Here is a 144,179-nt window from a genome sequence, read left to right on the forward strand (position 1 = left end):
TGCATTTTTGAACCTCTGGTGTAAGATAAACAATGTATGGCTCTGAAAGTTTTGTATCTCCCCCATTCCATGTAATCTTTTCCAGGCACTGCCTATTCTGCTCAGTATAACCCATGTAATGCACCCAAGACGGCTGTCTCAGCTTGTACCTTCATGGGTAGAATGAATAATCCTTGGTATTGTTGACTGAAAATTGCTGCCTCACCTCTGTAATCTGTTTATAGTCTCTGTAGTTTTCTGCAAGGCTATATGTTCATGGTTTCTGTAAAACCACCTTGAGTCCAATTAGGAAAAAGTGGATAATGTTGGCTGATTTTTGGGAGTATCTCAGTTTGCCATCATGGGTTAGTATTTTATGATTAAGTATGAGAACTAAAAGAAGTGATAGGTGATTTTCAGGCATGCCTTTGTTACAACAAACATTTTTGTTGGACAATATGATGTAATTTGGAGATTGTATAACAGTAGGGAAAAAAAAGGCTCACAGGGATGCACAGACAACCTACAGAGAGAAGAAACTTCTGTAGAGAAGACATCCTAAAAAGTACAATAGTAAAGCCTAAAATATAAATACATTAAGGATAATTATCTAAATAGATCACGTACTGATAAAACTGTCAGCATGTTGGTGCATGCACATTGGCCCTAGAGCCAAATCTTATTTAATAAATAGAAAATATCTACCCACCCCCCCCTTTAATAAATAATAAATTATTACACTAGCCCTCTGAAAGGTTTAAAATCCACAATTAATGAAGAGGATCTGTACATGTTGTTGATAGTCAATCATAAGGATAAAATGGCGCGTCGAATCCGACATGCTATCACGCTATCAATGTGATTTGAAGCATTGTAACTGTGTTTGCTTTAAAACTTTAAACATGATTGTAGCATAAGGTTTAACGTTCTATAGCAGACATTGTTTCATTGCTTTACATCACATTACTACTGTGCTAGCATGCTGAGTTCCACACCCTCAATAACCACATTGTCAGCATTATGATTATAGTCAATATATACAGATCCCTTCATTAACCACACTTTCATCTTACTGCATCCAGAGGCTACACCCACAAGGTTCAGAACAACAATTCCACTTCTTAAGGTGCGTATCCACTACACAAGAGTGGAAGGACTGTACAATTACAGCATTGTAATCGTGCAATCGCTCATCATTCAGTGTGGGTACATTATCCATGGCACAGGATGATATGTCGGTCAGTGCAGGCACCCTCCCTCATCCCCGAACATGCACAATCTGTCTATAGACAGGTTGGCATGCATGTTCAGACGATGACAACTGCAAACAACCAGCGGGAACGCACATCGCTGGTCGTTCCCGGCATATTCACTGCACGATTAATGAAAGATAACGTAATCGGTAATTTTTCTCGTGTAGTGGATATGCGCTGTTACCCTGCATTCCCTTTACAATCTGTCACACAACATCACTATATGAATGTTATACCCCTTTTACACCAGAGCAAAAACCTGGGTTTTTGCTGGGTCTACCCAGGTCGCAGCTCAGTGTAAAAGGGTCCCTGAAAAATAACCCGGGTCAAGTGACCCTGCAATCCAACCCAGGTAGCTACCAGGGTTGGACCCAGGTAATGGTGCAGTGTAAACGGTGCAACCCAGGTTATCTGACCTGATTCATGCCTAAAATGAGCGGATTGGTGGTTGTCGAGCAGTCACCTCCCACTTTTTATGACCTCACAGGTTTAGCAGGGCAGACCTGAGTTCAGTGTGAACAGGGCTGACCTGGGAGTAATCCAGATCGAAGGTGCAGTGTAAATAGGTTTGACCTGGGTCTGACCAAGGTTGGAACCATGTCCAAAAACCCAGGTCGGACCTGGGTTTCTGGTGGAAAAGAGGTATAACATAAATGAAGATGTAAGGGTAGTAGGCTTTTCTGTGTGTATATACTCTTGTGCATAAGGACTGTATAAACAAGGTTTGTAAAGCAGAAAATGATATACTGGCCAACTGCACCAAAGTCTTTCATGTCCAGTCAGTCCTACACCCGATATCTCAGAAATGTATACATGGGAATATCCATCTATACACATACTAAATATCACACAGATTTTGGCGCAGTTGATCCTGCTTATCATGTATTTCTATATGTGGAACTAACATTCCTTGTTTCTATACAGAATATAGCTTGGAGTTTTCATGGTCTATATTGTGAGTGCAGAGTTTCTATGATATGTTTAAATAACGTAATTACAGCACTCTTGCACCCCCAACATAATAGTGAATTAATGTATGTGCATTTATTAGACAAATGTAATGCTGGGTACACATTAAACAATGTGTACCCAGCGCAATGTGGGTCCCGGCCTCAGCAAGCAGGGAACGACGGCGGAGACCATGCTGAATTTGGCAGTATGGTCCCCACTGACTTTATTGTCTGACGGGCGATGTCGCCGATGAGGTGCGGGAGCACGCATAGTGCACATATAGTCTAGTGTGTACCCAGCTTTAGACATCACTGGACCCAACTAAAAGGTACAAGTCACAATTTATATTTATATGACACAATTTACATCACAATGGATGTGATTTGGGCAATTTATTAACAATTATTGAGAGGTGCAGCATTAATAGAAGATAGTTGTGATTTTTCTTACACTGTGTATTCTATGTTTGCTTATTAGAGCTGCACTACCAACTACTGAGTGGGAGTTAGGACCAATCACCAGTATATTAATTATACAGTTAGTGATTGGTCCTTCCGCTCATGCCCCTCCAGTCCTCCTATGGTACATGCAGACATATTCCTCACAAGCCAGGTTCCAGCTAGGTGGAAGAGCAGGTTAGTACATTGCAGTAGGGGGTAGTGTTGCTTTATAGAACACACATTACTTAACATACCATTAATGTACATATTTTAAACAGATGAAAATAATGTATGAGTACTACATTCCACAATTTCCCATTTGCCGGACAGTCTGGAATATAACATTTCAGAAAAACAACAGTGGTATTTATATGCAGAATTAAATATACAACATAATTACACAGTATCAATGCTGGTGATTTCAGGATAAGTAAATGTGGAAGCCTTTAATTACCACTAGGTGATCCACGCTATTTTAGGGGCAGAACAAAATTAAAATAAGACTGCTGCAAAGTAGAAAATGGAAATAAAAGGGAATAGTAAACATTTGTACTTTTTTTTTTTTACAATTTTGGCAACATACAAGATTTAGGATAGGAGCGGCTTTAATTACAAAAGCATAGCAAGTGCTACAGTTTCAATCCTGTATTGTGGCACATGCTCAGCTGTACCAGATTTGCTCACAAAACTAGACCCACTATCTCAGGCCTGGCCAATCTGTGGCTCTCCAGCTGTTGTGAAAAAGTCCCATTACACCGTCCCACTGATCAGCTGGTAAAGCATGCTGAGACTTCACAATAGCTGTAGAGCCGTAGGTTGAGGAGGCCTGCACTATATGATCAATGGACAGTATGGGTCCACACAGGGCTGGCGCAACCCACTCAGCAGAGCCTGCACTGCAGTGATGCGCTCTCCCTGCAGGTGCTGTGGAGTCCTTTTGTTGCTGCTGCCGTCTGCGCCAGTCAAACTGCAGAGAATGTCAACTGTGCCTGAGTGACTCTTCATTCACACACACTCCTCCTGGCCAGGCATCCCCTCTCTGCTCCTCTCTGCTGTGCTGAGCCTTACCAGCTGTTGAATGACAGGCAGGCCCGGGACCATGTTAATCATGAGTAGCAGCTCCTTACCACCACCACCGCTCCTCCTTCCACCCCAAGCAACTGCACCTGTGACTCAGAGATGACAGCCAGGCAGCGGGCTGAGCCTGCCTGGCTGCTGAGCGGCTCCTCCATCTGCGGGCGGCACCGCCGCTCCCACGGCTGGGTCCCACCTTCCTCCATTCTAATGCTGCATGGCTACGCCTGACCTGCTTCTGAGCCTGTGCTGTCACATTGACAGGCAGACAGCAGGATGATACTGAGCTATTCACTGGCAACACTGCCATTCTTGTTCCCCTGCCGGCTCGACCCCAGAGTCTCCTCTCCTCCCCACCTGACCTGGCTGTCTGAATGAAGGCAGTCTCCCGTGCCGCCCTCTCCCTCTCTCCCCTCTGCTCCATTTCTTCCTCTTGTCCCTCTCCTCACATAACAGGTCTGGCTGGACACCATTTCATTCCCCACCTAAGAGGAGCATCAAGAAATTGAGTGGAGTGGAGAAGACAGAAGCAAACAGTTGCAGAAAAAAGGTGTTTTTTTTTTTTTTTTCAATGTTTGTAATATATCTATTTAATAAGGTAATATTTAATTAAGTAAAATTATTTATGGTTATAGAAAATGGTAGAGGGTGGGAGGTGGGGTATGTATGTGTATTAATATAATATATTTAATATTTGAAATGAAATATACAGTGTATATTTCATTAAAAAAAATATATATATTCTTTATTAGGGATGCAGCCATAATCCCGACCACGTGGATTCCGGCGGACAGAATGCAGACACCGGAATCCCAACACTTATCAGAATACTCTCATTGGCTGCTGCACCCATGGAGGGAGCCGGGCTGGAGCTCACTCATGAGCTCCGCCTTCTGGCTCTCGCAGTTGGTGATGGGAGAGCTGTCATGACGTCTTTCCCATAGTACAGAGCGGGCCGGGAGGACGGAGGAGCGGGGATTCAGGTAAGTTTTTATTTTTCATGTCTTTGTCCTATATATGTAAGGGGCACTGCATTGGGAGGGACCACTACTGGGGCTCTATTCATTATTTGGCGGTCACTGTTACGCTCTGCATTATCTGGTGGTCACTGCAATGTTCCCTGTAATATCTGGTGGTCACTGCAATGTTCCCTGTAATATCTGGCGGTCACTGCAATGTTCCCTGTAATATCTGGTGGTCACTGCAATGTTCCCTACATTATCTGACGGTCACTTTATTAAAAATGCTACTTTATTTGCTGCAAAATGCTAAATGGTTTCTGCCATGTTGGTAAATAGAATAATAATGTAGCTGTCATTATGTTATATTTTGTATGTTACTGATACAAATGTTCCTAGTGTTTGTGTTGTCCCACCAGGCGCAGAGTCGGTGGAGGTTATATTCTTATAGAAGATCCAAATGGAGACTATCCCCCATTACCGATTTGTAAACTCTGTTACGGCTAATGGAAGAAGCCTCCTAAGTGAAGGGTGTAAGTGGAGGTCTGTGAGCCCCAGTAAATCTCTGTTAGACTGACCACCAAACACCCTGCTCCCACATTCTTATTACCAATGTTACCTAATTGTCCTCCTGTATTGCTGTGACGCATTTATTCTAAGTATTTTTATTTGGTAATCTAGACACAATGAGCAACAAACATGTAAATGGTAGTAAAGACTACAATATGGTAATAGAATTAGATCACATGACAAAGCACATGTCACATGATTTGCCTAAATTCTGCCCTAGGATGAAGCCCCATTGACATCTGAGCCCTCTTTGCAGCTGGGGGCCTGGTTTCATATCAGTACTACTGTGATATGTGTACAAGGGGCACTACTGTGTATTGTAAGGTGAATAAGGAACACTACTATGTGGTGTAATGTGAATTGGGTACTCTGTGCATTGTAATGTGAATAAGATTGAGCTTCTGGGCGTAATTGGGGGTCCTTATGTGTTGTCAAGCCCTTTACTTGTGAGATCACACCTTTTTGGGGCACACTGTTCCTTTATAGAATATGGGTGGGAAAGCACAAATTTATAGTTTGCAGGGTGGCACGGAACACCTTAGCAGTGGCCCTGGGACAACAACTGTAAGGAGCGGTTACTTTTAAGTAAATCTCACCCCTTCCTATTGAACCCCTGCAGTGCTTATGATGAGTCCAACTTGTCCTTAGCAGTGAAGGGGTTATACACGATGAAATAAGCCAATTAAGTGGTATATGTTAAGTATTGTAAAAATACTAGTACAGTGTATTAGAACAACATTATCTATACTGCTGTCATCATAACTCAGATTACCATGACCTTTTGAGGAACAGATCCATATCTTACCTCTTTGTCTGATATTGCCCAGTTGTTTTATAACCTTTCTGTTCCAAAATTGTAAAGTGGAATATTTTGGTGCTATACGAGTAAATGTTAATAAATAATCTATTGGCTTTATATGCGACAGTACAAACTATATAACCGCAAAACACAGGACACCTCTACATACTTTATTTAATCTTTGGCATCTACTGTTCACCAAAGTTGTGTTTTAATTAAATGAGAGATGCATAAAAAGGAACAGCTGGTGTTTAAAAAAATAAAACACCAAAAACATTGCACTTCATTTGCTTAAAAAATTCTGCTCACTGACTATACACAAAACAGGGAAACAGCCACATCTAGCTTTCTATTGCCTTTTTTAGTTTCTTTTTTGTTTTTTCTTGTGCTGCAGATTTGCCTGCCTTAAACTTAGCCTCTGCATTAGGTTTGGTTTTCTTGTTTACAGGTGCTCCTGCTGAACTCTCCTGTGCTGCACCTTCCTGCTGCCCAGACTTTCTCTTGTTTTTCTTCCTCTTTTTCTTAGTTTTGTTAGCTGGTTGCTGCCCCTCTGAATGCTCCACCTTGTCATCTGTACCACTCTGCTTGTGCTCCTCGGCAGTTCCAGCCTTCTTCCTGTTCTTACGTTTCTTGCTCTCTGGCAAAAAGCCTTTCTTTTTCTTTGACACGTTATCGATCTTGGGTGCATCATCAATTACTGCTTTTGTCTTTTCTTTTTTTGGACGTCTAGGACAAAAAAAAATAATTTAAAAATACTGTAGGTTTTTTTTTTTTTTTTTCGCGGCTGCCACCATTATTTAGCCCAACATAATGCGCTATGCAAAAGATCTATGGATAGGGTGATATCAATTAGGAAGAGAGGAGAACTCAGAAAGATCAGAGGAGAGCTGCTGTTAGGACCGGCCTATAGTTATGAAGAATTAGATCACAACCTAAGTAGATGACTATATTTGTTGACTTGCGCGATCTGGTGCTTTTTTCACACACGATGAACATACGATCTGACGTACAATCACTCGCCCCTATATGACTGGCCGTGATATGACTGATCATGTGCCTCACCAAAAACATGCGATCATAATAGATTTAAATGATGCCACTCAGACACACGATGCATCACATGCGCAAAAAACAGGATTTTGGTACTTACCGATAAATCCCTTTCTCCGATTCCACAGGGGACACTGGAGCTCAAAAACAGTGGGGTATAGACGGTGGTAGAGTAGAGCCTGGCACTTTAAATAATTAAGAAGTGTGACTGGCTCCTCCCCCTCTATGCCCCATCAGCCCCAGTTTAAGAAACTGAGCCCGAGAGGAGACGGAGGACAACAGGAAAAAGAGAAGGAGAAGACCACAGAACGGACAAAACCGGCTGAATGAGAATAGAAGAACCCACTGCAGGGAACACATGCAGTCACACAACCATATAATGAGCCAATAAAACGGCAGGAACACAGCACTGGGCGGGCGTCCAGTGTCCCCTGTGGAATCGGAGAAAGGGATTTATCGGTAAGTACCAAAATCCTGTTTTCTCCTTCATCCACTAGGGGCAACTGGAGCTCAAGACAGTGGGGACGTCCCAAAGCCAACCTCCTGGGTGGGAAGTGCTGAGAACTTGCCGTAACCCGCGGCCAACTGTAACAGGGACCGCCAAGAACCTTAGGCCCAATTGAAAGGCAAGAGCTGTATCTAGTGGACAACAAAGATTAGAATCGTCAGAACACCGTAATCACAGCTGAAAACAAACCGACCCAGACCCTTGGGAGCAGTCAGTGCCAACATGAGTCCATGGGAAAAGGGGCGGTAATCCAAGAATAAAACTCCACAAAACTGTAGTAGAGTTTAAAACAGGAAGGTGCAACAGTCGCACACTGTAGAATACCAGCACTGCTGAACATAAATTATATCGATATATGTAGAATTATACAGATAACTGATGCAGATCCCGTCCACAAACTTCTTTAACAAAGAGTATATCTGAAGGCCAGAGGCATATATCGAACTGTCGTCCAGGACCAGTCCTGAGGTCTAACTAATTAGGTGGATTTCAACCAGCGGAAGGGCTAAAACGTAGAAGTCACCAACCAGTGGAGATTCCACTGGCAAGTGGCAGGGATGGCATCGAGAAGATTGAGACAACAATTCTTTACAGAGGGTCAGACAACAGGACAACAGAGGGATAAACAGGAACAGAGGGATAAAACCGCAACTGGAACCCTTTCATGTATTCAGGCGAAGACCAGCTTCCCCTTCACCTGGAAAAAAAACAAAACAATCAACCTCCGCCAACAGCGGAAGAGAAAACCACAAATGGACGACTTCCAACGTAATGGAAGCGTGTAGACAGTAGCAGCTTCTGGCCCGTAATAGTATGAAAACAACTGGGATACCTTAGCTGCTGAAAATCATGGATGCAACAGCCACCCCGGGAAAGCGAGACACCAAATAGGGAAGCATCCTATATAGTGAAGTACCTGTCAGTGTAATAAAAGTATCAACAGATACTTAACAGAAAAAACGAAACAAGGCCTCTTGTGTATAATATTTCTGTTATAGGAACAGGACCTGTGACTGACGTACGTAATGTAAACCTGTGCACAAGCCTGAAAATACACTGCAACCCAGAAAATAGCATATCACTAATCTCTATGCTGGATGGACCCACACACCAAGAAGGCTCTAAGGTGTAGAGCCAACTAACGTGAACAGGTACCATAAAGGGGCAAATGTCTGCCAGGACAGCAGCTAGGGTGCAGAAGGGAGGATAACTGATGTGTAATGTCAGGTTGCAGTATCAGGAGCCTCTTCCGGAGGATTAGGGGGTGAGCCTGCTCACCTGTGAGTGACCAGAAGCCCTCTGGATGCTACGTAGAATGTCACTGACCTTTTCCATTTCACAACAACCCATCCGGTATAAAGAGTAACATCGGTGGTCAAAGACCCAATGCTCTATAGCTTGGACTTCAGTCTGGAGATATTGTCGTAGAAAATACTGTAGAAACTAGCAGAATTGTTAGTGGAGACATGTAGGTCATACAACAGGACTACATTCAATGACTTTATCTGAGAGTGTTCCATTAGAGATGTGTATTCATATAGAAAATGCACATATATCCCAAACAACCTGCTAGTGTAAGTATCATTACATTAACACTTATAATGGGGAAGTGCATATAGCCAAAGAGGCAGAATCACCAGATAGCGTAAGATATTAACTAAGACCCTCTGCATGTATACATAGAATTTCCATGGATCCCCACAAGTGACCCTTGACATTGAAAGTGGTCACATACCAATATAAAATACAATACTTATATTGCTGAGTAGGAACCTCTTGGTGGATATTTAGACTGCGACAAGTCAATATTATGGAGTACCTGAATATACTGTATATACACTGAGAAGATACACAAATATAGAATGTTAGTTATCCCAATTAAAGAAGGAAAGGATATACTTTTATTCATAACCCCAATTAGGGCTGTAAGCAGGTTTTCCCAAATATTATAAATTTGCATATGAAGAGTGGGATACACAGCCTTACATACAGACATATACATAGTTGCATGAGAAGTCAATCTCTGAGAAGAGTCAGCATGTCTTATAAGTACCAGGCGCAGACCAAGTGCGCCACTAGAGATACTTACTGCAGTTTTAAATAATAATAGGCCCCTTGCAGAGAGGCGCTGCAATATTGCAGAGCGCTAGATACAGCGGCTTATGTGCCAAGTATTAACGGATGGGGACAGAACTACACTATTGTCCAAGGATGCTAGGCGATAGCCCAGACCTAAGAGTCATGAACAGCCTGAGCTGGACCTAGACATGAGTGCCCCAGGAGCACCTATGTATAACTTTATATACATGTGTGGACATACAAGACCACCACATGTATGTGGTACTTGTAGTGGTGTTGGGGAATTGTGTCTGTCACAATGTAAGCTGCAGAATATAACTATTCCATAGAGCCACCTAATCTATTGTACTCTGGACATAAAACCCAGCTTACAAATTAGTTTACATGCTGCCGAAGCTTGTACACAAGATATATATATATGATCTTATGCATAGCCTACAGCTCCTGGAATACCAGGTGGCTTCCTCTCCGAGGATTAACCAGGTCTGACCCCGACATACACACATACATATGTAATGCAGAAGTGTGTAACCTAATCCACACACTAATTTGTACTATCCCTTAAAGTGAGCTATGTATACAGCTTAGTAGTAGAAAATGGCGGACTGTTACGAGTACTCTCCTTGGGAAAAAACACCCCCAGCCCCTTCAGAAAATATCAGCTTAGGGAGCTGTGCTTCAGTGAAATAAATGTGCAAGTGGGGCGCACTGCACAACACTCTGTTCTTCCGAGATAAGAAAATGGGCTTGTTCCTGGTGAGTCCGTATGCTACCTGTTTACTGACAGAGCCCTCATATTAAACTAGAAAACTGTGCTGTGGGTAATGCTGCAGCGCAAGACCCCAACCCACTCTGGTTATAGGAGAAGTCAGTTAGCACAACGCTAGAGATGTGGGTGTCCCAGCATTTAATTCTGGGCAACAGGGATGGCCAGCACATTTGGGGAGCTCTCATTGCCGAGTAGGGTAGATCCGGGAGTACCGTCACAATTATTGTATGTGCTGCCAAAGCGAGCACATAAGATATAATTACCTACACATAGATATGCGTACTCCCAATACAATTTACTCCCAAGGTAAATTGAAATTATCGGAAGTTAACTCCGTATCTGGATATTTATTTTGAGATATGGATTATTGGCACAACTGCACTAAAAACAAAACCAGTGCAGGCCAGAGCGACCAGCTCTGTATAGCAGGTCACTAATATGCTATGGAAGAGATGTAACCCTAACCCAGCTAACCTCCTTCCAACGCTGGAGGCATTAAGTTATGGAAGAGTATAAAACCCCTTCCGTTGCCGTACCTGGAAGTGACGTGAGTGAGGGCGGAAGTGGAGGTTTCTGCCCACACTTTCCAGGAAATAAAGACGGCCCCTTGCGGGCTCGCTCCGCACGCCACGCTGCAGGCACGGTGGCTCGCCACAAGATTATATTGCCCATTTCGATGGTAGGGAATGACGTTGGACACTGGCTGATGACGTCATCATACAGAAACGGAAGGGATCTCTCTCATTCCATTTAGGAAGTAGTTATCAGCTAGAGGGAAGTCAGCGAGCCCTACACTGCTCGCTGACTCCAATAGTGGGTGTGCATTATCTGTCAACCTTGCGCTAAGCTGTGTACTGTATTACTTAATGTAGGAGACAGAACACCAGACACACATAATGCTAACTTGCCCCGCCTAACGAAAGCTCAGCGCTCACAAGCAGGGCGCAACAGGTCCGCTGGGGACTAAGGAGGATCCGCTACAGCTAACATCCTTCCCGACTACACAGCTGGGAAATTACGGCTAATGTGCCTGAGCGCGCACCCGCACGCCTGCGGACTGGGCGCTATGGTGAGGAACCCCGCCGGATTCCGTGAGGGGTTATGCTGGAAAAAGCCCCCAAGCTTAGTGCAAAGACAGCAGGAGGCCACCGAGGGAAAATTGCCTGGGCCCGCCGTTGAGCTCCGCCCCCATCGCCACATTAGTGGCGGTAAACCTCTGGGGGGGGGCACACTGAAAATCACCCCCCACATGCTTACAGGGGACGGGGACTCTCCTAGCGCGATGTAGGTGCTGCCTGACATGACCCCCGACGCGCCACTGCTGTGCAGTAGGGCTGGGAGGGGAGATTGCATTTCCATCCCTCATTAATTAGGACGGGGAAACTGCCAGGGAGGACGCCTGGGTGGGGGAGTGGGATTGTAAGAGCGAACGCCGGTGCTTCCTTCATACAAGCACCGGCGCAGCAACCCACAGCCGACAGCGCTGTGAATAACAGCCGCGCTCTCATGCGGCTCTAAGCATAAGCCGGCGCTGGTGCTTCGCTCATACAAGCACCAGCGCGGCAACGAGCAGCCGCGCTGAGCGGCTTCTTGTGCCCAGCCCCGTTATGTACTTATAAAATAGCGGGGCTTATGGTAGTAGCGGGACGTGGCATTCTCCCTCCCTGCATAGAGGAGGGAGGAGCAGGCTTTCTCAGTGACAGCCACGGCAGCATCGCGCTATCACCAACGCTGCCCTCTGTATAACACACACTGTAGAGGGGCCCGCGCGGTATCCATCCCCTCATGAAATAGGAGGGGGAACAGTGGCTAGGGATAAGCCCGAGACCCGGACGCTGACTGCAGAGTGCAGCAGCCGGTCTCATCAGCAGCTCCGACACTGCCAGGTTTACTGGCAGGGGGAAGGAGGCTGTATAACAGCCGCTCTGCACGCGCTGTCCCTGAGCCCAGCGTTTTGACCCACCACTCCAGCTAGTCAGGAGTGGTGGGATATACTTACGAACTGCTGCGGCCGGGTTGCTGGGCTGGGGGGCAAATGAGGAAACCCGGACACGAACCGGTTTCAGTTGTGGCGGGTCCTCATGGAGTCCGATGACTCTGTTTAAGGTCCCCCCTCAGGGTCACCGGACACAGGCTGCAGTAGCCGTGTGGTGCCCTCCTGGCGGCTCCCACGTAGCAGGCAGACTGCCACAGTAAGCAGTCTGCCTGTCCTCACGTGTAAATATAAATTTAAAATAAACAAAATACTAAAGGGCTGGAGACAGCCCACAGTGCTACCGACTCTCTCGGGCACAATTTCTAAACTGGGGCTGATGGGGCATAGAGGGGGAGGAGCCAGTCACACTTCTTAATTATTTAAAGTGCCAGGCTCTACTCTACCACCGTCTATACCCCACTGTCTTGAGCTCCAGTGTCCCCTAGTGGATGAAGGAGAAACACAGCACGATCTGAATACGATCACGACGGATAATATGGGCTGCTTGTCTGATCATAAGATACGATAGTACAGCGGCAGGAGCACGCATAGGATCATATTCCTACTGAAATACTACACGATTTTCACACAATTCATCGTACGACGAGTCTAAAATCGTGTATTCGGCCTGAAATCGCACTAGTGTATGGCCAGCATAACAGAACTTGCACGCTCCTGTCTGAAAGCCTACACTCAACATAACCCCTCATACCAGTCTTATACAGTAGGTCTTTCCATGTATTTCACAAATAGCAATATTAACCATTTGACTGGAATGGTCACATCATTTGCGACCATGCCAGGCTGTGCGTTACCTGGCATGGTCGCAAACGATGCAGCCTGTCAGATGTACAGTGGGCGGCTGACAGAAGATAATCTTCCAGCAGCTGCTAATAGCAGCGGGACCGCCCGGCCCCTCTGCATTGCTGCACCCTCCCCCAGTGTATGCAGATCACTGCTGATATGTCAGCACGGCAGGTCCTTCCCACCCAGTGGCTGAGAGGAGCAGCCGCTTAGGAAATTTAAATTAACCACCCTTCAGCCCCCCCAGTGTGTACCTGACAGCTGCTCAGAGGAGCAGCTGCTGGGGAAATCAAAGTCACGATGTTCGCAGTGTTATTACAACTGATAATCTGATATATCGATGACCGATATAGTAAAATTTGATGTTCATGTTAAGCATTTAAAAAAAAAAATAAAAAAAAAATTATATATATATATATATATACACACATACACACACAGTACTGTGCAAAAGTTTTAGGCAGGTGTGGAAAAGATGGTGCAAAGTAAGAATGCTTTAAAAACAATAGAAGTGTTAATAGTTTATTTTTATCAGTTAACAAAATGCAAAGTGAATAAACACTTTGCCTTCTAAACAGCATCAATTCTTCTAGGTACACTTGCACACAGTTTAAGGAAATCGGCAGGGAGGTTGTTACAAACATCTTGGAGAACTAATGACAGATCTTCTGTGGATGTAGGCTTGCTCATATCCTTCTGTCTCTTCATGTAATCCCAGACAAACTCAATGATGATGAGATCAGGGCTCTGTGGCGGTCATATCACCACTTCCAGGACTCATTGTTCTTCTTTATGCTGAAGATAGTTCTTAATGACATTGTCTGTATGTTTAGGGTTGTTGTCCTGCTGCAGAATAAATTTGGTGCCAATCAGACACCTCACTGATGGATAAGTACCTGCCTGTATTTCTCAGCTTTGAGGACACCATTAATCCTGACCAAATCCCCAACTCCATTTGTTGAAATGCAGCCCAAACTTGCAAGGTACCTCCACCATGCTCACTGTTGCCTGCAGATACTCATTATTGTACCACTCTCCAGCCCTTCGGCGAACAATATGCCTTTTGTTACAGACCAATATTTAAAATTTTGACACATTAGTTCCAGAGCACCTACTGCCATTTTTCTGCACCCTAGGTTTATATGTTTTTTTGCATAGTTGAGTCGCTTGGCCTTGTTTCCACGTCAAAAGGTATGGCTTTTTGCCCGCAATCCATGAAAACCACTTCTGACAAGACTTCTCTGAACAGTAGATGGGTGTACCTGGGTCCCTCTGGTTTCTGTTAGCTCTGAGCTGATGGCATTGCTGATCATCTTCCGATTTCAAAGGTAAGCAAGATGTGTCTATCATCTGATGCACTAAGTTTCCTTGACCGACTATTACGCCTGCGGTCCTCAATGTTGCCAGTTTCTTTGTGCTTCTTCGAAATGGTCTTCCATACCTCACCTTTGTAGCATAGTTTGGCTGTTCCTCACCTAGTTTTAAGCCTCCTACACAGCGGTTTCTATTTCAGTTAATGACTGTTTCAACTTACATATGAAAGTGATGATCATTATCACCTGTTTGGTATGATTGGTTACTCATAAACCTGACTATAATCCTACAAAATCCCTGACTTTGTGCAAGTGTACCTAGAAGAATTGATATTGTTTTGGGTGGTCATGCCATATATTGATTTGATTTAGATTTGTCTTCTATTCATTCACTTTGCATTTCGTTAATTGATAAAAATAAACTATTAACACTTCTATTTTTGAAAGCATTCTTACCTTGCAGCATTTTTTCCACACCTGCCTAAAACTTTTGCACAGTACTATATATATATATATATATATATATATATATATATATATATATATATATTATTTTTTTTTTATAATAAAATCGTGCTGGATAAGTACAGTATTAACAGATGTTCTTTACCGAATTCAATTATAAAAAAAACATGACAAATTCAGAGTGGTTTTTGGGGAAAAAACTTATAGTTATTTGGTTAAAGCATGCACAAAATGTACTTACATAAATCCTAGTAACTTCATCACGTTCCAGTACATGTCTTCCAGACGCGACTTCCCAAATCCCTCTTTTTGATGCAGCGTCTGGAGAGGATGCAGCACTGTGAGGCTAATATCCAGTTTCTGCAATATAAACACAAAAAAACCTGAGCAAAACACTGAAAAACCCGGCTTATGTCTGAAAGGGTTCGACCTGGGAATTTCCCGGGTCTGAGGTGTAGTGTGAAAGGGAATCTGTGAGCAAAATCCCGGGTTGAAAATCCCTGGTCTGTGCAGCCAAATTCCTGGGTTTTATGTCTGAAAGGGGTATCAGTTTAGTAAAGACAGTACTGTAGAGTATAAAGAAAAGAATTCACTCTGCAACATAAACTGGTATACACCAAGTATAAAAAGATTGCTTTGTGGTGGTAATCAGTGGTGACTCCAGAGGTGGGGCTGCAGCGCAATCCAAAATTCAAACAGCGGAACCACACAGGCTACTCTATTTGACTTTTGCACTGCACTGCAGCCCCAGCTCTGGAGCCTTCACTGGTGTTAATTATAAACAGACACAGAGGGGAATATTCAATCAGCCGTGGGACTTTCCACAGTCTTTAGTGCCTTGGTTTAGTTCTGGGTTCTTAACCTGGGAGCTAAAATCCTGCAGCTAATTGAATATGCCCCAGAAAATATATTGTACATGTGCTATAGTCTCAAAGTGTATTTCAAATGTAAAATACATTTTAATAAGTGCCTCTTTTTATCTTTCTATTACCTATAGTTCCTTCGCTAACAGCCGTCACACTAGGGCAGAGGTTCCCAAACTCTGCCATTACTGTCCACGTTTCAAGGATATCCATGATTAAACGTAGGTGACTTAATTAGTACCTCAGTCAATTTGGTTTAACCATCTGGACTCAAGCAAGGATATCCTTAGAACCCTGCACTGTAATAGTGGAGTTTGGGAACCTCTGCACTAGGGGAAAATGGAGAAGTGGATAAGTGGTATAGTTGCGCATAGCATCCAGTCAGCTACCTATCATTTTATACAATGTATTTGATAAATGGTACATCGTAACAGATTGGTTGCTAACTTATCTACTTGTTCCCTTATTCATGGTTTACGCTGCTTGATACATCTCCCTGCAAATACTAGATCTATCCCCAGAGAACCTGTAGCTGAGAGCCAATCCATTAGTCTGTACACACCGAGAGGCAGAGGCCAACCAAGCATATTGCGACAATAGTATATTTATATGCATATTCACATACGTAATCTGAAGCTTCGTGCCAGCCACCAGAGGAGGATGGCCAGGTGTGACGCGAATCAAAGCCGTACTTGAGGTTACAAGACAGGACCCAGACACTTTTTCAAAGAATCAGCTCCTGCACTTGTTCAAAACCGCTCTACACACTCAGCTCTACTCCAGCCTCATGCTGCTATTATTACAATGGCCTTTCATGCCTAACCCAGTCAGAGTAAGATTTCCCAAAAGTGTTTCGACGCAAATAGACACAGATAGGAGGCTGAACAGGCTCCCAAAGGTTATGCTAATTATGCAGGGATAGTTTTATTCTCCTACTTCAGTAGCAAACACCTGCAGGACCGCTCATCACCTGATGCTATGGCTCCAATTTCCAGATGGCTTAAGAAAGTATTTTTTTACAAAAGCAATGCTTTCTGATAGCCAGGATGTTAGTCAACTCTGCTTAAGGCTTGGTCAGTGAATGCCATTTCTATGAAACCACTGGTTTTCCTTTCTTGTACTGGGAAATCTTTCTTGGTCCACAGTTAGTAAATGCTTTCTCTCAGCAAAGTCCTCTGAGACAAGCACAGCTAGGAGAACAGGTACAAAACCTGCTAAGTCATTCACAGTTTCCAGACTTTTGGAAGCACTACTGGGTGGACAGCTGTCTTTTGTCTGTGCCTCCCAAAAAGCATTCTGTAAAGTTTGAGGAACTTTCTACCTTTTGCTTCAATTATCAGAAGCCCAAGGACCTAAACAGCAGGCTTTAACTACAGTCTCCATTTGATTCCCAGTTAGTAGTTGAACCACTACATTAGTAGTGATTTAGGGGTATATTTACTAAAGTGAGAGTTTTAGAAGTGGAGATGTTGCCCATACTACTACTTAACATTTAACTAGCACCTTCTAGAAGAAACTAAAATCTGATTGGTTGCTATGGGCAACATCTCCACTTCTAAAACTCTCACTTTAGTAAATTTACCCCCTGGTCTCAATGTTTTTTTTAATGCCAAAAGAAAAATGGAGCTTTGCAACAGGGGGGATTTCATGGGTTCCACAGATAATCTGGAATCCTATCTGCACATCCCAATATAAGTAGAGAAACCATTCTACACTTCTTGATTGAGATAGCCACTTCTAAATTTACCTGAAAGTCTCTCTACATCTGAAATGACCAGACTAGACCAAAGTATTGGGGATTTTCCCTAGAGACTGTGCTTATGTTATTACTAGCTGGGATACCCGGCGTTGCACAAGTTGAAGAATGGTCTTTGAAGTATGTATGCAGCCTTCATTTTTTACATTGTCCTCACCTATAACCCCATTCCATTGATCCTGAAAAGGGCCCCACTGTTTGCCAACTTGGTTTTAGCCCTGAAAAGGACCCATCTATCCATTTATAGAGAGTATTTAGACACTGTTACCTTACCTCAACACTGAGGAATAAACAATGTTTGTTTTTTCCATGAGGAGCCAGAATGAAAAGGCTGTTGGAAGCTCCCACTCTTGAAAATGCCACAAACAACTGCCCATGGGAAAAGCAAATACCTGCTACCTTCAAAGATTGACCTTGAGCCTTACTGATGGTCATTGCAAAAGAGTCGGATTGAAAACTGAATTCAAATGGCATGTCTGTTGGTATGAGTGTGATGCGAGGAATGAACACATCCTCTCCTGTAGCACATCCTGTTATGATAGTGGCTTCAATGACATGGGCTTTGACAGTTTTTATGCAAAGTGTTGTACCACTGCAAAGCTTTGGAGAATCCTGGTTTCTGACCAGCATGATTGGTGCACTGACCTTCAGAAATAATTTGTGTAGAGGCATCCCCGGTGATTCCTGGCAGTTAAGATAATGTACAGACCATGGCGTATGAAAATGTGATTGGAGGAAATGTGTAACTGAGTGCAGATGCATTGTGATAGTTGATCCTCCGACTCACTGCTCTTCTGTTGGAGCTCTACCTGCTCCTCAATTTCTTCCCCAGTATTTATAGAAGCTACAGATCAGCACTGCTTTCTCTCTTTGAAAAACCATGTTCCCCTTAATACACCAAGTCCTATGCTTTACTGTGTTCATGAGATCTACCATGAGCAACTTTAGTCCCAACCATAACACAATGCAATTATTAAAATGCTCCACAAACAACTCAAACACAACTAATGTCATGACAAGGCTTTTTAATTTTTTTCTCTGCTTAATACATACCTGTTGGTTTATGATTTTAATTAAGAAGTTCAGTAGCTCAAAGCACTTTATTACTTTTTCTTGGTCAACTTTCACTTTAATATCACCCATGCTTTGCAGTGTCTGCAAATAATGTACAAATTCATTGTTAGATTGTGAAATTATTGCATCTATATAAACATAAAATATATTGTATGAAATGGTGTACAACCAATCAAGTTTAATAACCAGATTTGAATGACTTCCCAATTATACAAAATCACCTCTTAATACAGTTGTTATTTGGTTACAATTGGTGCAGTGCCAAAAATCTTATACCAGAGTTTTTATCAGTTAGAAAGAGAATTCTACCCAAAAGTGAAAAACTCAGACTGGAAAATTAAGAGTTATGGTAAGAACTTACCCTTGTTAACGCTATTTCTTCAAAGTCCATAGGGTTCACAGGGATTACCCCGTCTTATCCCGGCAAGGGTGAAATGCCGGGCGTCTAGATGTAGACGCCCGCATTTCCCCGACGCCGGGAGACCGGCATCACGAACGTAGTGATGCCGGGCGCCGCGAGCGGACAGCCGCGCGGGGGGGGGGGTTAGGTTTAGGGCTCCCGGGGGAGACTTAGGGTTAGGCACCCCCCCGGGAGGGTGAGTTAGGCTAGGGAGTGGGAGGGTTAGGCACCCCCGGGGTGGACTTAGGGTTAGGCAGCCCCCCCGGGGGACTTAGGATTAGGCAGCGGGGAAGGGGGTGGTTAGGGTTAGGCACTTGGGGGGGAAGTTAGGGTTAGGCACCCCTAAGGAGGGTTAGGTTAGTGGATACTTACCTATCCACGATCGGGATTTCCAGCACTGTCGGGCTTCCGCTGCGTCGCACTCTGCTCCTGTCGGGCTGCCGCTGACGGGAATCGAACCGCCAGCCATGCGGCCGGCGGTATATCATACCCATTCCTTACCATGGGATGTAGTTGGTTGGAGTGAGCCGTGCACCAGACATTTAAAGCTTTAGCTCTCAGGATGCATCGGCCCTCCTCCATAGATACCCTGCCTCCAGCTACAGGCAGCCAGTTTTGTAAACAAGCCCAAGGCAGGAGTAAGAGAGAGGAGAAGAAAGAACATTACTCTCAAGAAACACACTCACAAAAGATGAGGTAATCAGTGACCGAGAAAAAAATACACAATGAAGCCAGGTGCGTCAGGGTGGGCGCCCTGAGGACCCTATGAACTTCGGAGAAAGAGTTAACAAGGGTAAGTTCTTACCATAACTCTTAATTTCTTTTTTCAGGATCCATAGAGAGTCCACAGGGATTACCATGGGGACGTCCTAAAGCAGTTTCTCCTAAGTGTAGGGATGCTTCTGAGCAGAAAGGAGAATCCTGTGCCCAAAGGAAGCATCCTGAGAGGCAAAAGTGTCAAAGGCAAAAAAACCTAAGGAAAGTGTGGACAGAACCACCCACTCTTCAATCAAAATGAAAACCCTGGGATACCACTTATCGAAGGTAACCAATCCAGGTACTGAGGACAGCTCTGTTCTAGATAAGAAATGAAAAAGCAAGCACCCAGAAAACCCTAAAACCGTAAGGACATAACCTCTGGGCGAGCACCCTTAAAAATAAGAGTGCTAAGCTCTGTGACAGATGCAGGGTGAGGAAGGCTTCCTCACACCAAGCATCATCCTGACCACAGAGCTAGAGAAACTTTTGGCTCTTAAGAGGGATAACTCAAGAGCCACGCCGTCAGACAGACGAGGAAGATACAAGTGCAGACAAGGACCCTGTGCTAACAGGTCTGGCCGTAGAGGACGTGGAAAAGGAGAGTCTATGGAGAGACTCCGTAGATCGGTGAATCAGTGGCGCCTGGGCCAGGCTGGAGTTATCAGCATCACTGTGCCACCTTCCTGCTTGAATTTCTGGAGAACCCTTGGGGGGAGGGAAGTCGGAAGAAAAAGGTTTACAAGATTGAAATTCCATCACACTACCAGAGCAACCACGAAAGCTTCAGAGGGGTCTCTGGTCCTGGACCCATACTTGGGAACCTTGTGGTTGCGATGTGAGGCCATGAGGTCTAAATCTGGTAGGTCCCATTTGTCCACTAGGAGGTGAAAGACATCCGGGTGAAGAGCCGACTCCTCTGCATGTACATCCTGACTGCTTAGGAAGTCTGCTTCCCAGATGAAGACTCCGGGGATGAATACTGCAGAGATTGCCGGGAGATAACGTTCGGCCCACATTAGGATGTGTGCTACCTCCTGCATTGCTGCCAGACTTCGCGTGCCTCCCTGATGGTTGAGGTAGGCAACTGTGGTCGCATTATCAGACTGGATTATGACCGGCCTGCCCTGGAGAAGGTGTTGTGCCAAAGTGAGCGCTCTGTACACAGCTTGAAGCTCCAGGATGTTTATAGGCAGGTGACTTTCCTGAGTTGTCCATCTTCCCTGAAAGGTATGATGACCTGTCACTTCGCCCCATCCGCGAAGGCTGGCATCTGTAGTGAGAAGTTCCCAATTTGGAACCCAGAAGGGGGCGACCCACGTCCAGATGGGTTGTCTGTAGCCTCCATGAGAGAGAAAGTCAAACCTCCAAAGAGAGGAGGATCGTCTGGGACCAGATCAGATGATACTGTCCGTTCCACCGAGAGAGAATCAATTGTTGAAGGGGCCTGGAGTGAACTGTGTATATTCCACCATATCAAAAGGTGGATACCATGGACCCCAGGACCTGCATTGCTGAGTGAATGGATACTCTTCGATTGCAGAGCAATTTGCGCACACGCAATTGCAGTATCGAAATCTTATCTGCTGGCAGAATGATCCTTTGTAACCGAGAATCTAGGAGGGAGGACTTTTTCCAATTGAGCCAGCCGTGTGCCTGCAGACAGGCAATGGTCAGTTGGAGATGGTGTTGTAAAACAGCCTGTGACTGTGCCAAAATTAAGAGGTCTATGTATGGCAGGATTCTGACTACCCGATGCCTCAGGTAGGCCGTCATAACTGCCATTATCTTAATAAAGACCAGAGGGACCGTTGACAGACCAAATGGCAGTGCCTGAAACTAGTAATGTCTCCGCAGAACAGCAAACAATAGAAATCGTTGGTGGGATGGCATAATAGGCACATGCAGATATGCATCCTGAATGTCCAGGGAAACCATAAAATCCCCATTGCCAGAACAATAGCTCGTAAAGTTTCCATGCGGATAAACCTGTTGAGGGGTTTGAGATTCAGAATAGGCTGATGAGACCTATTCGGCTTCTGAATCAAAAAGTGAGTGGAATAGAAACCAGTTCCTCGAAGATCCGAAGGAACAGGTATTACCACACCTGAACTCAGCAGGGAGTGAATGGCTTCCTCGAAGGCCTGGGCCTTGATGGGGTCTGATGGAAGACCTGTACAAAAAAATTGCTGGGGAGGACGTCTCCAGAAAGAGAGCGTATCCACAAGAAACCACTTCCTTGACCCAGGCGTCTGTGGTTGTCTGATACCATGAGTCGGCGAACCGCAGAGTCTGCCTCCCACCCTGGGATCCCCCAGGAAGAGGCACGTCCCATCAGGCGGATGGTTTGTCGTCAGATGTAGGAGCTGGACGTCTGGTCGCCAAAGGATGGTTAGATCTAGACTTGTTGGTCTTTTCTAAAGCAGGCTGCCTTGCAAATTACCTTGGGGGCGAAAGGCCTGAAAAGAAGACCTATTAGGCTTAGGAGTAGCTGCTGACAGCAAAAAAGAAGATTTTGAGGCTGCCAGAGTAGCCACCATCTTTTCCAACTCTGCGCCAAACAGTACGTTGCCAGAGAAAGGCAAGGATGCAAGGGTTTTCTTAAATTCCGAGTCCACTGTCCAGAATCGTAGCCAAAGGACTCTGCGGGTGACTACAGAGGTCGCAGAAGCTTTAGAAGCAAAGAGTCCAGTATCCAACCCAGCTTCTTCCAAATAAGAGACCGCCTCCCGAATATGGGAGATGTAGGCCAGTTGCTCCCTGGTAGAATCTGATGACATGCTGTCTTCCAGTGAATTCGTCCATCCTTCAATAGCCCAGCCGGCCTAGTAATAGCGCCAGAAATGAGTAAATAGACTTAAGACAAGTCTCTAGTTTTCTATCTGTAGCATCCTTAAGGGAGGATGCGGATGGTATAGGTAACGTAGAGCTCTTAACTTAACATGCCACATGAGAATCCACCATAGGAGGGACTTCCCATTTTGTACACTCACCAAGTGGGAGAGGGTAAAAAGACAAAAGTCTTTTTGGAATCTGGAACAGTTTGTTAGGAATATTCCATCCTTCTCCCATAAGCTCAGTGAGCTGTTCTGATTGAGGGAACTCAGCCTTAACCACCATTTGTCGTTTAAACACCGGGGCTTTAGGCTTAGGAGCGGGTTCCTCATCCTCTATATTCAAGATTGATTTAACCGCCCTTACTAGAGAAGGAACATCCACTATCGAATGATGGCCCTCCCCACCCGAGGGTGACTCTGGATGAGAGCCCTGTGCATCATCTGCCTCAGATGATGTGTCAATTTGAAAGCTGGGCAGACTGAAATAATACAGGCCTATGTGCTTTGGTGGCTAATGGTCTGTCTCCCTGTAACAGATTTTGCTGAAAGGCGGCAGACGTATGCAGCATATCCTGAGCTGGGTGGGCATAAGCATCCATCCAGGATGGATGTAAGGGGGGGTGTCAACCTAGCAGGGTGTAACTGCTATGGGTACCCCACAGTGGGGAGAAGCATGGGAGCTGATAAGCGATCCACTAACTTCATCATAATGAGTGCAAAGGAGGACACCCAAGGTGGCTCCTGCAGCGGTACTAGTAAGGTAAGTTGGAGAGGAGGTACATGACAATTAGCACACCGACTATCCTGCACAATATCCTGAGAGGACAAGCCTGCTGAACAAGTTAAAGTAAATGTGAAGTACAAATGAACCCCTACATACCTGGTAGTGATGGGTTAAGAAGAGCAGCAGGGATAGATATAACCGATAGAAAGTTAAAGGCAGGATATCACCACAGCAGAGCTAGCACAAGTCACATACAATGCATATAAATACAAATATAAATATACTTGCAATGGGCACTGAATCAACTACTCAAGCAACACTAGGCTGGTAGGATTTGAGTGCTGTATAACCTGGCTCAACGGAGAGAGGACCCGATCTATTGAGACCTACAACTTCAGAAAAGCCCTGATTAAAGGCACCTGAGTGTCTCATTAGGGAGGAGGGTGTAGGAGGAGCAGCTCAGATGTGGGAAGACTCAGCTGAGAAACCACACTCTGAGCTGCGGGAGGGGCTGTCAGGGGAGAGCTTACTTCCCCACTGCTGTATTAACCCCCAGGTCTACTGGCTTAAGAAAGGCCCCAGATACCAGATTTTTACTGCCCTGGTAGTGTAGTGGGGGAGCGGACGCACCAGTCGCCCCACAACAGCGCCCTCCGGCTGGTCTCCACAGCCAGAGGTAAAGACTGCATAGCAATGGAATCGCCCTACCTGACACCCCCGTTATCCAGCTGCAGCCCAGGAAGCACTAGCCAAGCTTCGCTGGTGCCCACCGTAATCATTGGACCGCTCACCGGTGTTGCAGCACTGGCGGGGGTAGGAGGAGCAGTCATGCAGGTGTCCATTAGGACGCTCAGCGTGACTTGCTCAGAAACAAAGTCAAAACTTTACAACATAAAATAAAAGCACCAAATAAAAAGACTGGCTGCCTGTGGCTGGGGGCAGGATATATGGAGGAGGGCCGGTGCATCTTGGGAGCTAAAGCTTTAACTGTTTAGTGCACGGCTCACTCCAACCAACTACAGTCCATGGTAATCCCTGTGGACCCCTAAGGATCCTGAAGAAGAAATTACAAGTAACCCAATGACCAAAGGTTACGTGCCTGGGGTTTGACACTGCTGGAGTAAGGAGAACAATTACCGAAGCATAACATGGGACCACAGATCAGTTACCCTTTGGGGCCATGTTTCACTTTAATGATTCTGAAATTATTTTCGGTCAACAATCTTTACTCGGTCATAAAAAGGATACCATGAATATTGCCTGCTTGGGCTTAGTATGATAATGCGAAATTACATGTTATTCATGGGTACCATGTTACTGACGAGTGTAAAGTCGTGCTGTATTGGACTGTTCAACATCCTACTTGCCTAGTAGGTCACTACTTCACATGTATAATGAGCTCTAATCAAATGTAGGAAATCATTTTGCAATCCACTCATGGACCCAAGAACCAATCCCACACTGCACAGAGGGAGCCCTTCAAATTCCCTGTTAAACCAGGAGGCAGAGTGATTCTATAAAAAAAAACTAAAAGGACTTAGATTCCCCTACATAACCATCATGGGGAAGGCAGAATTGTTTTGCTGGTTTCATTTCTGCTTATTATGACTGAGCTCACTCCCTGCTCTATCTTCTCCCCATGCAGCATCCTCACTTCCCGTGAGGGGAATAACAAAGCAGATTGTCACTGGGAATATAATGCGAATTGTGTTATATGCCAGATTTGCTTCTCCTGTCTGGCTCCCATGCCTAACCTGGTCAGAAATCCCAACCATTTTATTACCATCATTTTTAAATAGAAAACTGTATTTGACTTTAATACACAAAATGAGGGGAGGAAGAGATACAAAAAGTAAAATGAAATCAAAGGGAAAAGGGGCTTAACATGATTTAAGACAATGTAGGGACAGCCAGGAGGTCTAACTAAAAATAGGAGTTATGGTATGACATACCTTTGTTAACGCCTTTTCTCCGAGGTCCATGGGGTCCACAGCCATCACATTGGGGTTTATGGATTCATCCAGGCACCAAACAGTTAAGCCAAGCTCTCAGCTCCCAGGATGCACTAGGTCCTCCCCCATATACCCCGCCCCTGGTCACAGGGCGTCAGTTTGTCACAAAGCCCACCAAGAGAAGGCAAAAAAGAGGAAAGGAAGGAAGGACATATGTTCTCTAGACATTCTCTCACAATGAGGGAAACACTTAAGAGATACAACAAAACAACCCATTAACACTAGGTGCGTTAGGGTGGGTGTCCTGTGGACCCCATGGACCTCGAAGAAAAGGAGTTAACAAAGGTATGTCATACCATAACTCCTATTTTCTTCTTCGGGGTCCATGGGGTCCACAGCCATCTCATTGGGGATATACCCAAGCAGTACCCCTAAGGGCGGGAACGCTCCTGTGTCTCGGAAGAAAGGAGGATCCTGCGCCCAAAGGAGGCATCCTGAGAGGCAAAGGTGTCAAATGCATAATATTTTATAAAGGTGTGGACAGACGACCACGTGGCTGCCTTACACAATTGTTCCGCAGACGCGCCCCAGCGGGCTGCCCATGAAGGACCCACAGACCGTGTAGAGTGTGCCCTGATCGAGTCTGGCACCCTACGACCCACCTGAGTATATGCCTGTGATATGGTCATACGAAGCCATCTTGCTAAAGTCTGCTTATTGGCTGGCCATCCCCGCTTATGGCAGCCATAAAGAACAAAAAGAGAATCAGACTTCCTCAACTTGCTGGTGCGCTCCACGTAAATACGTAAAGCATGCACAACATCCAGGGAAGCCTCACCTAAGGACAGCCCTGACACATGAAAAGCTGGGACCACAATGTCTTCGTTTATATGAAATCGTGATACCACCTTAGGGAGATATCCTGCTCGGGTCCGCAGCACCGCTCTATCCTGGTGGAAAACTAGAAAAGGAGAGCGAACTGACAAGGCTGCCAGGTCGGACACCCTACGAGCAGAAGCAATGGCCAAAAGAAAAATTGTTTTTGCTGTTAACCATTTGAGACTACCGACTCCAAAGGCTCAAAGGGGGAAGCCTGTAAAGCTTTAAGAACTAAAGACAGGTCCCATGGTGCTACCGGAGGAACAAACGGAGGCTGCACCCTCAAAACTCCCTGAAAAAAGGTTTTTACATCAGGCAACGAAGCAACCCTACCCTGGAACCAAACTCCAAGCGCAGAGCCTGCACTCTTAGGGAGGCCAGACGAAGACCCCGCTCTAACCCTGACTGGAAAAAAGAGAGTACTCGGGAAATCCTAAACACACTAGGATCATATTTTCTCACTTTACACCACTGAAAAAAAGCACGCCAAACCCTATAGTAAACCTGGGCCGAAGGCGGCTTTCGTGCCCTCATCATGGTCTTTATTACTGGCTCTGACAACCCTTTGGCTCTTAACACGGAGGCCTCAAGAGCCATGCCGCCAAAGCTAACCGAGGGAGATCCGGATACCAGCAGGGACCCTATAGCAGCAGATCTCGCCTGAGAGGAAGTGGCCAAGGTGTGTCCACTGAGAGGTTTTGTAGATCGGTAAACCAATGGCACCTGGGCCAAGCAGGGGCCATCAATATCACCATGGCATCTTCTTGTTTGAGTTTTCTAACCACCCTGGGAAGAAGAGCTAGAGGCGGAAAAAGATACGCCAGCCCGAACTTCCACCTTACTGACAACGCATCCGTGAAGTCTGCACGTGGGTCCCTGGTCCTGGACCCGTACCTGGGGACCTTGTGGTTGCGATTTGAGGCCATAAGGTCTATCTCTGGAAGACCCCATCTGTCCACCAAGACCAGGAATACCTGCGGGAGAAGAGCCCACTCCCCCGCGTCTATGTCCTGCCGACTTAGAAAGTCTGCCTCCACATATTGTACCCCTGGTACAAAAACTGCCGTTATCGCAGGAAGATGACGTTCTGCCCATACTAGGATCCTTGACACTTCTGCCATGGCTCCCCGACTTCGGGTGCCTCCCTGCCGATTTAAGTAAGCTGTGGTAACATTGTCGGACTGTACTTGCACCGGCTTGCCGTGCACAAGATCCTGGGCTTGTACCAATGCCCTGAAAACTGCCCTCAGTTCCAGTACATTTATGGATAGACAACTTTCTGCCCTTGTCCATCTTCCCTGGCAGACATGCAGGCCTAACACTGCTCCCCAACCCCGAAGACTGGCATCGGTGGAGAGGAGAGTCCAATCCGATATCCAAAACGGCCGACCCTGGTTGAGGTGGTCCATCTGTAGCCACCAGGACAGGGACAACCTGACCTCTGGGGAGAGGTAGATCTTCTGAGATTTTATCGACCGATAATCCCTGTTCCAGCGTGAGAGAACCCACCGTTGCAACGGCCGAGAGAGTGGAATTGTGCATATTGCACCATGCTGAAGGTGGATACCATTGACCACAGCACTCGCATGGCCGCATGCACTGATACTTGCCTGTTGTGTAAAAGATTGCGTATGCGCCCCTGTAGGACCGCAATCTTCTCTTCTGGTAAATACAATCTCTGCTTTACAGAGTCCAGTCGTGCTCCTAAGTGCACCAACTGTTGTGCTGGTTGAAGGAAGGATTTCTTCCAGTTCACAATCCAACCGTGCCTCTGCAAATAAGAGATTGATGCATCTCGAGATGCCTCATCAACTCCTGCGGAGACTGCCCTAGCAGAAGGAGATCGTCTAAGTAAGGCATGATTTTTGTAAAAACCCGGGGGGCTGTGGACAGGCCGAACGGTAATGCCTGAAACTGAAAATGGTCCTGCCCTACTGCAAACCGCAGAAAGCGTTGATGGGATACCACAATGGGCACATGTAAATAAGCGTCTTGAATATCGAGGGATAAGATGAAGTCCCCTGGTTCCAAGGCTAATACTACTGACTTCTGGGTCTCCATATGAAACCTGGGTACCCGTATGAATGTATTGAGGTCCCTTAAATTTAGAATTGGTCGGAAAGACCCATTTGGCTTCCGAACCAGAAACATTTTGGAATAAAACCCCTTTTGAACCTGTTCCTGTGGCACTCGGACAATCACCACTGTCTTCAACAGGGAGTGAACAGCTTGCTGTATAGCCAACGCTTTCACCGACCCCACAGGCAGGGGTACGGAAAAGACCTTTGGGGCGGACTTCTCCAAAACGTTAGGGCATAACCCTGGGAAACTATTTCCCGAACCCAGGCATCTGTTGTTGTGAGACGCCAGACATTCGAAAACCGAAGAAGTCGGCCTCCTCCCCTGGGATCCCCCAGGGGGAGGCCCGTCCCATCAAGCCACGGGGTTTATCCTGTGGCTTGGAACCCGGGCATTTGGTTTGCCAGGGCTTTTTAGGTGACGGCTTTCTACAAACGCCTGCTCTACCAAAAAGCTGCCCTCTGACCTTCCCCTGAGGCCGAAAGGTACGAAAAGAAGAAGACCTTCGTCTAGACCCTGATGCTGAGGGTAACCCTGCAGCCTTAGAGGCTGCCACCGAGGCTACAATTTTGTCCCGAGCCGAAAAGGACTCCACCTGTGAAGGGTAGAGACTCTAAAGGCCCTCTTAGACCCTGAATCAGCCTTCCAATCTCTTAACCATAATGCTCTACGAGCAACTACAGAGGCTGCTGAAGCTCTGGCGGACATTATTCCTGCATCTAGAGCTGCCTCTCCAAGGTAAGAAGAAGCCTCCTTCACTGTTCTTTGGACAACTCAGGCAAGGACTCGGCAAAAGCCTTCATCCATTCTTCTATGGCTCTAGCCACCCAGGCTGTAGCCATTGCCGGCCGGGTAGCTGCCCCATAGATTGAAAAAATCGTCTTAAGGCAACCCTCCAGCCTCTTATCAGTAGGATGTTTAAGGGAACAGGCTGAAGGTACTGGTAAAGTGGAAGACTTCATTAAATGTACCACATGCGTATCCACTAATGGTGGAACCTCCCATTTAGAACACCGCTGAGAAGAAAACGGATATAAAGCCGAAATCTTTTTAGCCACATGGAACCTCTTGTCTGGAGCCTTCCAAGCTTCGCCCAAAAGTTCCGATAAATGCTCTGACCCGGGAAACTCCGCTTTGACCACCCTCTGGTGCTTAAACACCGGAGCCTTCTTATGTATAGGCTCTGCCTCATCGATATTCAAAACCGCTTTGACTGCCCTAATTAAGAATGGGACATCAGCCACTGGGAAAAGATCCCCCTCTTCTGTGGAGAGAGATCCCTGAGAGGATACTTCATCCTCCTCAGAAGACAAATCAGAATCTGTGTCCTGACTTACCTGTATAGCCAAACGCCTTCTAGCTTTTGGCCGTACAGGTTTGGCTATCTGAGGCGGCTGCTGAAAAGTCAAAGACGACGAAGGGCCTGCTTGCCCATGCGCATACACATCCATCCAAGATGGCAACATAGGAGGCATAAATACAGCTGGCTGCAATTGCTGCTGAACTTTCATCCCTGAAGCAGCTGGAACTGCCAATCTTTCGGCCACCTGGGCCAAAGCAGCCCAAGGGGGTTCCTGACCCGATGGCGGCAAATTTGATTGCTGTGGAGACTCTCTAAAACAGCGAACACATAAGCCATTTTGCACAAAGTCCTGAGAGGACAAACCTGCCTTACAGGCTACACATGATATCAAAAGAGGGGCCTCAGCCACCTGCCTTTCAGAATCTTTTGACATATTTTAAAGTCTAAATTCTATATATATATGTGACCCCACCCCACACACCGGCTGCAGGGAAAGAAACAGTAATGAAATGTAAGCAATACATACACACAGTTTCACAGGTCACAAACAATGCATATATACTTAGCAGAGTCTATGCAATTTGTTTAGGCTCCCATGCACTATAATTAGCAAAGCCTAGTAGCATATATGGAGCTTCTGTATAAATGATCCCAAAGGAGAAGTATACAGGGAGACTGACCCAATGCTTCCTGAGCAACAGCCATAGAGAGCACTGTGTGGTGTCTGTAGCTTACTCAAATAGGAAGCTGGGTGGAGCAACCCAAAAGTGGGACCTCAGGAGGGCCGTAGTTCGGGTTGGGGGAGGGGCCGCCGGGGAAGCATACCTCCCCTATGCTGCATGGACCACCCGGCAACTGACATGGCCCCTGCCATACTTCCCCCCGGCTGCCAGACTTTACATCCCGGTGGTCCTGTGAAACCAGACCCAGGTAGACTGGCTGCCCACACAGCAGTCCCCCGGCCAGTCTCTATGCCGGAGGACGGACCGCTCGTGACCGTGGCGTCAGCGGCCGCCCACGGTCCTACTCACCTGCATCCCCGTCCCGGTCCAGAGTCTAAGCCCCTGCCGAAAGCACTAGCCGAGACTAGCGCTGCAGCGCCGGCGGGGGTAGATGAAGCAGGGACCCGTGCGTCTATTGACGCGTGGTTCCACCAGGGAACACGAGCCGCGTGCTTTAAAGTAAATAATAAAAAAAAAAACTTGGTCTTTGGGACTGCTCCAGTAGTCCCACTGTTAGTGTGGTGCCTTCTTGCACCAAACAGAACAACTGACGCCCTGTGACCAGGGGCGGGTTATATGGGGGAGGACCTAGTGCATTCTGGGAGCTGAGAGCTTGGATTAACTGTTTGGTGCCTGGATGAATCCATAAACCCCAATGTGATGGCTGTGGACCTCATGGACCCCGAAGAAGAAATAAACAATATGGGTCTTAGGCTGGGTACACACAGACGACTGGCAATCATGCCAATATCCAGGGACACCCTGGACATCACGATTGCCACTATATGCTACAGCTATTAATGAACGATAGAACTAAAACTTGTTCCGACCTTCATTAACATACATTAGGTCGCTTGAGAAATAGTCAGGTTTGAGCAGTACGTCAAACCTGATGTTGTTAGTGACCGTGTGCAACCGCATAATGAGCGTATACACTGAGCAATGTAGACGATTTGTCGTTGAAAAACAGCAAATTGGCCGGACATTGCTCCAGTGTGTACGCAGCATTACAATATATATCATAAGAACATTAAACTGGAGCCCAAGATTCGGTTAAGGCATTCAGGTAAGAAGGAGAGGAGGAGGGGGGGCAATGGGTTCAAAGTGTCGTACTGAGTGTTTCTTAAGCTGGGTACACACTTACGACGTATCTAATGATTGCATACACACTTACAAGTCGTTTGTCTGATGTGTCTGTGCTGACATAAGAACTGGACGGACATTTAAATTTGCCCAAACAGTTGAGATGTCAGAGACACCGGGATCCTTCAGCAAGTGTATGAGTGGTCGGTGGGTCACTCGTACACACGGCCAGACATGCCTGCAATATATATCGGCATCAACTGTGCTGCAGGGCAGATGCGATTTCTAATCGTTGATAAATCGTCTGTACACACCCGCCATTGCACTACAGATATATCGCCCGGACAATGGCATAAAACAGCTGGATTTCCATCAGGCAGAGAAGTAAACTTTAACCTAGTTACCATAATGCTGTTTGTAATCATCATTGTGTCCCTGAGGTTCAGCCTTCCCACCACTCTGCCAGACCTTTCCAATCTATATGTGCATCCCCCCACTACCCTTATCCAAAGTGAAGCCTTGCCCCCTGTAGCCTTTTTATTTAACAGATTGAGGATGCCACAGTAAGGAGCAGATGGGATGGATGCAGGATACTTGGCTCACAAAATTAAGACATGAATGTAAGCATAAAGACGCAAGGAAAGAAAACCCTAAGACGGTATATAAACCGAAGAAATAAGGAAAAGTTGTATGTAGATATCATTAATAAATTCATTTATTGTCAAGATAATAAATATATTCGGGGTCTAAATAGAATAGTATAAATGACAAAAGCATAGTTGTTTGCAATCACTTGAAACTTGTTTAAAGCATAAATAAAAACAGTAGCACTAAGAAAAACATCTATAACCCAATGCATAAGAACAAAGTAATTCTGCGAAATAGGTCAGTGCTCCAAGGCACAAGTCTATAAAATAATCCTCTGACTAGTTATCTACGTCCTCACAAATGTTCTGGAATTTGGTCACCCTGGGTCTCCTATCATGAGGCTCGCACTTGTCACTCCGTAGATTTTCTCTAGCTACACTTCCTGCTAGCAGCTCCCTATCCCTCTTTCCTTCCCTTACCTTAGTAACTAAGCTATATCAAAGTGCATGTTCCTAGTGAATACACCCTGCAGCAATTTTCATGTAAATCCACATTATACTGATTGTGTTGGTGAGGTGTAATTGAGAACACAAGCTAATCAGCTATAATTGCAAAATCCACTTTCCTGAAAACATGGCATGCAGTATGCTTTTACCTAACAAACTACATGCTGTTTGTAGTGTGGAGCATTTGTGAATTCAAACTAATTCACTACAAACATACATTGTGTCTCTTTGACAATTGATGCATGCAATTAATCTGTATTTTAAAGGACTAACTTCTGCAGGGATATTTATAGGCCTTAAATTAACTTAGTACATCAACCACTATTGTTTTTTACTATAATTAATTGTAAATATAAAATATCTTTACATCTACCCAATACCACATAGAAAAAATATCTGAGTACTGAGCGGACATGTGCATTTACTGTCTGCTCAATATACCTGTAATAGTTATAACTCCCAGATCTTATTATAGGATAGCGCAGATTTTCAGAAAATTTTCCTCAGGCTTTTGGAGGCTATTGAAAAACACAGTGGTACTAAGCGGACATAAGTACTAAGCGGACATAAGTACTTAACGTATTCAAATACCAATCTCTGCACAACAGTGTAAGGCAGTTAATGCTGCTAATAAATAGATTATTGGAATCCTAATATCTAAAAGAACATTTAAGAATAAGGTTGCCTGATAAACTAGACCTTGGTTAATAATATACAGGGTCAGTTACTTTATTCTCAATATCATTTTCAGATGTTGGTAACCTGTTCAGTATACTGCTAATAATATACTGTATGTAGTTACTGAATTGAGATACAATTGTGGTAACAATTAATTGATACATCCCCCTTTAATGGTGTGCCAGTGCATTCATCAATAAGAGGGAACCCTCATCCCACAATATAAGGCAATATTTACCTACAATATTATAGCATCTAAAACTGAGAACAAGACATCAGAAATTAAGATCTATTTACGTCACAACTTTGCAAATTGTATTACTTCATGTTATCTTTAATATGAATTATTGCTTTTAATATTTTACTGGTACGGTACACAATTTTAATTAATGAAATAAAGGTTATATTTTATATATCAACTTCTATAGTGCACCTAACAAAGAGACAATACTTCTCCTTTGTTTCTTTGTATAACCACATTTATTGTCTTTGGCAGCACCCCCAGCATGAACAAGACACATTATAGGTCATAAGTAATAATTTGGGGTTACATGATACCCTACTAGTGCAGTACAGTATAGTTCTCCCAATATCTCCCTTCCACCATTTAAATAATTAACCCCTCCCTCCTCCCCCCTCTTCTTCTTCCACCTTTCTTATGCATCTCCCATGTCTTTGATCAATCCCGTTATTAGCTTAGCGTTATCTACAGGTGTCTGCCTCCAAGTTCAGCTGGTTTCCCTGACAATGGGATCAGTTAAATACTTTTACTTATTCACGTTTGTTACTACTTGTTCAAAATTTTCATAAAATCTTATTGAAAAAAATTAAAATAAATCCCCCTCCAAGTGCTGTTCTTCTAGTAGAATGGTTGTGTAGAGAAAGCTCATATTACATGAATGAATAGTCAAGAGAACTGTAGTGTACTCAGAGAAGGCCTACCTTATCCCTTTTCTATGAATAACCCCGTACAGCGACTCGCAGTGTAGCTGGTGGGTGGTCCATAGAACAGGATGGCTGTGGCTTTCCAAAGGCAAAATTATCCTCCCACCCAAACAGACTCCATGAACTTTCCACTCATACAAATGTGAACGTCGAGCTGCTTTAGCAGGAGCGAGGATGTAATTGATGCAAATAAACATCAGAGAATCTGAGAATAGGTGCAGTGGTGGGGGCATTATTATTGCTCTGCATCAAACAGACTTACCTCTACAACCTGACTCATGCCTTCTGTGATCAGATCTTTCCACTCTGACGGAGAAAGGGTCTGTTTCAGATTAGGGTTCTGCAGAGCTCTCAGAAGAAGTGTACATGCTTGTGCCTGAGGTTAAAGAAAAATGAAATCATATTTTTTGCCTTAAACAAAATAGCACCTGATCACACTGAAGGATAATATATTTGCTGTGTTAATAACTTAGTACACCAATTCACGGGGACATTTTGCTAATGATGTTATCGTGCTACTATGTTCAGATTTTAGGCTTGTGTTCAAACGTGTCCCTTTTTTTTTTAAGAACGACACGCAGGTTAAAGGCTATGCTTTAAAACACTACTGATTGGTCAGCTACTGTTGACCACATTTATGCTTCAATCAAATGTTGCCATTTGTGAACAATGAGAGTTTGGTAGTAATCTGATCAAGAGTGTCTCTACAAGGAAGCCATCTACCGACAATCTTCCATGATCAGCGTACTCAAGGAAAACAACGGAATGTCTTCAGCACATATCTTTGCAGATCTGTACCTCACATCCCCTGAACTTTTATCACAATTAACAGCAAAAGCAGTTGTCTGAATATGTACTGTCCGTAGCTATGTACAAGCAGTTGGTCTAACAGGCTGTAAAGCTACAAAAAAAACCTTCCTGACAAAATTGTAAAGAATGTGCTGATGGACCTTTTCTCCAATGTAAGTCCCTTATGTTTAGCCCCTACTGAAGATGTGTTCCACATAAAGCATATTGCCCGGAGTGCTTCAATCTGACTATGAAGAGTATGGTCTGGATGCCATAATTAGATGTTATGGTTGCTGGTCAGCAGCTGGTGTTGGCTCTTTTCTTCGGAAATGATGAATGGGCAAAAATATTGTGAAGTTGTCGTTATCGGGATTTTTCCTTCAGCTGGATATGTTTATGGAAGGTGAATACGGTTTTCAAGATGACAACGCACTGTGTCATTGTACAATTATGGTATAGAAATGGTTTGGAGAATCATTATATCAAGCAAATTAAATGGCCAGGGCAATCACCATTGCTTAATCTGAATATTTGTGGCACAGAATTGTCTACGAGATTTAGAAAACCAACTGCAACCAAAAGAAAGCAGATCGTAGATCTTATAGCTTCATGACATCAGATGGTCACTACTGGTCTGCTGTCAAACTGTACACTATGACGAAACACTGAAGAGTTAATAATACACGAATAACGTTAATATGTATTATCAATTCTTGTATTACATTACAATAAATATTCTTATTAGGTTTGTACAAATATTTAATGATTTTGATATTCTATTGATACAATATATTATCTTCTGACTAGATAATTTCCCTTTTTATCCAAATTATTTACACTGTAAATAAGAAAACAATCAGAATCTTATGATGAATGATTTACAAAGATATCGTATCACATTCCTAGATTAAAAAAAACCCACAGAAGATACATTCAAACAAATACCATGCTCCCTTGTAGTGATGCAGGACTTTTTACCACAACAGTATACTGAACATTAATATAAGAGGCGCTGAAATACAATGTGAGATTAGGCAGATAGTCTGATATAGAAGACATGGTGTTGGGAACAGGGGGGAGGAATATTTAGAAGAGTCAGTCATTCATTGTGTTTCAATTTGGACAACCACCAACATTCCATAATTACTGTTGAATATTCAATTATTTTCTCAAAGAGAGGAAGAAAGGAAACAAATAATCCTTCTGCATTGTGCACAATCCAATAATAAGCCATCTCCAACACATCTGAAGTGTGTCACTAACAAATTCATCGGCACAATTGGCTGACGTTGCTGGTTTTCAGAAATCCCTAAAAATAATTTTAAGCCAAGCAGGTATGTGATAATCTTCTACAGGCTGGGTGTCTTAATAGCTAATGACCCAACCAAGATGCTCAGCACATATATACAGGCAACAGATAAAATGGCCAATTGGACCATGTAGGTGACTAAATTGGGTCCAGGTACATTTGTTTTTTTCCTCCCAGTACTATAATAATTGCCATTTACAACCCATCTTTAAACTGCAAAAAGGAGATCTTCTTATGGCCTGAGCTACTCTATTTAAAAAAATAAATAAAATAAAACTGCTGTCAGTGGCAGCAGGGAGATCAGGAGAGACAGAGGGCCTGATTCAGACCCACTCGTGAGCGCTCGCAAGCGGGTCGATGTTGGCCCAGTGCGCATGCGCACGAGGGAGCCGGCTCCGTCGTGCGCATGCGCGAGACCCAGATAGCGACGGCCAAGCCGTCGCTCCGGGTCTCGCTACAAAATTGGGACGTGCTGTCGATGGTGAGTGACAGCACGTCCCCTTTGGTGGGCGTGCCGGGGGCGTGGCTGGCAGACGGAAGCGTTCCCATGGGAGTGGGAGTGCTCTCGGCTCTGATAGAGCCGAAAGCACTCCAGGGCTTGCGGCAGACGAAACCCTACCACAAGGGTCTCGTCGCAAGCCCGATGGTCGCGATGGTCAGGAGGCCGCTCAAAAAAAAAAGAGGGACGGCCCTGATTCAGAGCGAGCGCTCTGTCAGAGCGTCCGGCTCTGAATCAGGGCCAGAGTTCATATAATGAGGAATTCCAGTGACATGCGGAAGACGGTCCCAACTTAGTGCAGATAAGTGCATATCCTAGAACAGGGATGGGGAACCTCCGGCATGGGGGCCTTATATGGCCCCCAGAATCATTTGGTCTGGCCCTTAGAGCTTTCTTCTGCTAGCCTCATCTGGCTAGCAGGGTGCCTATAATGGCACCCTGCGGACAGAATTTATGCAGAACGCTTCAGATGGTCACACCGCTGCCCTTACAGCTACCTGGAGCATCCTCAGGATGCTCCAGGCATTGCTGTAATTACTGGCGATTGTGGCCCCGTTCCCGTGTGACATCACACTGAGGGGGCGTTGTCTGCACCAGGCCCGCAAATAATGTTATATATATCAAAATGACCCTCGGCAGAAAAAAGGTTCCCCAACCCTGTCCTAGAACCTCTACAGCCATGGCCAAAAATTTTGAGAATGACACATATTGGTTTTCACAAAGTTTGCTGCTTCAGTGTTTTTACACCTTTTTGTCAGATGTAACTATGGTATACTGAAGTAAAATTACAAGCATTTTTTAAGTGCCAAATGCTTTTATTGACAATTACATTAAGTTTATGCAAAGAGCCAATATTTGCAGTATTGACCCTTCTTTTTCAAGGCCTCTGCAATTCGCCCTGGCATGCTGTCAATCAAATTCTGGGCCACATACTGACTGATGGCCGCCCATTCTTGCCTAATCAATGCATGGAGTTTGTCAGAATTTGTGGGTTTTTGTTTGGTTACCCGCCTCTTGAGGATTAACCACAAGTTCTCAATGGGATTAAGGTCTGGGGAGTTTCCTGGCCATAGACCCAAAATTTCAATGTTTAGTTCCCCAAGCTACTTAGCTATCACTTTTGCCTTATGGCAAGGTGCTCCATCATGCTGGAAAAGGCATTGTTCATCACCAAACTGTTCTTGGATGGTTGGGAGAAGTTGCTCTTGGAGAATGTTTTGGTATCATTCATGGCTGTGTGCAAAATTGTGAGTGATCCCAGTCCCTTGGCTGAGAAACAACCCCGCACATGAATGGTCTCGAAAGCTTTACTGTTACAGAAGTATGGAATAAGATAGCTACAATATGTATTTTGTAAGGGCTATTAGACTAATATGCCAAAGGGTATCTTGCATCTCTGAAAAATTGGGGCACCAAGGATAAAAAAAATGGGTCTCCTGAAGGGCCACCACCTTGAGCTGGGTACAAACTAGGCTACTGTGTACCAACTGATGGGACAACACAATGGAGTGATATATCACGCCGTCCGTACACACTGAACGATGTGGTGTACGATGACAGTCTCATTCCATGCTGCACGGCGTCCATTGCATCGCCCCATCTGCTTTGCAGCTCAGCAGATGGGACGATGCGATGAACGATCAGTGGGCACATGTAATCGGGCAGATACACTATGCTATCCGGACTATATATTGTTCTGATTCGCATCGGAACAATATATCGTGTGAGGGATTGCATAGTGTGTACCTGGCTTTTGCTCTATGGCGATGAATGGTTGTCAAAGCCAACCTGCATAACATTTGGGGAGCTGAGTCAGTGGGTATTTAGTGAGAAAACCTTAACCATAGAGTATGGAAACAAGAAGTGCAGGGAAGCAATAGATAGGGACAAAAACATGAAGCATACTAAAGCATTAACTAAGCAAAGTGGACAATGGGACCCAAAACGGGGGAAAGAAGGAGAGGGAGTGCCGAAAGGCAACAACAACAACAAAAAAAAAAGTGGGAAAACTGAAATAGCCCAAAATCTGAGGCTGTGTTTACTGTTGGGGTAGGGGAACGGCAAGGCAGACAGCTCCCCCCCACCCTTTAATAACTTTGGAACTTCCATTATTTTTCAGTTTTGTTAACCTATTTTTCACCTCTAGCAGTTTTACCTTTGTACCACTTCAGGTTATTCTCTGAATTGCTTAAATTTCAATAAAAATTAGAAAAATGTGGGTGTTCTAATACTTTTAACAGTACTGTATAGTGACCATACTCCTGAAAACACAAACCAGCATCTGCTCAACAACAGTTCTAATATTCCTAAGTGATAAAAGATGTATTCGAGGTTATCGTTGCTATAATAGACAAAATTATTTGCTGTAAAGAACAGTTATAGCTTGAATGCAGTTTACAATTTTGGAGGCACCATCGCCAAACGGCTCTACTGCTAGTTCTGTACACGAAAAAACTATTTCCTAGTCCATGGGCACCTAGTTAAAAACTTCTCTCTCATGATAGATCCATGGAATAGACTCTTAACAGTTGTAGTTAAACTTTTGTAGTAGCCAAAATGGGAAAAACATATGGCTATTGTCAAGATATTGACCTAACATACTGTATATATTTATTGGAAAACAAAAAACACAGACAGTCAATCCTAAACGCACACACAAAATGATTGACCCGTAACTTTTTTCCGCCTCACACTCGTTATTTCTACGTTAGACCATCAATTCAAATGCAAGCAACATTAATTTGCTAGATCTTTTAAAAACACAGAACATTCTGCATCAGGCACAAAATTTATGGATTATGATATTATGAAATGATGATTTAAAACCTATAAGTTTATGTAAGATAAACAAACCCCCGACACATGGAAATGTGATCACATGGGGTAAAAACGTAAAATGTTCTCAAAACCTATTTCAGAAGTGTGCTTGGGTCATTTTGGCTAATCCAGATATTAACACTGCAGACGTATAAGATTGTTAATAACAGCAGAACAGTAATGGGCTAACCAAATACAAAGAATGAACAGTTTATTAGCACATTTGTCAGACGTTAATGTAATCTGTATTGGGAGTCAATGTATAATATAGATCACTTACCACAGACTCTGATGCGATCATTGAAAGCTGCATTTGTATACGAATGTGTGTATGTGTATCGGTGTGTGTTGGAGCTGCCAGCAGAGATTGCCACGTTAGACTTTTATCCCTCCAATGGGCATCATTTTCAATTAACTACAGATTGTAGAGCAGCTGTGAAGTGCTTGGCTGGTGTGGAGCACTGCACTTTCACCAGCTTAGCGGCCGTACAATAAGCATTACTACCCAAGAGGGAAGAAGAAAATCATTACCGCAGCCCAGTTTTTGCCTAGAATGCACTAATCAGAAATAAGCTGTAACATCCAGGTGACAAATCATAGATTATTGGAAAAGAAGTCACAATAAACAGGACTTGTTTTTTTTTCACATACTGCTCTTTAGGACACCATTAGAACATTGGTAGAAATGAGTAATCTGTTTCCTGCTGTACAGACCTGCCTCACTGGTAAGATGGACTGACCGCCTGCTAATGAAGATGCAGGAAGGCAGGGGATGAAAGGGGCAAGTAAATCATAGCAAGTGATGCACATTATGAGAGCTGGATGGTTTTGATGAAGAAGTGAGGTTTGAGAGCCCTTTTGAGGTTAGTAGAGAGCTGGAGAGTGATAGGGAGAGAATTCCCGAGGTAGGGAGCAGCACAGGCAAAATCTTGGAGGCGGTGGGAAGAAGTAATCAGTTGGCAAAATAGGCGGCATTAATATTCGGTGCGAAGTGGGCGGGTAGGAGTGTGAAGGGAGATAAAGTCTAATTATTGCAAAGTATTATAAAAAATATAGTGGATTGACCAGTTTACTTTGACTTGTGTCTTTCTAGTTATCTGCCTTTTCATCACCCACTGCTTTTCTACTTAGACATCATAAGTGGTTTGAAAAAACACCTGGTTCCTGCCACAGTAGAATGCATACGTCTACAGCCCCAAATCCCCGTTCTGCCGATCCGACCCCCAGATCAGCGGTCATCGAATGATTGGCGATTTGTTGGAGGATCAGGGAATTGAGATTTTTCAACATGTTGAATATCCCAGATTCCCTGTCCCCCACGTCAGCAGAATGGTGAATTGTGGCAATTAACTTTTGGAAAGCATATAAAAAAAAAAAAAACACAGCATTTCTGTATTTAACAAATACTAAACCTCTGTTTTACATATTATTTTAATAGGACACCAAAGTGGGCTTATAGCGAGCGACAAGACATGAATATTAAACCATCTCAGCAACACAGAGAATTGTAGGCAATAATTCAAGGTGAATTTTTTTTTTTGCGCAGTTTTTTTTCTTTTACTACATCTTTCTTCTATGAGGGGCTGTTGGAGTGTATTAAGAGGACTAAAACTCATCTGCAAAAAATTATTTCAAAAAAAATTTACCACTGTATATTTGGCAAAAGCAATAATATTGTTAATAATAATTAATATCTAGTGTCACTAGAGATATACATACCTGCTGGTGCTGCCGGGCACCATCTTTAATTGATTTCATTATGATACCCAATAGAGGTTTGCATATAAACTGTAAAAAAAACAAGTAAACTATATTAATGCTCTCAACTAGTAGTACCTGCAGCAATACCACATAAATTCAACATTTAAAAGTTTAATGGGAAATTATGCCATTAAGAATGGGATGTATTGTGCAATATACTTTTAGTTGACCTGGTTTTCAGTATAAAGAGGGTTCACTACAATTCATAGCGCCATGCTTAAAATATATTAAATTACTTTAAAAAAGTAGGAAAGTCTGTGACATTTTTTTAAATTGTGTACTTGTGCTCCTAACAGTGATTGTAGAAGGAGGCACTTTTTTACTTTCTGGGATCAAAGTTGACCACAGTAATCATTTATGTTTTCAATACCAAAGGTATTTGAACTTGCTGGATATCTGTTTAAAGACAAGTGATTTTATTTTACATCATCTCTCTGATAAAACCTTTTCTCTGGGGTCAAAGACCGCAATTCTGAAAGAAAAGTGTCACCACTAGGAGGCAGAGCACTGCAAGAGAAAAAATAAATAAATCCCCTCTATTACCTAACTGCCATTCTTCAATCACAATAATGTTACATGGTCCAATGCACTTACTGGAAAGCGATTAAACAGATCTAGAAACATTGCTGCAGTGAGAGGGCTATTTCTCTTGTTCATGAACTCTCGCAATGATTCTTGATAGAGGAGGGTGACCCGCTGAAGGTCCAGGCAGCCCAGACAATTAGCCTGAAGAAGGACAAATCAAATCACAGAAATTGAAAGCAAAGTATATCATATAATAATAGGAGTGTGCTTACATCACAAGTTATGAATTCTTAAATATTTTCAATTCTTATTAACGACGACTAAAATAGAAAAATTAAATGTTTTAGCCTATATAAATGATCTGCTCCTTTAGACATTTACATGGTACCCTCACTTGAGAGGGGTGGGGGGGGGCTAGAGGCACTAAAATGCCTGATCTCATCCATCTTGGTGCCTACACAAACGGGGGGCAACATTGTTTAAATGAGGATGAGTTATTGGCTGGTAATCAGACAACAACCACCTATACTACTTAAAGCGTTAGACAACCCACAAATGGGGCATTTTAATGCCTTGTTGGGCTTCTATATTATTCCTACACAATTTATGGATTTCATTCAAACTAGGAAAAACACACATGCATCAGGACCTTTTGTAAAGGTAAATTAATGCTGAAGCAATAATCATAGGTATTTATGGGTGAGAGTTCAAAAGAAATACAAGCTCAATTAAATCGTCCTACCCCCATATCTTGTCACAAGAATAATGTCTATGTGTAAGGGGAGGTGCACCAAGGAATAGAATGAAACTTGAAGAAATTGAAAGGCCACGATATTCTCATATAGGGCACTCACAGACGGATGACAATTCCAACGTAACAATGTTACAGTACAACACACTAGGGCAGTGGTTCCCAAATTGTGCGCCGTGGCACCTTGGGGTGCCTCAGGTTGGTGGTCCAGCACCAAATCAAATTCTTTATGGTCAATGTAATGTAAATATGTGCACAAACAGAAGCACAAACCTGTCCACCACTATATAACCAAACCTAAGGATGACAGGTAAGCACAATTTACTTCACTACATTTTTTTCTGAATTTCTCAATAACAAACTTTTGGCTTAGGGGTGCCGTGAAAACAATGCTCATGCACTAAGGTGCCGTGATTCAAAAAAGTTTGGGAACCACTGCACTAGGGGGATCCCTAGAGGGTTTTACGGTAGCATTACTGTTACATTGGAATTTTTATCAGGTCGTGAGTGACATATATAGGAATACTGTGGCCTTTCAATTGCTTCACATGGAGGATGAGTAAGCATACTAATGTTATTTTCTGATCATTCAATATCTTCTGGAAAAACAATATTATATCATTTGCATACATTTCTTTAGTTCTTCGTAGTAGTGGAGTTAATTCTATTAGATCAAACACCCACAATAGTGCTTATAAAAGATTGTAGATATGGGTAACCCATCCTTCCCCATATTTTTCTTTTTTGAATAGTGCACAAAATGCCACCAGTAGTAACATGCAGGGCGTTTATCACTTACTCGGGAAGAGGTCTCCCCGCTGCCACTTTGCTTGTCCTCTGGCTGGTTAGTCACACTGCCCTTCAATACTTTGAACAAGTATAATGAAGCACTGCACATAAAACACATAATCAACAAAGATATGACACACACACAAGGAACTGCACCAAAAAGTACATCAAAGAAATGCTAAGACACATTGCACAGAGGGGAAAAAGAAAGAGGGAATTTGATACATCTATTAAATCCTTTTCTCTGAATCCTTTGGTGGACACTGGACAATGGTTATAGAGCCACAGACTTTACTTTTTTTGGTACTTTAAAATATTCTCAGTGCATGAACTACATTATGGGACATAGGGCCAAATTAAATTCAGTGCGATGTAGAATAGCCGCGGGAGGGAGCTCCTGCAGCTATTCAATACATCGTGCCGTTTGGATGGCTAAAGGATTTCTTCTCGCACCCCCCTGGGTGAGTGGAGAGTGAAGGGGAGGCCAGAATGAAGGAGGTCACAATAGTCAGAGCCAGGAGTTGATTAGTGTGTGGATTACAGGTTTAGTGGCATCAGGGGTGAGAATGGGCCGGAACTTAGAGAGGTTGCGGAGGTTGAAGTAACAAGATAGATATATATTAATGTGGGGTGAAGGACAGGGAGGGGTCAAAAAGAATACCCAGACATCAAACTTGGGGGATCGCCGGTAGATGTTATGACTGAAAGAGAGAGAGAGAGGGGTGGCCTGGTAGGAGGAAAGACGATAAGTTCAGTTTTAGACATATTTAACTGGAAAAAACGCTGAGACATTCAACGAGAGAGCCGTGAGAGAAGATGATACCCTGGCGAAGACTGAGGGGAGAGCATATTAGTGTAAAGATGGTAATGGAGACCAAAGATACTGATTAGTTTACCAAGGGAGGAGGTGTAAAGGGAAGCAGGAGGGGGCCAAGAAATACATTATTCACAGACATATAGCTGGTACACACTGGCCAACAGGCACCTGATATATTGGCCAATCAATTGATGGGCCAAATAGCTGTCAGTGTGTACCCAGCTTTTGGATGCCACCTCAGAATTAGGTCCACCCCAGGACCAGACCAAGCTTGGCTGCAGAAGTGTTTCAGAAGACCTTGCACCAGAATTTGATAGGAAAACCAGACTTTGTGGCATCACTAATATAATTATCCCTGGCTGAATGCACCTTCATAAACTACGAAGCAAGGATCTGATTCCTATACTCTGCTGTCATTTGTAAAATTGGGACTTCTTATATTCCAGATACCAACATAAAAACCACACCTATTCTGAGCCCACACCAGAATGAAGCACCACCAGTCCACAGCCTGGCATTAATCCCTGTATCAGACTTGAGAAGTACGGAGTAGAAGAGACAGAATATTGTAATGAAAGACCCAGTAGTTAAAGTGTGAAAGAAAAAAATAAAGAAGCAAAGATAACAACAACCCACTTATATAATCCTGTCCTAGCTGTAGAAAAGACTTCCTTATAGCTGGGAACAGTCAGGAGAGGAAGGGAGAAGAGGGTGCTAGCAAGAGATCTATTTTGGTTGTGCCTCATTTGATACACTTAACTCAGGAAGCAGGCGCTATGCTACCGTGGGGTCTGAACCTCTTTCCCAAGGGCACAGCACGTTACAAACTACCGCCTTCAAGCGGCCAGTGCCTTAAGTGGGGCAGCTATTGCCGAGGCCACACCCACTTGATAACAAACAGGCCCAAGACCTCTGCACTCCGTGTGGAATCGGTATGATTTACTGCTGGACCATGCCCGGCAGTTGGAATCCCGACAGAGGAAATCCCGTTCGTCAAAGGTAAGTATATACTAACCTATTTCTACCCCCTAATCCTAACCCTCCCTTAGGGGTGCCTAACTCTAACCTTCCCCCCCAGTGCCTAACCTTAATCCCCCCTTCCCCGCCGCCTAAACCTAAGTCCCCCGGTGGGGGTGCCTAACGATAACCCCCCCTTTCCCTAGCCTAAACCTAACCTCCCGGGGGGGTGCCTAACCCTAAGTCCCCCCCGGGAACCCTAAACCAAATCCCCCACCCCACCCCGCGGCTATCCGCACTCGGGATAACGGGCGTCGGGCTCCCGGCATATGTCTAATGACAGGCGTCGGCATAACAACGCCTGTCTTTAGACCCTTGCCGGTATTTGACAGTCGGGAAGCCGGCTGTCGGGATTAGGTCCGCCGACTTCCCGACTGCATACCCTCCGTACAGGCCCCAGGGTTGGGCCGCAGCTGGTAATACCACAAGGCCCACCAGAAACATGAGGAAGGTGTTCAATACCACCTCAGGCAGGCAGTCCTAAACGAGGTTCTATACCTCATGGTCCAGTGTTCCCCAAGTGGATAATAAGAGAAATATATATTTTTTTTCTTTAAAAGTCAATCACAAGGACAAGTTTCATATCAAACACCAGCAAGATTATATCCATAATGCATTCTGTTGTGGAGAGACCAATCGCTGCTATATCTGTATTCACTCCAGAGCAATGTTCAAACAGAATGCATCAGTTATTTAGCTGGGTAAAACAGACTTCTGTGGCCTGGTAGACGGCCTTTTATACAACAACAGTGTTTTAATTTGAACAGCAACCAGCTTAAGTTGCATCTAGAGAGGTTTCCAAAATAATCTATATAATACTATACTAAAAGGCCAATGTATGGCAAGCAATTAACAAATGCCCAACTGAAGTGACACCAAAACTAGTTATATTACACATTGCCATATGGTGGGCAGCTTACGGCATGGTAACTACATTTGGTATTATACTGCTAATATAAATTAATGTATCAACAGATCTCTCTATCTTACCTGAAGCAATACAGAGCCACAGAGGAGTCGCTTTGTTTGGCAGCTCTCTTCACCAGCCGCTCCATCATATCATGTAGATCATCCTTTAGCTCAGACACATCTTTACAGTACCGTTTGCATTTGCACAAATCATTCCTGAATTAATGGAGAGAACAAGTAAAATGCACAGTCTGCCAGAGTAGTTCGTAAAACATGGTCAGTGTCATGTGAATAGATGTAACTATCAGAAAGAGAGAAATGGACTATAATAACAAAAAAGTGCACAAGTCCAATTCACAGCTTAATAGAAACATATTATACACATATACTCTGTTGTTCCACAGCAAAGGCAGAGTCCCGCGTTTGTGAGGGGGAAGATCCAACAAGAGAGGACGGGGCCATGAACCCCAGCATCTGCCCTGCCCCTTTTATGTATTACTTAAGTACATTGGTGCGGTTTCCTTGCTGGAGATCTTTCCCTAGAGACCGGACTCCAGGGCGGGGGACACTAGGAGAGGGAGGACCCTGGCACATGCCCCCTGGGCCCCCTGCTTATTCCTGCTATGTGGCGCATAAAGCAGGACCTGGAGAAATGGAGGTGGTTAGTTGCTCCTTTCAGGGCTGGCGCCTGGAGGCAACTGCCTTCCATTGTATCCTGTATTTCAGCCCCTGCTGCAGAGCATCCTCAGACATATAGACCCCAAAATCATCTACTTCTTCTGAATAAAGGTATATATGATACATGTATATTGTGCAAAGACATAAGTTCTATATACACACACACAAATATATACATCCATGCTTTTATACATTTATCACAAACACTAAATGGAACCTGCGGGTATAATTCCATTGCTACAGGTATAGAGCCACACATTAGGAATGGCACCTACAAAGCCAGCCCACTGCCAATGTAAGTTTGCGCAGTAATGGTATGTGGAAAGACATTGTATTATAAGCATGGAATTTCATGAATACAGAAAGAAAACCCATTATCCCATTTTTTTTTTTTTAAATATATACTTTATCAGCACTGGTATAGTCAGATTTTGTGATAATGGACATAAGGATTTACAATAAGTGATCAACACTTCAAATGAATGGGGTAACAGAAATGATTTAATAAACTAAGCAGTAAACACAACTTGTGGTGAGGGATGCAAACCAGTAGTGGCAGGTATAAAAGACAGAGGACGGGAAATGGCACCTCAGATGGTCTGGAAATATAGATGCTTCACCCATAAAGAATTATATCTTCATGTAGAAAGTTCAACATTTTCTAATAAGCCATAGAACACTGCATTAATGACAGCATACCATTGCACAAGCTAGCATAACCTTTCTTCTGTTTCATAGCCGGCTGGTTACCATGTTGTTACAAAGTGAATTACCTTCATGTGTAGTTTTCCATTATTTTATGCTAATTACACAATTTGTGAATGCACTCTGGCGACACACAAGGATTACTTCTAATCTATATATTATGCTAAGAATCCAAAGCACCAGTCACTCCAGTGATTAAAAACACATTGAAAACAGATTTCAAAAGTGAAAAAAAAAAAAAAAAAAGAGCTCTGAAATCAGCAATATTAAATATATATTTATTTATTAACAAATTCCTAAAATTGCATAAAAAATGTATAATTATTACAATTAACATATACCAGTTGCCGGCCAGCAATATTGTAATCCAATAGTTAATCATAAGTTTCCATCAAATTGTATATACCACACACATTGATTTAATATAAAAACTCTAGAAGAATCAACGTAATAAAAATAACTTATAGACCTAAAAATAATTTATACTTAAGGGGCCTATCCATTAGCAGATAAATGTGAAAGATGAACGATTCATCGTTCATTCTGAATGATTTATCGTTCAGTCGTTCAATTTATCTGCTAATGGATAGGCTCTGAACGATAAAAATGCGCACTCCCGCGGACGACAAATTTGGTCTTTTGTCTCTCCAACATGTTGGTCAATTATCGTTCATCGCTGACAGATATTAGAAATATCTGTCGCGGTAAACGACGCACGATTTTTTAATGTAAATGAACAGAAACATAAAAAAAAAATCCACTCAAAGAATGATGTCATCCAATATCGTTCGTCTATTGCAAATATCTGTCATGTACATGACAGATATCTGTCACAGCAGCCCCAGGAATTTCGACATTTTGCCTTTTTCTGAATCCCGTTTTTTGGAGGGAAAAATCCAAACTCGGCGTGCAAATTCGAACCTATCCGAGCCTGCACATCCCTACTTTAAAGCTGTCACACAGGTGAAGCAGCTGAACAAATTCACACAGAGAACAAGTGTGCTGACAGAAAGCTCTATATCAGATTAAACAGCAGGAGCTAAATACTCTGTATCAATTTGTTTCAGAGTAAAAAGAAATATCAATTGCTACTAAAGTATCTTTATAACTGAAGATGAAGTGGATACTGTTTGCATACTTGTTATATGTATCATTATGGCTAATCCTGAATAGGCATCAATTTCTCTGTGAAATAAGTGGCATTTATCTATAAAAGCAATTGTCTGATTAAGCATAAATTATTTTTAGATCTATAAGGTGTTTTTATTACGTTGATTCTTCTAGAGCTTTTATATTAAATCAATGTGTGTGGTATATACAATTTGATGGAGACTTATGAATAACTATTGGATTACAATATTGCTGGCCGGGAACTGGTATATGTTAATGATAATAATTATATATTTTTTATGCAATTTTAGGAATTTGCTAATAAATATATATTTAATATTGCTGATTTCAGCACTCTTTTTTCACTTATGTAAGGTTAGGAGGTTATGAGTAGATATCCCATCTAGGAGGGCTGCAGATTCAGCAATTATTAATTGATTGTTTTCTTAATTTAAGTTTTTAATAAGATCGGTGCCAGGTTTATTCTGTTTTCTTGTGTTATCTCACTTAGATTTCAAAAGTTCTCCATGTTACAGTATAAAAAAAGAAAAGCGAAAATAGGTGTCTGACTAATGCCTTCACACAGAATGTTTCTTCATTTTTGCTGCAAAATCATGGACACACTTCTGTATTCAGCCTGTGATAAAAAGGATTTAATGGTTAAAAAAACTTCCCCATTCCTCCTTCAGCAATAAGGGGGAACCGATGGTGGGATGTCCCAAAACCAAGAATGAACTGCCTCCTGGAGTACTTTCCCATAAAAAACCCCTCTTCATAACCAACAAATGTTTATTTTGTGAAATTTAAAAAAAATAATAATCTTGGGTGGGTACACAGGGTACGGATGTGTACCAACCGATGCGTCCGACGATCTGAGGGTTGATATATATCAGGCTGTCCCTACACACGGGACAATCAGGTGCCCAACCGCCCGATATGCCAACCCATATCGCTGCATGGAATCGTCAGTCGATTCGCCTTCTGAACATGCAGGAAGATCAGGCGATATCGTACATATACACAAGGAATGATATTGACGATTTATTGTTCCAATCTGTCGAATCGATGGCAATATCATTCCGTTTGGGCCTTTACAGTTGAGAAGGGCAAATGCAACTAATTAAAGGGTTCTAAAGGAGAGCTTTGCAGAACCCATTCTCAGGTACCACATGACCATGGTTAGAAACCTAGACTTTGGAGTCATTTTAATTGTTAGATCAAGCTACAAACAGTCCGAATTGGGGAAATTGAATTATGGTCTCCCTGTATTTCTGGGGAATAAGAGAGCTTAACAAAATCCAAGATGGCTCAGCAAGCCATGAGAAGAGCGCAGACAGCTACTGCATCCATCAGCAGATGGAAAGCACTTGGACCTTTTAGATTCAGAGAAAGGTTGTAGTAGAAATAGTAGGTGAGAACAGTACACAAATTAACAGTAGCCAAAAACGGAGAGTGTGTCCCCGCACAGGCTTAAAAGAGAAGATAAATGTAGCCAAATACTTGAAATTGTATGGCAATGGATCATAAATCTTAAATTACAATGAGAAGATTCACTGAGTAAATGCCATCAAAAAATAAAGTTGGCGGTGCTCCCCTAGAGTTAGAATATTATAGAATAAGGGAAAAGAGAAGAAAACTCTTTGTTGGGGGCACAAACTTATTATAATAAACAATGTTTTGAAATTATATTATCTTAAACATACAAACGTTGAAGACATAACACCATATATAGACAAACAAATCACAAAATATACATAAAAAGTCGTCACACTAGATAAAGGACGGTTGATAGGTTAATCCCAACGTATTCTGGTCAAATATGGCCATCGAAAAAAATTCAATCTAATCCAGAATATGTCCTCTAATTGTGATTCACCGTACTCCAATGTCAAGGCGAAAAATAATAGAACGTATAAAATGAAGTATTGGATGGGAAAATAAACAGACTAATCCCTACAGGTGATATAAGAGTTGACAGAAGAAAGAAGTATGGTTTAAAAGAACTGCACAGATTGAGGAGTGAGATACTACTGTTAATTCATCTGCCAAGGCATCGAATGATATCAATGTGTGTTAACCTCCTCAGTGGCAATTATAACAGTCAGAATTTAAGATGAGTAGTAGTCATAATGAAAAGAGAGAATAAAAAATAGCATGCATCTGCTTTCAAATCTCATTGCTTCAAAAGGTATCGTGCAGAGGAGATTATGATGAGAGTACATATATGTGACAATAATTGATACACTTTGGTAAGTGCTTCTGCTGTCGTTCACACTGTGCCCGGCTCCTGCGGGCCAGTACCAATGAGAGTGCGAAAAAAAGATAGTAGGGTTCACCTAAAGTCTGTTATAATCCACACATGTATCTAATATAGGGGTACATAATCATACATAAACCTAAAATACTTCAAAGAATTGTTTGTCAGTTTAAACATGCCAGGTATCCGTATAAATGGACTCAAGATATATACTGGTGTATTCATAAATTACACACAGTCCCCATTGTATCTTCTAAGCAACAGGAATATTCTGACTCAGGTAATGTCTAAACATCTAATATGTTCAGAATTAGATCGATTGAATAGTTCAGTAATTTCACAATAGCACATTGTATTAGATCAGTGACCTAAATTGCTACAAAGTACCATATATCATGATGTTTAGAATTGTCAGTTGATATGGTCACAATTAAACCTGATAATATACAGCTGCAGTTTGTGATAGAAAATCTCACACATTCGTTCATAGATAGATAATTGTATAAATATCTCAGTCACAAATCCTGCATAATATCTCATAAGTAATTGCCACAGGTTATAAACAGGTATCATATGTCAGTCCCAATCTCAGTTGTCAATGGGTATAACATCAATCGATGGTAGTGGCATCGTCATAAATCCTGCACAATGTCTCATCAGTGATTGCCATAGGTTATACACAGGTGTCACTTATCAGTACCATTCACAGTTGTCAGTAAATACGGTATCAATCAGTGGTAGAGGCACCGAGATGTAATGTTGTAACAAAGATCCTACATAATATCTCATCAGTAATTGCCACAGGTTATAAACAGGTATCATATGTCAGTGGCATTCACAATTGCCAGTGAGTACAATATTAATCGATGGCAATGGCACAGTCATAAATCCTGCGTAATATCTCGTCAGTGATTGCCACAGGTTAAACACAGGTATCACTTGTAAGTACCATTCACAGTTATCAGTAAATACAGTATCAATTAGTGGTAGTAGTACAGAGATGAAATGCTGTAACAATGCTTCTTATGTGATCATAGCATGGTCAGGTTGTCAGGAACATAATCAGGAATTGACCTGAGATAACCCCGTATGTTGGGGTCATTAAGCAGGTCTGTATATCACACAGTGTTTCTATTCCTTAAACACAGCCTTATACAAATGACAATATTGTAAGTCAAAACTTTAATCTATTTAAGTGTTGACTGAAACTAATGCTTAAGTCTGTGATGATGGAAAAAAAATATATAGATCCTATACAATGACTAAGTAGATAAATGTTAGAGTGATTCCAAGTGTCTGTGTCATAAGAAGCACCCAGAAAAGAGATCAGTAATGTGTAAAGTCACATAGTAGTCTTACTGTGAGATAAGCTGGATCCTGTGTGGCATGGGTAAGTATTCCCCGACATTCAGCGGCGGTCATGTATCACAAGGTACATATTGTTTGTTACCTGGTGTAGCTGGGGTAGAGAGATTATGAGTCACCTGTACCGTGATCAAGCCAGCAAAGGTGAAACAATATAGTCAGACAGACAGAGGTAGCACCTTCATTCCCGCTGTGCGCACAGTGGGTGCTGTTACATGCCAGGTGACTCATAATCTCTCACTTGGATTCACTCTAACATTTATCTACTTAGTCATTGTTCTATTTTGGTCTCATGCGACCACATGACATTCTCCCAATCCTCCTCTGGATCATCCAGATGGTCACTGGCAAACTTTAGACGGGCCTGGGCATGTGCTGCCTTAAGCGGGGGGACCTTTCGGGCGCTGCAGGATTTGAATCCATGACGACGTAGTGTGTTACTTAATGGTAACCTTTGTGACTGTGGCCCTAGCTCTCTTGAGGTCATTGACCAGGTCCTCCCGTGTAGTTCTGGGCTGATCCCTCACCGATCTCAAGATCATTGATACCCCACGAGGTGAGCTCTTGCATGGAGCCCCTGGTCGAGGGAGATTGTCAGTGATCTTGTATTTCTTCCACTTTTTAATAATTGCGCCAACGGTTGATCTCTTCGCACCAAGCCGCTTGCCTATTGTCGGGTAGCTTATCCCAGCCTTGTGCAGGTCTACAATTTTGTCCCTGGTGTCCTTAGACAGCTTTCTGGTCTTGGCCATGGTGGAGAGGTTGCGGTCTGACTGTTTGAGGGTGTGGACAGGTGTCTTTTATACAGTTAACCAGTTCAAGCAGGTGCCATTAATACAGGTAACGAGTGGAAGATAGATGAGCTTCCTAAAGAAGAAGTAACAGGTCTGTGAAAGCCAGAATTCTTGCTGGTTGGTAGGTGTCCAAATATTTATTTTCCGCAAAAATATACAAATAAATTGTTTAAAAATCATACAATGTGATTTCCGGATTTTTTTTGTTCAGATTCTGTCTCTCACAGTTAAAGTGTACCTATGATAGAAATTACAGACCTCTCTCATCTTTTAAAGTGCAACAACTTGCACAATCGGTGGCTGTCCAAATACTTTTTTGCCCCACTGTATATGTACTCTCATCATAATCTCCTCTGCACAATACCTTTGAAGCAATGAGATTTGAAAGCAGATGCATGACATTTTTCATTCTCTCTTTTCATTATGACTACCACTCATCATGGCCATATTTGACCAGAATACGTTAGGATTTACCCATCAACCATCCTTTATCTAGTGTGACGACTTTTTATGTAGATTTTGTGATTTGTTTGTCTATATATGGTGTTATGTCTTCAATGTTTGTATGTTTAAGATATTATAATAAACAATGTTTTAAAAGATTATATTAAGTTTGTGCACCCAACAAAAAGTTTTCTTCTCTTTTCCCTTTTTCAACAGTACAGAAATGTCAGAGCGTCTTTTCCACATCTATAACCAGAGGACAAGTCTTCGTGTTCTTTTGTGCCCTTGAATCTAAAAGTGCATCCTTTCTGCCTATGCTTCCTAGGAAGGCAACTAAGGGACTTCAGAGATTCATCCCATGAATGTTTAATATCGCAAGAGGAAAGGAGTAACCAATTTGGGTTTATTATAAGGAGTAACGTCTTCAGCAGTAGAGTCTTGTCTAATTGTGACCCAACAGTGCCTTGGGACATACCAGAAATGATAAATGACCTGTAAACAAGCTAGAAAGCTCCCCCAGTTACAGAAAGCGGAAACATTACTCATGCAATCGGGGGCTATAAATCTTTGAAAAGATAACTTTGCGAACGAAGCGCATTCGCTAAGTAATTTTGCTCTAGAGCCTAGCTCACTATTCCCATATGCTGAGCTACTAATCAGCTGTCAGAACAGATTTGGGGGTCTATTCATGTAGCAGTGAAAATCCCTTTATCAGTGATAACAGGACTCTTCAATGTTTCGTCCTATTCACAGAAGGGGTTACCGTCGAGAAATCTCAGATTTCTCCAGCGGGAATGGGTATGAAATACCGCCGGCCGCATACCCGTCAGCGGCAGCCCGACAGGAGCAGAGTGCGACGCAGCGGAAGCCCGACAGCGCTGGAAATCCCGATCGTGGATAGGTAAGTATCCACTAACCTAACCCCCCTAACCCTCCTTAGGGGTGCCTAACCCTAACTTCCCCCCTAAGTGCCTAACCCTAACCACCCCCTTCCCCGCTACCTAAACCTAAGTCCCCCAGGGGGGGTGCCTAACCCTAAGTCCCCCCCCGGGGGTGCCTAACCCTAACCCTCCCTCCCCCTAGCCTAACCCTAACCCTCCCGGGGGGGTGCCTAACCCTAAGTCCCCCCCGGGAGCCCTAAACCTAACCCTCCCCCCCCCCCCCCGCGGCTGTCTGTTCGCGGAGCCCGGCATCACTACGATCGTGATGCCGGGCGCCGGTCTCCCAGCGTCGGGGAGATGCGGGCCGGTATATAGGCAGTCGGCTTCCCGATTGCTTCCCCTCCAGCGGTGCCCCAGCTCTGAGTCAGGATCGCTTCCCCATACACTAGTTTAGGGAGAGCGATTCCTAAAAGCAAGGAAAGCTCAGCTTTCCGTTTTGCTTCTACATATTTTTTCTCCATCTCAGGATGGCAAAGACAACCTCCTGTGAGGAGAAGAGCAGGGAAGACAGCAGTCTCCCTGTTCTCCCCGCCCCCTTCCCTGACACCGGCCAATCAGCGGTGCTCAGGGAGAAAATGGGAGGGAGATATACTCACCTACTCCCTGTGTGTTATCAGCCGGGAGCCTGGGACACATCAGATGTTCCCTTCCCATAGAGTTTATAATAGTGGCTGGGTCACCTCAGTCTGCCCTCTATATACTGCCGGATCACCTGTCTCTGCTTACAGCTCTGTCCCCACCCCCGCTATATAGTGCAGTGACCAGACATATGCCGGGGCACCAATGAATGCCCGCTCCTCCCACGGCAGACTTATTCTACTCCCCCCTCCCCAAGACCCCCCGCCGCCACCATAACATGTAAGGCAAACTGGCGTGTGCTCAGAAAGGACCTGCTTTCCACTCACCGGTTACACAGAGAGGACCGCAGTAGAAGACAGGATCGCCGGAGCCCTTGTCTTCGGATTGTTTCGCCGGAAAGGCAAGTATACATGAATACTTAAAGCTATATATTGCATCGAACAGATGCGATATAGAGTGAAAAGTAACAATTCTCTTTTCACATTCTTTATGAATACACCACTTGGGGAGATTATTCCATGAAGAGGAAGTGAACATTGAAGATTTTAACAGCGCTCACTTGCCGAGACACTTGTCCCTCACCATTAATTCCATCATCACTCTTATTTCAAATTGATGATTTGTACATCCAAGGCACATTTGCTGTGGGATATAAGTGTTTGTGAGCATACAGATGTGTCCTCACTCATCATTGCTGCAATCGTGCCAAACAGCCCCCCTCGGTGCGCTTGGCCATTTGCTAATCTGTTAATGCTGGGCGTCTTTTTTTGCAGAAAACGCACCTTAGTCGCAATGTGATGTGACTAGGGCGCACCAGGAGACTGCGCAGATAAATTTGATATGTGACAGTTACATATCTGTATGCTACTGGGTCTCTGAATCTGTATATGAAGTGCTATAATGCAGCGGCCACGGCTTTTTCTTACATGCATTGTTCCATTGCGTGTCACAAACAATATTTAAGTGTCACATATTGAATTAGCAAAGTCTCCTTGTGCGTCCTAGTCACATCGCGTTGCGACTAAAACATTCTCAGCAAAGAAAGCAAATAAGACGCCTGACGCTAGAAGAGTTGCACGGGCCCTGGTGGCTCACCTGCACCAGGCATCTCGGGCTGCATTGCGTATTGAGGCTAGATGTGTGAGGACACATCTGTACTTATTGTTATGCCTCTATACTAAATGACTATCCACTTATTTTGATACATGTGGAAAATTTAAACTGCTGTTTTTTTTTTGTTTTTTTTTCATTGAATGAAAGGAACAATCTCTGGGTTCTGCCATCCTGCAGCTTATTTGTGTCTTATGACTGCTGATGCAGCAATGTTTATAAAGAATGTCCATGTTCTGCAATGTTCTGTATTGTATGTCCCTTTCTTTCCTATGTTATCTGTTCATACTATTTGTGTTCTTGTACTTTGTAAGGCGCTACAGACCCCTTTTGGCGCCACATAAAGGATAATAATAATTAGGTATTATAGATACAAGATCGTCAGAGCAACATATGTGACTCCAAATTCAAATCTGGTACTTGTGGCCCCTGATTTAATATACCATACTAAGCCGATTCTATATACCATATGATTTTTTTATTGATGTTAAAATAAACTAAATAAAATCCATTCCGTCATCTACTATTTACTCCGCCCGATTGCATATAATTAACTTTACCACGTTTTTTTTCTTAATTGCTTTTTCTAAAGGAATTGCAAATTTTCCCCTTGAATAGCGCTTCGTAACGGAAACTTGATATAAATCAAATTATTGATTTGATATTGACACTTTATTTTTGCCAGTACGTTAAGTTGACTAAACCGTTCCAACTTACCAGCAACTCATGGTTCTTATGTGTTATAATATAGGACACTTTCTAATATACATTTTATGGTTTAATAGCCATCTTTTAATCTGCAGCGACAATAAGTATTCTATTATTTGCATTCTAAGAAGGGCTTGGGTCTCTGATTTCTAGATAGTTTTTAAAAATTCAGAGTTGCGCAAGTGCAGGAGTGAAATCAAGACTCTCGATCAGGCCACGTGGAGAGATCGCACTCACTGAAGGAGGCCAAAATAAAAAATTGCTTAAACATGTGAAATACATACACGATACTGTTTCAAGGACAAAAGAGGGATTTTTCTACGATAATCCCCGTTTTCCCCCCCTATATCCTATTATGTCAGACGAAAAAAATAAGATATTTAGGGAGAAAAAACACATAGGATCTGTGATAAGCTCACAGACCTGTGTGTTCTCGCCATTGCGGAGGTAAAATAACGGCACTTTCTGGGGATAATTTTTCAGAACACATCAGGGCCAGAAAAAAAAAAGCCCCGATAAGTGCCGGCGTCGGGCTGACTTCGGGTCTAATTGGATAGCCCAGGGGGATCCATTAGCGCCCGAACAATGTTCTGGGCTAATTGGATAACGACGTTAGTGGTAATCTTGCAATATAATGAATCTATTACTGAGACAGAGCTCCGCAGCCACTTCTCTGCAAAAAACAGAGGTGTGGCAGCTAATTTGATTGGACGCCAGGCTGTCTGCTCTGTTCATTCCCGTCCCAATGTCCCCCACCCCAGTATCAGGTGCAGAAGAAATACACCACCAGGTTGGCGGCCCTGTCTGGGGCTCCCACCAGTGGGCCAATATGAGGGTAAGGGCCTCCTGCGGCCCTCGGGGTTCAGGTTGTGCATGGCTGCTGTAAACACACTGCCTGTTCTTGATAACTTAACTCATGGTTGCCTCTGCTTTGTGAATTTAATTTCTCTACTGGGTATCTGAAATCTGGGCATACTCACATGAAAATGTCTGCTGTTTTGCGAAGGAAGTCTTGCTCCTGTTGGCTGGACTCCGCATTCATACTCTGTTCTATTACAGAAATCAAGGGCTCTATGACGCTGAACACCAGCGGACTGTCAGACTGCTTCTTTACAAACACATCAACCAAGTCCAGGACCTGTACAAAATTAAGAACTAAAATTGAGAAATCAAGTGCCTGGGAATAACATTGGAGCATGTGTCAATTTAAAATAATGATTGCTGCTTCGCCATCAAGAGAAACCAAATCTTACCATAAAGTCAATGTTCAGTCAACATATTTGAGAACTCAGACATCAAATACCCCTGACAGCAGATAAAATGACCATGATCTTTAGAACCAGAAAGCATCATCATGTAAAAGCAAACATATTGAGCATCTATTTGGTTATCGCTAGTAAACAGCTTAATTATCTATTATAGCATATATTCTAGCCAACGATAAATGAAGGCAATGGTATTATGTATAAGGAACAGATCATCAACACACTGGACAAAACAGTTTAATGTCAAAGGCTGGAGCGCTACTGCCACCTACAGGACAAGGGAGAAACTGCAGTTGATAGTATGCAGAGTTTACATCATATTATCAAGTATATGTTATATATAGGCAGGTACAGAGACTTGTAATTCATATAAGAGACCAGAGGGCTACGAGGTGACTGGTCCAAAGATTTCGCATTATCTGCACTAAGATTCTTTTTGCAAACCTAACAGCACTAATTATGTGTTTTATATAAATGTCCTACGGTATGTAACACTATGCATATTTTATAGACAAAGTATTACTTAAAAATAAACAATGGTGAAAAAAAAGTGCATATGCCTAGCAAGCTTCTCTACAGAAGAACAGTAGATATCTAGTATTGACTTGTGCACACACAGATCAATAGCTGTCATCTTTCAAGAAATACACTTCAGGCAGCTTAGTGAATACGATTAGTTACAACATGGGGCATCACACTTCTATACCTGTAGTGAAGCTTACTTAATCCACCATTTAAAAACTTTTAAAAAGGTAATTCCTGGATACCTTGGTCTTAAAATCCTTCCGTAAGATTTTCTCCTCACGAATTTTGGCCTTTGCGTCCTTTTTCGCCTGAATGCGTTTTTTCTGCTCAGCAAATAATGCAGAGAGATTTTCATCAAGAGCCATCATGGTCTCATCATCCAAGTCATCGTCGCTGTCTTCTGCCTGCTAGTACATATACACAACAAATGTAGTTACCTCTCACATTACCAATTGTTCTTCATCTTCTACATCCAACATCAATTGTTATTAAAAAATTACCGTGGCATTGCCTGCTTGTAAAACATTCATTAGCTGTCTACGGAACACGTCATTCACATCTTCAACGGATCCCTCTTCTTCATCACTCTCTTTGTTTTCTTCTTCCTCATCATCTTCTTCGCCCTCCTCACAGCTGTCCTCCTCTGAGCTGCTTTCCATTTCCTATCAGATGATAAAACAGTTTTGTTTGCTTTTTTTTTTAAATAGCTGAACTTTGCTTGTTTGGTACTGATAACTAATTTATACAGGCAAATTTGGGAAGAAACCAAAAGTCCAAGATGTCCAGTTCCCATGATTTTCACAACTGCCCCCAATCTTGCATAGTTCACCAGTAGCAAAGTATAGGAAGATAGTCTGCACCACTCAATATTCCTTGGAGTGCCAGAGGGTGTAACCAGTGGTGTGTTACCCATCTGCTGCATAGAGAAAACACACATAAGTATGTTGCATAAAGCTGTACAATCTGGTCTTTCCTTGAAGGCTCCTGGGAAAGTGAGCAAGATGGGGGGAACATTTACCAAACAGTTGTGTACTGTACTAGTAGATAGAGGTTGTGCAGTACACAGGAGGGAAAAGCACCATTATTGACTATTTTGAAGCAATATTTAATGGTGTCTATTAACCTGTGAACAAGCCCTGATTGTGAGAAAGTATCTGGTGAAGAACAGCATTCAGTAGTTGCTCATACCCACTGACATTCTTGTGAGTGATTATTCCAACGTTTAATCCACGGACTTCAATAAACTGCCCACTTAGCTATATTATATTCTTCAGCAAATGTTTTGTCACCAATTGTTTACACATCACATTATTTGAAGTAAAACAGGATTTCTATACTTTTCCACTACACAATAATGGGCTATGGGTATAAAGCCTCCTTTAGGACTTATTTAAATATTCAACATGTTTGTGCTCCTCCTGGTTCTATATTCATACCTGCAGGGAAGCCAGTTATCATTTTAATCAAGCCCCACCGGACAGAATAGAGAAGCATGACCATTGCAAAAAGAAAAAAAAAGCCACTTTGATAAGCTTTAAGAGAACCAGAGTGTATAGGAGCATGTCGGCAATGTCACCACCAAAGTATTCAGAGAAAAGGATTTTAAACAAGTATAAAAATCCGGTTTACTTTACAATCCCACTGGGTGATCAGTGATCGCGCTGAGTGCCAAAATATGTGGGTCCCTCCACTTGAAAAATGTGGTCCTACCTGACCATTTATGGGTTCCATCAAAATTTATGCTTTAGAGCTCCCCATATGCCCCTCAGACCTCCTCAGATGCCCCCACACATCCCCACATACCCTTAGAATGCTCCTTTGAAACACCCAACAGCATCAGATATCCCCGCATGCCCCTTAAATGCATGTTTTTAATGCCTCCATGATCCTAATATGATATGGCTTACACAAACCCCATAGTGAATAAAGCATTCGATAATAAGAGGCATATTCATCAATGAATATGTGCGTTACAACCGAGATAACAACCAGTTTTGGAGGTGGTACGTAAATATTAAGTATGTAAAGTGGACCACAGCAGATATTTGAGATAGCTGCTGCAATCCCCTAGTATTCACGTTAGAGCAGGCAGGGTGCCTTTCAGAAAGGGACACTTCAGTGCACATCGAAGGCGTGTGCCCGAAAAAGGGGCATGGCCACTCAGAAAAGGTGGAGAGTCCTTGAGATGCGCCCCCTTTTTAATCACTGTAGGGTGCATGCCCAGCACTCACGGAGATGCTGGGCTGCCCCCAAGCTCTCCCTGTAGTGTGAAATAGATACCGTGCCATGCCAGGTACAGCGGACCGTGGGTAGGGATGTCCGTTTTAGCTTTCACTGTATAGTGTCCCTTATTCACCTTGCATTACACACAGTAGTGCCCTTTATTCAAATTACACCACAGTAGTGCCCCTTATAACACATTATGCCAAACAGTAATGTCCTTTACTCATTATGCCACACAATAATGCCCTTTACACACTATGCCACGCAGTAATGCCCAGCCTTTACACATTATGCTATGCAATAAAAATCAATGCCAGCAGATAGAAAACTCTCTCCATATAATTGCAAGTGTGACTATAGTATCAAAGGGCAGAATTGATTGTATGCAAAAAGTCCTCAGCAATATTAATATAAGCAGAATGATCTTGCAAACATGAAATCCCCAGCAGTAATATCTATTGTCAAGCCGCTACCAGGTCTTAGAAAGTAGTTAATCTGTCTTTGTGGATATTCACTGTCAATAGTGGCGTGCATTAGCGGCATCTGTTCTGTGAATGCATCTGGAACCAGGGTAACCCCCTCTTGCCGCTGCTGATGTTAAGCGGCGCCTGGAACCAGCGGGAATCACCTCTTGCTGCTGAACGTGGAAGCCCTGGGATAGCACTGCACTGCAGCCCTTCAATATAGCGGGGCCGCCGACATTCAAATCTGGCGCCGGCTGGACCGGCAGCCGCTGCCGATTGGCTGCTGGTACGTGAGCTCCGATTGGCTCACGACCAGCGCCTATTTGAATGACAGCGTTGTTTTTTTCCTCTACAGGGCGGCTGTGCTGGGTACCCAGGGACGCGCTGTGCAGCAGCTAATCACTGACAGGATGTCAGGGATTGTCCACAGCACAGCACGTCCCCGGGACCCGGACACTTTTTAAAAGGGATTTGCAATACTGGGTAAAATACGCACTATAGTGCGTTTTTTGCGATCACTGGGTGAAAATGGACCTGGGGATATCCTAAGGCTGCCCCATGGGTTGGGCATGCTCAGAGTTGCAGAGTGCAGCACCTTACAACCAAAACTGGCAATCTAAGCCACAAAACACATTATATGGTTACAATTGGTAAAAGCACAGAAGAGTACATGGTTGCCAGACAAAACTGCGCAAATTGAGGAACCGTGACATATCACCCAGAAAGTGCTCCCCAATATGGTAGAATGGGCCTGCACATTGTAAGGAACGGGATCTATAACACGCTGGGCCCGCTTCTGAGTCGCACGATGTTGGACTCCGTGAACATTATCTTCTTCTGCGCATGCATCTAGATAGTGAGCGCACACAGATGGAGTTGCAATTTAGCGCCACAGGAGACAAGATGTCTCCGAAATGTGGTCAAAATGTAGTGGGTGTTCGTAGGCGGTGACAGGGAGGTGGTTTAGCCAACGCACGGAGATGGTCCATCTTATAGGTGTGTCGGTGAAAGTGGCTGCCGACACATATGTTCAGTCAAAGAAACCATACTCAGACAAAGAAACTGCACCTGCCACAGCGCTGGTGCAAGTTTCAATGGTGAGACCGATGGTGGCGTCTAAGGACACCCCAATCAGTATTGCAGTGCCTGCAGACAATGGCTGAGGGCATCTCAGCCCTTGCACGGTCGGATGCATGTACACCAGGGAAGGGTGGTGTAGTGGCATAACCATAAAAGTCGCAGATGGGTAAAAGCCAATAGACACAGACGTGGCTGCATACGATTCAGAATCATACCCAATGCCCAATCCCAGCAGTATACAAAGAAAAAAAAAGGAGTGACCTAGGCGCATATATAAGTAGCTGTGTGGGGTAGTCAGTCCCACTAGAGACAGAAGAAATAACAGGTGTAACAGCACTGGGAGAAAAAAATAATTCTATATAAAATATATTATTCTAAAAATATCTATATAATCACTGGGATAGATAAAACACATTATTATTATTATTATTATTATTATTATTATTATTATACAGAATAAGAAACATATTCACATTAAATTCCATTAGATATCCTTGAATTTGCCCATATATAAAAAACTCAAATTGACTCATCTGAAATGGATACTTCATACTAACTATCTCTTAGCAAGTGCAACAGTCAGGATTTAATGTCAATTATACTGATACAATCAAACCTGCATTTGGAAAGCAGCCTCTGTATCTTTGTGTGAGGTGAGATACGTGCCGGTAGCAATCACTGTCTATCCTCCAGAGCTTTAGTGAAAGTAATCAAATCCTTGAAGGTGCTGTACTTAGCATTTAAATCATGTCTCCCAAGCAGTAGCTTTCTCACAGTCTGTCAGATTCACAGTATCCCTCTTTAGTTTCTCAGTTTAAAGATTTGGATATCTGTGCAGTTGTATGCAAATCCTCCACCACGATACTGCACTTAGACAGAAGTCAGGAACATCCAAACTTATTAGGGAGTACAACTGTGGTTACAGGGGTACTGTCTCTCTATGTTATAAAGTTTGAAAGTGGTAGTGTTGCTTTACCTGTCAATTGCAAGAACTACTCCAGAAGGATTAGAATATAGTAATAGTAGCCATGCTGCATGTGGCAATCAGGGACTTGTCAGCAATGGTAGAAGTTCATGTAGCCTGTATCTGTAATGAATGGGCTCACCAGCTACGCGTTTCAACGCCCTACCAGCATCTTTATCAGCAGTGATCAATTGAGCAATGGTTTGTATACAGGCCAATTCCTTTTTTTAGGTATCACAGAGCTCCAGAAGATCATCCTATTGCCTTGCAAAGTAGGACTTCAAGACCCAAACGCAGATGTTCCCAAACACGGTCCTCAAGGCGTCCTAACAGTCCAAGTTTTAAGGAAATCCATGCTTGATCACAGGTGACTTAATTAGTACCTCAATTAATTTGGTTTAACCACCTGTGCTCAACCATGATCTCTCTAAAACCTGAACTGTTTGGGTGCCTTGAGGACAGTGTTTGGGAACCTCTGCCCTAATTACATCTAACAAGCAAAGAAAACCCATTTTCTGTAGGTTGAAAAAGAGCCATCAATATGGTAATCTGCATTCAATGTACAACACACCACAAATACAGGTATCCCCTCAATATAAGCATGCCAAAGCATAGAAGTGACCCATCTAGCCATCATCTGGTTTGACTGATGCCAAACTCTTTAGAGAAAAGGACTCCAGTATTCTCTTTACAAGTCTTCAATGTCATTACGATAGCTAATGAATGAAGAGATCCCTCTTCTTCCGTAGGTGGATTCTTACCAACTGTTAAACAAAACCCACATTTAGGCGAAACCTAGAAATCAGCTTAGTTTGAAAAGATGGATAAATGCACTAATCGCTCATGATAAATCAGATAGGGAGACTAACACAAAGCCCCCAACTCATACGTGCTCATGGACACAATGTGGCTTCCAAGTTCCATTTAAGTCATTATTGTGATATGAACATTCAGTTAGAATCAGTGTACGGAGAAAGGGGTTTCTTTGCTCGTTTTATGTTGTGAGGGTCTTTAAGACCGAGGTCACAAGGAACTTGGATGATCTTTTTGTCCTATATGATGCTTATACCAGGAGAAAAACTTCATGCACCATATTGGGAGGGTTCAAATAGAAAATGTTGTAATGCAATGAACACAATTCAAAAGAGACAAGTGGAGGACTGTATAGTGGTCACAAGTGCACCACACCAGGTAAAAAGATCTGCACCTTCCTAAATAATACAAAGCAGAACATCCGTTTCAATCCCATACCCAAATCATTCAGCAAAAGAAGGAGCAAGCTGGCTATCTGCAAAAAAGCAGGAACCACTCTTCTCCCACACAGAAACACAAGTACTCCAAACAGTATGGTGAGAAACACAATTTCTATGCATCAGCATGGTCTTTAACGATCAGATATCCCCTTTTTCTTAAAGATCAAAGATCATGGCTTCAGCTGCCACACTATTAATATCATCAATTAGAATACTTGATGGCATCCCTGAGTTAAAAGGTACCATCTTAGGGGAAGAGATCACAGCCTATCCACCAATATCCTTATAACATACGTGCACCACAAATATATTGGCCAATGCCTGGACTAGAACCACTTTTCTTGGTTGACCTTTTTAAGAATGTACAGTTGCATCACAAGTGGCGCAAACAAATAAACCAGGTCATAGCATAGTCAAGGTACCCTTGTAGACCCCTCGCCCTGGAGCAAAATCGCTCCACCATGTGGTTCAACTGGGATCCTAGCCAGAGCTGGATTAGGGGGCTGGCATAGGGTCAAGTGTATTGGGGCCCCCCTTGAACATTAAATTAAAACTGCAGTGCTCAATGCAGCATCTCTGGGCTGCCTGTGCATTAAGCAGAAGGAGGGGGCGTGTTCCGAGGAGGGGACAGGACTAAAAGGCACAAGGTACAGTCCTCTGCCTGCTGGCATCATGGGAGATAGGAGGGCAGAGCTGCTACAGTTCCACTTCCAACTGCCCAGTGACAGACAACTGAAACCATCAGTACCTGGCCTGCAAGGTAAGAGAGTTTAACCTAAGTATTTGTGCGCGTCTCAAATTGTATACAGGTAAGATCTTCGTCATGTGGGACTTGCTAAATGTGTCCCTCTGTATTTCAATACGCATTAAATACATTTTTCTTTTATGATGGAATTGGTGTGAAAAGCTCTTTAATATTTACCACCTAGTAACTCTCTCTCTCACTGGGGGTGGGATGTACTAACAGCAAAAATCCTTTAATCCAGCTCTACAGTCAAAATTCAGAAGACTGCCATTTTCAGAGGATTTAATTGCATTTCCAATATGAATCTAGTTCTGGAAAGCGATACTTTCCAGAGCTTGTACCCGATAGGATTCTATTAGGCAAGGCATTGCCTATGGGCTTCTTTTCCCAACAGCCACGAATGTGCAGTAGGACTCTGGGGTCATAAACCCGAAAGTCTTCACACCGCAAAGGACAGCTCTTAGCAGTTTAATCGCAAATCTACATGAAAATGGTGTTAATAAATGCTGCTATGCATGCGGTGTCAGGATGTATCAAAATGCAATGCTTGATACATCCTGCCCTGGGTCTGATTCAGAGGTGGACATAGTTGCAGCCATGACTGTCTTTTGCACAACGCGACTGCGACTTTATGATAATGCTGCAGCCGATGGGCTTCCTACTGAAATGCTTACCGGCATGCATCACAAGTCCGCTGTTGTTCATTCAAAGACACACCATCGGTCGCACGCCGATCACCCGTCAGAACGTGGCCGCCTATGCAACACGCCCACTTCTGCCTAGCCACTTCCCCGTTACCTCCCAGAAATGCTCACCAAAATTGCCTGAGTCCAAATTCTTTCCGAGCCCCTTGACGGTAACCATCAGGACACATGCGCAGGGCGACTGATGCATGTGCAAGGTTAAAACATCGGGAGTTTGCGACGTACATCGACGTTGCACTCACCTCTGAATCAGGCCCACTATCTTTAACTTGTAAAGTATGACTATGCTCTTAATTTTATACAATAGGGGCCCTCTCTGTTTTAAAGTGCCCCGGGCCCCCTAAACCTTTAGTCCAGCTCGGATGCCATCTTGTCAATGTCTAGCAGAGTCCATCTCTCCACAATCTGTTGAAAAATGTACGGGTGAAGAAATATTGGGGTATATTTACTAAAGTGAGAGTTTTTAGAAATGGAGATGTTGCCCATAGCAACCAATCAGATTCTAGCTATTATCTTCTAGAAGGTGCTAGTTAAATAAGAAAAATCTGATTGGTTGCTATGGGCAACATCTTCACTTCTAAAAACTCTCACTGTGGTAAATTTACCTCATTGTCTGAGGGGCACAAAGTTTCTTCTTGGAGACAAAAGGACTGTTCAAATGATGGTGCTACCTGTCCTATTTGAGGTCAGAGTTTAATCTGCAAATCTCGTCAATGGAACCATGCAAACTGCAAGACATCAAGTGTTGAAACCATCTTCCCCAAAACCTCCATATACAAGAGGATTTTTGTACCCACCATAAAATCAATTCCTCTGGGCATCACTGCAGACTCAGTGTAGAGGGGAGGCTGAGGAGTAAGCACTACCTCCTCCAGACCTTCAGTTATATCTAACAAAGCCGAATTGAGAACAATGTGCAACATACACAACTATAACAACCACCATCAGGGGGGAATGTAGTGTCCCCCAGATGGACTCAGAGGAATTTATTTTATGGTGGGTATAAAAACCCTCTTTTGTCCTATCTAGGGAACGCTGTTGACTTTGAGGCTTCCCAAAGCAAACCTTAAGATGGTTGATATGCTATGGCAGTGCCATGCACAAACTGGCATAATTTGGCAACAAAATATGAAAACAGTAAAGCTTTGTGAAGTTGTGCACAGAGGACAAGGTAGCAGCTCTGCATAGCTGCTCAACTGATGCACATTGCCGCCACCACCCATAAAGCACTCACAGCACGGGTAAAGCAAGTTCTGATGAAATCTGGCACTCACTCACCCAGAGACATAAACCTGTCTTGTAGTGGAGGTAATCCACCAAGCAATGGACTGGGTGGAGGCAGGCTAAGACACTTTTCAAATTGCATATAACTGCAGTCTGAAATGTGCAACGCCCTGACTATGTGCATAGCATTCTGGGGTGCCACATAGATGCCGATGCTAGTGGTCAGAGCAGAAAGCTCATTAGAGACTTTCCTGCTGCATACATTGGGCCTTCTCGTCTGAGTGCATTTTGAAACAGCAGTTCTGTTATCCTGGCTGTTACACCAATCAAAAGGATACGGGGACATCAATTCTTTCTGAAGAATTAGTTTCATGTTACAGATCGTTAGAAAACAAGCAGAACACAGCACACACACCTGGCTAGTGGAGGATTTCTTTGGATGCTTTTCGTCAGTTACAATAACTGCACTTTCCTCACTCTGCTCCTCTTCTGGGTCAAAAACCTGGGTTTAAAGAAAAAAAGACAAATGATGGTGGTGAGCATTGGATTACACTGCATATTAGAGCACACATGGAGATAAAGGATTCAATGCCATAGTTTTTTTTTTTACCTCCAACATTTACATACACATCTATTAAAAATCCTTATAGGATTTAGAAATGTCACATACATTCAATATCAGCTGTAGGGCATTCTTGGTCAAGAATGGGCAAATCTTCTTGAAAACATTCCTAGAGACCACTCGGAAAAGTCTACTTGGTTGGGAAAAGAGAGAGAGAAGAATTTCCACCATCACCTCCACCCATTCTGGCTCCTGCTGATCTATCAAGAGAAACAAAACAGCAAGAGGACAAAGTGCTGTTAACAGATGATAGTGAACAGTCAACAATTACTAATATGAACATATACATACATACAGTGGCCACTTTATTACTGGACCCTCCTTCTTACCCAAAACAGCATGGAAAAACATCACACTCAAATTTGTTGGTTGCATATTCATGCTACAAATCTCCTTTTATAGCACATCCCATATGTGCTCTAATGAATTCAGATCTGGCTCATGTGGAGGCCACTGCAGAACGCTGAACTCATGGTCATGTTATTATCCATGGATGCACATAGCAACAAACCAATTTAACCTAGCAAGAGTCCTCACAAGATCAGTTTGCCATTTACTTTTAAGTGACTAAAACATGGGAGCTTAAGTAACGCCACAATGGCAGGGATTAAAAATGAGCAGTTTTTTATAAAAATGTATGAAATTAAAGTATGGCTATGTGACTTATCAGTAACAGTAAGTATTACAGCAAATAAGGCAGCCAATAGAATAATCACAGAAATGAAACCCTTTGTATTACTGCATTTGCATATAGTGCAGCTATTAGGACACCCACAGAACTGCGACAAACCTGCATGCTTTCTCTTTTTGCCTTTTTTACTTAGAGCTTTATCAAGGCAATTCTGTATATCATTTAGCAGATCCACACTCTCCTCAGGTGTCTAAATAAAAGAACACATGTTACAGAAAAGGAATTACATTACTGGCACAATATTATCAGATGGAACAAGGGCTGCCATGGCTTCCAATAACCTCAGGTAACCTGAAGAACTGGAAGAAAAAAACTTTTACAAATCTACAACATCTTATTACATTAATCCTCTCCTATTTATAATATGTTGGTGGCTTCTAAATTGGGAGCAATAGCTACGATGTGCTGCCAGTTCCACCATGAAAATCACCAACTTCCCCTCACACCAACATAGAGGGGGCACCGTATACTATTGCAATATACGTAGATGCACATCACAGAGCAAAGGTACATGCCAGCAAAGCTACTCTGGCCTTGGCAAATGTACAGTTGGAGGAAAAACTACGGTACTATAAAGTTGGGGTTGCGTGGAGTGCAAAAGGCCCACGAATAAGAGTCTATAGTATGTAAGCAGTGTTCTTTAGTTATATTTTTATTTAGGAAACTGAAGCGAACAAAAATAGGACACGAGACAATTTACATTCATCTGAACTAAATGTCTAATGACATTAGAAGTGCTGTAACCTTAAAAAGATGAATTCCGACTAATAGCAGTAACTGTTGATAGGCCGACAGTTCCATACTATTGGATTTCTTTGTTTTCTTCTGGAGATCATCCACATACTGCAGCATTCTGCAAAAAAGGGGAAAGAAAAAACAAGAACACACTATGGGGTAAATTTACTAAGGTGAGAGTTTTTAGAAGTGGAGATGTTGCCCATAGCAACCAATCAGATTCTACTTAACATTTAACTAGCACCTTCTGGAAGATAATAGCTAGAATCTGATTGGTTGCTACGGGCAACATTTCCACTTCTAAAAACACTCACTTTAGTAAATTTACCCCTAAGACTAGTAAGGACAGAGACAACGGAGGACAGTCAACTATACAGGTAATTTAAATAATGAATTAATTAGAATAAATCTGGAAATGTAATACTGTGTAAATATACAGTATACACTAGTAAATATACAGTTCGACTAGGTATTTCCTTTAACCACTTAACTAACGATTTTTTCCGGCAAAACCGGTCAGAAATTGCCGGGTCCTCAGAAGAGTCCAGGGAGAGAGAGCAGATCCAATCAGCACATGTGTAACATGGATTTCCTCTTCAAAAACACAGAGGGGCGATGCGGTCGCACCTTGTCAGCTAAAGTACAGTTGACTGCGTTCACATCCCATGCGACCTTGTCAGGTAAGTGGTTATAACATATAACAGAGAAAAGCATTTGGTTTGGTTCGGAAGATCATAAAAAGGTAGCTCACACTAAGCAAGATAATGATTAATCATACAGGTCATTTATTTATTTATTTTTTTAGTATTTACAGTCCATTGCGGAAAGTGCATCGTACAATCCACAGGTTATCCTCACTGCAACGTGTTTTGATACCAGATAGTTTTACATACAGTCATACAATGCGCAGGTAATTGGCAACCCCGCTTGTGTCATTTTAAAAGTAATAAAAGAAGGTCAATATTTTTTATATTTGTAAATGTTTGCAATTCTATTGTAATTCATATATCTGCTTTGTTATACATCCAATTCTTTATTTCAGTGTTTAGTAAACAAACCAGTTACGTACAGATCGATCTGCTATTTCGCACTTGCCGGTATTAGCCGGCCGGCCAAAAAACAGGCAGAAGCCGGACTTTTATTTTCAGCTTTCACATGGAACGGCTTTGAGACGTTTTTAATGTGTTTTTTTTTCCCTTCTTCTACTGGGCATGTGCAGCAGCTGCAGTACAAGCCGGCCCCTGTGTGTGTAAGGAAACATTGTTTCCTATACTCCACTGCCTTGCCTGGATGGCACGGCAGCCACCCTGCTCAGTGGATACTCCCGGCTGTTACGCGGAAACCGTGCCGTGTGAAAGGGCACACCAGGTTCCTTGTTTATTTAAATTTTACCCCCGGCAATAAAACGTCCTTTTTCTTCCAGCCGCCCAAAACCGGCAGGTGTGAAGCGGGTGGCTCCTTTCAGATGGCGCACGGCACGGTCACCGTGTTACAGCCGGGAATTTCCACTGAGAATGATGGCTATCCCTGAAAGCCAGTGGTGGTCATCAGGCGAGTGTTTCCTTTCCTGCTGCTGTGCATGCACAGAAAAAGAAAAACATTAAAAACGTCTCAAAGCCGCTGCATGTGAAAGGCACCAAGTGTCTGAAAAAAAAATGACCGGCTTCTGTCTGGCTTTTTGCTGGCCGGGCAAAACCGGCAACTGTGAAATAGGCCTAAAGGCCCAATACTGTGAATGTGTATTTGCCTGTTATATCTCAATATCACAGTGAATGTATGGTACAAACTGTCTTACCGATCCCAAGCTTCCTTTTGCTCCTCACTGAATGGCTGAAGAGCTCGAACAACCTTCCCACGTGACATTAACAGGTTTGCGTAGCTCAACATGCAGTGAATCCACAAGCTCCCATCTGCAGTAACACCAACTATGTGCCTCTCTTTTGAAGTGTTAGCAACTGGACTTTCTCCTAGCACAGGCAGGCCATTCAGATTAAGTAACAAGCTGAAATGAAAAAAAATAGGATTCACATGGTTCAACAAAATACAGTTTTTATTCTAAACATTTTTTCCTACCATACAAAATGGAACAACTCCGGTTATTCTGTTTAAAATTGGCGATTTTGTTTTTACAAACTATTTCAGCTTTCAGAAATAAGTATGAATATGCAGAATGCTTTACTTCCTGATAAGTTCTTTCTATCACAGCATATAGTGATTACGGAATTTGCCATATTGTCTCTAGTGGCACACATCCACTAACTTTGAAACGACTGCGGTCTATAACTTTCCCACTTCCACCGAAGCTCCGTTTATTGACTAACAAAGCCCAGATGGAGAAACACAACTTGCACACCATCAGCAACAAAAATAAGAACAGGTGAAGCATCAGAGAACAATGCTATGTCCCTGAAATGGATTACGAGAAATTGATTTTATAGTACAAAAATCCTCTTTTTCCCTAACATCCACTATGGGGGACACTGCTTCTCTGAGACTTCCCAAAGGAAGCTTAAGAGGGTTGGAAACTGCCACCCAAAGAACATCATCTTAAAAAAAAAAAAAAGTGTGAAACCTGTAGAATTTTATAAACGTGTGAACTTTTAGACCTGGTTGCAGCCCTGCACAACTGTTCAACAGAGGCACCTCCCAGAAAACACTCCTATTAGTTAACCAGGATGTTTTCTGTCTTGTTAGCACACACACGCCTGCTTGTTCATCACAGTAAGCTTTGAAAGCAATGGTTTAAATGCTGGCAAGCCTCGCTTGAACAACATCCAGGAAATGTAGAGGATTGGCGGAACCAGTTGGACTGTCCTGCTGAAAAGCCTATAGGAAGATTTCATGATTCAAATGAAAAATGGACACAACCTTGGATAGGAAGGACAAATGAGTTAGCAGGACCATCCTATTAGGATGGAAATTAAAAAAGGCATATTTGCAGGACAGAGCAGCCAATTCTGACACACGTCTGGCTGAAACTATGGCCAGCAGGAACAAAACCTTCCAGCTCCACTGTTTCCAGTTGCTCAAATAGGGATTTTTGAAGAGCCTCAAACACTAAATTTAGGTTCCAAGGCAGGACATATTGTGGTTAGATATGAAGCACTGTAATGGTTAGATCTGACCCTTGATGGTCGACAATCTAAGACAGAATTGAGAAGTGGGAGGTCCCTGTGCTCACACTAAAGAAAATATGTCCTCCAAAACTGTTGGGAAATGTTTGCAATAGATCCTAAAAACTAGGGGGGTCTCTCTAGTTTGGTTGTCCATGCTTAGGATAACTAGAGAGATCCCTAGTTTTTAGGATCTTGACTGAAGTGGCATGCCGTTAAAGCAAAGCGATTCAATTCAGGGTGAAGAAATGGGCCTTGGCTTAGATGGTCTCTTCTTTGAGGAAGACGCCAAGGTGGTTATAACAACATGGCCTGAAGTTCCGCATAACACACCCCCTCCTTGGTCACTGTTGCAAAGAGAGCTAAAATCTACGTGAGCCGGTGTCCTCTTGACTGGCTTGAATACCTGACAGAAGCATGGCGATATGGGGAAACAAATACCCCAGATGAAATGGCCACCTGGCCGCCATCACATCCACCAACACTGTTATGTCTGCCCAAGCATTCTTATATAGATGTCGAAAGGTCTCTTGATGCAATTATACACTCCCCAGTTGTTCACCATGGTAATATCAATAGTTCATGGCCATCAGGTTCTACCCTATCGATTGATGTAAGCCAAAGCCAAGGCATTGTCAGACTGTAACTAAACCGGCCTGCCCATCAGGACAGCCTGAGCTTGGGTCAGGGCATTTGCAACTGCCCACAACATCAGAACATTGAATGAGAGAGGGGATTCCTCCCTGGACCACAGGGCATGCAACCGGAAACCCAGCTTCACTGCACTCTAACCCTAGAGGCTGGCTTCTATAGCAACAATTGTCCACTGATCAACTGAGAAGGGACCACCATTGAGAAGGTTGGGCGAGTAAAGCCACCACACCAACAAGCAGTTCTGATTGGAAAATCAAAAGATATGCCTGTCTAGCAAAAAATTGGCCCTGGACCACGTGAGTCAGTATCTGGAGCTGCAGAGGCCTCAAATGTAATCGTGTAAAAGTCACTGCCTCAAAACAAAGCCACCATTTTCCTCAGCAACACCATGCAGAGAAGTATGGATGCTTGCCACTGCCACAACCGAGACCGCACCTGATCCTGTAAAAAAAAAAAAAAAAAATTGAATTCCGGAAAAAATACCTTCTAAATCTTTGCGTGGAAGAAAAGGCCTAAAATAAATCATGCTCTGAGCCGGAGCCAGACTTGACTTTGGGAAATGTATTACCCAGCCATGATCTTCCGCAGTAGAAACCACCATGCTCAGGTGTTGCCGAAGGGGAATAGATTAATTCACCTGTGAATGATTAAAGAAAAGTAGTCAACCAGCTTCTGTACAATTTATTTATATGGCTGTATCAGTAAGCCGATGTTGATGTAAAGTGAAAAAGTAGAAAAAACTTTTGAAGGGTTTGTTGTACAGTGTACACGTTTGATATAATAGGATTTTTGGTCAACTTACCGTTGAATCCTTTTCTCTTAAGCAGGCTGTAGGAACACTTGATAATGGGATTGAAGGCTGGGGCTGGAGCTTAAATTAAACTGTAGCTTTAAAAAGTAAGCTCCTCCCCACTGCAATCCCACAATTCCAGTACTTCTTTAAAAGAGTCTGGAGAGGAGTAGCAGGAACCCAGTGAAACTGTTTAGAACAACCAAACAAACCAGACAAAAAAGATTGTCATGAATCAAAACCTTACACGACTGAGCGTGAGGGAGGGATCGCAGTGCTCCCCAGCCTGCTTAAGCGAAAAGGCTTCAACGGTATTTTGACCAAAAATCTTATTTCTCTTGCAGGAAGGCTGGGGAACACTGGACAATGGGACGTTCAACAGCTGCCCCCAGGGGACGGAACACTCAGGCTACCTGACCGGAGAACTGTACGTCCAAAGTGGGTGCTGCTGGAGGCAAAAAACATAAAAATGATCAAATGTGCATACAGGGGTCCAGATAGCCGCACAACAGACCTGTGCTGCTGAAGTCCAGCGTTGCGCTGCCCATTAGATCGCCGCTGCCCTTGCAGAAGGCGCTGACACCTGGTCTGGAGTCGGTCACCCTGCACCAGAATAGGTTTGAGTGATGTCCGAGTGTATCCAACATGCAAGGGTCTGCTGAGTAGCCGGCCACCATGTTTATGTGAGTCATAAAGAACCAGCAGAGAACAGTGCGGCGTACCAAGATGATGTATCCAAGGAAATCTGCAATGCTCAGCACAACTAGCAGAGACACATCACCACAGTCTCGGGAATTCACCAGAGGAAAAACCGGAAGGACGATATCCTGTTGTAAGTACAAGGCCGAAACAAGTGTCGGCTGGAACCTAAAACCTGTACAGAGAACTGCACAATCTTCATGGAAGACAAGAAAAGGCGGCTTGCAATCCCTAAACACGGAACTATACCGAGGGAAGGCAATAGCCCTAAGGCCGACCAGCTTCCAAGCAACTAACTGAAAATCCACGGAATGCAACAACTCCAATGGAGCCTGTGTGAGAGCCCATAAGACTAGTTTAAGATTTCATGGCTCCACCTGACGAAACGGTGGCTGAATATGCAGCACACCTTGTAAAAACTGTTTGGACTCTCGGAAGAAAGCCCAAATGCTGCTGGATAGAAAATTACAGGGCCAAAGACTGTATAGTCACAAAACGAAGTCGTCATCTGGCCTCCCAATCGGAGAGTTTCCAAACCCGGAGGTAAGTTCGAGGTGGAAACGGTGTCCAGGCTCGCAGCCAAGTACAGACCACCGAGAGAGAAAAACCTGCAGCTTTCTCACTCTCTATCGCAGAAGTCCGGTTGTGAAAACCAACCAAGGAAAGTCCCCGTGTAGAAACGAGCCTAGATGCAGAAGGTCTGGACGAAGTGGAAGATGCTATCCTGGACCTACTGAATCCGGAGAATGTTCACGTTCCATGACCAGCGTAGCCAGCCTGGAGCCACTAGGATTACCCTCACTCGGGAAGCCTCAATGCTCCTGGAGACCTAAGGGAACAGTGGGGTCGGCAGAAACAGATGCTCTGGATGAAAAATTCCACAGAACAGTCAAGGCAGCGACTTGCGGAAGCCAGCAGATACCTGTATTATATACCAAACTGTGGAGCCTCACAAACGTGTCGAGATGCTATGAAATCTTCGCGTGGAAGGCCTCACTCCCGAACGAACGGTAGGAAGACCACTGGCCTCGGAGAAACATGGTTCTGGAGAGAAAGTCCACTGTCCAATTTCACGGCACCTCAGCCCAGGAGACTCGCGGCCGGGGTCACAATGAGCCAATCCGGAAGGACCAAGGATTGGACATGGAGAAGAATGGAAAACCCTCTACCCTCTATCGGGACACCGTGCAACTGGGGCTATTATTAACAAAGAATATTTGTATTTATTCATAACCTATTGTCATTGTTATGACACCATAATTTCCTCATTTCATAATTTTTTCAATTGCTTTACATATTTTATTATTATATTCATCATCATTATCATTTTCCTTGTTTTATTGTGGCACATGTGCATACTGCTATTTCATGGTGTATTTTTTATATTGTATTAAATCATTTTTTATGCCAATGTCTGTATATTAGCGCAGTCTTTTTCTATTTCATTGCAGGGAGGAGGAGCTTACTTTTTAAAGCTACAGTTTAATTTAAGTGCCAGCTCAGCTCCAACCTACAATCCCATTGGCGAGTGTTCTCCAGCCTTGCTGCAAGAAAAATACAAGATAATCCCTGGAGTTTACACTTAATTCACACAAACTGGACAGCCCTAATGACAGCTGCTTGTGATAAAGCAATAGTAAGCGCTTTTACACATACTTTATCTGTAATTAGCAGTCTCAAGATCCTAAAAAGTACTGTATGTAGAATTTTATCCCATTAAAGCATTACAATGTAGCAGTCTCAATATCAACTGCAAGCATGGATCATTTATGACACCTTGGGATGCTAAATTGTATCATCAGGCTAGGGAAATTTCAACAATAAATATTATGCTGATTTTCCTACACTGAGGTCAGCAATCCTATGAAGATCTGACTTGACTGAGAATTTAAAAGAAAAAAAAAAAAAAGATTGCAATTATCCTGCACATCGAATGGCAAGTTCTGTTACTTTATATCAGGTATTACTTACTGGGATTAGATAAATACATAAAAGAAATAGGGATGGGAAGTTATCCATCACTCTGAGTTTTTTGTTTTATTTTCCTTTTATTATATTTTTCTTTTTTATAACTTAAGCTATACTCAGTGGACTATTAAAGTATTTGTATGTATAACACCAATATATCAAGGGTACAGCCAGACTCAAATGTAACACAGAAAGCTAGATGACAAGATGAGTATGTATGGTGCACTCCAAGTTTTTTGAGCATGTATATGTTGGATTCAGCAATAAAGTGACAATCTGCTTGCAGGTAACTAGAGATAATATGAAGCGGAATCGGTATGAATCACCGCTGGACCCCTGGCCTGCGGTTCAAATCCCGACAGCGGCTGGCCGACAGAGGAGGAGATCCCGATCGTCCCTAGGTAAGTATAAAGTAACCTATTTTTCCCCCTAACCCTCCTTTAGGGTACCTAACCTTAACCCCACCCCCCCCCCTGTGCCTAACCCTAATCCCCCCTCTATGTGCCTAAACCTAACCCCCCCCTTCCCCGCTGCCTAACCCTAACCTCCCCCCGAGAGTGCCTAACCCTACTCCTCCCCCTAGCCTACACCCTAACCTCCTGGGGGTGCCTAACCCTAACTCCCCCCAGGGAGCCCTAAACCTAACCCTCCCCCACCCCCGCGGCTGTCCCCTGCGTCGCCCGGCATCCGCTCAATCGTCGGTAAAATGACAGGCGTCTAGATTTAGAAGCCTGTCATTCATCCCTCGTCGGGATTAAATTGTCTGGAACACGGCGGTCGGCATTCCGTCCGCCGGCTTCCTAAACGTAGACCCATAAAGCACATATTTTGCAAATAAATCTCTGGTTATGGGCAGTGTAATATCAGCTGTTAATCTAATTATAAGGAGCCTGCAGGTTAGCGAAAGCAAAATGAATGGTTTTCTTAGAATAATTGTATAGTTCCCATTCATTCATTCATTTGCATCTCGCTATGCTAATACTCAGCAGGAGGAGGCTACAGTACATTGTAATCTATCTCAGATATATTCAAACATAGGTATTCAAACATAAGTAATATATGGGGTATCCAATTAGCCACGATAATGATAAGTTTTCACTGGCAAAAACTTTTTGGACCCATCGTACAAATTTGCTGTTTATCGCATGTATGTGCGCTCCCGTTTAACGTGTAATCCAATAACAAAAACGGCAATAAAACATTCGCACAAAAATGACATGTGAAAATGGGGAAATCAGCCTGTACCCCAAAAAAAGACAAACTAATATTGGGTAATAGTATAGAAGTCTTTTATTGGCCATAATCACAGGGTTTTGAGTTCTTAAATATAGAAAAATGCATATAACAGCCATTTGCTACTAACAGTAAAAAAAATGAAAAAACATTTTCGGCGAAAAGGTAATGCACTAGTTAAATTAGGTTTACATAAAATGGAGGTAAGTATATTTTTGAGTCATTTTAGGGCACTTTTAAAAAATTTTTAAAATACACCTGCTGCAATGCAATGTTTAAAACACCTGCCCCATCCATTCAGCCCCCCAAAATACCTAACCCTCTACTTTGAATCCATTTTCCTGCACTTTTTACTTTTTCACCCCAAAAATGCCATGTCATTATTGGCCCAATAAAAAAAAATGTTGTATAATTAGTCATTAAGGGGGTGTCCCAGGGGTTCTGCACCAAGTCCCAACATTTTAGACCAAAAATGGGGATTTTGCACAACTTTTCACCTACTCAGAAAATTAATTCGGGATAACTGCTATGGAAGACTTTGGCCGCGATAAATTGGATAGCATGATAACCCATTTGTGGAGAAAAGTTTTCATACATGAAAACTTTTAGCCGAAAAACGGGTTATCGCGGCTAATTGGATACCCCCATAAATGGTATAAGTTACAGACATACAGGTGAAACTGCAACAAAACACGCATTTTGCTGAAAAAAAAAAATCATTCACCAGTTACCTAAAAAAAGCATTGGCGACATGTGTCCGTGTTTTCTCATCCAAAGGTACAGACAGGCTGGTCTCTGTTTCTAGAATGTCAGAAACTGGCTTCTTAGCTTCAAAAAATGAGTGGAATAAGATAAACCTGAATAAAAAAAACCCTCACATTTAAAAAAAAAAAAAGACACAAATCTGTGAAAACAACCAAAAGTGCACAAAAGATTTTATAGTTATAATATCTATAAAAACATTTTCATATGGTGGTGAAGGCAAGATGGAGGTTGTAGTCTTACCTGTAAAATACTTTTTAACTTAATAAGCCCAAGGAACAGAAACGGAGGAGAGGAGAAGGCCACCAAACACATACACGACCAGGCATACAAACGGTCTCTGAACCGGGTGCTAGAACCGTGAAACCCCCATCCAGCCAGAGGATTTTACAGGTAAGAGAAAAATCCCCTTTTTCCCCTTCATCCTACGGTGGACACTGGGAGCCTGGGATGTCTCCAAAGCTGTCCCTTAAAAGGGGGGGACGCTCTTGTGCTGTGCTAAGGACCTGACACCCAAAGGCTGCATCGGCCAAGGTGAAGGTGTCAAAGCTGTGAAATTTGTTGAAGGTATGCGCAGAGGACCATGTGACCATCAAAAATGATGGAGAGAGTGTGATTTGAGGAACTCCTTGGTCCAATGGACATACAGCGCATCCTGAAAGTATTCACAACGCTTCACTTTTTCCACATTTTGTTATGTTACAACTTTTTCCAAAATGGAATAAATTCATTTTTGTCCTCAAAATTCTACACACAATACCCCATAGTGTAAAAACAATGTTTGTGATTTTTGCAAATTGAAAAAAAAAAAAACACAAAAACTAAGAAATAAGTTTTCACAACCTTTGCTCAATACTTTGTTGATGCACCTTTGGCAGCAATTACAGCCTCAAGTCTTTTTTTGAATATGATGCCACAAGCTTGGCACACCTATCTTTGGGCAGTTTCGCCCATTCCTCTTTGCAGCACCTCTCAAGCTCCATCAGGTTGGATGGGAAGCGTCGGTGCACAGCCATTTTCAGATCTCTCCAGAGATGTTCAATCGGATTCAAGTCTGGGCTCTGGCTGGGTCACTCAAGGACATTCACAGAGTTGTCCTGAAGCCACTCCTTTGATATCTTGGCTGTGTGCTTAGGGTTGTTGTCCTGCTGAAAGATGAACAGTCGCCCCAGTCCGAGGTCAAGGGCACTCTGGAGCAGGTTTTCATCTGTCTCTGTACATTGTTGCATTCATCTTTCCCTCTATCCTGACTAGTCTCCCACTTCCTGTCGCTGAAAAACATCCCCACAGCATGACGCTGTCACCACCATGCTTCACTGTAGGGATGTAATGGCCTGGTGATGAGCGGTGCCTGGTTTCCTAAAAACATAAGGCCTTGCATTCACACCAAAGAGTTCAATCTTTGTCTCATCATGGTCTGAGAGTCCTTCAGGTGCATTTTGGCAAACTCCAGGCGGGCTGCCATGTGCTTTTTACTAAGGAGTGGCTTCTGTCTGCCCACTCTACCATACAGGCTGCAGAGATGGTTGTCCTTCTGTAAGGTTCTCCTATTTCCACAGAGGAATGCTGTAACTCTAACAGAGTGACCATCGGGTTCTTGGTCACCTCCCTGACTAGGGCCCTTCTCACCCGATCGCTCAGTTTAGACGGCCGTCAAACTTTAGGAAGAGTCCTAGTGGTTCCGAACTTCTTCCATTTACGGATGATGGAGGCCACTGTGCTCATTGGGACCTTCAAAGCAGCAGATATTTTTCTGTACCCTTCCCCAGATTTGTGCCTCGAGACAATCCTGTCTCAGAGGTCTACAGACAATTCCTTGGACTTCATGCTTGGTTTGTGCTCTGACATGCACTGTCAAGTGTGGGACTTAATATAGACAGGTGTATGCCTTTCAAAATCATGTCCAATCAACTGAATTTACCACAGATGGACTCCAATTAAGCTGTAGGAACATTTCAAGGATGATCAGTGGAAACAGGATGCACCTGAGCTCAATTTTGAGCTTCATGGCAAAGGCCGTGAATACTTGTGTAGATGTGATTTCTTAATTTATTTATTTTTTATTAAATTTGCAAAAATCTCAAAAAAACTTTTTACACGTTGTTATTTTGGGGTATTGTGTGTAGAATTTTGAGGACAAAAATGAATTTATTCCATTTTGGAATAAGTCTGTAACATAACAAAATGTGGAATAAGTGAAGCGTTGTGAATAATTTTCCGGATGCACTGTAAGTGCAAAGAGCCTGAACCACATCCAGCATAAGTAGAGATGACCTGGAGTTGGTAATGTCCAAAATTGTAAAGGAAGGAACTACAATCTCCTGACTGATGTAGAAACGGAAGACTACCTTAGGGAGATAGTCTAACCAGGTACGAACAACCGCACGGTCCGGTGGAAACTGAGAAATGGCGCTCAATGGGATTATGTCCCCAAGTCCGAAACACGGCGTGCTGAAGTACTAGCCAGCAAGAATACAGCTTTTCATGTCAGCCAACAGAGATCAACGGTGTCTAATGGCTCAAAGAGGAATTCCTGGAGAACCTGTAACATCAAGGACAAGTCCCATGGATGTACTGAGGAACAAAGGGGGGCTGATTTTGGAGGACCCCCTGCAAGAAAGTATGGATCGCAGGCGAACGGGCAACGCGGCATTGAAATAACACTGAAAGGGCAGCAGAGGCTAGGAAGGCAGTTTTGGAAGCTGCTATCGTAGCAATGATTTTATCTAGCTCCAGGCCAAAGAGAACGTCACCTGTAAAGGGAAGGGTCTCTAGGGCTTTTTTTTTTTTTTATTATTCACCATCGGTCCGCCAGGTGCAAAGCTATAGTGCCCAGCAAGACCTTAGAGGAGTATGCCACAACCAATAGCGGCATTGCCCAAGTAAGCACCAGCCTCTTTGTTCCACAATGGACAGGAGATCTGATCGACAAGCTTCAGAGCTCCAGATAATCCGCCCATCTACCCAAAGCTTTGGCTACTTTAGTCCGAAGCAAGAGCTGGGCGCATCGCAGCGCTGGAATTGGCAATATGGACTTTAGAAAATTCTCAATTTCTTCTTCGGGGTCCATGGGGTCCACAGCCATTACGTTGGGGTATGAAGACCCCGGTCAGCAGTTAACACAAACGAGCTCTCTGCTCCCAGGATGCACCGGGCTTCCTCCTCATATACCCCACCCCCTGCCACAGGTAGCCAGTTCGTTACCAAGCTCAAGCAGGCAGAGACAAACAAAGGGTAAGAAAGAAAAGACCCATACTTACGAGTCCAGACTCTCAAGAGAAGAACCTACGGAAAACCTCCCCCAGAACTACAGGTGCATCTGGGTGGGTGTCCTGTGGACCCCATGGACCTCGAAGAAAAAGAGTTAACAAAAGGTATGTTATACCATAACTCTTATATTCTTCTTCGGGGTCCATGGGGTCCACAGCCATTATGTTGGGGATATCCCAAAGCACTAACCCTATGGGCGGGGACGCTCCTGACTCTCGGAAGAGAGGAGAATCTTACGCCCGAAGGAGGCATCCTGAGAGGCAAAATTGTCAAAGGCATAAAATATGACAAAGGTATGGATGGAAGACCATGTGGCTGCTTTACATAATTGCTCAGCAAAAGCACCCCGGCGGGCCGCCCATGATGGACCTACCGCCCTAGTAGACCTCGAAGAAAAACAGTTAACAAAGGTATGTTATACCATAACTCTTATTTTTCCTGTCTGTGGGGTCCTTGAGAGAGGCCACATTAGGAATAGGAAGAGTGGTCAACTTCGCCAACCATGCGATGTGTGCATCCACTTTTCTCGATGATTAGGAGGAAGCGGGTAGAAGGAGGTCAACAGTTTGGACACCAAGAAATACTTGTTAGGGCGTGAGTAAGCCTCTGCCAAAAGATCCTCCAATTGAGCAGAGGGAGGAAAAACTGACCAATCCTTTTTCTTACAATTGAAGAGGGGAGCCTCCGAGTCTGGTGATGCATCCGCTTCCTTGATAAGTAAAGCAGATCTCACTGCCTTTACCAAAGCGTCAACGTCGATCTGTGCCATGTGGGCCTCCTGAATCGAGGAAGAGTCGATATCCGAAGTTTGGGATAGTTCTTCCTCAAGGTCTAAGATGTTGTCAGACTGAGACTTGTAGTCTGCATGTAGAGGCGTAGAATTCCCCTTCCTGAGAACCTTGGGCTTAGCTGAAGGGTCTAGCATATGTTGTAAAGAACTAGAGACCTGTACCAGGCCCTGGACTGATTGGGACAGCCCTTGAACCCAAGACTGCTCCGAGAGGGGATGCTGCGAGTCACCAAGAGTGGTTTGAGTATTGATCAGTTGAGGTCCCCCCGCTTGCCGCTGCAGAAGGCTGAGGGGGCTGGGAAGCTGCTAGTTCCCACATGCGACAGTGAAGTTGTCCATGTTGGTTCGTGTAGGGGGGGATTACCTCAGAGAGGGACTATTCCTGAGCCTCCACGAAGCAACAGTTACAAAAGCCAGTGTGATCCTGGGCTGAACAGGAGAAATTTTCTTTACATGCTCAGCAAGTATATGCGCACTGTAGAGGAGCACCCATCTCCTAGGAGGTCCCGGCAGAGGTTCCATTAGAAGACATAGCTATCTGGCCAACCACAGGGACCTGCAGCCTAATATGGCATCCCCGTTTGCATTCAGCATCCCTGGTGGTCTAGCGATAGCACAGAGAAGACTGTGAACCGCTGCCAGGACTGCCGGCATCTGCCCCCGCCCGGCAGCAATAGCTGCTAGAAGTCTCGGCTCCCCAAAAGTAGGGAACCGCTTACCTGTCCCCCCCGTCCAGCCCCGCTGTTCCCTTGTGCCCAGGACAGCGCTCACCACTGACCGCACAGAGTAAATAAAGAATTAGTCAGGGCTGCAGCCCCAAATAAAATGTGCCCTTTCCTTGAGGCACCCAAAAAACTGGTCTCCAGGATACAGGCGGGGTTTAGGGGAGGAGAAGCCTGTGCTGCCGACAAAGAAGTTATCTCTTTGGTGCCCAAACTCCTGCAGCTACCACTATATCCAGGGTCCCAGTGTCCACCATAGGATGAAGGGTAAAACAAAAATACCAAGTCCCAATATTTGAGGAATTTCATATTATCTTTAGTATTTACCGTGCAATGTCCATCACTTGAGCCTCTTGTCTCTTTGCCAGTGGATTGTCAATAATGCTAGTAAGCCGTGGAATAATCCATTTTCTCAGTCGAAATACAAAGTTTTCCACTCTGAAGAGAAAGAAAAATAAGAGCTGCAGAAAGACAACCAATGCTAGCTATCAAATAATCATGTCAAAAATATCAGTAGTGTAAATATTCATAGGACATTTTTTTTAAAGGATTACACATAAGTAATACACCTTATACTAAAGGGTCAATTCAATTAGCTGTGGGGCAGCTCACTCTGTGAATAAGTGGGGCTATATGCCGCACTTCTGGTAGGTACAAACTAGTGCCCTTCTGTTCGCAGCCCCATAGGACTGCGTTAAAAAACAAACCGCTAAAAAATTAGAGTCTGGGGAAAGACCAGGGGAGTTTATTGCTACGGCAACTCGCCCCCTCGCAGCTAACTGAACTGACCCCTAAATTCTTCTTTAGAAGAAACAAAAAGCAGATGCCCAACTCACGTGTTCTGCTGTTCCTGGTTCTCTTTCTGACGGCTGGTGCTGAAATCTAGGCAGGAGTCTATGTCTGGCGCAAGAAACATGCTCTTCAACCAGTCAATGTATTTTTGCAGAGCAGTTGGCTTCAAATGTTGGATGACCTTCCATGTGCTGGGCACCACTGGGTATCCTTGGTTAGTGAGCGAAGAGAAGCCAATAATAACAGTCAGCTGCTTTTCTGCATCTTCACAGCTTTCCAGGAATGCAGAAACGTAAGTCTCCATCTCTGGTGCAAATTTAAAGCGATCTGCGGGCTGAAAAACAACATAATTATATTTAAAAAGACAGGATCAACAAAGTTAATAAAATATATGCAAGACATGATGGAAGAATTTTTTGGTATTCTGCTAATTAACTGGATGTAGACAAACAGACCCATTGCTGAGTATTATTTCAGGCAAGGGGGTAATGAACATATCAAATGCCCAGTTTCACATACAGTGGTGCTTGAAAGTTTGTGACCCCTTCAGAATTTTCTATATTTCTGCTGAAATGTAGCCTAAAACTACCTTTTTTTGTGCACGCTTTCGGTCGTTGTTTTGCTGCATGACCCACATTCTCTTGAGATGCAGCTCATGGACAGATGTCCTGACATTTCCCTTTAGAATATTCTGTTCTAATTCAGAATTCATTGTCCCATCAATGATGGCAAGTCGTCCTGGGCCAGATGCAGCAAAACAGGCCAAACCCATTATACCATCATCATCGTGTTTCACAGATGGTATGAGGTTTTTATGCTGGAATGCAGTGTTCTCCTTTCGCGAAACATAACACTTCTGTCACGACCCGGCCCTGGAGATCAAGGAACTAGGATGTGGAGAAAGCAGCAGGCAAGGAGGATGAATAAAAGTCTTCCTCATCAGCTAGATCCTGGTGTTGGCGAGAACTGACCAAATGCTCGTAGTTAACTCACTGGGGGTTTTTTTGCCAGTGACCTCTCCAATTGGGATACTGGCTTTGCAGCACCCAGCGAGCAGGTCGCGGCCACCTGGTCAGCTACCCAGGAAATAGCGAAGAGACTAGGCGACGGGAATAGATGATATTGGGACTAACAGTAGTGTAAATGAAGAGAGGATTGTACTGAAGAGTATCACTGGGGTCAGCACTGGTAAATAGCACCGGTGATTCGTACTGGAGAACATCACTGGTGATTGGTACACGGAGTATCACTGAAGACTACCACTGAAGACTGATATGCAGAATGTCACTGAAGAATATCTTCGGGGATCAGTACGCAGATTAGTACTGAGTATCACTAGAGATCTGTACGTAGAGTAGCACAGAGAAATATCACTGGAGATCAGTACGCTAATTAGTACGGAGTATATCACTTGACGTAGTCTCTGGAGATAAACACACCGTGGACCCTGGAACGATGCAACAGCAAACAGTCACTGGAAGTAGTGAAGTTGTTCAGGCAACTTTGTTTCTGGAGCCCAGCTAAATACCCCTAGGTAGCTGGTCATTGGAGGAGAGAATCAGAGTGACCGCAGAGCTACCATTGGAGGAAAGTCTAGTCAGGTGATAGACAACATGGCTGCGTCCACAGTGGATCAACGCAAGGAAGTCTTAGCAGGCCCCAGGGAGAATACTCAGCGCACCAACTGCCACTGCACCTGGCATCTGACCACCTGGGAGATCAGGAGAAGCCGGCGCTGCGGTGAGTAGTGCCCGATCCCAAGCCGCATCCTGACAGCTTCTCATTTAAACCAAAAAGTTCTCTTTTGGACTCACCTGTGCACAAAACATCGTTCCAAGTCTTTTGGCTTGTCCGGGTGATCCCAGTACGGCGTGAACATAGTCTAGGAGCAGGATTTAGAACAAGTGGTTGACGAGCCAGGGAAGGAGAGGCAACCGGAGCAGAGGAAGGTAACATGACGCGCTGGCGACTTGTAACAGTTGCTGCATGACCCACGTTCTCTTGAGATGCAGCTCATGGACAGATGTCATAACATTTATCTTTAAAATATTCTGGTATAATTCATTGTCCAACCAATGACGGCAAGTTGTCTAGGGGCCAGACGCAGCAAAACAGGCCCAAACCATGATACCACCACCACCGTGTTTCACAGATGGTATGAGGATTTTATGCTGGAATGCAGTGTTCTCCCTTCTCCAAACATGACGCTTCTCATTTAAACCAAAAGCGCTCTATTTTGGACTTATCTGTCCACAAAACATTGTTCCAATAGTCTTCTGGCTTATCCAGGTGACCTTTAGCAAACTGTAGACAGGCAGCAATGTTCTCTTTGGAGAGCAGTGGCTTTCTCTTTGCAATGCCGTCATGCACACCATTGTTGTTCAGTGTCCTCCTGATGATGGATTTATGAACATTAACATTAGCTAATGTGAGAAAGGCCTTCAGTTGCTTAGAGGTTACCTTGGGTTTCTTTGTGAACTTGCAAACTATTAGACGCCTTGCTCTTGGTGTGATCTTTGTTGGCCGACTACTCCTGGGGAGGGTAATAATGGTCTGGAATTTCCTCCATTTGTACACAATCTGTCTTACTGTTGGTTGTTGGAGTTCAAACTCTTTTGAGATGGTTTTGTAACCATCAAGAATGCTTGATGAGCATCAACAATTCTTCTTCTGAGGTCCTCAGAAATCTCCTTTGTTCGTGACATGATACACTTCCGTAACCATGTGTTGTGAACATCAGACTTTGATAGATCCCTGTTCTTTTGTAAAGACAGGTTGTCCACTCACACCTGATTATCATCACATAGATTGAAAATACCTGACTCTAATTTCACCTTCAAAATATCTGCTAAGCCTAAAGGTTCACATACTTTTGCCACTCACAGATATCCGATATCGATCATTTTTCTCTAATCAAAATCAGTGGCGTAACTAGGGCAGGGCGAGCGGGGTGCGTGCCCAGGGCGCCATTGGACCGGCAGCGCGGGCGGGCGCCGCCGGCCACGGTACCGGCCCGCCCTAGTTAGCCAGTGTAGCGCCTACCGCAATGAGTGCGGTCAGCGCTACACATTTACACAGGAGCGGCGCTAGGCTTCCAGCGCCGGTCCTGTGCTGTACACCTGAGCGCGTTCCCTCCCCCTGAGCACTTGCCCAATAGCGCCAGGAGGCGGGCTCAGGCTGTGCATAACATACGCATCGCCGCCAGCGCTGGAGGCGATGCGCATGTTAAACAGCAGCCAATGCTGCAGCACCCACTGCAAGAGCCGGGCTTCCGTCCGGCTCCTGCAGTGGGTAATGGGACAGACGTTATGACATCATGACGTCTGTCCCATAATGCTGAGCACGCCAGCCCGGGAGGACTGTCGGGCGGCGGCGGGAGCGGCGTCGCGGACCGGAACAGCAGCAGCGTGGATTCAGCTAAGTATATTTTGATATATATATATTTTTTTTAACCTATCTGCACTACTGGGGGCACAATGGGGGAGGGGGGTGGCTACTACTGGGGGGACCTCTACTGGTGGTGGGGGCACAACGGGGGAGGGGTGGCTACTACTGGGGGCACCATTATTGGGAGGACCTCTACTGGGAAGGGGGGCTACTACTGGGGGCACTTAATTGGGAGGGGGAACCTCTACTGGGGACTACTACTGGGGGGGGGGGGGGGGAACTACCACTGGGGGCATTATAAAAGGGGCCTACTACTAGAGGCACTGCACTCGGGGGACCACTACTGGGGGCAATAATAGGAAGGGCCACTACAGGGGGCACTGGATAGGGGGGATCACTACTGGGTGCCTGCAAGTGTCCGACCATGTGTCGGACACTTGTAGATTGCATGATGACAAGGATTTTTGACTACTTAGTTCATCTTATCTCCCCCATTCACTGTGGGTTTTAAAAGCAGCAGATACTTCGTGGCAACTGCAAAATCCTAGTGAATGTGCCCACTGCCCCCAACCCTTCTGTACCAAATCAGAAATAAAAAGTATAGGGAATCACACAGGTGATAATTTTTGAGGGGGATCATTGAAGGTTCAGTATTATTTTCAAACATTTTAAGCTTAACACTTCCATCTGCACAGCGTAAACTGATGCAGTACAACACAACCTTTTAAATAAAATTAAAACAAGTAATAATTTAAAGTCTACATTTTTGCTCTTATATCTGAATACTAAATTATGGTCTACAGCTCTGATTATTCCAACAATAATGTAGAATAATGTTATTAGGTATCACAGATAGTATATCAAAGCCTCCTACCTGATTTGAAATAACATGGGCCCCATAACGCAACATGACTTCACTTCGCAGGATAAGCTGCAAATTATTTTTATCCAACAGAGGCAAAGCAGCACCCAGCAACCTGTAACACATGTAACTAAAAAAACCAAACCTAGTTAAACAGAGAAATTAATGGAACATTCAAGCACAAACAACAAAACTGGCGAATTTCTCAGTTATATAACTGCTACTTCAGTTAGGGATAATAAGCTAGAGAAAGAAGAAAGACAGAAAAAAAAAAAATATGAGATATGGTAAGAACTTACCTTTGTTATATCTATTTCTACGAAGTCCATAGGGCTCCACAGGATACCTTGGGGTATAGGTGATGACGTCAGGCATCGGGCACCATAGAGTTAAAGTTTTCAGCCTCCCAGGATGCACTAGGGTCCCCCTCCTATACCCCACCCCCGAGCCAAGGCATCTCAGTTACGTACCAAGCCATAGGCCGGAGGAGGAGAAGGAAGAGAGAGAAAAAAGATCTGGACACACACAAGAATCACATTCTCACCAGAGGGAGTCGGAAAAACCGGTGATCAGAATAAAGCCCATCTGCAGCACAGGTGCAACAGGGCGGGAGTCCTGTGGAACCCTATGGACTTCGTAGAAATAGAGATAACAAAAGGTAAGTTCTTACCATATCTCATATTTTCTTCATCAGGGTCCATAGGGTATCCACAGAATACCTTGGGGATGTCCCAAAGCAGTATCCTTTAAGGGTGGGGACGCTCCTGTGCTGAAAGGAGAATCCGCCGCCCGAAGGAAGCATCTTGAGAGGCAAAGGTGTCAAACGTGTAATACCTCACAAAGGTATGGACCGAGGACCATGTGGCAGCCTTGCAGATCTGGACTGCAGAGGCACCACGTCGAGCAGCCCACGAAGGACCCACAGACCTAGTGGAATGAGCCCTCACAGAGGAAGGAACCGGAAGGCCTTCATGAAGATAAGCTTCTGAAATGGCCATATGAATCCAGCCTGCCAAAGTCTGCTTTGAAGCAGGCCAACCCTTTTTACGGAAGCCATAGAGGACAAACAAGGCGTCCGACTTCCTAAACGAAGAAGTGCGGTCAACATAAATCCTTAAGGCCCGCACAACGTCCAAAGTGGCCTCACCCACTGAAAGATCAGGTGAGTTAAAAGCCAGCACAATGATTTCCTTGTTGACGTGAAAACTTGAAACCACATTTAGGAAAGAAACCAGGACGAGTGCGCAGCACCGCCCTGTTCCTATGAAAAATCAGAAAAGGGGGTCTACAGGAGAGAGCCCCTAAGTCACAAACACGTCTGGCCGAAGCAATGGCCAGAAGGAAAATTGTTTTAGCTGTGAGCCATTGAGGTCCACTGAGCTCAGTGGTTCAAACGGCGGTCCCTGGAGAGCCCTCAGGACCACAGCTAAATCCCAAGGCGCCACCGGTGGAACAAAAGGTGGCTGAATTCTGAGAACACCTTGCATAAAGGTACGCACATCAGGGATTGCAGCAATCCTACGATGGAACCAGATGGACAAGGCAGACACCTGCACCTTCAGAGACGCAAGGCAAAGCCCATGGTCCAGTCCAGCGTGTAGGAAAGCTAACACTCTAGACAGACGGAACTCCCGAGGAGCATAACCTCCCGGCCGACACCACTGGAAGAACGTATGCCACACACGATGGTATATCCTTGCAGAGGATGGTTTCCGAGCCCTTAGCATTGTTTGCACTACAGAGCTGGAAAACCCCCTGGACCTTAACATGGCCGTCTCAACAGCCACGCCGTCAAAGACAGCCGAGTCAGGTCCGGGTGAAGACAAGGACCCTGTGTCAGGAGGTCCGGTCGTAACAGCAACCGCAGAGGAATGTCCACGGACAGTCCCTGGAGGTCTGAGAACCAGTGCCTCCGGGGCCACGCGGGAGCTATCAACAGGAGCGTCCCTCCTTCCTGTTTGAATTTCCGGATTACCCGTGGAAGAAGGTAAAACGGAGGAAATAGATAAGCAATCCGGAACGTCCACTGCATCCACCAGAGCCGCCTTTTCGTCTCTTGTGCGAGACCCGTACACCGGCAACTTGTTGTTGTGCCTGACGCCATGAGGTCGATCTCTGGAAGACCCCACCTGTCCACCAGAAGTTGAAAGACGTCCTGGTGCAGAGACCATTCCCCCGGATGAACGTCCTGGCGACTGAGAAAGTCCGCCTCCCAGTTTAGGACTCCCGGGATGAATACTGCTGATATGGCTGGGAGATTGCGCTCCGCCCAAACCAGGATTCGGGACACCTCTACGAGAGCCGCCCGACTTTGGGTTCCTACTTGCCGATTTATGTAAGCCACGGTGGTGGCGTTGTCCGACTGGACCTGCACGGGGTGACCTTGGAGAACCCGATGTGCCTGCTGGAGAGCATTGAAAATCACACGGAGCTCCAAGACGTTTATTGGAAGCTCTGTTTCCACCCGAGTCCACCTGCCCTGGAACAAGTGTGGACCCGTGACTGCTCCCCAGCCCCGAAGACTGGCGTCCGTTGTCAACAGGACCCAATTCACCACCCAGAATGGACGACCCTTGTTGAGATGGGTCGTCTGCAACCACCAGGCTAGGGACAGGCGAACCTCTGGAGTGAGCACCGTCTGGGATTTTAGACTCTGAGGCAGTCCATTCCATTTGGACAGGATCAATTGCTGCAGAGGTCTGGAGTGAAACTGGGCATATTCCACCATGTCGAATACTGACACCATGGAGCCCAGTAACCTCATCGCCGAGTGCAGAGACACCCGGCGACTCTGCAGACAACTGCGCACCCTCAACTGTAAGGCAGAGATCTTTTCCCCTGTCACAAAGATCCTTTGCTGTCCGGAGTCCAATAAGGCTCCGAGGTGCAGAATCCTCTGAGACGGGATCAGGGTGGACTTCTGCCAGTTTATCAACCAGCCGTGCCGTTGCAGTACCGCAATGGTCAGGTCCAAGTGGCGTAGAAGGAGCTCTGGAGATCCTGCCACCAACAGAAGGTCGTCCAAGTACGGTAACATGCGGACTCCCTGCAGCCGCAGGGAAGCTGCCATGACCGCCATCACCTTGGTGAATACACGTGGTGCTGTCGCCAGCCCAAAAGGTAACGCCCGGAACTGGAAGTGATCGTTGCGGATTGCAAACCTGAGGAACTCTTGATGGAGTAAAAGAATAGGGACATGCAGGTAAGCGTCCTGTATGTCCAACGACACCATGTAATCCCCAGGTGCCAGCGCCAGAATGATGGACCGTAGGGTCTCCACCCGAAACCGCGGCACCCGCAAAGACTTGTTGAGTGCTTTGAGGTTGAGGTTCGGACGATACGACCCATTGGGTTTCTGCACCAAAAACAGATTGGAATAGCAACCCTGGCCCCTCTAGGAGAATGGAACAGGCACTATAACTCCAGCCTGGAGCATAAGTGTGCAAAACCTTCCGCAGTTCCATGGCTTTGTTCCGGTCTGATGGAAGACCCGTGGTGAAGAATCGGGACGGGGGCCTGTGCCGAAAGGAGAGGGCGTACCCGTGAGAAACCACCTCATGAACCCAAGTGTCTGTCGTGGTAACCGACCAACACTGGGCGAACTGCAGCAGGCGGCCTCCCACTTTGGGATCCCCCAAAGGGAGGCCCGGACCGTCAGGCCGCAGGCTTGTCATCTGGCTTAGGGGTTGGACGTCTGGTACTCCAGGCCTGTTTCCGGGGCCAGCCTGTCTGGGAAAAGACTGTGTCTTAGGCCTACCCTGGGCCCTGTAAGGCCGAAAGGACGACGTACCTGAACCGGAAGGAACCGCGGCAGACGGAAGACATGACAATTTGGCTGCCGCCAGCGTGGCTACGATTTTGTCCAGATCCGGACCAAATAGGACTTCTCCATTAAAAGGCAAAGCTTCCAAGCCCTTCATGGAATCAGCGTCCGCCTTCCAAGATCGCAACCATAAGGTGCGACGAGCAGCTACAGCTGCCGAAGAAATCCGAGACGCCAGAGTACTGATATCTAAGGCCGCTTCATTGATATAAGTGGCCGAATCCCGGAGATTGCCGGTTCAGCCGAACAGTCGGAATTGAAAGACGCCTCCAAACTATCAGCCCAGCGCTCCATAGCTCTGGCTACCCAACAAATGGTCATAGCCGGCCGTGACAGTAATTGGCCTCGCCAATAAATAACACTGCCGACATAGCCTTATAAGGCGAATCATTAGAATGCTTAGTGCTTATAGTGTGCACCTGCCCCTTTTTCTGCTGTAAAATTACAAGTCTCAGCATGGTAGCACTTATTATGTTTGAGATTAGGGATGTACAGCCCATTCCCCTTTTTCCTCTGTGTATGTGAAGATTAGAGGACTGTCAGCATTCCGCAACAAAGCTGATCTATCCACAAGACTGGATTGAGGTTTGTGGAGGCCCAAGGGCAAATAGAGTGAGGGGCTCCTTGACAACACCATTAGAGATTTAAACCTTCCTACAGATGTGTCCTCATACATCTTGACTCCTTGCACGTTTAATAGCCCTTTTAATCGCGCCATGCCGTGACGCAGTATCGCCAAGCGTCTTTTTGTGCAACTTGTTACATTCAAATGCGTCTTATTCACACATAGCTAGCACAAGCAGCTTCTGCTGATTAAGATGATATACAGCATGCCTATATTCCTTGTGCGTCTGTGGGTGTATCTGTATGCGAAACGCCCGGCAGTCAGGAAGCCGGTGGTCAGAACACCGGCACCAAAATCCCCGCTCCAGAATCCCGACCGCTGACGTCCCGACGATAAGTATTAGAGTTAGGCTTCGGGAAAGCTGGGTTAGGATAGGAACTAATCCTGTCGGATTCTGACTGTTGGGATGCGGCTGTTGGTATTCTGACCGCCAGCATCCCGACCGCCGGGATGCTGACCGCCACGATCCCGTACCCAAACCTGTCAAGGAGCCACCATTGCGTCCATGGTCCTTGCCTTGAACAGGTTCACCTGAGAGACCATAAGGTCCACCTGTAAAAGATCCCACCGCTCTACTAGCAGGGATATTTTGAAAAATACCCATTAAGGAACGAAACGCGTTGCCAGGAAGACCTGGAATGATCAGCTGTCAAAGAGAATATACAGGAATTTGAGATGTTGTGATGTGACCAAATGGGACTTGGGGTTTCTATTGTCAATTTGGAGATGGGATTGGATAAATGGAGTGGACATTGCTTTTATTAACAGGTCATCCAGGTAAGAACAACATTAACACATTTCAACCACAAAAGCGCAGGAACAGTGGCATAATTTTGGTGAAGATCTGCGGAGCAGTCACCATACTGATGGTAAGGGCTCTGAATTGGAAACAGGCACTGCCCACATCAACCTAAGCAGGCAGTGGTGTCAGTCCCGAAGTTGAAACATGCAAGTAAGCATTCTTGATGTCCATTTGTATCGCTCTATGGCATTTACCATATAACAGAGACTCCATCCAGAAGGTAGAAACCCCCAGGTGTAAATTCAGAGATTTCAGAGTCAGAATTGGGTGAAAGGACAGATCCAGTTCCTGAATGAAGAACAGGTTGGGGTAAAGCCAAGGCCTTCCTGGAGTTTCAGGACAAAGACAATAACTCCTGACCTCAGCAAATACTGAATGGCCACTTGCAAAGTCAAGCACCTGATCTCATCCTTCGTCGGAGGTGTGGAAAAGAGACATCAGAGTGGAGATCAAAAGAGGTCTAGAATATAGCCTCTTTCTAGAATACCTCCTCTATCCATCTATAAGAAGAAGCTAGCCACTGATCCCAAAATCAAAGCAGACGGTTCACCAACATAGACCGATATGTCAGGGACTAGTCAGATTTAGCTCCATATTGATAACTACCAAGTGAACCACAAATAAACCGGATAGCTGCCAGATAGCTGGACAATTTACACTCATACAGAGACAGTTTGGTTTTCTGTTTTACTTGCGCCCAAGGGATTACCCTATTGCTTCCTGTTTATCCAAGGGGATTCTGGATAATCTCAGAACATCTCTAAATGGCAGCATTATTAACCATGAAACCTCTATCCAGAGGAGTGGCACGTGTTCAATAACCAAATTAATCTCCACAAAGAAGCAAATAATCATGCCAAGCCAGGCAGGTTCCGCCATCCCAGATGCAATATCTCCTGATGTGCTTGAATCATGGCAGATCACGTTGCACTGTGGCCACTGGGTCCAGAGAGCTCTGAGGCAATTAAGCATGGCACTTGGAACAAGTGTAGTGAGGCACCACATACTCTCCAGCAGCCTTGAAATGTTTGCCAGATATACAGTCGAAAAAAAAAAACAGACACCAAAAAAGTAAAAACAAAAACCTCCACCCTGATGTCCCTTTGCCACACCTCCTCCGAAGGATGAGATCAGGTGCTTGACTTTGCAAATGGCCATTCAGTATTTGCTGGTCAGGAGTTATTGTCTTTGTCCTGAACGCAATCAAAACAATATGATTGAAGCAGCAGACACAATGTAGACAAAAACCAATGAGCTATAGAAAACACTCAAGTATATAAAAAGTGCACTAGCAAATACCAGTTCACACAGAATGAAACAGCTTTCCACTTTTTTTAAACTAATACAGCACTGCAAGAAATATTCAAGGGGATGCACAAAGTTAGCAGGCAGGCAGACTCAACTACCAAATAGGTAAATATAAGTCTCTGACAAGTACACTGCCAGCCTGTTCTCTGCAATGATACAGAAGGACAGGCAGCCAGAAAGGAAAAACATCCATCCTAAGCAGACCGTCAGGGGCAGCAGCACAGCAGCCAGGATCCCCTGCAGCGCCCTGTGAGAACTGGCTGTCTGATGGTGGAAGTTGAGAGATACCGGTGGAAAAATCCCCCAGAATACCCTCCACAGATGTGTTCTAGGGAAAACCACCCCCTAGGCAGCTTTAACCCATGCCGGCCATGGTAGGGGCCAGACCGCTGTAAAATGTCGCCACCAACCCACCCCCTGGTTAACGGAACTCCTGCAAGCATGACAACCACTGGGGGAAAGAAAGATTGCTGCAAGCTCAGTCTCAAAAACAGTGGAAGAGATGGGGCTGCTATCCCTTTATCACAGCTGTGAATCTTGGGCGTTGCTGTCTAACACACCTGCAACTGCTAATGAGCAGTACATGGCCCACAGAGGCACCTGGTAGCACACTTCAGAAGCCAGGAGGAGATTTGGGTATCTGAGGCGAACAGAGCGCTAATGAGTGGTTCTGTCTGCCCTTGGCAGCTCTTCACAGCACCATCTACATCCCAGAATGGATATGAGAGATCTAGGGATATATTCTGCACACAATAAATATTAAACAATATGTAGTGTACCGTAAGAGCGTTGCCATATGATAATCATGATAACATAACTGAGCAGCACACTAAGGTGTTATAACAGAGGTAAGAGGCAGAAGATGACATAAGAAGCATGGGAAACATACATGCAAGGTCCAGTCTGTTCCTGCATCAGGCCATTCTCTATGGCATCTTTCCAGAACAATTCAAACGCTTCCTCCTTCAGAGAAATCTTCAGCACATCCAGAGCTACGCCTGGCAGGCACTTTTCTTTCTTTACAGACTTAGCAGCCATTGTTAATAGATCCACTAACCTGTATGGAAGGGTAAAAGGACATGATCAAAACCATGTCATTGTAAAAGCCTAGATGTAATAATTTCAATGAAAACACAATTAATATTAGGAAAGAGGCAAGCCAAGGTAAATTACAAATATTACGGTAAATATAACATCATAGTGCAAACAGGAGGTGAAGCTAAAAGAACACACACTGAACTGAACAGAGTGTAAAGCAGGAGGTTCCTATTCGGGGATAAGAGATCAGATTTTGTTCAGACATAGGCCCCCATTTACCAACTAAGCATAACCCCTTTAGCGCTTGCTAAAGGGGTTGTGTCCTTGTTTCTGCATTTAACAAACATCAGTAATCTAAGATTACCGCTGCTTGTCACAGCATCGCTCTCACCATCTTTTAGATAGCAATAGCGATGCGGTCCCTATTGCCAGCAATGGAGACCAGGCGGTGCCTTTCCGGCTTTGGTGAAGCCTTCCAAGCACTGCCGGATCCCCGTTTCATGCACATGCGCAGACAGACCAGAGCCCAGTCGCTGGCTGCATTAGGCTGCCAGCAGCCCAGCGGAGGACCTCGCAGAGGAGGAGGACTTCGAGGGAGGGGTAAGCATTAGTAAATACCAGTGAATTTTTCATTAGTATTACAGTGATAAATGAAAAATTCTGCTGGTATTTACATTCCTTGATAAATGGTAGCCATAGTGTTAAGCTGGCCATATACTAGACCAACTTTCATCCAACTAGTTAGTTGGTTGGAATGAAAATCTGGCAATGTAGGGGAGCAAACGACAATCATTCATTTGCTCCCACACCGCAGAAAATGGACAAAAGCTGTGGTTTTTGTCTGTTGCCCACATTTGTAAAGCGAATTGCCGATTGTCATTTGCTCCCATACGTCACCAAATTTTCCTTCACAGAATGTAAGGTGGTGGTGTGTATCACAGCATTCAATAAGGATGCATTCCATCTGCCATGGCAGCAAGTTACAAAAACTACAACAAGCTAACAAAATAAGTCTGCACATTAGAAAATGTAAAGCATTATGTAAAGCAATAAGGAAAAAATGCTGTGTGTCATCTTACTTTGTGATGTTTTCTTGTGTAATAATAGTGGATGTTCCTAGCAGCTTCTTTAATTTCTTGGGTTTCAGTACTCCTGGAAACTTCTGCATTCCTACAAGCAGCAGGTGTAGCTGTTCTGGAGTGCTGAATGCAGAGGACAGATCGGAGCGCAGTGCCCCAAATAACACTTCTTCAAATGTGGATTCTGGAATCTGAAGATGGTTAAATAAATAAGTTCTCAGTGGCATTTACTCAGGGAAACAGATATACTCTATTATCAGGTGCAGGCCTAGTAGACGTGTAACCTTTTCATATGTTTTGTTGATATGTACAAAAAAAAAAATCCCACCTCTGATAGAATATCCACCAGTGTCTTCCTGGGCAGATCCTTCAGGTGTTCTCTGTACTGTGCCAAACTCTGTAACAGCTGCACACACTGGAGCAGCACTTTTGTGTCCTGTCGAAAAAAATGGTTTTAGCTTTATTTTATGAATATGTTCAGGACCACTTAATCTAAAACGCAAAATAGTTTTGAATAAGCTACTAACATTTAGAAAAAAAAATAATAATTACATATAACACTAATATAAATATATATCTCCATCTGTGAGATTCTGTCCATCCCTTGCTCACTACTATAATGCAGATTGTCTTAATGCTTAATAAACATTCCTTAATGCTTGCTCACAAAGGTTCTCAAACTCAGTCCTCAGCACCCCAAACATTGCATGTTTTCCAGATCTCATCACAAGTGAAATAATTAGCTGCACATGTGGATCTTTTAAAAAGTGTCAGTGAGTAATGAAAACACCTGTGCACCTGCTGGGTGACCAAGAAACGTGACCTGTGTGGGGTCCTGAGGACAGAGCTTGAGAATCCCTGTGCTAGGATATCTACTAAAAAAAACAAAACTAAATTCAGCCAGTTTTTTCAGAAAATGGACAATAGCTTAAAGTCATCCACTTAGCCTAAAGTAGACAGTTTAAAATAATTTAGTTCGTTAACTGTAAGATAACTCAAGATGTTTAAGTTTTACCGTAGCAAGGCGACCAGACTGTGACAGCGCCAGAACACCAAAAAAGTTACCGAAGGCAGCATTCCGCAAAGATTTCTGAAACCAAAAATGTTTGGAAAGTTATCTAACCTTCACGTGCAAAAATCCTCAATAAATATCCACTTACCCAATACATAGACTTTATACACAAACATAATAAAAACACTTTAGAATGCAAATCCAGCTTCTACTTACACTATATTCCTCACACCAAAAAAACAATGCAGTTCTTAAAGTTGCAGTCACATTACCACAGTGGAGGTAACTTACAAAGCAAACATTCAATGCATACTATGAAATCAGTTCTAATTCTGCCATGGGTTTCAGATAGTAGGAGTCTAGAGGAGGTGAAGTTTGTACAGGCAGGACAGAGGACTTGAGTGGAGGGTAGGGCGTTCCATGTAATGTATAGAGTAGGCGCAGTGGGGCACTAGTGCTAAGAAGAGATTTCCTCTGTGGAGTGTCATTATTGAAACAATATAAACTGGTGGAGAAGATACATCGTTAGCCACGTTCCTTCATGTGTAAATGGAATCCCACAAGGTCCTTGAATTGCGCACCTACTCATCGATGGCGTCCTTCAGGACTTGTCCTATACTTGTATTACTCCTTCATGTAGATAAACTACATTTCTAAATGTAGTGAGTAGTGAAATAAAAAGCTTCACATTCAAATCTGATAGATGTAATTAAACTGCTGATGCCCATTATATGCCACAGAGGCTAAACTGAGTAGTATCTGATGAGAAAAACAGACCAGCTGACTTAGATGAGAGGATGGTACTAAAGCTTTGCTGTGTAATTTACACTTTAAAAAACAGTATACCTGGAGATTTCTCTTTCCCTCCGCACAGCTAGGCCCACATTTCAGTTTTAAAATCGCCTAACAAGAGCAAACAGTAGGTGTGCACTGGGGAAAACCAAGATGCTTTGCACTGTGCATCAAGTGTGGTTTGCAGAAGAGACCCCTACGTCCTGCACCACCAAACATCTGCACTGGGCAACAAACTCATTCAGTACTCCCCAAGCCGGGATCATAGGATTTCCTTGAAAGTCTATTATGTACTACCAACCAATATACTAATGAATCATATTTAATTATTTTCTGGCACAAGTCCACAATTACAGTTCTCCTATACTTATTAAAAAAAAAAAAAAAATGGATTTGTCCACGCTTCACACAACAGCACAATTTGGGACCAGGTCGCCAGGTTAGGAACCATTGACATAATGATAACAGCTGTACCCTTTGTGTCAGTTTTCTCCTGTGTAAACTGTTAACAATTTGTAATAGCCAGTTACACCAGTAATGGGTAGTACCGACAGTGAATTAGAAATGACCACCTATTTGTAACATGAATTACTGAACGGAGCCCAAAAGTACAAAGGTGGGAGTGATGGCTGTTTTACACATGATTTAGAAATATGCCAAAATTTCTGCATGTTGTTTGATTGTGAATGCATCTGTTACATATATCATTACCTCTCTTCAATCAGGCTCTCAAGACCCACTATTTCATCAAAGCCTTCCAGCTCTCATCCTAACTTGCTGCTACATACTCCCTCCTCCCTACCTACCCCATCTGTGTCACCCCTGTTTGCCTGTCCCTCCCTTTTAGAATGTAAGCTCCTATGAGCAGGGCCCTCTACCCTCTTGTGCTTCTCCTTACTCTACCTTCATCTACTTCTTACTCTCTAGTAGGGCACCTAACATATGGTTGCTTTGCATTGTTGCTTATCTGGGTGTTATGGTCACAAATGTAGCAATGTATATTATCAATGTCCTGTAATGTATTGTACTGTACTGTAAGTCACTGTAAATCAACCTATTTGTTTATGTACTTTGTAAGGCGCTACGGAACACTTGTGGCGCCATATAAACGATAATAATAATAATGAATACTCATGTGAAAGCTAATAAATGTACCATTACAAAAAAAGAAAAAGTAGTTAAACAAGGCAAAGAATTAAAGAGTGGTTTGTAGCAGGTAAATGTTCCGTGGTTTGCACTTCCCCAACAAGTGTACTACACATGGTATGGTATAATATTCTACTTAAGCACTATGAGGCAGATCCAATTACACATGAGCTGCGCGCATTTCTCTGCCAGTTACGGTAGACTGATTCTGCTTGCATATCCATAGGGTGTGAGCAGAATCAGCCTTCTAAAGGCACACATCCACTAGAAGACAGGCAAACATCTGCATGATTACGACATAGTAATCGTGCAGTCGTTTGTCAGTCTGTGATGTGCCTACACTGTACGAGCTATCGGTCAATGTAGGCTCAACAATCATCTACAAGCATGCCGAGCCTGACGTTATCGCCAGGTTTTACAACATATTTGTCTGATGATAGAAGTCTAAACGACCAGCGGGAGCGCGCATTGCTGGTTGTTTGAAAATCGTTAAGAAAAATGTCTAAAACGATTTGCGAACGGTTATTGAACGATAACGTTATCGTTCAAATTAATATTCTAGTGCTTCGTCTCCAACATTAATTGAGGTGTGAGCTTCTTTAGAAAAATTAAACCTCCTGAAGAGCTGCTAAAATTGTAGAAAAAAAAAAAAATCTTTCTAATAGCTGAACAATTGAAGGTAATTTAATGAAAATGAGACAAAGGTTTCATAGAAAATACAAATGCATTTTTTACAGTGATATTGTTGTAGTTTGTAAATAAAATGTAAGCACAGACACATTTCACTGTTAATTACTGGCTCCAAGGAGGTACGTGTGGTAAAGGAGCAAAAGATACAGGCGGGGTAGCAGTGTGATTTTCCGGTAGGGCAGGGAGGGAGTCACTCGCTCCGCCGTAGCGTAGACGCCATGGGTGGAACCACGGGGAAGCACGTCAGGTGATTGCTGTAGAGTCTGCAGCAATCACCTGACGAGCTTCCCTGTGGCTCCACCCATGGCGTCAATGTCACAAGGTAGCACACGTCAGAGGTCACTTCCTCCTAGTTGACTCAGCAGTACTGCAGCTAGATGAGCTACCAAAATTAAGGCTGCGAGCTGCTGATAGCTCGCAAGCTACCGGTTGGAAACCACTAGTCTAGTGGAGGTGTGCACGTAGCCACCGGGACACACTTGTCTGCTTCTGTGCTTAATTGAATCTGCCTCAAAGTATAGGATTCAACATGTTACAGTTAATACAAGCAGTTCAATGACTAAACACCCCTGTACATTAAGCAATATTCATTTATTACAGACAAAGGGCAGAGGGAATGGGGAAAGTAATGGGAAGGCTAACAAGAAGTGGGCAGACACACAGGATCAGAGTGGCCGATGCGGGATGGGAGACAGGGGAACAAGGGTGCAATGTTGATAGAGATAGGCTGTGACACCTTACAACACAGTTTCCCATACTCCGCCATTACAGTCCAGGTTTTAAGGATATCCATGTATGAGTCCAGATGGTTAAATCAAATTGCAGAGGTACTAATTAAGTCACCTTTGCTCAAACATGGATATCCTTAAAACCTGGACTGTAATGGCAGGCCTTACGGTCTAAATCAGTGTTTCCCAGCTCCAATGCACAGGGACCCCTAACAGTGCGGACTCATTTTGAAATATCTACAGATGGTGCTAATTATTTCACTTGTGTTACTGAGGTTAGGAGTAAAACATGTACTGTTAGGGGTCCATGAGGACTGGAGTTGGGAAACGCTGGTCTAAAGAAAGTGGTGGTGTCTAATTTCAAAAGAGGTGATTAAACAATAACACATGTGAATGTACATACTCACCTTATTCACTTTCTGAAGATTATGTTTCTCGCTAATATGTTCCAACACGGTGGACAGTGGGATCTCTTCAAAACACTGTAGAACCTTTAATAGAACAAAAAAAAACATTAAAATATACTCAGTGCCTCTCAGCTTCTAATGGACCACTACAATTATAGATACACAGTGCTAAATGTTTAACATGCAACGGTTATTTCTCCATCATACTCCATGGCAGCCATTACTATGGGTAGATGCACATTCTAGATAGGTACAAAACACCACAGGTGGTATATAATAAAGCTGTGTATTTTCCTGTATCTAGCTCTAGGCAGGCAGGTTGTGTATTTTAAGTCACTCATCTTGACTGGAGGGATAAGGAGTGCACCATTATGCTGCAGGTTCAAGGACAGGGCTGGTTACCTGGGGTATTACAGTCAGTTGTCTCAGAAGTTCTGCTAATACATAGTTTGCATAGTTCCCGTTCTTCTTGTTAGTTGATTGTTATTCCTCCATGTGGCTTTGTTAGAAAATAAAACTGAGGTCCGGTGGAGGTGGGAGAGGATAGAGGGTGCCGAGCCTAACAACTTTTTTAGTGCCTGAACTGAGACAACCCCTCTACCCAACGTAACTGCCAGTGTCCCCCAGAGTGGATGACAAAGGAAAGGCGCATGATGCTAAAGTGTGGGTTTTTAGAAGTGGAGTTGTTGCCCATAGAAACCAATCAGATTCTACCTACCATTAATCCATCAATTTAGTTCAAGAAGATAATAGCTAGAATCTGATTGGTTGCTATGGGCAACAACTCCCCTTCTAAAAACCTGCACTCTAGTAAATATACCCCCTATAGTGATAGCATCTTCCATGGGCACATAAGGCTCAAGTTCCAGTACTGGACCTTTGCAAGGCAGCAGGATGGGCATGTATCCATATCTTTTATTCACCATGAATTAGATGTCTTGGGGTAAGACATAGCAACCAATCAGATTCTAGCTATTATCTTCTAAAATGTGCTAGATACATGATAAGTAGAATCTGATTGGTTGCTATGGGCAACAACTCCACTTCTAAAAACCTGCACTTTAGTAAATATACCCCCCTTGTCTGATCAGCTTCTGAAAATAGGATTTTGGTACTTACCGATAAATCCCTTTCTCCGATTCCACAGGGGACACTGGAGTTCAAGACAGTGGGGTATAGACGGTGGTAGAGCAGAGCCTGGCACTTTAAATAATTTAGAAGTGTGACTGGCTCCTCCCCTCTATGCCCCATCAGCCCCAGTTTAAGAACTGAGCCCGAGAGGAGACGGAGGACAACAGGAAAACGAGGAGAAGGAGAAGACCACAGAACGGAACAAGACCGACTGAAGGAGAACAAAGGAACCCACTGCAGGGAAAACATGCAGTCACACAACTATAGAAGGTACCAAACAAAACGGCAGGTACGCAGCGCAGGGCGGGCGTCCAGTGTCCCCTGTGGAATCGGAGAAAGGGATTTATCGGTAAGTACCAAAATCCTGTTTTCTCCTTCATCCACTAGGGGACACTGGAGTTCAAGACAGTGGGGACGTCCCAAAGCCAACCTCCCGGGTGGGAAGCGCGGAGAACTTGCCGACCCTTCAGCCAAACCGAAACAGGGACCGCACAGAACCGGAGGCCCAACGGAAAGGGAAGAGCTGATGATCAAGTGTTGTAGAGCCAGGAGACAATCAGAACTCCTTGCTGAACAGTCACAGAAATTGCACAACGTACAGCATAAATCGAATGGAATAAAGCAGCTAGCGAGAAAACACCCTCAGGTGAGAAGCATCAGAACACTGTAAGCTCAGCTGAAAACAGACCAAGCCGGACTGTTGGGAGCAGAGAACCCCAGCCCGAAGCCATAGGAGAAGGGCAGTAACCAAAGAACAAAACTCGAGAAAACCGTACCAGCTCCAGAAACAGGAAGCTGCCACAGTCGCAGACAGCAGAATCCCAGCACGCTGAACATAACTCATATAGATATAAGTATAACGATACCATTCTACAAATACAGAACTGATCCTGTCCACAGACTCCTAATAAAGAGTATACTGGGAGGCAAAAGTCAAGACCGAAGCAGCCCTAAACCAGTCTGGAGGTCCAACTACTACAAGGTTGTTAACCAGCGGAAGGGTTAGACCATAGAGATCTCCGACAATTGGAGATCCCACCGGGCAAGAGGCAGAGGCGGCTTCGAGAGGATTGAGACTACAATCCCTTTCAGAGGGTCAGACAGCAGAACAACCCATTCTTCAAACAGAGTGATAAAACAGCGACTGAAACCCTGCAGCTGAAAAGAAACCACAGCAACAAAACCCCAGACAGACAACTTCCAACATGATGGTAGTGCGTAGTCAGTACCAACTGCTGGTCCGAACATAGTATGAAAACAACCAGGATACCCTGGCAGTTAAACAGCACAGATGCAACAGCCACCCAGGGAGAGCTATCAATATAGGGAAGCATCCCATACAGTAAGGCTAGAGCACTAGGACAGCCATGAAGGCACCCGTCAATGTGATGAAATAGCAACAGATACTGAACTGGAAAAACCCACCAGGCCCCCTGTCACCCTTTAATGTAAAGATGTGCACTAGCCTATAGATGCTCTTCAGTCCAGAACCCAACAGATTCTAGTAGAATAGTGTCACTAATCTCAATATTGGAACTATGCACCCACACACCAGGAACGCTCTAAAAACTAGAGCCAACTGATTAAAAGAGCGGATGGCAGCTAGGGTGCGGAATAGAGAATAACACTATGTAATGTCAGGTTGCCTGAAATAGGAGTCTCTTTCGAGGCATTAGTGGGGTAAGCCCGCTTACCTGTGGGCGACCAGAAACCCTCTGGACGCTATGTAGAATGTCACTGACCTTTTCCAACTCACAGCAACCTGCCCCGTCAGGGATAGAGAGTAGCCTCAGCGGTCTAAGACAAATGCTCTACAGCACGGACTTCAATCTGGAGATGTTGCAGTAGAAAATACTGTCGAAAACTAGCAAAACGTTAGTGGAGACAAGAAGGTTATACAACAGGACTCTATACCTGAGCTTGTTCCATTAGGGATGTTTATCCATATAAAGATTATACATCTACCCCAAATACGGTCTGCTAGTGTAAGCAGCCTTACATTAACCCTTATAATGGTGAAGTGCGTATTACGGCCACCAATCTAATACAATCCAGGCCTGACCCTGCCTATATCAGCGGGTGGCCCTAGGCCTTCAAGCAATTTAATTAAGCCCTGAGGATGGTAGAGAACCTGGATTCCTTATGTACTGATAGGAAATGTACCTAGGGTCCCTCTAGAGACCCATTTTATTGAGATATGCGACAAGACAATAACATGGAGTACCAGAATCGATACAGAGAAGGGTACCTGTACATAGAATGCATTAGTTATCCCAAGTAAAGAAGGAATATATCTGTAGTGATAACCCCAGTTAGGGCTAAAAAACAGTATTTCCCAATTATTAGGAAATATACCAGTATTTATACACACGTACCCACAGACATAACAGTTGCATGAGAAGGCAATCTATTTGAAAGGAAGAGTTAATGCCAACATAGTAAGTTTACTTGTCAGACTCCTGCACCAGGAGATCAGCATGCTATAAATATAAAATAAATAAATAAATATAAATATATATATCCTGCACTCTTAGAGTCATATCAGTTTGCTACCAAGTGCGCCACTGGAGTGTAGTTGTAGATCATAGGTCCCCCGAAAAGGAGCGCCATAGATATAGACTGACAGGAACAGAACTATAGCCTCAGGAGGATGCAAGTACATATCTGTATATACATGTATGGACATACAAGATGTATAGGGTCCATACTGGAAGCAATGCCATAGGGAATTGTAACTATCACTATGCAAACCACAGAACATGACTTCAGTCCATAGCCACCATATAATATATATATGGATATAGCTTACAGCAGTGGCTCCCAAACTCGGTCCCCAGGACCCCACACACGTCACATCACCCAGGTCACCCAGCAGGACCACAGGTGTATCCATTACTCACTGGCACATTTTTAAAATGGAGCCAATTAATTTTCACCTGCGATTCCGCGAGGAGCCCCGGAACCATGCACTGACCGGGGTCCCGAGGACCGAGCCCGAGCACCAGCGGCCCCCAGCATCTGGTAATCCCAGACGGCTTCCCATCCGTGGAAATATAGGCATACCATATATATATATATATATATATATATATATATATATACACACACACATATAGATATATATATGCAATCACACATACTGATACAGATATACACACACACATAAATCCTTAGGGAGAGTAGTGTAAAGCGGAGTTATTGCACCAACTACATTAGGAGAGCCCAGCCTCCAATTGCATCATCTTTCTTTTAAAATGTGCTAGGTATCAGACATAAAACGGATAAGAGCAGATCCTACCCCTGCTTTTATGGTAAGGATAAGAAGCGATATATATATATCCACCTATGCATACGCATACCTACATACACGATTAGCAGGTGATGATATTGTAAAATGAGAACATGAGCAATAGTTAGAGCCCTGGAAGGAACTGAGACCCAGGACAAACTTCACTCCAGACATATGTTCTAAAGCAGGGCTTAGTATAAATACAAATATACACATACATGTGGCTTACCTCCATGCAGGGAGACTGCTCATGTGCCACGTGTGGCCGTCAGTCTGCTACGGCATAAGGGGCAGGATATTTTAGCAGCGTGCTGTCCCAGACTGGTATCGATTCTGGGACCCTTATGTTACTGGTGTACTCGCCTTATCAGGTGAGCTATTGCAGAAGAAACAATCCACATACTTATGGGAGTACTGCCCCAGAAAAGTGAGCTGTGCTATGCTTCAGTGAAAATGATGTGCATGTGGAGCGCACTGCACCACATGCTGATTACATGTAACATTTCACAAAATTGCGTGCTTCTCTAAACTGACAGAGCCCTCCCAACATATTCAAAGGGAGACCTGTCCCTTGGGGAATCCACAGCGCAAGACCCTCACCCTCAATCTAAGCAGGAGATAAGGCCAGCAGCCGCTATTAACATAGTGCTAGAGAAGTGGGCGTCCCAGCCTCTAATGCTGGACCACAGGGATGGTCAGCACGATATGGGACTCCCGTTCCTGAGTAGGGATGATATGGGAGCATCGACCCAAGGCCCCGTCCCTTCAGCCAACACTGGTTTTAAAACCAACCCAATAGGGAGTTCTCCTCACCCACGATACACTATTATTCTCGCGGCATTTGGATTAAGGCTTGGTTCTATATTGTCCGTAGACTACCTTCGAAAAAAGGTATAATATATATATATATATATATATATATATATATATATATGACTATAAACATAGCTTACACTGCGCTGGGGTAGAGGAAAATACTGCGCTTAATGTCCACGCTAGCCAGGAAGAGTCCCGGCTAAAGCAGCTGCCCCCTCAACAGAACTGCATAAAGCGGAGTTATAGTGCACCCGCTCAGCGCGAGGGTGGGGGAGGAGCAGCAATAGGCTAGACTCACCATCAGTGCAGCCGGTGTTAGGGCACTGAAGCAGGTAGTAGACACTGCCCTTAATAGGGAAGCGGGGCTCTCTTGCAGGTGGCTGGTACGCGCTGCATACATCTATCGGGAACAGAGGGGGGGGGGGGGAGCGATCCTCACACCACCTGAGTACACCTCCTTCTAGGCAGGAGGAGAGCATTGGCTGATGTCCTGCTGTGGAGGGCGCCGACGCATTTAAACAAGTTTCACGAGGTACTGGCGCCAGTTATCAAAGCACCTTTCAGCCACGCTGTTTAACGGCTAATATATAAGCAGGCCGTCTTAGTCCTACTGGCGCTGTACATACGGAGACAGAGCCAGTGCTTCCTATAAGTGACAGCGCAGCAAGCCGTCTGTCACTTTGACCTATTCGTGGGCTGCAGAACACACATCTCCCCACTGTGGGGGGAGGGGCGGGAGACCTGGACTCAGCCGTCTCAGCTGCGGCGGGCCCAGTCCTTCAGTTCTCTCCCGAGCGAGGGTGAGTCAGCGCTTGCAGCGCGACCCCTCTTAATAAAAGAGGGAGCAGAGACCACCTATATTGGAACTGACTGCCGACTATGCTCCGGCAGGATGTTCCAGTTTTTATAAATGGCGGGCTGCCTTGAATGCGCTTAGCGGCTGTATGTACTGGGCGCACAACAGTTAGCCACTTACTTAGGGCTCAGGGATGCTGCAGCGCAGAGCACCGAGAGGGAGAGCCCGTACCAATGGCGCCGCTGTCAGAGCGCGCCATTATTAGCTCCACCCCCGCTAGCTCCGGTGTTTTAGCAGCGCCGCTAACAGTGACAGCTAGCGGCATGTCACTGAGCCCAGCTCTAACGTCCACTGCTCCTGCTAATCAGGAGCAGTGGTCATACTTACAACTGCTGCGGCCGGGATGCTGGGCTGAGGGGGCGGCGAGGAACCCGGACACATGCCGGTGTCAGCAGTGGCGGGTCCTCGCTGGGTCCGATGACTCCAAGTTGTGTGCCCCCTCCTCAGGGTCACCGGACACAAGCTGCAGTAGCCGTGTGGTGCCCTTCCCGGCGGCTCCCACGTAGCAGGCAGACTGCCACAGTAAGCAGCCTGTCTGTCCTCAGTGCTTGTTTAATATCTAAAAATAAAAATTATATAAGAAAGGCTGGAGACAGCCTGATGTGCTACCGGCTCTCTCGGGCACATTCTAAAAACTGGGGCTGATGGGGCATAGAGGGGGAGGAGCCAGTCACACTTCTAAATTATTTAAAGTGCCAGGCTCTGCTCTACCACCGTCTATACCCCACTGTCTTGAACTCCAGTGTTCCCTAGTGGATGAAGGAGAAAATGAGTTTGGGAGAAATGTTCTCCAAAAATTTACTGAATTAATGTTTTCATTATGCAGCATTATTATATTTCTTGAGTATATCCTATTGTTATAGCCATTATGGAGTATGAAGGAGCAAAATCATAATATATAATTTACCAATAATTAATTTGCTTCAAAATAGTCCATGGCAGCCCAGATTTCACACCCATGTTAATTCAGTATGTGTATATATATTTCAGAGGCAGCTCAGGGAGTCTCTCAAGACACACAGCATAAGGAGTAGTTCCATTATATACCATACACCAGGGGTTCCCAACCACGGTCCTCAAGGCACACTAATACCTCTTTTCCACCAAAATCCCAGGTCCGACCTGGGTTTTTGGACATGGTTCCAACCCTGGTCAGACCCAGGTCAGACCCATTTACACTGCACCTTTGATCTGGGTTACTCCCAGGTCAGCCCTGTTCACACTGAACTCAGGTCTGCCCTGCTAAACCTGTGAGGTCATAAAAAGTGGGAGGTGAATGCTCCACAACCACCAATCCGCTCATTTTAGGCATGATCCAGATCAGATAACCCGGGTTGCACCGTTTACACTGCACCATTACCCGGGTCCATCCTGGGTCCAACCCTGGTAGCTACCTGGGTTGGATTGCAGGGTCACTTGACCCAGGTTATTTTTCAGGGACCCTTTTACACTGAGCTACGACCCGGGTAGACCCAGGTTTTTGCTCTGGTGTAAAAGGGGTATAACAGTCCAGGTTTTAAGGATACCCATACTTGTGCACAGGTGACTTAATTAGTACCTCAGTTATTTTGCTTTAACCATCTGTGTTCAAGCATGGATATCACTAAAACTAGGACTGTTAGTGTGCCTTGAGGACCGAGGTTGGGAATCACTGCCGTACAGGGTCGCTTTTAAACTACCTGTCTTTACTTATCTAGAATGGATTCCTACCCATTGTAATGGCTGCCATGGAGTATTTAGAAAAAAAAAAGTTATCAGTACGTTATAATTCATGTTTTTTTTATATACTCGTATCCAAACATAGGGGGAAATGTATCAAACCTTCTAAAGAGGACAAGAGAAGTTGCCTATAGCAACCAATTAGATTATACTTACTAGATAAATGATGCTTATGAGCAACTTCTCCACTTGTTCTCTTTAGATTTGATAAATCTATTCTCATAATCATGCAATAGCTTTAGATGATCTGTACAAGTAGACTCCAAGTCAGAACAGGTGGCTAACACATTCACCTTCTTCACCCCCCATAGCATTACATTCCAAATGAGTGCTTTGTTGCCTGGCAGTAGACACTAGATCTTAGATGTCTCTATTGCACTAGCGTTTTTGTGGTGTCACAGATACCTTTGGGTCAAAGCAATGGAATGCAGACATATAAAAACACACATCAGAAAGGACGGGGGGGAATATACTGAGGACAAAAAGAGCATACTGCATTAGAAAAGAACAACAAAAATGTAAAATGCTTATATATGCCACATGCATTAGAATAGAGCTGATGCTTTAATGAGATAAGCAGGCAAGGCACTCTTTGTTACTTCATATAGATTTTTAGTGGAATCAATAAATACATTCTCATTTTACTTTAATATTTTGTCCAAGAAGTGTATGTTTTGTCTTTTCCAAAGACTAGAAACAGAAATGTTTATTTTACAGTTTTTTTGTGGCCCTTTGAATATAGTGTGTACGAGCATGGTTTTTAGTTGGGGAATGTCCCTTAAGACTCCATTATTCTACATTTTGAGGACCACAGAACCCACAACAAGGCCATGATTTTGTAAGTAGTTCATAGAATGCCAGGGCTGTCTCCTGTTACTATACAGACATCCAACATGATGACATGTGAAAGGCCAACTATGGTGACATGGTTCTGTGAGCTTCATATGACACCATGGGGTAGATGTACTAAGCCTTGGAAAGAGATAAAGTGGAGAGAGAAAGTAATAACCAATCAGCTCCTGTCATTTTTCACAAACAGTCTATACATAAGTTAGAAGCTGATTGGTTGGTACTTTCTCTCTCGCTAAGGCTTAGTACATCTCCCCATGTCAGCTATGTGGTTGTAAGATGATGGGGGTTCCATACTTTGATTTGTCAATAGCAAACATGCAGAATGTAGGAACTTCATTTTCATTTCACAGAAGCATTCTATATACCCCATGACCTGTTTTCCATCCTCTCTGCTCAGTTTCAGGACCTTCACCAATTTCTCATTCCCATGTTTGTTTTTTTGACTTGCAAATTTTATTAAGACATTTTTAAAATACAGCCTACATTGGCAATGATACAATACACATCAAATAAATAAGGCAAAATAAAAATAAAACATATCGATGACAAAAGCCATAACAATGTGAAAAATAAAAACTGGGGTAGAACAAGGGGGGAAAGGAAAAAAGGGAAGTTATCCAGAGACAATGGAAGTATTAAAACATTCTATGGTTCATACAATATTAAAACGTATAATATATATCTTAGAGAAAAGGAGAACATTGGTGACCAAGCGCTATCCAACAGAACATCATTAAGAGACCAAAGAACATCGTAAGGTACAATGCTCGCAGGGGAGCTTGATGTTGGCCTTAATGTGGAATAATAGTCAAACCAGTCTCCACTTAACTAAGGAGAATAAGTTGAAGTAGAATATTGAAAACCCAGAGTTTCCATGTCAACGCTCTTTTGAACATAGGTAACAATCTTAGAGAGGTCTGGGGGATTAGGATTCTTTAAGTACTGAGCAATGGCTGATCTGCTAGCAATAAAGATGTGACCTGTTACATATCTACAGGAGGTTTGGAGAGGCACGATAATGGTTAGTAAAACCGTTTCAGGATGTAAAGGGGGAGAGATCCCTGTACCGAGCAATGAGACCAAAATCCTCTACCCAAAGTAATTGAATTTTTGGGCAAGTCAAAAAAAAGATGGAGAAGAGTACCGAGCTCACCACAATTTATCTAGCCTAACTCTGAAACATCAGGACAGAAATCAAATAAGTGTTTCGGAGTGAGATATAGGGCCTCATTTATCAACAAGTTTTATCACTCAGTCACTCAGGGGTCTATTTACTAAGCAGTATAAGGAGACAGAATGAAAAGTGATAAGGTGCCAGCCAATCAGCTCCCAACTGTCATCTCACAGTCAGCGTTTGAAAAATGACAGTTGGGAGCCGATTGGCTGGCACCTTATCACTTTTCACTCTGTCCTCCTAACACTGCTTGGTAAATAGACCCTAAAGTGTGATAAAACTCACTGCATATGATAACGGTGCTCCAGCCAATCGGCACCCAACTGTCATCTGTTTGAAAAATTACAGTTGGGAGCTGTTTGACTTGAGCCAATCATATGCAGCGAGTTTTATCACTCGTAGTGAGTGATAAAACTTGTTGATAAATGAGGCCCATATTCGTTTAACAAGCATTTCTGAGTGGTTGATGCAATTAGAGATTTGGAGCATATTAAGAAATATCTTCTCCCACTCTACATCTGATAAGGAAATAGGTAAATCCTCTTCCCATTTAGTTTGAACCAATAATTTGTTCACCACACCATGGGCCAAAAGATACCTATACCATGAAGAGAGGTTTGCTTTTAAAGACAGGGAGGACACTATAGACACCCACGTTATACCAGTCGCTCTCCTTTTATGCTATTTCATTTGAATTTCCTCTTATATGCTGATCATTCTTTCTGACACCATACTACAAACCTGAGCTAAGGCCAGGCTGAACCCCGGCCGAGCTGCTTCCCGAGTTGCTGCCAATCCTTCCACTAGCCTCTTGAAGGTGTATTTCAGTTCATCAGCCTGCAAAACATTAAAGCATTTAAATTAAGTCACATAGTTTGTCCTGTAAATGGCAATAGTGTCATACTTAATGCATTACACCTATGGTCAAAGTGGGATAATAGGTAATGCAATCCCTAACTAATCAAGATGCATATGTGGTGGCTTCACAAACTGTCAGTTTGTATATTTGAGGCTCCTTCCATTTACCAGCAGAAATTACATGGGTCACAAGGGTGTTACTGTAACCAACGTCTCATAATATATATATCGTATATACTCCGTTTCATACCTAGGCTATTTGGAGTTATCTCTGGGAGTGTACCTGGGCATGTTGTCGCTTTAGAATTGGAGTGCCGGTCTTCTACTACAGATTTATATATATATAAAGAATATATAGACCGCCACAGGTATTTAAAGTGGATTGGTCACAAACATTTTCTGATCCAATAAACGCATAAGAGGTTGCCTGTATATAATCCTGGTATCACAGATCAACAAGTACCCATTGCAAGGTCACCATGGGAAGCAATTTATCAGACCTGGCGACTGGATTTTCCAGCGGTGGGAGGATTCCTCTGAAGCCCTGGCAGTCCCAGCAACAAGTTCAGCGGGTTCCAGCAGCGAGCTCAGCAATCCCAGTATCCCCAGCAGAGAACCAGAGCAGCAGCAGCCAAACAAGGTAACACATCTTGCTTCTGACTACACATTTACATTGTGCCACCATCCCCCAAACACCTCCATATTGCCATTGCCGCCTGCTGTGCCTTATTTGGTGCCCAGTCCTGAACACAGCCTGCTGCACTGCTGCCTATTCACCCACCCCCTACCCCACAGAGTTATGCAGTTAGCTACTTATCACCTCTGTGTGAATCTGAACTTACAGTGCACCTCTTCTGGGCCACATATTTAGTTAGTGAAAGTGAGTAGTTACTAAGTAGTACACTATTTGCATATTATATGGTCACCCACTTTACAATAAGTATAAGTTCCTCCCTCATTCTGCACATTATGCATTGTGACCAGGAATGCAACTTTTGGTATCAGCCTGATGACAACTTTAGACAAGTTCCTGTATTGGAGGAAGAGGTCTGCATGTTCTTCACAAGCCAATCCATGCAGATTTCAAACCGCCCACTTTAGACATTTTAATGTCTTCCCACTATAAAATGATTATTAATTGGAGGCCCTACTGTGTGCGGCATACTATGACTTTTGGACATTATGATGTTGCATTAGGGGCACTAGGTTGAGGTATGTTAGGAGTTAGTGTGTGTGATATGCTATGCACTAAGGGCCCTGCTGTGTGGAAAGCTAAGAATTGGGGGTACTACTGTGTGCGGCATACTATGACTTTGGGACATTATGATGTTGCATTAGGGGCACTAGGTTGAGGTATGTTAGGAGTTAGTGTGTGTGATATGCTATGCACTAAGGGCCCTGCTGTGTGGAAAGCTAAGAATTGGGGGTACTACTGTGTGGTATACTATAAATTGGGTACCAGAGATAGGCATGTGGCTGTACGTTCTGCTAGGTTGTTTTAGCGAGGCGCTGCACCCTGTCTGATTTTAAAAGGTCAAAATGTGCCGAGCTCTCTTAGTGGCACCCCGCTAAAACAGCCTGCCCTGAACCTTCCTCACCCGCGGGCTGCAGTGTTCCGCGGATGGGAAAAGTTTTGATGAACTATCACCACCGGGAAAATAGACGCTGTGTGCTTGCGCACTGCATCTATTTAACATGAGGGGAGAGCTTGGGGGAAGCCCAGCACCTCCACAAGTGCTGGGCATGCCCCCAAGTGTAACAAATTGGAGGCGTCACAATTACACGCCCCATTCCCGTCCGGCACCCTCTCCCAGTTAGTTTTGCAATGTGTAGCCCAAAGTAGTGGCCAAACTCTGGAATGTGCTTGGTAAATCTGACAGCATCGCATCCCCCATAGAAACCTATGGGGGTTGCGGCTGTTGCTGGAAATATTGGAAATATCTGTTGTAGTCCCTCCAGCGTACATCGAATATCTTACAAATAGTTGATTATAAATGGGGCCCTAAAAGTCTTCTGTGTAGCCTAATCACATACATGACGTAGTTGTATCACTTATTTTCACCTACTTCCCAGTATCCACTGAGAAGTTGCAGAGAAACTTAATTATATGCAATTTCTATATTTTTCTTGTTAAACTGTCAGCAGAGTCCAAAGACCTTATTTGTTGATAATGCAAAAGGATTACATCAAGACAAACCACAGCAGCAATCCTTTGCTTTTTTTCAAGATACTGTCACTATCACCAAATGCTAAAGCTACAGTATAGTGACTGTGTGACAGTCTTGGGAGCGCAGATATATAATTTCCCAACTACTGTACTCAGCAGAAGCAGCTCTCCCTCATAGGGCTCTAGGCTCATAGGCTGACCTGCTGGCTGGATCTCAGGTACTGGATGAGGTTCTCCGTAGCCGCCAGCCTGACATCCTGCTCCGGCTTCGCGATGTCCCAGAAGAAGTCCAGAAACTGGCGGTTTTGCTGCAGGACTCGCCGGGCGGCCACAGCTTTGTCTTTCTTTGGTGCAGTTTCCCCAGTGTCCATGTTTGATGTGTTCTCTACAGTCACCATCACCATGCTGCTGCCCTGCACACACAGGGAACACACGTGTCTGCAGCACACTACTGCCTCTTCCGGGGGCACTGCACATGCGCAGTACCATGGTGCGGGCATGTCATGTATTACAACTAAACTATCCTCCCCATTCCCGTATAGCCCACACGGTCCGCAGCATTACACCAGGGCATCGTCAGCTCCGTTGAACGGTAACGCGACATATTCCTGTCCCACTGGTGCTGGTAAGCGCCATTCTCTGGAGCTCTGTACACCAGCAGCATTGTGGTCAGCATGTACCTGCCTGTGCACCTATATAGGGGATGCAGTTGAGATGCCGGTGGTCGAAGTACCAACGCCGGAATCCTGCTGCCCGACAAAATGCCAACGCCGATATCCCGAAGGAGATCAGGATACCAGCGTTGGCATCCCGAACCGATGGACTGCCGAACGTCCAGTGCCGGGTAAGTATGAGCTGCCTCCCCGTGAAGGGGGTTAGGTTCTGATTACCTGGAAACAGTGGCGTAACTAGGGTATTTGGAGCCCAGGGCAAATGTGAAAAGGGAGCTCACCCCAACATTCCGATATGTAGCGGAAAAAAAATGGGCGTGGTCACTTAAAAATGGGGCGTGTCAACATGACACACCCCTTTATTTTCATTATTTCATATTATTGAACATTCCTATCCAGATGCACCTTAACCCCAGTAGTACCTCTTATACAGTACACAGTTGTGGTCCCTCTTATGCAGGCCCATAGTAGTGCCTCTTAAACAGTATCCCCAGTAGTGGTCCCCCTTATACAGCCCCCAATTAGTTCCCCTTACTCAGTGCCCCCAGTAGTGGTCCCCCCAATTGCAGTGCCCTATGTAGTGTTCCCCCTTATGCAGTGCCCCCAGTAGCAGTCCCCACAATGCAGTGCACCCAGTAGTGGTATCCCCTTATGCAGTGCCCTTTATATAGTGCCCCCAGTAGTAGTCCCTCCCCCTATGCAGTGCCCTTTATATAGTGCCGCCAGCAGTAGTCCCCCCCCCCCACCCATGCAGTTTTCCCAGTAGTGGTCCCCCTTATGCAGGCACCCAGTAGTGATCGCCCCCTATCTAGTGCCCCCTGTAGTGGTCCCCGCAGTGCCCCTAGCAGTAAGCCCCTTATATAGTGCCCCCAGCAGTAGTCCCCCCCTCCCATGCAGTGCCCCCAGTAGTGGTCCCCCTGATGCAGGCCTCCAGTAGTGACCCCCCATATCCAGAGGTCCCTGTAGTGGTCCTTCCTGTTATTGCCCCCAGTTGTGGTCCCCCCAGTGCAGTGCCCCTAGTAGTAGGCCCCTTTTATAATGCCCCCAGTAGTAGTTCCCCCCCAACTAGTGGTCCTAAGTTGAGGTTCCCCCTCCTGATTAAGTGCCCCCTGTAATAGGCTCCCCAAGTAGAGGTCCTTCCAATAATGTTGCCCCCAGTAATAGTCCCCCCCAGTAGAGGTCCTCCCAATAATGGTGCCCCCAGTAGTAGCCACCAGCCCCTGTTGTGCCCCCACCACCAGTAGAGGTCCCCCCAGTAGTAGCCACCCCCCCCTATTGTGCCCCCACCCCAGTAGAGGTCCCCCCAGTAGCAGCCACCCCCCTCCCCCATTGTGCCCCCAGTAGTGCTGAAGTGCTGACAGGTTTCAAAAAATATATATATATAAAAAAACATACTTACCTGAAACCACGTTGCTGCCCCGGACCGCGACACCGCTCCCGCCGCCAGTCCTCCCGGGCTATCTGACTCTCATTGGCTGCTGTTTAACACACGCATCGCCGCCAATGCTGGCGGCGATGTGTGTGTTATGCACAGCCTGAGCCCGCCTCCTAGCGCTATTGGGCAAGCGCTCAGGGGGAGGGAACGGGCTTAGCTGTGCAGCACAGGACCGCCGCTGGAAGCCTAGCGCCGGTCCTGTGTAAATGCGTAGCGCTGACCGCACACTGGCTATCTAGGCGGGCCGGTACCAACGGCGCCCAGGGCACGCACCCCGCTCGCCCTGCCCTAGTTACGCCACTGCCTGGAAACCCCCTTCTCCAGCCCACACCATGACTAAAATAGTTATAGCAATATAATAGAATTTCACTTGTGCTGCATGTTCTTCTCAGTATCACAAATGTAATAATTAACACCACCTGTGTATCTTTTAACATGTGTCAGCCAGTAATAAATGCACCTGTGCACCAACTAGGCGATCTAGAAAACATGCACTGTTAGGGGTGCACTGCTATAGATCATCAACAGCGTCAGTTATTATTACTGTATAATAATACACTATCCAGGACATAAGGAGACCACTATGTCATATGTCCAGGGCAGTGCTAGGTTCTTCTGCTGCTCCCCCAGACTCCTGGACTTTCTCCAATGCTCTGGAATGGTGCCCACATCTGAAAATAAAAACAATCAGCTCAGGCAGGATTGCCCTACTGCCACATGTAATGGCTTACTGTGATCACTGGTTCTGTAAATGCTGGAATTATGACACACATTACACTTTGTATGGCGCATATTAAAGCTGGTTAAGTGCTAATTATGCCCTCTTCATGGACTGGCCACACTCTCTCTAAAATCAACCATTTGGAAACCCCCTTTTCGAAATCCTGCGTTTCCTGCGTTTGCCACAGGTTAAGGTACCCCTGGGAGGAAATTAGGGTTTGGCACTCCCCCTCGTGGAGGTTAGGGTTAGGCACCACAAAGGGAGGGTTAGGGCGAAGGGGACAGGGCAGGGATCGGGGACTTACCAGTCGCCATCGGGATCCTAAACTGTCGGGCTTTCGGTGTCTGATATGAACCAGTTTTTCATACCCATTCCGTATATATAGACACATTAGAAACCCCATTGAAGTACCAGAAACAAAGCACACCCACAGCTAATGGGGCCCATACATTAGCAAACAAATCGCAATATATGGGGTTCACCGATTGACAATTCCGATCAAAAAGTGTGATTTAGGCTGTCCAACATGTTGGATTTTGCCGACCAATCAGGGCTGTAGATTGCTAGTGGGTCATTCCATGTCAAGTGGACTCTGATTTTGATGAAAATTTTGCATGAAGGTTGTAGAACTAACTTTGGTAAAGTTTCAGTTCACAGTATGCAATAGTAGTGGAGTTGTGGCCCTGGTAGTGGCTTGGAAGTTTTATTACAAATTAACAATTTAAACTAAGGGCCGTATTAGCGGCGAAAAGTCGGAAGCCGTGAAAAAGTATCGCGGATGACGTCATTTCGCCAGGCGTAAACTTTTCACTGTATTCAATTGCAAAGACTTTTCACGTACGCGGAAAGTCAATGCAATGTTATAGGCAAAAAAGTTTTGCCTATAAATTGTAAGCGAAAAAAAGTGCAGAATTGGGGTGCAAAGGTGCAGAAATCACTCTTCACCCTTGGGACAGCCCCCCAAAGGATAACTGCATTAAAAAAAAAGAGGAGCACCCCAAAAAATGACTGAAATTGTGGGCGAAAAAGTACAAAGTGGGGGTACACACATATAAAGTAGCGAAATAGACTTTTGGGCGGTCTGCAAGTATGGGGTAGGTGTTTTTTTGATTGCAGGTGCTTGCTGATGGTACATTTTTGACGTCATTTAAAACATGACTTTAGCGATTTTAAACCATGCTTGCACCCATTTTCAAGTACCCCAAATTTGACAGAACTACTTATTTTCTCCAAAAAATACTGCTTAATGCTATTCTTCATTACTAATGCAAAGACACTATATAGAGGCAATTGAAAGCACTTAAGTACCCTAAATAGCTTCAGGGGGGCTAATCGGGGTCATCTATACTGATCCCCAATTTTAGTGCATCTTTTGGGGGGGTGTTAGGCTGATTTCCCCATCTCTGACAGCACTTTTCGCCTGTTTGAGTTTCGCTGGGATACGTTTTTGCGTCCTTTGGAATTGAATACGGCGAATAGCGGGAGCGAGCACGAAAAGTTTTTGCGGCCAAAACAAACGATGTAGGCGAAAAGTCCGGCAGGCGGAAAAGTATCGCTGGTGCGAAACTAATTGAATAGGGCCATAAATCTTGTAAAAGTAATCGTGACCGATTTTTTTTTTTTTTTTTTATAACTTTCATCTTAATGTAATAAAAAATATTAGTCTTTTTTAGTCCAAATAAATATTGTTAAAATGAGTACTAAAAGTTGTATAGCTGTGCCTAATTACAAGATTCAAACTCTCATTGCCTTATAGTGAGAGTCATTTAAACATGCCTCATTGTCCATAATATTAAGTACTGCGTAAGCCGAAAGTGACTTAACTTTAAAGCCTGTTTTCTCCCTTCTGAGGCAAAACGCCTATCCAGAAAATATATATGTCGTAGTTTAAAGTCTGCTCTTTTTAATGAATGTTGTTTCAAGAAAATAAGTTATGCTTCTGTTTTGCTATTGGACTTCAAAGATGGTTGAAAATTTTAACGCACGATTTGTGAAAACAATTTTAGATGACATGATCACAGGAACTTTAAAGTCTGTTATTTTAATTGTGATGGTGTCCACTTGGATAGTTAGCTATACTAATTTCATACTAAAAAAAATGTTTTCCTTTGGATATATGGGCCGCTGAATTCCAGAAAAAAAATGGTCACAACGGATTTTTTTGGATTACTTTGGCCTCATACTGTCAAAAAAAAACTTTTTTGTAAGCCTTGAGGCAGTGATTTTTGAAATCAAAATCAAAAGTTGTATAAGCATGTGCACTTTCACCACTTTTGCTCTCATAGATCTGCCACAGCAATTACTTGAACATTGCTGATTGTGCACTGTGGAGTTGGTGACAGTTTCACCTACCTCCACTACCAGGGCCACAACTTTACCATAGTTAGTACTACATATATACCAACCTTCATGCAAAATTCCATCAAAATCAGAGATGGTCGAGTGAGGACGATTTTCAAAATTTATCCATTTGACATGGAATGACCCTAGTGCAGAGGTTCCCAAACGCGGTCCTCAAGGCTCCCCAACAGTTCAGGTTTTTAGAGATATCCATGGTTGAGCACAGGTAGTTAAATCAAATTGACTGAGGTACTAATAAGTCATCTGTGCTCAACCATGGATATCTCTAAAACCTGAACTGTTGGGGAGCCTTGAGGACCACGTTTGGGAACCTTTGCCCTAGTATATGGTAACAGTCAGCCATTTGTAGCCCATAACTAGTAAAATTATGACCCTAAAGCTGGGTATACACATGTTGGGCATACACTATACAATTATCTGTCAGATATCGGTCCAATCTGGCTGGTTGGAATGAAAATCTGGTAATGTATGGGAGCAAATGACAGTCAACCATATGATCTTAAACACTGGAAAACAGACAAAAATGGTAATTCAGACAAATTAAAACACACGAATTTAACCAATTTGAACAATTGTTTTTTTGTCCATTTTCCAGTGTTTAAGACCATATGATCAACTGTCATTTGCTGCCATACATTACCAGGTTTTCATTCCAACCAGCCAGATTGGACAGATATCTGACAGATAATTGTATAGTGTATGCCCAGCATAAGCGATATTTTGGACGATTTGGTGATTTTCGACAGATCGGAATGACAAATCGTTCAAATCGTCCAGTGTATACGCACTATCGTGCTCTCGTCCGTCGTTCGTCACGTCTTTTGGTCCGCCCTAAATGCTGCTCAATTTGCGGATCTCGATTTTTACCACATTGTGCAGTGTGTACACTTTACTGGATGACCAGGCGATATGTTAACATTATATACTTAATGATCTAGCCACCAAACAATGCAAGATATATCGTTCCGTCGTTTTAGATTGCACAATGCAATCTAAAAGTTTGTCCAGAAGTTCAAGGGAAATCGTTAACGATATTGCATCGTTTGCACATCGTCTAATGTGTTTCAAGCTTTACACGATTGGCAAATCTGTTATTTGCTGAAAATGATCTGCGAATCGCTGGTACAAATCTGCAATGTGTGGGTGCATATTGGTGGATTGGAGAATCATTAAATCAGAAAGGGGGTGCAGAATCCGTGAATCTTTTTTGTGTTTGCTGATGTATGAGCCCATAACTCTCTAGTCAAGAACTGTTTGTTTTTTTTTCCCCTAAAAAAGTCTCCCAATAGTGTGCATGAAAAAATATTAAAAAGCTGAACACAGATTTTAGTTAGTGATTCATACCTACAAGGGGTATTTATTGCTGCAAGCTCAGAAAAGAACACTTTTCAGGGGAAATCCACTTTTTTCTGTTAGTAAACCACCAGCTTTCATAGGAGTTAATTAAATTAGATGTGATGTGAAATTCATTGCATGATCTCCTACATCACTGATTTTTGTTTTCTCCCATAGAGTTGCTCCCAAAAATCAGCTATATAGCCACAATTTAGTGGGTACCATATATGGCAAATATACTCGTATCCCTACATCACGGTACATCACGCCCACAAATCATGGGTAATTGAAACAACCCCATAGTGGCCTGTGAGAATGCAATTTGCTACAGATAGGCGCTTCGGCAGTCTTGCTGCTGTGTGTGTTATGTTATGAGAAAACGTTAATATTATGTCACTAATTTGTGTTGTACAATGTTGAATACTGCCCGTATACCATACAAGGCTAACTGAGCTGCAATAACTATTGCATGATAGTATATACTAGCAGGGAACATTACTACATATCGTTTATGAGCAGCATAGTTCTCACTAATACAAAGAGCGGCTATTTACGTATGTAAGCACTGCTGACTGCACCAAACGACGAAATATCGTAATAGTGACACCTGATTGCATATAATTTTTGTGTAGCACAATAATTACTAATATAAGTCCCGGCTCACTATATGTAAGAGTAGCAATTTACCTATGTAACCACCAGGGATGTGCAGTCAGGGGAGGTAGGGAGACGGGAGATGAGGCAGCAACAGTTCTGCCTCACTTCTGTATAGTCAGACACTGCCTGCAGAGCTGGGGGCGGGGGCCACACCATGGGCAGTAAGCAGCCCAGAAAGAGAGCTAATAGAGGCATACCTCTGAGTATGGGGGCATGCCTTGAGCACTGATGGACACCTTGATTGTGTCATGTGACCAGGAAGTGCCCTGCAGTGTTTAGAAATCGGGGCTGTCAGCCACAGCAATAGAAGACACAGTGATGCAGGTAGGAGAGTCAATGGACACTAAAGCTTAGTGTAGTGAGGGGAGAGTTACAGTGATTAGGGAGTGAGGCAGGCTCCCAGCACTCAGACACACCTCCCAGCCATTGACCTCAGCGCACCACACTGGTAACCACTGCTGACTGTACCGGAAGGCAGAGTATATTAGTAGAAAGATCCAATTACGCATCATGTGTGAGCAGCATAGAAATTTACCAATAGAAATGGCAGCTCGTTAGTTGTAAGAGCGGCAACTCGCTTATGGAACAACCGCTACCTTTACCAGATGATATGGATGTATAATCATAAATTTACAGGAGATGGTATAAGAACATTATTTTGATGACGTATTCATTGTATTTACTGTCTATTTGAATCTAAGATGTATGAATTATACTCAATAAACTGTGCTATCCAATCGCTAATTAAAATAAGATCCAAGCAGTTATTACATGAAGTATTACAGACTCTGTGTTTCTTCATGCCGATTATGCTGAATATGAGAACGGAAATTCATATACTTAGCAGCCAGTATTTTTCCTCTGTACAATACGAGCGCAGTACCAATAATTCTAAAAGTTAATATGAGGGCAATGTATTAAAAGGCTATTTATCATAAACACCAAATACCTGAACCTAAGAAGCAGGATTTATACTATATTTGCAGAGTAATCACTGCACAATATAAAACTCTGATAGTACAGTATCTGCCTTTTGAGATTCATAATATACAAGGGATGACACTAAAGCTGGGTACACACTTAGCAATATTATGATTGATTTGACCGATTCTGACAGATCAGAACGACAAATCGTGCAGTGTGTACCCACTGTGTCGGCCGTTGTGCGCTCCTGTGGGGTCGTCAGCCGCATCGTCAGGTCATCCCTATATGCAGCTCAACCTGACGATGCTGCTAATGTGTACTGGCCGCCCAATATGTCGGCCCATCGGCTTGGGGCGGGGGTCACCCGTCGGATCGCTGGGTACACACAGTTTAGTGTGTACCCAGAATTAGGGTTAATTGCATACTTTACCAAATGATTACCATAACATTATAGCACAGCTCCCTAGGACAATTGTCTTATATTTTCAAATACTCAACAGTCTATCCTATTTCTAGAACTACATTTATTGGAAATAAGACACAGACCAATATAACTGCTTGGGAAGGATACCTGAAGCTGCTAGACAAATAAATGAAATGCAGCAGCGTGTCTAAATATTCACATAACTCACAATACGTTGTTCATTGTGTGATTATAGGAACTATCACTCTAATACATTAAAATGATACAAATTTGCAACATCATATGGATTGCTAAATCATTTTGAAACAGTGGGCCTGATTCAGAGCCGGACGCTCTGACCAGAGCGCTCGCTCTGAATCAGTGCCCTCCTCCCTAAAAATGGAGGGGCCTCTTGGACGCTCGCATAGCTGTGGGTTACCACCCACAGCTTATGCGAGCGTCCATGATGATGGTCGCGATGGTCAAGACCATCGCGACCATCGGGCTTGCGACGAGACCTCCTTCGCTCGCGAGCGGGTCTGAATGACCCCCAGTGTTCCACATCCCAAGACTCTCTCTTAGGGCTCTATTTATTAACCTTTATTAACCCTTTTCTCATTATTTTAGTTTCACATAAATTTTACAACTGGTCATTTGGAGTAGAATTTGTAAAATTCTACTCCAAACCCTAATTATCACATATTTTTAGTAAGCAGATCGCATTTCCCATAACTGTAATGGGAAATGTGATCTGGCAACAGTTACTAAAAATAAAATGTGAAAACATAGCGGAGGAAAGCCCTGTGATAACGCCAATGACGTGCGGTGAGGTACATGGCTGGGGAGGCACTGGCTAGTATCAGACAGATTTACAGATACATATATGCACCTGAGGGTTCATGTGGGCATTATACAAAGGTGCAGCAGCATATAGTGCTGGAAAATTGGTAAGTTTTGATCAGGGATGTGCGGAAAAGGTAGACAGGGGAGGCAGTGCCTCACCTACCATACACCTTTTACTCCATAGTTTTGACTATAAAAATTACTAGAATAATATAAAGAAGATATTTATAATATTTTAATTTTTTATTTTCTTTATAGTCGAAACTTTTGAGTATACCTAGGTATGACAGGAAAGGCTCTGCTAACCTGACTCATCTGACCGCACATCACTGAATAACGCCACCTGGAGATGGCATTATCCAGGGTTTCCCCCATTTCTCACGACTCCTGCAGGTGGGGGCCGTTGCGGGGGTATGGTGAGCCAGTCGGCCCAAGAGCAGGCACATTCTCACTGTATTTTTGCGAAAAAAAGACTGCAGAGGAGATTCGCAGAGACAGAGCTTTATAGGCTCTGTCCCTGCAAGCAATTTTTGATAAATCCCTGTGATATTTCCAAAATTCGCAATGAAAATTTAGACAAAAATATCACACTACAACCACATTTTAAATGCGGATTGTAGTAAATAGGGCCCTAACTGCTGTTAAAATCAGCCTAATTGACAGTTATATTTCAACATTATTGATTACATTTTAGCCAAGTTAAAATATGAAGTAATCCTTCCCATGGGGATTTAATTATAATTGTATATCATTAAATGTACTACAATTACATATTTCAAGACTGTTCAGTATTAGCTTCTTTATTGTTGTGAGATAACTGTGCTTATCCCTATATTAAATTACATAAGTGGCACCAATATAACAGTATATAAGTGGAAGCACCAATAAAACACATCAGCAAATCAGTTTTTAATTGCATTCTTTATTTTCTTATGTACACTTTATCTATTATGATTTTATTTTAATCATTTAAATGGGTAATGTAATAAAGGTTTTAATGTGAAATTATTTCATGGTATCTGAGTGCACCAATCAACAGACTTCTTTTCCCCTCTACCCACTTCCTTTTGATTGGTTTACAGGTGTTTACCATAAAATATGCTGGATAGTAAAATAATAATTCCTCCTGTGTGACGTGATGAAAGGAGTGATTATCCTTTACTTCAACTTGAAAAGAGCCATTGCTCAAAGGAATCAATTCAATTAAATGCACTATAACATCATAGACACTTTGCGATGTACAGATTTAGGGTGCTGATGTCGGTTTTCAAACGCCGAGTTGATGGTACATTGCCTGCATCGTCCCTACATAACATTTGATTGCATCGCCCCCATAGTATCACCACCCTAAAGAAAAGATTGGGCCTAATTCTGAGTAATGCTGATGTCGGTGGAGTTGAGCGATGTTTTGCTAAAGTGCTTGTGCAAAAATCCCTAAAACTCCTATAGTTCATGCTTTACATAGAGTTCACAAGCAAAGAGCTATTGCAATTGAGACGCACAATATCAGAAATGTCTGGAAAAGTGCTGGGAGATGGCACAACAGACACACGGAGATGGTCTGTCTTATGGGAGTATCGTGGGCTTGTGACTGAGGGGTTTGCGTTTTCAGGCGCTCAATCGTTCAGTGTGGAGGGCATACTTAGATGGTAAGTGTGCACTTGACATATGGCTGGTGTAAGTTTCGATGGTGCGGCCTATGGTGGCATCTAAAGATACACCAGGTGGTAGTATAGCATGTACGGACGCTGAAAGTGGGAATCTCAGTCCTTGCACATTCATAGGTATGTACAACAGGGAGGAGCTTTGATGAAGAATTTGCATAGTCGAAGATGCTCGGCCGCCAATAGATGCAGCCGCTTCTGAATCCGGCCCATTAGACCCTAGATATTAGTGTAACATAGGGCCTGATTTAGAGTTGTACATTTTAGAGATTATCGGCAAGCAGTGCATACGTCTAGGTCACACTGCGCATGTGTCAAGACACCACACCGTAAATTCTCATGGCGACTATTTGCAGTGATTTACAGGCAAGGAGCTTTTGAGGGAGGTTACGTCGAGTAGCGGCAAAGAACGCAGGCATGTCACAACCATTTCTGTAGCATGCCACATCCTGCATCTGTGATCAAACATAAGTATAGTACCTGGGGTCTGCTTTATCCAGAGACAAAAAGCTCTATTGCCGGAGAATATGGATGATTTGTATAGCTTGTTTTCATTTCACCCTCTTGCAGTAAAACGTGATGTCGTTTTGGGGCACTATATACATTGATTCATGCAGAGACAGCTGCTCTGATTAGCAGTTATCCGGGCAAATGCAAAAAGTTTTTCCTCTTCAGGATCCATAGGGAGAAATTGGGGTGTAGGTGGGACTGGAGGACCAGACACCAACAGCAAAGCTTTTCAATCCGAGGATGCTCTGTCCTTCCCCCTATACCCCCCCCCCACAGCTTGAGGGCACTTCAGTTTCATTGGTGTCCGGCAGGAGCTGGACCACCATTATAATAGAAGGCTGCATTAAGCAATCAAAACTTAAATTTTATGATTTTATTTACTTTTTATATTTTTACCAGATGGGCGAGCAGCACCAGACTGTCCTCTAGACGTCTGTGCTGCCGCCCCTTCACCCCTCCATGGCGCCGTGACACCAAGCTTGTGCTAGATACTCCCGGCAGGGCTCCGAGGGGGACCAGCTAGCAGGCTCCCCAGACTGCAGCCCAGAATCGAAGGTACAGGTAAGGCGGAACCCTGCTCATGGGGACCCGTGTTTTAGTGCAGTCTTGCCTCTGGTCTCAGAATACAGACCAGAGACGCTAATGAGATCACTGACTCGCCCAAGACTCCACTAGACCACCGGGGCATAACGATACTTGTGCAGAGGCATATTATAAAGGCCAGGGGACCCAGTGGTTAACGTCAGCCAGGGGATAAGGTGCTCTTCTTGCAGCCCCTCCCCCAGCTCAGGGCGCCATTCCACTGTGGTCTTGGTGTTCCTTGAGCTGCTCCTCCCTCACCCTCCGTCCCCTCAGAGACGCGCAGAAGCCATTTTAGACAAGTGGGTCTCTGGGAAACGCTGGTTCAAGTCTCCCTTTATACCTCTTCCACGAGCCAGTTATACAGCTACACAGCGCTGTATCTTACCAGCCACTGTGGTCTGTGTAGTTGATTTTAGTACCCATTGCAGACATGTAATGTTTTTTTCTGCATTTGTGACTTGAGCTAGCGCTAATTTCTATTTTCTATACTGTCAGTTTATACCTGTCCCCTTTTTTCTGCTATACCTTGACATACTCAGGTATTGGTTCATTGTTCATCACTTCTGATGTGTGAGGACTATCACCTACTATATAGTGTGGTTGCACACTACACTGCCATATATAGCGTGGTTGCACACTACATTGTGCCATATTACACATACTGCAGGGTGTTCATTGCACTGTATCATACTGTGTATTCTATGTGACTATGTTGCGCAGAGGAAAGAATAACAAGCAACCTGATGCTGCTCCTAATACTCTGATATCTTGTAAGACCTGCTCTGTGGGCTAAGCCACAGAGGACCTCATTCAGGATGGTCTCTGTAATAATTGTTACACAGCCCCAGGTCCATCAACCCCGGTGTCTCTCGCTCAGGAACCAAGTTTTGCCAGGATGCTCCGGTCCTTCCCTCTATACCCCACCCACAGCCTGAGGGCACTTCAGTTTCATTGGTGTCCGGCAGGAGTTGGACCACCATTATAACGGGGCTGCATTAAGCAGCCAAAGCTTTAAGTTTATGATTTCATTAACTTTTTATTTTTTACCAGATGGGCAAGCAGCAATAGACTGTCCTCCGGACGTCTGTGCTGCTGCCCCATCACCCTTCCGTGGCGCTGGGACACCAAGCCTGTGCTAGGTACTCCCGGCGGGGCTCCGAGGGGGACCAGCTAGCAGGCATCCCAGACTACAGCCCGGAATCCAGGGGCCAGGTAAGACGGAACCCCGCTTGTGGGGACCCGCATCTTAGTGCAGTTTACCTACGGTCTCAAAAGACAGACTGGGGCTCCCCAGACTGGCTGCCTTTTTACAGATGCTTGAAAAATATAAGGGAGATAAAATCGCGCAGTAAACAAATGGGATGCAGCTTACTTCCTCACAGAAAAAAGATTATACATCATAACCTGTAAACATAAAAACAAAAAGCTATCTGTGAGACTGATAGCGCTCCCACTTGACAGATGTATAGTGTGTTATACCACACAGTGGATACCACCTTGGAATGACACAATAGGGTGTCTCAATAAAAAGGTGTATTTATTAAATTGACATCAATTATGGAATAAAAATGGAATAAAGACAAATACATATATTGTGAAAAAATAGCAATAGTGATCCTCCTGGTAGGTTACCGTTTTGGGTGGGTGTTGTGAGAACACGATAGATAAAGTCCTGATGAATTGGGCTGGTATTTCTTCACACCACCAAGCATTCAGCCAAAAACTCCAAAGCCTTTCCCAGGGGGTACACCAAAATTATCAGCACAGCAGGCACAACGCGTTTCGGATCGTCCTGATCCTTTTTCAAGTGCAAGGTATAGTAACATCTTCACCCCCGCTATTTAAAGGGCTAAAACGGAAGTTAAACACTTCCTGCTTCCTGTCCATTCTCCCGCGGTTTGCGTTCCACCGCGGGACCGGAAGTCGGAAGTGGTCATCGTTTTGCGTTCCACCGCGTGACTGGAAGTCGGAAGTGGTCATCGTTTTGCGTGTCATTCACCGGAAGTGAGCACGCTTCGCTCATATTCAATACAAAGAAACGGAGAAAAGTTTGTTTACATCTGTATCCTTGGTTACCAATATCTGTTTTCTTCATGTACATGTTTTATTAGTTCCTCCTACTTCTTAAATAGGTGCCATGCATCTCCTAAAAAGCTAATGTGGTACTTTTTGTTCCCACATAGTCCATCCCTATCTTTGAGATGCACGGGGAATACCTCATTATTAGTGGAAATCCGTGGTACATGTAAAAAATGGGAAAACAAAAAGGATTATAAATATATATTAAATAAATAAATACAAATAGAATACACAGAGAAAGTTTTAAAAACTTTAAAAAGCTAAAAATCGATCATACAATAAATTAATCTAAAAACCATTTTAACTCAAAATCTGAGTTCAATCCTGTTGGGCCTAATGAATCAAAAATATATATCCATTGCATTTCTTTTTGTGCAAGTCTTTTATCTAGATCATTAGATCTCCAATTTTCTTTGACCTGCTCAATGCCCATAAAATGTTTTATACTCATCTCAGATTGATTATGGACATTCTTAAAATGCTCTGAAAGAGGGTGTCCCAAAAGTCCCTTACGAATATTATATACATGTTCCGCCATACGTGTCTTAAGGTTTCTAGTGGTTTTACCTACATATATGAAACCGCACGTCAACTCTAATAAATAAACAACATTACGAGAATGACAAGTAATAAAATTGTTAATGTGGAAAATTTTCTTATTGTTAATAATTTGAAATGTTGTAATCTTTCTTTCATTTCCTTTATTGGTTGTAGTTTTACACATTAAGCAGCTTCCACACCTATGAAATCCTTTTGTCCTTTCACTGGTGGGTTTGGTATCTATTAAAGTGCTGTTTACTAATTTATTTTTAAGGGACTTGGACTTCCTATAAATAAATATAGGTTTCTCTGGTAAATGTTCCTTTAGAATTGGATCCTCTTGTAATATTCTCCAATTTCTGGATATACTTTTTTCTAATTGTTTGTAATATGATCCATAATTGCTAATAAAGGCCCATTCATATTTTGGATCTCTTTGTTTTTTCTGTTTCTCTTGTATGAGGTCTTGTCTTGGAATGCTATTCACTTTTTTTTTTGCTTGCCTCAAAATGTTAAGTGGATAACCCTTTTCCATGAATCTTTGATTCATATCCTCCAATTCTTTTTCACAGATATTATTTTCTGTACAGTTTCTTTTTGTTCGCTGGAACTGACCTAAAGGGATATTTTCCAGCCATCTATTATGATGCTCGCTGGATATATCTATATAAGAGTTAGAATCAGTTTCTTTATGGTGAGTCTTAGTGCATATTCTGTTATTGGAGATATAAATATTGAGATCCAAAAAAGTGAGATCTGTACAACTCGTAGTGATCGTTAAAATTATGTTAAAATCATTGGAATTTAATTCATTACACCATTTAGTTAAAAGTACACCATCCCCTTTCCAAATAAAAAAGATGTCATCTATAAAACTGAATAAATTTGCATAGCTAGGGGCAAACCTGGTACCCATAGCGGTTCCTAAAATTTGTAGATAAAACGATCCATTAAAATAAAAATAATTATTTTTTAAAATGAATGAAATAGATTCAACTAGGAAATCTTTCAATTCTCTAGTATAATTACTTTGATCAAGGAAAATTTCAATAGCTTGCTGGCCTTTATTCCAGTCTATTATTGAATATAGGCTGCTAACATCAGCACTACCCAAAATATAATCATTTTCCTATTTTAAACTTTCCAATTTCCTTAGTAGATGTGGTGTATCTTTTAAATAGGACTTGGTTTTGACCACTAATGGTTGTAGATAGTAGTCAACTATAGCTGAGAGATTTGATATTATACTGTTAGACCCCGATATGATTGGTCTTCCTGGGGGTTTGGTACTATGTTTGTGTATTTTTGGTAAAATATACATAGTTGGTACTGTAGGATTACTAATATTAATAAAGTCATTTTCATTTTGAGTTAGTGTACCTGTTTCCATAGCTCTTTTTGTTAATATTTTCAGATTCTCACTGACTTCAGAGGTGGGATCTTTTCTCAACTTTTTGTAAGTGGTTGAGTCATTTAATTGTCGATTGACTTCAGAAATGTAATCCTCCCGATTTAGTATGCAACGCAAACCGCTGGAGAATGGACAGGAAGCAGGAAGTGTTTAACTTCCGTTTTAGCCCTTTAAATAGCGGGAGTGAAGATGTTACTATACCTTGCACTTGAAAAAGGATCAGGACGATCCGAAATCCGTTGTGCCTGCTGTGCTGATAATTTTGGTGTACCCCCTGGGAAAGGCTTTGGAGTTTTTGGCTGAATGCTTGGTGGTGTGAAGAAATACCAGCCCAATTCATCAGGACTTTATCTATCATGTTCTCACACCACCCACCCAAAACTGTAACCTACCAGGAGGATCACTATTGCTATTTTTGCACATTATATGTATTTGTCTTTATTACATTTTTGTGCCTGCTGTGCTGATAATTTTGGTGTACCCCCTGGGAAAGGCTTTGGAGTTTTTGGCTGAATGCTTGGTGGTGTGAAGAAATACCAGCCCAATTCATCAGGACTTTATCGTGTTCTCACACCACCCACCCAAAATGGTAACCTACCAGGAGGATCACTATTGCTATTTTTGCACGATATATGTATTTGTCTTTATTCCATTTTTATTCCATAATTGATGTCAATTTAATAAATACACCTTTTTATTGAGACACCCTATTGTGTCATTCCAAGGTGGTATCCACTGTGTGGTATAACACACTATACATCTGTCAAGTGGGAGCGCTATCAGTCTCACAGATAGCTTTTTGTTTTTACAGATGCTGGCAAAACTTGTGGACCAAGCAGCAGTCCCTGTGGTAGCTCCACCTATGGAATGGCCACAGCAGGTGCCCCCTGCAAATTCTTTGCCTCCCACATGGATAGACGAACTGTCTACCTCAGTACAGAGTTTGGCTAATACCTCTACGGTTTTTCAGCAAATGCTGCAAAAAGATAAACTTTTACCTACCAAGCCTACTAAACATACTATGATATCTTCCCAATCCACACAGTTATCTGATTCTGAAATATCATCTGGGTAGGCAGAAGATGCAGATCTCTCTCACCCTGGGGGTCATTCAGACCCGGTTGCAAGCATTAATAGCTCGCAGCCGGGTCGATGTTCCCCCACTGGGCATGCGCACGTCGGAGCCGGCTCCGACGTGCGCATGCGCGAGACCCGGCTAGCGACGGGCGCTCCTTCGCTAGGGGTCTCGCACCAAAGGGGGCGAGCTGTCAATGGTGAGTGACAGCTCGCCCCGTTTGGGAGGCGGGCAGGGGGCGTGGCGGGCCAAATGGAGGCGTTCCCTAAGGAACGCCTGCCGTTTGGGGGCGGCCCCACTGACATCAGCAGTGATGTCAGTGGGGAGCTTCCTGCTCGATCAGAGCAGGAAGCTCCCTGGGGCTTGCGAGTGCCGAGACCTGACCTTAGGGTCTCGCCGCAAGCCGCGATGGTCTTGACCATTGCAACCATTACCTTGGTCGGTCGCTAGAGCTGTGGGTGGTAACCCACATCTTAGTGATCGACCAAGAGGTGGCACTACAAGATGCAAGCGGCCGCCCTCATTCAGAGCGACCGCTTGCATCTAACAACCGCCTCTGAATGAGGTCCTCTGACTCAGTCTCAGGAGAAGAGGAGCCACCCTCTAAACTAAATATAACTGCTCTTGTTAAAACTATTCTACAAATAGAAGAGGATGAACCCGCTCCTAAGAAAAAAAGTGATTTTTTTTTTTTTAAGCGACAAAAGGTCGTTTTACCAGAGTTTCCTCACTATCTGATCACATGAGAAGTTTGGAATATGCCCGGTAAAATGTTTCAAATTCCAAAACGGTTCAGTTCCTTTTACCCACTTCCAGCTACTGATTGTACTAAATGGGAAGTTCCCCCAACGGTGGATTCTCATGTAACACATCTGGTTAAATATGCCACCTTGCCCATTCATACTGCAACCTCCTTGAAGGAGACCACAGATAGATGTATAGAAGCTTGTCATAAATTTATATACTCTCTTACAGGAGCTATTACTCGTCCTGCTAGGGCTACGGCCTGGGTGGCAAAAGCCATTGAACGTTCCCCCTGATGCTTCGAGGGAACAGCTGTCCTACATATCTCACATTAGAGAGGCAGCCTCCTACTTAGGTGAAGCAGCTATGGATACGACTCACCTGGCCTCCAGGATATCTGCCACTTCGGTAGTGGCCCGCCGTATTCTTTGGCTATGTTCCTGAAAAGCAGATTCAGAATCAAAACAGGCTCTAGAGTCTCTGCCTTATTCAGGAGACATCCTATTTGGTCCAGAATTGGATAAAATTGTAACTACTTTGGAAACTAAAGGTGCCCACACAGATAGCGATATTTTACCTGATCTGGCCGATTCCGACCATTGGAACAACAGATCATGTAAAATATGCCAAAATCGTGAGGAAATCGTGAGTCCCCACTCACGATCACAATGCAAAGCGCGTCCCCGTAGGTCGCACATCGCATCTTCAGATCTGCCGTGCTGTACGCAGGCCCCCATGTGCCTCTGCCTAATTGACAGGCAGGGGTGGTGCTGGGACGGCCTGTGTTCCTGGAAACGGTACAGAATCATGCATGCAGTCAGATGTTCCTTTCTGCAGTGTTTAAATGATGCCGGGCCCAGGTCATATGTACTTACCTCCCAACATGACCCATTCCAGGAGGGACAAACTGCTCTGTCCCTGGACTTCCCTCTTAATTTATGATTGCCGTTGCCTGTGTTGAATTTATTAATTGACCAAAAAAAAATTTTCAACACAGGTGATGGCAATCATAAATTAAGAGGGAAGTCCAGGAGCAGAGCATTTTGTCCCTCCTGGAATGGGTCGTGTTTTGAGGTATGTTGGGTGGCGTGCGGGTGTATTAAGTCCTTTTAAGATACCAGGGACCAGCGCAGGGGGCAAATTTCCCTCCAACCCTCGCCCAGCCTACCTCTGTCTCCCAAACATGCATCTAATGTCTAAACAGGACCTCAGAGACTCCAAATTTTAATTTAACATAGCTCACGCCAACACATAATGTTTTAGCACCCTTTTCCAATGCTTGCTTTTATTTTTAACATGACCACTCTGGGATTCCAATGTTGACTGTTCTGTTTCTTCACACCCCCATTAACTCATTAAATATACACACACATGCACTACCGCAATACTTCTACACATTGCCATAATCAGCATTTCAAGATGATGGGGGTGTAGTTAAAAATTATTAGGGCCTGTACTTCCGTGGGGACTACAAAGTGCAGGGGGGGCTTAACCAAGCCTCACAATGAATATGTTCTATAGCTGTGCCCACTCCCTAGCTCCCGGGTATTGTCAATATGTCAATGGCCATGGAAATACACCCCACATTATAGCAATCACATCACTGCAATACCCCTAGATTACAGCAACACACTCCCTCATTTTACAGCATTATCACCCCACGAATTACAGCAATTTTACCATCCATACATATTATAGCAATCGGCTACACCGCCCAAACATTAGAGACATCCTCCCTACATTGCAGCAATTAATAATGCCCATACTTTACAGCAAAACTCTTACATTACAGAAATTCCCCTACCCCACAATGCAGCAACCCCCCTTATTACACCAATACCACTTATCCCTCCACATTGCAGCAATACCTCCCATGCCCAGATTACAGCAGTTCTCCACATGTCACAGAAATCTCTACACACCACATGACAGCTATCCCCCCTACATTAAAGCAATACTACCTAACACATTACTGTTATACCAGCCATCATGCTACAGCACTACCATCCAGCCTTGCACAGTACAGCAATACCACTCAGCCCCACATTACAGCAATTGGTTATAGTTTCCTTCCACATCACAGTAATATACTCCACCACATTACAACAATACCCCTCCACAACAATACCACTCAGCCCCTCCACATTACAACAATATTACTCAGCACCTCCCCATAAAAACAGGTTGGAAGGTATGTGCCCTCTGTCAAACACCATAGTTTAAACAACACTGGAAGAAAACTATCCTGGGGAAAATAGTTCTGAATTTGAACTAGGGATGTGCGCCGGACCATTTTTGCCGGATTTGGATTTGGTTCTAATTCGTCGTCTGGCTTTGGATTTGGATTTGCCAAACTGCGGGGACTGGCTTTGGATTTGGATTTGGATTTTTTTTTCCAAAAATTGACAAAAAAAGATAAAATCACATAAATTGGTCCTCTTTTTCTTCTTTGAGTATCATTAACCTCAATAATATTAATTTCCAGTCATTTATAGTCAATTTAGACCACCTCACAGCTTATAATATTGTTTTCAACATTATTGGCCAAAGATTGCAGTGAGCTGACTGGTTGCTAAGCGACAAAGCAGCAGCGCAGCGTCACAGACACCACAATTTAAAGCACATCTATGAAATATTGCCACACAGCAGTGGCAGAAATGAAAAGTAGTGCACCCACCCAGTGGGGTACGGCCAGCAGAATCACAGTACTTGTTACATAGTGGGCTACGGCCCAAGGAGTCACAGTGCACACCATAAAGTAGTGTCTATTATTTATGTTACAACACACAGTAGTGTCCCTTTTACACAATGCCCACTGTAGTGCCCCTTTTACACAATGCCCACAGTAGTGACCCTTTTACACACTGCCCACAGTAGTGACCCTTATACACAAAGCCCACAGTAATGCCCCTTATACAATGCCCACAGTAGTAGTGCCACTTATACAATGCCCCCAGCAGTGGTGTGCCTTACACAATGGCCCCAGTAGTGGTGCCCCCTATGCAGTGCCCCCAGTAGTAGTATGCCCCCCAGTAGTGTGCCCCCAGTAGTAATGCCCCCTGTAGCAGTGCCCCCAGTAGTAGTGCCCCCATTAACATGCCCCCAGTAGTAGTATGCCCCCCATTAGCAGGCCCCGAGTAGTAGTATGCCCCCCTTAGCAGGCCTCCAGTAGTAGTAGTAGTATGCCCCCCCTTAGCAGGCCTCCAGTAGTAGTAGTAGTATGCCCCCCCTTAGCAGGCCTCCAGTAGTAGTATGCCCCCCCTTAGCAGGCCTCCAGTAGTAGTAGTATGCCCCCCCTTAGCAGGCCCCCAGTAGTAGTAGTGCCCCCATTAGCAGGCCTCCAGTAGTAGTAGTGCCCCCATTAGCAGGCCCCCAGTAGTAGTAGTGCCCCCATTAGCAGGCCCCCAGTAGTAGTGCCCCCACTTAGCAGGCCCCGAGTAGTAGTATACCCCCCATTAGCAGGCCCCCAGTAGTAATATGCCCCCCACTAGCAGGCCCCCATTAATGCACACACACACATAAAAAAAAAAGAAAACTTACCTGAATCCCTGCTCCCGCCACCGTCCGCTCTGCTCTGCTGTCACGCGCTGAGGTGGGAGCCGGAAGACGGAGCTCATGAGTGAGCTCCAACCGGCTCCCTCCGTGCAGCAGCCAATGAGAGTCTGTGTGACTCTCATTGGCTGCTATTACAAACACACAGCTGCCGCTGGTGGCTGTGTGTTTGATCTGTGTAGGGCAGACCGCTATCACAGCGGTCTGCCCTACACTAGAGGAGCCCTGACGTCGGATTCTCTCGCGAGAATCCGACATCAGGGAGCTGTGGCTCAGCCTCGAACGGGGATCCGAGTCAGGCGGGGAACACCCGAACAGCGTTCGGGTGGACTCGGATCCCCAATGTTTGGAGCGGTTCGGATTCCATAGAATCCGAACCGCTCATCTCTAGTTGAAACACCTATGTAGAATACAATTGATACTCAGGCACTGGAGGAGTGCACTGAGCAGGTTCTTATAGTGGCTGACTGATGGGTGATTTCCCCCGCATGAGTCATCTGTGCTGGAGGTTAGTGGTAACCAGGGCCTCCATCAGGGGGGGACAGCCAGCACTCCTGTACCGGGCCCGGACAGCTGAGGGGCCCGGACGTCGGCAGGCAGAGTTAATTGCTAATTTATTGCCCACATACAGGACAGCTGAGGCTGCTAAGTGCTGGCCGGAGAGTTCTATGAATGAGTCATCACTCACAGCTCAGCAGTGTGTGATGACTCATTCATTAATGAACTCTCCGGGCAGCGCTGCATGATCAGTGTCCTGCTTCTGTTACTGTGATCAGGAGCAGCTGCAGGAGGACCAGCTTATATAATAAAGGTAGGAGCACTGGGCCCCCTCACAGACAGGTTCCCCTCTCAGGACCCTATCAAATTAGTTACTTCAATCACCTCTGCCTCCATAGTTGCTCCACCCTCAGCTCTCCTCCCCCTGCTCTCATTGGCCAGATAATGTGTGCACTGCACTGAGGAAGGAAATGTGAGAGAGCAACTGCGGTGCACACACAGAGGTACCTCTGCCCCATCCCTCCCTCCTATACAATCTGCCCCATTGTCCCCTGTACTATGCCTAAATCCTGCCTCTGCCCTCCCCTCCCCCACCTATACAATCTGTCCCCTGTACTATTGCTGAATCCTGCTCTGTCCCCCTCCTATACAATCTGCCCCACTGTCCCCTGTAATATTCATGAATCCCGCTTCTGTCTCCCCACTACCCAAATTTCTATCTCTGTACTCTCCCCATATGTGTCCATATCTGTGCCCCAGTTCCCTCATAGCTGTGCCTTTGCCCCCTCTCCATCTCTGCCTCTGCCCGCTTCCCATTTTTGACTCTGCTTCTATCCCATCTGTGTCCTTTACTTAAGTGTGCCTCTCTCTATTTGCACCTCTGCCCCCTTGCCATGTCCGTGCTGGGCCTGATTCAGACCCTGTCGCTAAGGAGCGATCACTCACTGCCGGGCGATTGTTGCTCAATGCGCATGCGTCTAATTCGCAGTGCGCGTGTGCAAGCCAGTCTCTGCAATGGGAAATTGTGCACTCGTAGCACACAGACTGCCCGCTGCTTTGAGTGACAGTGCCATTTGTGGGTGGTAACGGGACGGTGCTTGTATCGGGGAGTGTTGTTGCGAACGCAGGCGTGTCAGGCCAACAAAACGCAGTTTAAAGGGTGTGCATAATTAGCAAAGTAGCATCATTGTACAGGTCACCTCCATGTATTTCAGTGCTTGCGGTGGGGTAAATCTACCTCAAGGGCTGCGATCAGCTCCGATGGCTCTTGATGTTACCGATTCATCCAACAATCCCAGGAGATGACGTGTGTTGCAAGGGGAAAGGGGGCGTCTTAACACACTTGCGAGCGCTCAGTGCCGTAGCTCGCTAAGACATAAAGGGCGTCCTTACGCGATGCAGTGCGGTCACATAATTTAAATATCCGCCCCTTTTTTTTTGCAATGAGCGAGCGCATCTTGAGAGCGGGTCTGAATGAGGTCCAGTGTTCCATACCACATACAGTAATTGAACCTCCGGATGGCAGGTTAGTACAGTTCTGTTGTAAATCATTAGGCTTTTCTCAATTTAAGAAACAAAAAATCTGTTTATTCTTTTTTAATATTTAAAGGAAAGAAAAAAAATAAAATATATATATATATATATATATATTCCAGATACCAGAGCTCAACCCCACCCCTTTGCGTCCACCAGACCTTTGGGGGGAAGAACAAAGGGGGTGGGGGGGCCCTGCCTTTTTCATTTGTACCGGGCCCCACGATTTCTGATGGCAGCCCTGGTGGTAACACCTGGGAGATGTGTCATGTCTAGTCTGAGTCCAGCTGGCTTCTATTAAGGATTCTAATTGAGAAGGCCAGCAAACAGTGACCTGCTGGGTGTTGGAAGCAGGTCAGTGGTGTCCATGACTGCTGATACTGAAAATACAGGTGTGATAATTGACAAATAGGCTAAAGCTGTGGGAGGAGCTTACATTTTAAAAGGCTTATGTTTTCTATGGGCGGGGCGATCAACGCCAAACCAACTGGCCAATCTGATAGTCTGTTGTGTGTACTGTATGTTAAATTACTACTAAGGATCACCAAGAAGAAATTATTTTTTATTTTGTGAAACCTGCCGGCCACCCTTATAAGTATAGCAGACTGCTAAAGTTAAATGTGAGCATTATTTTAAAGGTGTCCATATCACAATATACATATAATATAAAAAAGTTTTACAAAGAAACTTAAGTAGCCCTACTGGGCAAACTACAAAAGAGGGAGGGGAATAGAGGGGAAAATTGTCGCACAGGTCATATCTAAGTCAAAAATTATTAAAGAAATAGAAAAAACGATATCAGTCCGCTTATAACTTGATATAAAGCAATTGCTGGATAATTATCTTTATAGCGGTGGTGCTCACTAGAGTAGAGTATTATGGTATTAAGAAAAAGAAAAGAAGAAACTCTGTGATATGAGCACTCTCATATTGTTGTAATAATTATATATTTTCTAAAATTTAACTTTTAATGCGTAATTTTAAAATAAATTCTCTCACAAACAGGCAAAATAAATATAATATATACAAAACACACTTCTCCCATAAATAAATACACAATACTCTCTAATTTAAACAGGGATATAAAAGGAGTGAGCAGTGGTTATCTGACTATATATGTAATGAATAACAATCGTATGTTTCTCAAGAAAAGTAATAATGATCAAGGTACCTCTAACAAGTATCCTTAATAAGAGTAGTACATATTATTATTAGAAAGTATGCATACCCTGTTCTGAACACACAAGGCGAGATATTAGAACAGATATAATTGCACATAAAGCCTACATAGCTAATAATCGTTTGTCCCCATGATCAAGAATAGTTATAGTCAAAAGTATAAGGTAAGGATGGTCAGGGCAGAGAAACTGCTAGATTGGATTCTACTGCTCCCCACCTGTGCATATAGGCTATCTATGAGGAGTGAGAGATCTCTTAAAAAGCAGGTTGCCCTTAGAAACAACAGAGTAACAGTGATGTTGCTCAGGTTTTCGTTTCTGCTGTTGACGGTCTTACAAAACTGCATAGGACCCTCAATGAGAGAATTACTCACCCTGAGATTATCAGCGGTTAATAGAGAGATACACAGACAGTATTGAAAATGTGCTTTGTCAAATAACTACTGGTCTTTACATATTCATTAAACACCCTTATAAGTATAGCAGACTGCTAAAGTTAAATGTGAGCATTTTTTTAAAGGTGTCCATATCACAATATACATATAATATAAAAAAGTTTTACAAAGAAACTTAAGTAGCCCTACTGGACAAACTCCCAGAAAGGCCTACAGTGGTGCTTGAAAGTTTGTGAACCCTTCAGAATTTTCTATATTTCTGCTGAAATTTGGCCTAAAACTACCTCAGATCTTCACACAAATCCTAAAAGTAGATAAAGAGAAACAAATGAGACAAAAAAATAGACATGCTCATTTTTGTTTTGTTTGAGGAAAATTATCCAATATCACATATCTGTGAGTGCCAAAAGTATGTGAACCTTTAGGTTTAGCAGATATTTTGAAGGTGAAATTAGAGTCAGGTATTTTTAATCTATTGGACGACAATCGGGTGTGAATGGACAACCTGTCTTTTTAAAAGAACAGGGATCTATCAAGGTCCGATGCTCACAACACGTTTGTGGAAATGTAACAAAGGAGATTTCTGAGGACCTCAGAAGAAGAGTTGTTGATGCTCATCAGGCTGGAAAAGGTTTTCGACTCCACCAATCAACAGTCAGACAGATTGTGTACAAAGGAGGAACCGAAGGTAACCTCCAAGCAACTGAAGGCCTTTCTCACATTAGCTAATGTTAATGTTCATGAGTCCATGTGCATAGCAAGGTTGCAAGGAGAAAGCCACTGCTCTACAAAAAGAACATTGCTGCCCGTCTGCAGTTTGCTAAAGATCATCTGGACAAACCAGAAGACTATTGGAACAATGTTTTGTGGACAGATGAGTCCAAAATAGAGCTTTTTGGTTTAAATGAGAAGCATTATGTTTGGAGAAAGGAGAACACTGCATTCCAGAATAAAAACTTCATACTATCTGTGGAACACAGAGGTGGTGGTGGTATCATGGTTTGGGCCTGTTTTGCTGTATCTGGCCCAGGACAACTTGCCATCATTGATGGGACAAAGAATTCTGAATTATACCAGAATATTCTACATGAAAATGTGAGGCCATCTGTCCATGAGCTGCATCTCAAGAGAACGTGGGTCATGCAGCAAGTGTTACTAGTTGCCAGCGCGTCTTGTTACCTTCCTCTGCTCCGGTTGCCTCTTCTTCCCTGGTTCATCAACCAATTATTCTAAATCCTGCTCCTAGACTACGTTTATGCCGTACTGGGATGATGCCTTCTGTTGCTGGGAGACTAGAGCACCGGTGGCACGTGATACTGGATAATGTTTCCTCACCTGTGGGATTCATTAATCACCTATCTTGCTACCATTGGTCCTTCATGTTTTTTAAGCCTGCTGGTTCATTGTCACCTTGACGGCTATAGCGTATCCGTACGTGTCCTTCCGGTTCCTGTCAGTGAAGTTCTTGCTCATTTTTGTCTGGGTTTCCAGTTTTCAGCTTGCACCATCTCGGCTCACTAGCTGCACCTCGGTCGTCATAGCCGTATCTCAGCCTGCAAGGCCACATCTCAGCTTGTACCATCTCAGCTCATCAGCTACACCTCGACTGTCATAGGCATACCTCAGCTTACTAGGCCTGCAAGGCCGCATCTCAGCTTGAACTATCTCAGCTCATCAGCTACACCTCGGCTGTCATAGCCGCACCTTGGTCTGCTAGGCCACATCTCAGCCAGTACCATCTCGGCTCACTAGCCGCACCTCGGCTGTCATAGTAGCATCTCGGCCTGCAAGGCCGCATCTCAGCTTGTACCATCTCAGCTCATCAGCTACACCTTGACTGCCATAGGCGTACCTCGGCTTACTAGGCCCCCATCTCAGTCTGTATCATCTCGGCTCATTAGCCGCATCCCGGCTGTCATAGCCACAACGTGGCTTGCAAGGCCGCATCTCAGTCTGTACCATCTCGGCTCACTAGCTACAACTAGGCTGTTGTCGCCGCACCTCAGCTGTCATAGCTGCACATTGGCCAGCAAGGCCACATCGCAGCCTGTCTACATCTCGGCTCTCAAAGCCATAGTCTGGCTATCCTAATAACATCTCAGTCAGCCTAGGCTTTCTAACCATTCTCTAGAACAACCCTGTAGCCAGCACCTTGGCATCAATATATCTCCAATCCATTACCAGTTGCATTGCTTTTTGAGGTCTTAAGATAACTGTGTAAGCCCCTAATATCAGACCAGGGGGCCGCCTAAGTACCAGTGAAAGTACAATGTTCTAAGGCAGGGGTGGGGAACCTTTTTTCTGCTGAGGGCCATTTTGATATATATAACATTATTCGCGGGCCTGGTGCAGGCCACGCCCACTCCATATTATGTCACATTGGGGCGGGGCCAGAATCGCCAGTGATTTCAGCAATACCAGGAGCATCCTGAGGATGCTCCGGGGAGCTGTAAGGGCAGAGGTGTGACCATCTGAAGCGCCGTAAGGATGCTCCAAGTGGCACTTCTGCATAGATTTTGGCTGCAGTGTGACATTCTAGGCACCCTGCTAGGCAGATGTGCCTAGCAGAAAAAAGCTCAGAGGGCCAGACAAAATAATTCCGGGGGCCTTATACGGCCCCCGGGCCTGAGGTTCCCCATCCCTGTTCTAAGGGAACAGCGGGTGGTTGCTATTGGCAGAGGACCTCGCCTGTAGCAGTTCTAGGGGTATTACACGATGATTCCTAAGTGACTGTAACAGCAAGACAATGACCGAAAGCACACAAGTCATTCGACCAAAGAATGGTAAAAGAAGAATAAATTTAAAGTTTTGGAATGGCCAAGTCAAAGTCCTGACCTTAATCCAATCAAAATGTTGTGGAAGGACCTGAAGCGAGAAGTTCATGGGAGGAAACCCACCAACAGTTGAAGCTGTTTTGTATTTAGGAATGGGGTTAAATTCCTCCAAGACGAAGTTCAGGACTAATCAGCAATTACCGAAAAAGTTTAGAAGCAGTTATTGCTGCACAAGGGGGTCATACCAGATACTGAAAGCAAAGGTTCACATACTTTTTGCACTCACAGCTATGTGATATTGGATCATTTTCCTCAATAAAAAAATTAGCAAGTCTCATTTTTTTGTCTCATTTGTTTGATTTGGTTCTCTTTATCTACTTTTAGGACTTGAGTGAAAATCTGAGGTAGTTTTAGGCCAAATTTCAGCAGAAATATAGAAAATTCTGAAGGGCTCACAAACTTTCAAGCACCACTGTATGTACAATCTGCCATTACTGTACTCCACATGCCCGATTCTCACTTACTGTACTCGTGCCCCACATGACTTCCTTCTCACCTTAATCTCTCTAGGCATAAAAAGTCGTGAGTGTATAAAGCAATTACACCTGGAAATTTGTGTTTTACTCAAAAAGAATATGCAGAAGTCCAACTATACTTGGAAAAAAAGAAGGATTTCTGGATTTTACTTAATTTTAATGGCTAAATATACCATTAACTATGCTCAATGCATCCATTGACTACATCTCAAATGTGTTTGAACACTAGTGGAACCTAAAAGTGATAGCAGTTAAATATTTGCCTTTTTATGTTTCATGTTTTAAAATGAGTGAAGTCATAGCAATGATTAACATTAATCTGTTATTGTTGGGTGGAACTATCTTAACAAAGGAATCATATTGCATATGAGTCAGCTTTGATAAAGATACTGATATTAGTATGTTTTTCTCTTGAAAGTCGCAGTAAAATGTAATACGTCAGCAACGACAGCAAAACTGAGGAGCACAGGTCATGGTCGTCTATTTTCAAAGTATATACAAATGTCTTGAACCAGTAAAGACAAAAGACACATTGGCCTAGTCTTATGTCTTTATACATTTCAATAAATCAGCGTTTTATTTGAAAAAAAGGATGTTTTTAGACCCAAATGAGAAATAGCTCTGCCTCTTATGTAGGTGTGGGGCTCCCAACTAGGTAAGTCTACTAACACTTTCCTCCACAGCCACACCCTAACTCTACCCCCTGCAGCCTAAGCCTAACCCTCCCCCCAGCAGCCTAACCCTAACCCCCCATGGAGCCTAACCCTCCCCCTAGCATGTAACCCTAATTCTTACCGTGGGGATGCCAGCGGTCTGTATTCTGGCGCCAGATTCAGACTGCTGTCGGGATTCTAAGCACTGGCATCCCGACTGCCAGGATGGTAACCACATCCCATCTCCGCATAGAGGCTACTTGGTTGGAATTATTGACAGTCTAGTCTGCCCTAAATGTCTCTCTGCATATCATTATCTGTGGGCCTGCCCCCTCATTAAAGGCCTCTGGATTCGAGTCTGGATATTTGCTACTAATGAAATATTTAATTATGTTCACATTATCCATGAATGGGCTACCCAATGGATTCTGCTAAGGAGCATTAAAGTA

At 44.0% G+C, this 144,179-nt stretch overlaps 1 protein-coding gene across 2 annotated transcripts; it reads right to left on the reverse strand.

Annotated features, from left to right (window-relative positions):
- Positions 1–6,174: 6,174 nt before the first annotated feature.
- MYBBP1A (MYB binding protein 1a) lies at positions 6,175–115,143 on the reverse strand. Of its 2 annotated transcripts, none has more exons than XM_088445889.1 (27): positions 114,857–115,143; positions 112,373–112,468; positions 101,795–101,878; positions 98,035–98,109; positions 97,348–97,455; positions 97,020–97,210; positions 95,792–95,959; positions 88,357–88,474; positions 84,140–84,429; positions 83,631–83,741; positions 78,491–78,616; positions 71,098–71,304; positions 69,312–69,420; positions 68,667–68,757; positions 67,925–68,076; positions 67,670–67,756; positions 59,098–59,259; positions 58,840–59,001; positions 57,788–57,945; positions 46,198–46,332; positions 43,384–43,474; positions 41,903–42,034; positions 41,267–41,335; positions 34,396–34,509; positions 18,661–18,762; positions 15,230–15,348; positions 6,175–6,751 (listed from the first exon to the last, which is right to left on the reverse strand). In XM_088445889.1, exons 1-27 carry the CDS (start codon positions 115,058–115,060, stop codon positions 6,367–6,369), a joined length of 3,846 nt encoding a protein of 1,281 aa, XP_088302015.1. In that variant the 5' UTR covers positions 115,061–115,143; the 3' UTR covers positions 6,175–6,366. The 2 variants fall into 2 exon arrangements, with proteins under 2 accessions (XP_088302015.1, XP_088302014.1); XM_088445888.1 differs by having other exon boundaries at positions 58,840–59,004.
- Positions 115,144–144,179: the final 29,036 nt, after the last annotated feature.

This window comes from Taudactylus pleione, unplaced genomic scaffold (genome assembly GCF_031769625.1).
Source record: "Taudactylus pleione unplaced genomic scaffold, aTauple2 ptg000391l, whole genome shotgun sequence".
In the NCBI taxonomy this organism is placed as follows: Eukaryota; Metazoa; Chordata; class Amphibia; order Anura; family Myobatrachidae; genus Taudactylus; species Taudactylus pleione.

What these genes read in the sequence shown, in the direction of transcription:
- MYBBP1A (XM_088445888.1), bottom strand. Translation starts at nt 115,060, where the DNA reads ATGGTGATGGTGACTGTAGAGAACACATCAAACATGGACACTGGGGAA. An exon ending in TGGTGGATATTCTATCAGAG is followed by an intron (nt 97,211 to 97,347) that starts GTGGGATTTTTT and finishes AACCATCTTCAG; the next exon opens with ATTCCAGAATCCACATTTGA. An exon ending in GTGCCCGGCAGCACCAGCAG is followed by an intron (nt 34,510 to 41,266) that starts GTATGTATATCT and finishes CTTTAACCTCAG; the next exon opens with GCACAAGCATGTACACTTCT.